At 39.4% G+C, this 144,179-nt stretch overlaps 2 protein-coding genes across 2 annotated transcripts; both read right to left on the bottom strand.

Moving 5' to 3' along the window:
- Positions 1 to 63,460: 63,460 nt before the first annotated feature.
- LOC307140751 (G-protein coupled receptor 22) lies at positions 63,461 to 65,050 on the bottom strand (the record flags this gene model as incomplete). The annotated part of the gene is made up of 1 exon (XM_079840446.1): positions 63,461 to 65,050. The coding sequence occupies one exon, from the start codon at positions 65,048 to 65,050 to the stop codon at positions 63,461 to 63,463; it is 1,590 nt and encodes a 529-aa protein (XP_079696572.1).
- A 7,258-nt stretch (positions 65,051 to 72,308) lies between these two features.
- Positions 72,309 to 134,816, bottom strand: col7a1 (collagen, type VII, alpha 1; the record flags this gene model as incomplete). The annotated part of the gene is made up of 116 exons (XM_079840402.1): positions 72,309 to 73,267; positions 73,423 to 73,596; positions 77,462 to 77,524; positions 77,604 to 77,735; positions 79,475 to 79,570; positions 81,939 to 81,991; positions 82,134 to 82,187; positions 82,273 to 82,350; positions 83,380 to 83,496; positions 83,608 to 83,670; positions 84,956 to 85,018; positions 85,099 to 85,152; positions 85,235 to 85,288; positions 85,898 to 85,978; positions 86,093 to 86,128; positions 86,255 to 86,326; positions 86,807 to 86,878; positions 87,153 to 87,209; positions 87,595 to 87,630; positions 87,803 to 87,838; positions 88,215 to 88,259; positions 88,348 to 88,407; positions 89,748 to 89,783; positions 89,866 to 89,937; positions 90,123 to 90,248; positions 90,455 to 90,550; positions 90,664 to 90,699; positions 90,780 to 90,824; positions 91,030 to 91,089; positions 92,368 to 92,403; positions 92,528 to 92,596; positions 92,755 to 92,835; positions 95,133 to 95,168; positions 95,515 to 95,577; positions 95,711 to 95,743; positions 95,896 to 95,940; positions 96,023 to 96,058; positions 97,196 to 97,231; positions 98,083 to 98,127; positions 98,220 to 98,291; positions 98,389 to 98,502; positions 98,631 to 98,675; positions 99,954 to 99,989; positions 100,126 to 100,335; positions 100,557 to 100,679; positions 100,775 to 100,810; positions 100,895 to 100,933; positions 101,025 to 101,060; positions 101,148 to 101,183; positions 101,395 to 101,460; positions 101,586 to 101,690; positions 102,351 to 102,386; positions 102,469 to 102,504; positions 103,282 to 103,326; positions 103,439 to 103,510; positions 103,651 to 103,686; positions 103,776 to 103,856; positions 107,249 to 107,284; positions 107,559 to 107,594; positions 107,672 to 107,752; positions 107,837 to 107,878; positions 107,982 to 108,017; positions 108,118 to 108,162; positions 108,918 to 108,989; positions 109,070 to 109,114; positions 109,209 to 109,244; positions 109,757 to 109,837; positions 109,955 to 109,990; positions 110,905 to 110,964; positions 111,200 to 111,271; positions 111,456 to 111,488; positions 111,588 to 111,623; positions 111,791 to 111,826; positions 111,919 to 111,963; positions 112,073 to 112,108; positions 112,329 to 112,373; positions 112,485 to 112,520; positions 112,605 to 112,664; positions 112,788 to 112,859; positions 113,016 to 113,069; positions 113,692 to 113,718; positions 114,956 to 115,069; positions 115,191 to 115,262; positions 115,341 to 115,394; positions 115,481 to 115,516; positions 115,756 to 115,818; positions 115,917 to 116,018; positions 116,158 to 116,202; positions 116,310 to 116,336; positions 116,495 to 116,524; positions 116,722 to 116,897; positions 117,010 to 117,153; positions 117,348 to 117,474; positions 117,643 to 117,779; positions 118,891 to 119,040; positions 119,129 to 119,248; positions 119,334 to 119,480; positions 119,929 to 120,054; positions 120,320 to 120,466; positions 120,667 to 120,792; positions 121,420 to 121,563; positions 121,646 to 121,912; positions 122,015 to 122,134; positions 125,140 to 125,286; positions 125,805 to 125,921; positions 126,526 to 126,675; positions 126,809 to 126,928; positions 127,405 to 127,560; positions 128,971 to 129,090; positions 129,195 to 129,324; positions 129,795 to 129,952; positions 130,096 to 130,254; positions 130,509 to 130,602; positions 130,995 to 131,151; positions 132,379 to 132,559; positions 134,744 to 134,816. The coding sequence occupies 112 exons, from the start codon at positions 134,814 to 134,816 to the stop codon at positions 79,504 to 79,506; spliced, it is 8,667 nt and encodes a 2,888-aa protein (XP_079696528.1). The 3' UTR covers positions 72,309 to 73,267; positions 73,423 to 73,596; positions 77,462 to 77,524; positions 77,604 to 77,735; positions 79,475 to 79,503.
- Between the last annotated feature and the right edge of the window lie 9,363 nt (positions 134,817 to 144,179).

The following is a 144,179-nucleotide window of genomic DNA, read 5'->3' as shown; positions in this document are numbered from 1 at the left end:
ACACTCCGGGTTTTTCCTGTTTTCCACTCCCCACTAGCTGTTGAGAGAAACCCGTTTCGGAGTGATCCGGAAGCGAGAGAAAACACAGATGCTCTCCTATCTCCAGGCAAAATTCACACAGCTCCCCGCTCACATATTTCTGGACGTCTGGTCTGGAAATCCATGAGCACTGGCGACTAGAGTGATACAAACTGTGAAACGTCCAAGAAAATATCAGCACTTTTGGAATGCGGCTTGAGATTAGAGTACTACAACTAATCATTGTATAAAAATATTTCAATTTCAGGTCAAAGGGATATTTCACCCAAAAATTTAAATTATCCCATCATTTACTATCAATCCAAGGTGTATATGACTTTCTTCATTCAGCCAAACACAATTGGAGTTATATTAAAAAATAGTATAAACTTGAGTTTGTTGCCCAGTCCTATTTGTTTGAACCGCGAGAGTCATCTACTCTCACCTAAGCTTACACTACTCCTACATCCAACGTCATGTGTCGAGTCAGAGTATACTCTTCTTCCAGAACTAGACTTGTGTACGGCTGTTACTGGAAGCCAGTGATTATAATTTATAAAGTTATAAATATGGATATTTTTCTCACAAGAACGCATCACTTCACTTCAGAAGACCTTTATTAACACCCTGGAGCCGGAAGGATTACTTTATGATGGATGGATGTGCTTTTTGAAGCTTCAAAAACTCTGTGTTTGGCTGAAAGAAGAAAGTCATATACACCTAGGATGGCTTGCGGGTGAGTAAATGATGGGATAATTAGTATTTTTGGGTGAACTAACCCTTCAGTATTAAAATTGGATGAAATGGGTTTGGGCTTTGGCCTAATAGTTGCTACAGGTATGGTAACCATTCATCCAGCTGATGGAGGGAGATGGTGACTGTTTGACTGTGGTTAATGTTAAATGTTCCGATTATAATCTTGGATCCTAATATAAGAATGTGATGCATCTGATAATGATGCATTAGAATAATGATTATGAGAGCAAGCTGCTGTATCTAAATGTGATTATGAAATACGTTGACACAAGGTCTTTGGTGTTCTTCGGTTCGGCCAAACCATAATCCACAGACAATGAGAAACTAGGCCATTGAGCATGAGCCAGTGGGCATGGGGCTTTATGGTAGGGGTCATGGTGTGTTTGTGTGTGTGTGTGTGTGTTTGTGTGTTATGTTACTGGATATTAGCCTGGCACCCACAGGAGGGGGTCACACACTATTGTGGATCCAGACAATACAAGCTGGCGCTTATGGAAACCAGCTTATGCAACCAGGAAAGGTCAACATGGACAAAGCCAGATCTTCTTACACCACCTATTCCTGCACTCCATTCATCCATGAATCTGTCTGAAAAATTAAAGTAAGATGATAATTAAGTCACTCAGTCTTGATGACTGGGTTTGTGCATTTGAACGATAAAGAGACACCTTATGTAATATCAACAGACAGTTATAGAAACACTTGAGATCATTGTTAGAAGACATCCACATGCAAAAAAGCAACTCATTATAAACAGTCACTCTCATAATTTGCAGCTACTTGTGGGCACCTACAAAAATGTGAGGCCTACCTACACATTCAGAAATACAGTACAAGCATGACAGGGAACTAGACATTTTATTAAGAAAATTTGAGTGGTATTTGCCCATGCAAAAGATGTCGTCAAGATTTTGTGGTTAGCTGCCAGGTCAGTACTAAGAAATTTCTACTGGTGTTTAGAGTGGTTTTTAGTGCATTGCTATGTGGTGGCTAAGGTGTTTTGGTTTTTTTTTTCTAGGTTACTGTTGTTTTACTACATACTATGGTAATATGAAAGTTTGAAATACCATGGAATTATCATTTGACGCTATTACTGTACCACTTCTATTGTACATTTTTGTATAGAGAGAGTCAAAAAAAGTGATGATTGTAATTTCTTTAAAATGTCAGCAAAGAGAAGAACAGATTAACTAATTTAATGAAATTTGTAAAAAAAAAAAAAGAAAAAAAAAAAAAAAGAAACATGATATGTACTTCACACTGTTACTCATGTTTGTTCAAAATAAAATAAAAACTAATAAACCTATAGATATTTAAATGTTATGGCTGATATTCTATAAATTGCTAATATTAAAATCTCATATAATTGAATTAAAAATCAAACTGTATAATGTAGAGTTAGACTACAGTATGACAGGAAAGATACTCTAAAACTGGTTCTCAGCAGAATTCTATGGGAGGCTTCAAGACAAAATGATTTAAGACAAATCAAACAATAAAATGAGAAAGACAAAAAAAAAGACATTTCTTATTTTAATTCACCTCCTCAACAACATTTATTTTCATTGTCTTAAAAAGCCTGGATATATTTAAAAGTCTGACTTCTAGATCTGGAAAAAGTCATGTAAATGAGTAAAATCTCAATGGCCATTTTTATGAATATACATACAAATTTCTAGCTATGGCAAGCTCTGAAGAATGTATCGAGCAGAAATTGTGAGAAACCGTTTTTTTTTTTTTAAATCTTTATTTAGTAAATCATGAACTGGAAAATTCATGGGGCCTTCAAATATTGTGGGGAATGTGGAGGGGAGGGCTGCTCTAAAATGTAAAAATAGGAATAATGAGCATTCATAATTAAATATCCGACATCAACAGACACTAATAACTGATATGGTCGCATACCTAGTTGCAATAACAAATTAGGTATGAGAAACTGCTGTTCCCTCACCACATGCACACACAACATATAAGCTTGTAATACTGAGATTGACAAAGTGTGACAGCAAGCGACACTGACACCTATCACATTGTGTGTGTGTACGTGCGAGAGTGTATGGCCAAGACGGTGCTAGACTTATTAATATGGATGATTGCCTACATTTCCTGCCAAAGGTATTCGCAATAAATGTTAGTGTCTATATGAGAGAAAGAGGGATGTGACAGAGACCCCTTGACACAGATTCACACCTCTTTTGTGGTAAAAGGTGAGAGGAGGGTACTGATGCGCTGAAATAACCCACATGTTCTCACATTGACACAAACAAGTCAGACCTCTTTCCCAAGCCACTGCTACCAGTGTTTACTTCCTCTTTCTTTACACTCAGACACCTTTGAGAGCCAAAGATCTCTTTTTAGTTATGGTTAGAGCCTCATTTATCCTACAAGTAACTTTAATGTAGATAAACGTTTTACATCAGACATCTTAAAATGTTTTACACCAAAAGTAAAGACTAGAACTTTTGACGTTTAAAATAATGCAAACTTATTGTACATTAATTTAATTCTATAAGGGCGGTTCTCCTTCATGGTGAGAACAATATTTCTGTCAGGATCACTATCGTCAAAGATGACTGGCAGTTAGCATAAAGTTAGGATTTGCCTCAAAAACACTCAAGAATATTATTAAAGGCCCCCTGAAATCAAAATGGAAGTTTTTTAGCTTTTAGTATGAATATGTTAGCCTTAAGATTATGAATAAGCTGCTGTGTTCCAAAACAATGACAAAATTCGTATTTAGGAGATATAAGCATTCAAAACTTACAGTCTCTCCCTTCCGTTAAAATGAATCAGAGATTTTGATGACATCATCGCAGACTTCATCTTCTCATCACATCTTCTGTCCAATCAAATGAATCTGAAGCGCCCGCCCCCTACACTATAAATTGGTGACACTATAAATAGACGCTGAAGCTGCGGCTGAAATCGGTCAGCAGTTCACACATTTAATATTTTCTACATGGTGAATGGCACATAGCACACTATAAATGCGATAGGAAACGATTCAGACAGTGTAAATATGCTTTCAGTTGAGGAATTAAGTCTGGTTTCACGTTAGTTTCACGCACACCGCCGCAGTGCACACACTTAGTCTAGACCAGAACCGTTGACTAGAGACACGAGATGGCGCATACAACAAAACATATCGGACCCATTTAAATTCTGCACAGAATGCTGTATTTCAAAGCAATATGGATGAGATTATGATGATAAACGGTTAGAGATTAGGAGGAAACTGTGGCTTTACCAAACAGAAAGGCTCTAGTCAAACTGTGGTATTAACGAAACGCTATTGGTTGTTTCAAAAAAGGGGAGGAGCTGCTAACAGCTGGAGCTGTGTCAGAAATAACTTCAACACATTGAATAATGCAGCGCGTTTCAAGGCACTTCAGTGGGCCTTTAAAGTTTGATATATTCCCATGACAACAGTATTTAAGATATCAAGAATCCTTTCACAATTTTACATCTGCCATGCTTTGACATTGTACTGGTGAAGTTTGAAGCGAATCATGTACAAAAAAAGGTGATTTCAAAGCATTTTGAAAGTGACACACTTCCTGCTGCCAGTTGGTGGCACTATGATTTTGATTCACAATAGTCACATCCATGTGATCGGCCTCCTGCGACAACTGATGTTATTAAAATCAGACAATGTATGCAGAAGTTATAACACACTTCCTGTTTACCTTTTCTCGCCATAAATTAATTGCCTCAAATGGCCAAACCGTTTGAGATATCAAAAATCTGCTAGCAACTTAGCATCCTTAATGTCTTGGCTTCATGCTGACTGAGTTTGGTGGTGAAAAAAAACCCCAGAGCATGCGTTTTTCAAACAACCCATAATAGCTGACTTCCTGTTGGGCTGGCGTATGACTATGATCATGACAGCTGTTTGGATTGATGAGGTCTATGTGTACTGAGATTCATACATACGGTATATGTGCAAGTATGAATGATATATGAACCAAGATTTTGGATTGCATTTAAGGGGGTGCTGTAGAGCCCCCCTGCTTTGTACCCAGCTTTGGACTGGCACTGATGGCTGACGATTCTGACGTGTGCAAATTTTCAAAAGCTTTTGAGCATGTTAAAGGAACAAAAATCTTTCCTACATTTAGATATGTGGGCAAATGCATTTTTGTCTCAGTGCATGCATTGTTTTAGTTTGGCAGGGTTGCCGCTAGCTTAGCTTAGCATAATGAATGGAATCCTATGTTGCCAGCTAGCATGTCCCGAGTAAAAGTGATAAAAAAAAAAAAAAAAAAACCCCACCTAATTATTTCTTGTGGCCTGCGTATTCACAACGAATACAAATAGCGATGCAGATTAAGACTAGGTGATTTCCTAGGCAGATATTGACTTGGGACTATATTAGAGTGAAGCACAGGCGAAGCACTGCTACTTGGGCGCAGAGATATCACGCAACACATGAAATCACCAAACTTCCGTCAACATACCGGCTTGCAACGCGTCAAAAAATGGGAAAAAAGTATAACATACCGGCGTGACCTGCACCGAGTGTCTTATCTTTTGGATTGTCCATTTTGAGAAGTTACAGCAAACATGGTAATTGCCTGCGTAGTAAAAGGTTGTGAGAACAAGCAACGGACATACACTAATGTAATTTTCACATAATTCCATCAAAAGTTGTGGGATTTCATGTGTTGCGTGTTATCTCTGCGCCCAAGTAGCAGTGCTTCGCCTGTGCTTCCCCATAATATAGTCCCAAGTCATCTGCCTAGGAAATCCCCTAGTCTTAATCTGCATCGCTATTTGTACTCGTTGTGAATACGCAGAACACAAGAAGTAATTCGGTGTTTTTTTTTTTTTGATCACTTTTGCTCGGGACATGCTAGCTGGCAACATAGTATTCCATTCATTATGCTAAGCTAAGCTAGCGGCACCCCCTTGGTGCTTGGGCCCTTACTCACTGGTGCACTTTTAATCCAGACAAGATAGACCAGATTTTGTACATGTCCAAAATCTGCCATTAAGATTAAGAACAAGTCCAAACCTAACAGAAAATGCAAGACAAGCTAAACCCAGTGTCCACAGACACCTGCACACACAAAATGATAATTGGAAATTTGAAGTGTTTTCAAACATAAGCAAGAAAAAAGTTGTCAAAATACAGACATTTTACATCATGGAAACAGATGGGACAGATTTCAGTGATAAAGAAATGCATCAAAAGATAGCGTACACACTCATGCAACACACTTATTGAGTAACATACACACAAAGACAAATTACGGTGAGGTTCTGACAAAAACATTTCCATAGAAAGTCATCTTTCTTTGTGATGCAATATTTCTTGCTTCTATTAATGAAAGGCACATGAGAACAAAAAACGTTTGGATGCTGTTTGTTGCTTTAGCAATGAACTGTAAAACACCTTATTTACACTCATCATGTCCAGTATTTACACACAACACAGCGTGCAAGCATCTTTTGGACAAAAACAAAGTATCCTATTTCAACGTAAAAGGGAGGAAAGAATGGTCAAGAGTGTAAGGGTGAAAAAACAGACAGACATAGAAACATTTTGCATAACGAGGATTGGGGGCAGTTTGGGAATTAAGACCCGGACAAAGAGGTGGACAGTTTATAATGGACATTACAATTAAAGGTCAAGTCATGCTGGGACAGACACACACCTCTGCCAAACATGTAATCCTTCAGTGAACTTGAGTACTTTTTAAGCGCAAAATTCTCATGCATTCATGGCACTAAATATTTTAACCCAAAAGCCTGAGCACTGTGTGTAGCCTACTTTTAAACATTATTCGGTAAGAATCATAGTGCATAGTTTAATCATTGAACTTTGTTCCTAATGTTGTTCCTTAAATAGAAACTATGGTGTCACTCCCTTTTTTTATATCACACACACACACACACACACACACACACACACACACACACACACACACACACACACACACACACACACACACACACACACACACACACACACACACACACACACACACATATCCTTCACTCACTCAGCTACGGCTCTAAGAAAAAGTACTATCATATTACAATTTCTTTGTACAAGGTATTCCTTTAAGCTATATTTTCCTCTTGAAATGTGTGTTATTGGTCAGTATTTACATCATTGTGGATAAGAAAACATCTGCTAACTGAATAAAAAGTTATTTAAATGCAAAGTACCTTGGAGTACCATGGTGTAAGAATAAGGTAATTATTAATTACCATCGTAAATATGAGTAATATAAATATCAGTACTTTTTGATAAGAGAGAGAAATCTCAAATAGTCCTTTGTGAAATTAAGTTATATTTTATGAATACACAGAAACACCTTTAATACATGTTTGTGAATCTGATTTAAAAAAATATATGCACAATGGATAGATATCAGTTTTCCAACTTCAGTAATTCTTTATACTTTGTTTAGTTAGATGCCACAGGCATTGGATTTTAACACCAGTGATTCACATTCATGGAGTAATGGATGATGTTAAACACTATGAACACATAGCCATGGACTGCATATGTATTGCACAGAACCAACCAACCTTCCAAAATCAGAATAAAAAAATAAATACAAATTTTGATTTTTCCACCAAGTGTGCACACAGCAGCTCATCTAAATGCGTTGTTATCGATCGGTGTTGATGCACATCAAAAAGCAATGTGCGTGTGTTGTTGTGTCTCTGACCCATTTTCAACCCTTCTGCATCAATGCCTTTAGCTCTACCCTTAAAAAATTACAGCAGAGATACCAATGATAGAGTTGGAGGCAGATTTTGACCTCTGTCTCACAGTGACGTGTGTTTGCAGGGAAAGTGCATTCATGTGTTTCGATGCTTGTGAACTGTGCGCAGTACTGTGGGTTGATGGTGTAAATTCAAAGCTCTGCGGTGACATTTATGACAAGGTTCTATAAATACACCCCCAACCCATATCCCCCAGACACTGTTGACATACTTTCCCACACACATACACAAACAAACCCATCAACTTGCTCTGCACAATATCAGACTTTCTCTCGTTTTCACACACACACACTATTGTTTTTCTATCATGGAGATTGCCATTGACGTCTATCGTTCTAATTCTAAGCATAACCCATTAATATAATTATATCATTTTTTAAGGCATTTTCTGTATGGGGACTGTTGGCTGGGCCCCATTATAGCTGGTACCCAAGGAATTGTTTGATAAACCTAACTTCTGCTTTGAAGTTCAGACCTTTTTATGGTCTGGAAAAGGTTCAGTACTGTCCAATATGAGATCCCTGATACTTTTAATCTTGGACTTCATCCATCAACACCCTTAAACACACACCCCTGCATTCCTGCCCCACTTCTAGTTGAAGTTGCAGGTTACTTACGACCATAGTTTCAGTTACAGCGAAGATTCCACACAGACCCCCCTGTGACCCCCTGCCTCTCTGTGTGTAATGTGCTCTGACGTAGTACTGACGTGTATGTGTGTGTGAATGACATAGCCTCTCAATTCACCAGAAACTTGTAGACATCTTTTCACTCCATCTCCCTAGAGACTTTTCAGCAGTAGCTCTACATTGCATATAGAGTGTATTCAGATTTTAGTTAACAGGAGCTGTTTTGGAGACCTTAATGGTAAATGGTGAATGATAAAAGTGATGACCTTTATTCCATTGAGTACTGGTGCAAGACTAGATCTTGACTATTGTGCTTAGGTTTTGTAGTAACTATTGTAATTCAACTGGTTAAATACTTAAGATAATACATCCACAGTTTGATCACTCTATCAGTAGTATAATATAATGATTAAAACAAACAAACAAACAAACACACCAAAAAGTAAATGGAAAGTAACAAGAGTAAAACAATTGTACGGTAATTTAACTAAATACCGTACGATACACCGGTATCAGGTATAACATTATGTTATGCCTTCCTAATATTGTGTTGGTCCCCCTTTTGCTGCCAAAACAGCCCTGACCTGTCGAGGCCTGGACGCCACTACACCCCTGAAGCTGTGCTGTGGTATTTGGCACCAAGATGTTAGCTGCAGATCCTTTAAGTCCTGTAAATTGTGAGGTGGGGCCTCCATGGATCGGACTTGTTTGTTCAGCACATCCCACAGACGCTTGATTGGATTGAGATCTGGGGAAATTGGAGGCCAAGTCAACACCTCAAACTCATTGTTGTGCACCTCAAACCATTCCTAAACCATTTTTGCTTTGTGGCAGGGCACATTATCCTGCTGAAAGAGCCACCAGGAAATACTGTTTCCATGAAAGGGTGTGCATGGTCTGCAACAATGCTTAGGTAGGTGGTATGTGTCAAAGTGACATCCACATGGATGAACATTGCCCAAAGCATCATACTGCCTCATTTTGGCCACAACTGTCTTCAGTTTTAAAATTGAGTAATCTACTTTTGCTAATGTCCACAAAAAATGACCTCTAAAATATATTGAATAAATCAGCCATACATTTAAAAAAAAATTATCATCACATGGCAAAAGGCTGTTCCAGATGTTAGCTGAAGTGTACAGTGCCACACAAAACTGTGCAGATTAAAAGCTAATTACATTAATGTGCACCATATGCATCATTAAATAAAAACACTAAATGCACTAAAAATCCATTTCAAGTTAGGGGTTACATGAAGGACACATCACTTTGCCTTCACTTTCTATCTACATCTCTACAATGAGGAGAGTCTTTGTTCATGCACTCATGTCTTAAAGTTCAAGTTCTCAAACTGTTTTCTGGCATTTACGCTGTAACATTTTCAAGCTTACTCTAACTGTATCCATTTCATTCCCCTCAGACTCAAAAACTCTCCTTCTGGCCACCCCACTTTCCCACTCTCTCTGTTGAACTGTACTTTGATTGAATCCATATGGCCTGAAGGTACCAAAGCAAAACAAGCACGTGGATCAGAAGGGCTCACGTGGACACTCTAAAGAGGATCCAGCCTTCCAAAAACTAGATCACGTTCACGGGCACTAACACACACACAATCACACTCCCAATAATAACAGATGAAGACATATAGCACCCAAAAGAATATGAGGTAACACTTTAGTTAAAGCCTTTATGTACAATGCATTATAAAAGTATTCATAATGTACGTTATAATGCATAATATCTTTTCATAAATAGCTGTAACCAAAATTAAACTGCATTATAATATATGCAGACTCCTTGTTACATCTGAAATACTATATTATAACTTTGGTTACAATTATTCGTGAGACCATCCATACAATGCATTATAAAGTGCATTACAAGACATAATTAAATGTATTAAAAATACATTTAAGTATTTATATGCATTATATATACAGTAAAGGCTTCAAGTAAAGTGTTCCCGAATATGATTTTACCTTTAGTAAATTACCCATGATGCAGGAATTTATCCTAGACATCACAAAAGAAACAGAAAATATCGCAATTTTATAATAACATAAAAAGTAATATTCATCTTTGTTATTTTTTCCCCCCTGTATTTGCTTAGTGCACATGCGCTTACATACTGATTTATCATAAGGTGCCTCATGGTTACATAGTCACATGAATTATAAACTTTATTTAGAAAAATAAAAATGTTTAAAAATGCTCCAAATCTAAAAATGCCATGCATAAAGACATGCACTAATATCAACATATGCAAGTATGTTTAGATAACAAACAAAGAGATACATTTATGAAACAGGCAAAACCAAACATGAAACGAAGCAGCACACAATGATGAATTCAAATACATATAGAAACCAAGCAAGATTTTCTTCTAAACAAATTGAAAAAGGAAAAAATAAACACTGTCAAATATAATATATCAATTCTAGAGAACATGAAGAAGTGAGCCAAAGTTTACAAACACACACTCACTCATAGACACCCTCTGATTGGCTGCAAGTTCAGCGAGTACACTTTCAGCAGATGTTTAAAGTTCTCAATGTTCCTGGATTTCTAGGAGTTTCCAAGAAAAAAGGCATGTCTACACTTGTGGCTTTGTGTGTACATATGTTCGTGCTATCTTGCAGCTGTAAATGCCAAAAGCAAGACATTATTTATGTGAGTTTTCCCATGCTCTGCAAGTTTTCTTTAAAAAAAAAAAAGAAAAAAGAAAAAGATGTTTTTCACATTCAACCACAAGGGTTCAGGGAGTACAAAACATTTGGGGCAAAGGTCAGTGACCACATTCAAAACAACAAAGAACACAAATGCAGGACAAATACAGTTCATCTTAACAGATATTTACAAGAAAAACAAAACAAAATCAACAGCACATTTATGCTGATAAACAGACAATGGGCCCTTTTTTAACGATCTAAGCTTGCGCATGGTTTGAAGCGCATTGTGCAGGTGCATTTAGAATCCAAATACACTTCTGCTAGGTTTAACGACGGGAAAAACGGTCGGCACGCCAGGCGCATGGTCTAAAAGGGTTGTCCCTATTCTCTTAATGCGTAATGGGTGTGTTTTGGGGCGTAACATGCTATAATCCAATCAGAGTTTCATCTCCCTTTCCCTTTAAAAGCCAGTTGTGCTTGCACCATGGTGGATTGCTATTTACAAGGCGGAATTTGCGAGCAGAAAGACTGATTCTCCAGAGAGGAATCCTTTTATTTTTAATATTTCAAAATGTCTGTGTGCTGCTGCGCGTCCCTGTGTGTGTAATAAGCAAAGTGTACAAGCTTTGTGGACCCACCCATAGGCTATTACTATCGCGCTCTTTAAATAACAAAAAAAGTACTATTTACTTTAATACTTTAGTACTTTTTTTTATTTGACTTTACACCAGGTTCCAATTGGTCAATTGCACAGTTGTTTTCAGTTGCCTCTAAAGAGCAACCCGCCAACAATGTGACTGAACACACATCATTTTCAGACCAGCACACAAATGAGCGCACATGGACGTGAAAATGATAACTGCATCGGGCTGAAACTAGCAAAAAAAACTGGCCACATTGCGCCTGGTGTATGATAGGGCCCATTATACACTAAAGATGGTCATAATAACCACATGAGTCAAACTTCTGCTGAGTCATTTAGCAGCGCTGACAGTCTTGGCATTTCAGATCACAGAATACATTCAATGACCTGCAGTTATAGGCCTTTTATTATTACTCATTAGTGACATATATGAGTTGTAAACTATATAGAGCACATTTTGAACCAGAAGCCATGTATATGAGAAGCAGTCATAACCATATTTGGAGAGTCCGGTTTGAGCCCACCGGAGCAAAGATAGCCTGACAGACTGGGGCTTTGGATTACAGTACAAAGAGAGAGTACAGAGAGTTCAAATTAGGAAAGTCTCCAACTACAGAGAGTTGCTCTATAAGTAACCAAAGGAGACGAAAACACGACAGTCCCTAATCTCAAAAGAGGTTTACAAATTGCAGCAACTTCAAGGTAAGAGGAAGCAGTGTGCGATAGGATCTCATGAGCCAAATAAACAGTTGCTATACATAGTACCTTATGAATGAGCAGCAAGTACAACAAAGCTCTGTGGCAATGCGCATCTACTGTACCAATGAGGAGTCGGCTTAAGAAAACAGGAGACAACACTCTTTAAACATATCTGGTGATTGTGGGCTTTCTTGATTGTATTTGATTGAAATGAGCACTACATCATTTTTGCATAACCAGAAAATTAAACTTTCAGCAGGTATGGACACTAAAATGCAGATTTATTTTTTTGCCAAAATCATTTAAATAAGTAGTCATTATATCATCAATCCTTCTTTCAAATGGTACGCCATTTGTTTATATTTCAGACCTATTGGAATGTTTTTTTGGGGAAATTTCGTAAATACGCCACTCACCCAAGTCGCTTCCTACTACTTAGATGCGTGTGTGGTGTGTAAACATTGGCTTGGCTTTTCGGAGACGGTGAGAACTGAGGGATTTGAAATGTTGTAAAAGTGACGTGGAGATGGTGTTTTTATTACTCAATGAGTAAGTGATTAAGGTATTTATTGAACAGAAAAATTGCCATATGTAGCTCTCTAACAGAGTAACACATAAGCATTATGTGTCTTAAGGGTAATGTTCATTCTCACAGTCACAGAGTCGAAAACACAACTAGGGGTGCGGGAAGTCGATTTTTACAGCATCATAAATACAACGCAAATGTTTGTTCATTTACATTTATTCATTTTTAACATTTAGTCATTTATTTGTAATAAACACTTTAAGTGGGCTATAAAAAAGTGTTATTTATATGTTGCATTGTGCGTAGAAAGAATTTGCCCGCTCCTAAGTCCACCTTCGGTGTCGTGTAGGCAGGTGTTTTGTGTTAATTTTTACTTCCTGTTTCTGTGCAGGCTCTTTTATTGTATATGACAGTGTAAACAGCTCAATAACCCTTTTATTTATGTTTATTTATGTCCTATATATTTATTTATGTCCTGTAGACCGGTCCGTTGCATTACGATTCCAAGCAGCATCAATAATGTCAAAAATTTTAATGTTTGTATGAGTGTTCTCATGATACGCTTGCCATGCTTCGTGGAGTTTTGATGTGTTTTATAGAGTCGATATTGTTTCTTATTTAAATGTGGTGATGAACATCCCCCGGCAAACAAACACGCATGATAAAAGCTGTCTGGAACAGCATACACAACCATTCAAAAGTTTGGGGTCGGAAAGATTGTAATGTTTAAAAAAACAAAAAAAACAATGTCATAAAAAATAAAGTCAAATTGCTGGTAACACTACAATAAGGTCACATTAGGTAACGCATTAAGTAACATTATGAGCAATACATTTCTTACAGTATTTATTGATGTTACATTAGTTAATACAAATTCAACTGTTCATTGTTAGTTCATGTTAGCTTATTACATAATATTAACAGATACGACTTTTGTAAATCTAGAAATTAACATGAACTGTGCATTAGTATGTGCATTTTAAGTATAAGTATGTATTAGTGTACCAGTGTTAACAAATGGAACCTTATTTTTAAGCGTTACCAAATTTAAGAACAAAGGTCTGGCAATCCTAACTGAATAGGACATTAAAGACTGGGCAGAGTTTCATCAGAGTTTACCATTAACATATTATAGTTGACCATTATCAAAGATCCGTTGAAATTAAGGTGTCGTTTAAACCACATAGCAATGCTTTTAAAGGTCCCATGGCGTGGATTTTTTTATTATTTTACAATGTTTCCTGAGGTGTACTTATATTGTTAGTATGATTTTTACATCATAAAATGTCATAATTTAGAAATAAAAGGCATTTTTCAATTCTGAAATTAGTCCTCTAGCTTGAATGCTCTGTTTCAAGGGGCGTGTCTGCTGTGAGACTTCAGTGAAAACGCCCACTGTTGTGATTGGCTGACATCTTTGCATTTGAAATAAGTATTAGATTATGTGGCGGAGGGGGCATGGTTTAGCGAGGTCTGCAAGCGCTGCCTGAGAGAGAGAGAGAGAGAGAGAGAGAGAGAGAGAGAGAGAGAGAGAGAGAGAGAGAGAGAGAGAGAGAGAGAGAGAGAGAGAGACGGACTGGGCACTTGTAGACCAGAAAGACGGAGTGCTGGAGAAAGATTGCTGAGAAAAGTTATATTGTACTGAGTTGTTGAGAGCGCTGTGAGCGCTGAATAAACACGAGTCCTAGTCACGCCGACCTCGTCGTCTTCCTCCTTGTTCTACAAACTTTGTAACATGTGGAACCCCTCTCGAATACCTTTACGAAGTTTTTTACCATTGCAGCTGTCGAGCTTTATTTTTGGATCTTTTCCTATCACATGAAAGGCTGCAGTGATCAGCATTGAGTACACATGCAGTCTGTTGATCACGTGAATGCAGTGATCTCATCATTGCAATGCTTTTTCTCTCACAAAATGCTATGACCACAACTAACAGCAAACACAACATCGATATGAATACAGTAAGAGCCTCGTTGTACAGCGTCATTCGTTATAACGGCAGTTTGGGCAAGTGTGCAGATATACTCGCGACGTGTGATTCACAGCTCCGAACATTATAAAGAGAGTGTTCTTTGATTGCTAATCTAGCATCTAATCACAATTTAAATAACAGATTTGTTTCATGCTACTAAGAAAAACGATGTGAAGTTGATCGTTTTGCCACTGGATTGATTCACGGGTGCATAAACGATTTAGAAAAAATGTCTGTGTGAACTTGAATGATTAGCTACACATCAGAAATCACTGATCCCAGATCAGGCATTAATGAACACTGTTACTCACTGTTTGTGGCGGTGCTGTCGAATCCATATCGTAAAAGCCTGTGCTGATATCGTGAGTAAAATAAACAGAATCCATTTTCTCCAAATTCTCTGGGCAGGCAAAGCAGAGGAAGGGGAAGTAACCTTTCCCCGTATGATGGCATACAGGGGAGATTCCAGATCGGCTCGTCTGAGCTCTCATTTTCTCAAAGGCAGAGCAGGACAGCCAGAACTTGGTTTACACCCATCAAAATTTCTAGCCGCTTGGGGACCATATACAGGCTAGGGGAGCTCATATTAATGTTAAAAAACCTCATAAAATGACATTTTCGTGCCATTGGGACCTTTAAGGAAACAGTGTTTTAAAGAGAGATTATTAGGAAATCTGAGAGCCTCTGGCCCCCAACAGAAGTTTTCAGACCATCTGAGCCAGAAGTTCTTAGCACACACCATTTCCATCGCATTCTCCTGATTCCACTACTCAGAACCACTCAATCCCAACAGTAATGTCAAGGAGAAAGCGGGGACGATGACTAAGCAAACACATGCTCAGACGAGCCCACAAACCCTTCAAACGGGTGCACAGAGGGTAAATGGGGAGCCAAAAATAACTTCAGTAAACTTCAGTCACCTCACAGCTTTACCGCTCGCTCAGTAAATATATCTCTTCCCCTTCTTGGTTTTTTGGTCTCTCCATCTCCACTGTCTCTCACAATCAAATCATTTTACAATCAATCAAATAATAAAAAAACTGGTTTACAAAGGGACTAATGCCAGAAAACAAGTAAATAATCAGTGAGTACATAAGAAGCCCATCAAAGAATACAAAAGAATGATCCACTGGGATTTTCTCTAGGGTTTACAGAGAATGGTCCAAAAAAAGAGGAAATATGCAGTGAGCGGCAGTTCTGTGAGTGAAACGGCCTTGTTGATGCCAGAGGTCAGAGGAGAACAGTAACTCAAATAACCACTCGTTACAACTGAGGTCTGCAGAAGATCATCTCTGAACACACAACACGTCGAATCTTGAAGCGGATGGGCTACATCAGCAGAAGACCACACCGGGTGCCACACATGTCAGCTGAGAACAGGAAACTGAGGCTACAATTTGCACAGGGACCTTCAGGGGTCTAGTGGAGTCCATGCCTCGACGGGTCAGGGCTGTTTTGGCAGCAACACAATATTCATAATGTTATGCCTGATTGGTGTATAAGACGTGACGTATCGAATTTTCTTATCTTGATAATTGTTAAAGCTTTTATCATGGTACTGTTTTTATCATAAAACAGTAGTCCTCCTAACAGTTTAATAACTTTTCTTACAACAAAAAGAACTCTAAATATTTAAATACAATAAAACAATACACAAAAATGTACAAAGCAAACAAATGTTTTAAACAGATTAAAGTGCAAAATAACTATAAAGGACAATAGGTAACACTTTACAATAAGGTCCCATTAGTTAACGTTAGTTAATTCATTAAGTAGACTAACATTAACCTACAAATGAGCAACAGCTACATTTGTTACAGTATTTATTCATCGTGATTAACGTTGGTTAATAAAAATACAACTTTTCATTGTTAATTCATGTAAGCTCAAGCCCACATGCACATTCTGCAAACACATAATTGGTTCCCAAACATTGTGTGAGACACTGTAGAATCTCTGCAGTGGCTGGTAATAAGTGAAAGACTCAAAAACAATTGAGCAAGACTGTGAGTAACAATATCTGCAGACCTTTCTAGAAGCGTCCAATCTCACAGTTGGATGTCTGCCCTCACTAACATTCTCTCTCCCTATCATTTAATCTGAGTAACACTTTACAATAACTTCCCATTAGTTAAGGGTAGATAATGCATTAACTAACAATTAGCAATAGTAATTTGTAAGTTAACAAAAACATAACTGTTCATTGTTAGTGCATGTTAGCTCAGCTCCATTAAATAATATTAACAGATCCAACTTTTGATTCTAATAATGTATGAGTAAATTTTGAAATTAACATTACCTAAGATTGGCAAATGCTTTAAAAGTATGTTTTATTGTTAGATCATGTTAACTAATGTAGTTAGCTAAACGTTAACAAAGGGAACCTTATTGTAAAGTGTTACCAATTTCTGTCTCTCTCTCTATATATACCTTTATAATTCCTTAAAGCCTATCTTGTTGTGGTCAGAAAAAGAGAAGACAGCAATGATGAACTATTTTTCAGTACAGTTGCTGCCTTTGCCATGTGTTTCTCATGCAAATGGACACCCACATACACACAACCAACTGTGATGTACTGGGAGGGGCAGTGTGGAAATATGTTGTCCTGCATATGCTTTGCTGCGTATGTAGTGCTGCGATGGGTTAATCCATTTCATTTTCTAATCAACCGCATCCATGGCAGTGTGTGTGTGTGTGTGTGTGTGTGTGTTGGGGGGTACTGGGTGTGTATGAGCGGAGCACTACTGTACAGTTTTGTGAGTGCAGCTGTTTTAAAGTGATTTCCAGGTTGTGTGTTTTTATGTGTGTTTCACAGTGTTCTAATATCTACCCCCGAAGCCAGTCTCTGGCCCACAAATTGGCCAATTTGTTAATGACCCTGTAGGTCTGCAGGGCTTTTATGCGGGTCACTGGATGGATGAAGTTTCTCTCAAAAATCTCCTAAAACGAGTTGAAAGTAGATACACTGACTCTATAATACACTCTGTAGTATATACCATTAGGCAGGTGTTGACTAATGATTAAAGTGTCAGACTTGTAACCCAAAAGTTGCGGGTTTGATTCTTAATACCGGCCGAAAAATGTAGTTGGGGGGGGTGAATGAACAGCGCACTCTTCCACCCTCATTACCCACGACTGAGATGCCCTTGAGCAAGGCACCTAACCCCCAATCACTCCCGGACGGGCGCTGCAGTAAATGGCTGCCTACTGCTCCCAGAGTGTGTGTCCAAGGTTTGTGTGTGTGTGTGTTAACTACTCACTGCTCCTAATGTGTGTGCACTAACTTGGATCGGTTAAATGCAGAGGACAAATTCCAAGTATGGGTTACCATACTTGGCCTTCACGTCACATCACTGTCACTTTATAGATAGCCCAAATGGGTAATTTGTTTTTGTCATAATGTATGAGTTCAATTTAATAAATCACTTCTAGTCAATGACTTAATAACTACAAACAACCTAGATTTTTTGCTTCTACATGAAACGTGGCTAGAAGACAGCTGCAGTGCAACAGTCCTCAATGAAACAGCCCCTCCTAACTTTACTTTTATGAGTGTCTGCAGAGCGGTTAGGAGAGGTGGAGGTGTTGCTGCTCTTTTTAAAGATGTCTATCAGTGTAAGCAAGTATCATTTGGTGATTACCTGTCTTTCGAATATCTGGGTATTGTGTTAAAAGGTGCTCCACGCATTCTACTTATCATTATTTACAGGCCTCCAAAATACTCTCCAGCCTCTGTTGAGGACTTTACAGAGCTGTTATCCGCTATCTCCTCTGAGTTTGACTGTTTTGCTATTCAGGGCCGGCCCAAGCCCTTATGGGGCCCTAAGCAGAATTTTATTTGGGGGCCCCTCGGTGCCACCAATACAATTGACTATTGTCAATTCTTGATAATTCGCACATCAATGTTAGTAGTTGCTGTGTTGCTTACATCATGTCTGGCTGTCATGTTTTTACCCTTCTACGGTTTTTAATTGTGACAGTAGCAAACCCACAAGAGTGGTCAGGTGTTAATATTCATAGTACTACAGTTCAGACTGGCATGTGAATGTTTTTTTTATTTTTTTATTATTCTTTTAAGTAGCGTAGTCTCTTATGCTGAATATGCTCACTTTTCCCCAGGATTCTTTGATGAACAGAAGGTTCAAAAGAACAGCATTTCTCTGAAATAGAAATCTTTCAAAAAATCCTAAAAATATTGTACACAACTGTTTTTAACACTGATATTCATAAATGTTTGTTGAACATCAAATCCTCATATGAGAATGATTAGTGAAGGGTCATGTGACACTGAAGACTGGAGTAATGATGATAAATTCAGCTTTGATCACAGGAATAAATTTCACTTTACTATATATTCACATAGAAAACAGTTGTTTTACATTATAATATTATTTCACAATATTTCTGTTTTTACTGTATTTTTTAATCAAATAAATACAGCCTTGCTGAGCAGAAGAGAGTTCTTTTAAAAACAGGAAATTTTGATTTATTTCAAACATTAAACAGAGCTTTTATTTTGGCAAAAATAACATTAAATTTTTTGCATTCCATTCGACGGTGTAGAAAGAACCGTTTAATTGTCTAAATAAAACTTCCAAAATGTAGGCTACACAACTTATAATTCCAAGGGGACGATATAGCACCCGCAGAAAAAACATTTACTGAGAAACTGGAAGCTATGCTGTACTCTGTCCAAAACATGCAGCACGTCAGACAAGATATTCACACTAAACCAGCGCATTCTCAAATCCATCCAATCATAAAAAGGTTACTGGGCAACTGACGAGTAGCTACGTTTTAACGTTGGTTTTCTCGCACTTTGGACTTTGAAGCCTGGCTAACATGCGAATAGTGTCCGGCCGATGGCGGCGCGAGCTTGTGCAGAGCTGTCAGAATCAATCCGTGCATATATTAGGAAACTTAACTTTTTGCAGTTTATTTAGTAATTGTTTAAGGCCATTTTGCGATTTCAATCATCATAAAATAACATATAGGCTACAGCAATAAGTCGTTTCATGTGCTCTCGGGGGCTCCCTGGTGGCCCTAAGCAGCCGCTTAGTTCGCTTGTTGCCTTGGGCCGGCTCTGTTGCTATTGCTGGGGATTTTAACATTCACATTGACTCAATCTGGTACAACAAAAGATCTCATGACTGTACTTAACACTTTTGATTTGACTCAGCATGTACACAGACCCACACATGATCGTGGACACACTCTAGATTTACTTATCAGTAAGGGTCTAAACATTTCATCGATATTAAGGATGTGGCACTGTCTGATCATTTCTGTATTTTCTTTGATATCTCAATCTCTCCTGCCATTGAAGCTAGATCTGTCTCTGTCAAAAAGAGATGCTTAAATGAGAACACTAGTGTACTATTTATGAAGGCCCTATCTCTGACACCAAGCATATCCGTAAACTCTGTTGATTTTCTCCTTGACTCCTTTAACTCAAAAGTAAAAAATGGAATTGATGATATTGCTTATGAGAAAGTCAGGAAAAAGAATGGTAGACCCAAAGCACCTTGGAGAAACACAACAGCAGTCCAAAGTATCAAAAGAAAATGCAGGAAAGCTGAACGCATGTGGCGGAAGACAAAACTTATAGTCCATTATAACGTTTATAAAGACAGCCTTCATGATTTCAATGTGGAGCTGCAAAGCTAGACAGACCTTCTGTCAAAAATATACCTGGTAAACAGTTTACCTAAAGCTGCAATATGAACATTTTTGGGTAAAATTAACAAAATACCATTATTGAGCTACGTTGTTTAAATGTATGAATTTTAAAAATGTCAGCATTTTTTCTTACTCCAATTCAATACAGTAAGCCTTCAAAAATTATTTATATATTTTGAGTGGTCGAGTCAGATTTGACAGGAAATTTCAAGTTTCCATACTAACTCTACATTTTTGTGTTTCAACCACAGATGGTGATAGGGAGGCCAAAATTAGGTAGTTGTGCAGCGAGTGACGGTGCTGTTGCACATTGGTTAACGACCTGATATACTAAACCCTATAGGATATAATTTTTATTCATTCTATTTTGGGGCAGTTACAGCTGCTTCAAACCAGAAATCTAAATTTTTGTCCTCCACCCAAACACTTAACAATCAGACATTAGTGAATGGCAGCAAAAAATACTCATGAAGCATGCACCTCATCCTTTATGCCTTCTCAGCCTCCCCGGGAAAGTCTATGCCAGGGTACTGGAGAGGAGAATACGGCCGATAGTAGAACCTCGGATTCAGGAGGAACAGTCTGGTTTTCGTCCGGGCCGTGGTACACTGGACCAGCTCTATACCCTCTACAGGGTGCTGGAGGGTTCATGGGAGTTTGCCCAACCAGTCCACATGTGTTTTGTGGATTTGGAGAAGGCATTCGACTGTGTCCCTCGCGGCATCATGTGGAGGGTGCTTGGGGAGTATGGGGTCCGGGGTCCTTTGCTAAGGGCTGTTCAGTCCCTGTATGACCAAAGCAGGAGTTTGATCCGCATTGCCGGCAGTAAGTCAGACTTGTTCCCGGTGCATGTTGGACTCCGGCAGGGCTCTGTTCATAATTTTTATGGACAGAATTTCTAGGCGCAGCCAGGGGCCGGAGGGTGTCAGGTTTGGGGACCACGCGGTTTCGTCTCTGCTCTTTGCAGATGACGTTGTCGTGTTGGCCCCTTCTAACCAGGACCTTCAGCATGCACTGGGACGGTTTGCAGCTGAGTGTGAAGCGGCTGGGATGAGGATCAGCACCTCCAAATCCGAGGCCATGGTCCTCAGTCGGAAAAGGGTGGTTTGCCCACTTCAGGTTGGTGGAGAGTTCCTGCCTCAAGTGGAGGAGTTCAAGTATCTAGGGGTCTTGTTCACGAGTCAGGGGAGGATGGAACGGGATATTGACAGACGGATCGGTGCAGCTTCTGCAGCAATGCGGTCAATGTACCGGTCTGTTGTGGTGAAGAAAGAGCTAAGCCGTAAGGCGAAGCTCTCGATTTACCGGTCAATCTACGTTCCTACTCTCACCTATGGTCATGAGCTTTGGGTCATGACCGAAAGGACAAGATCCCGGATACAGGCGGCCGAAATGAGCTTTCTCCACAGGGTGGCTTGGCGCTCCCTTAGGGATAGGGTGAGAAGCTCAGTCACTCGGGAGGAACTCGGAGTAGAGCAGCTGCTCCTCCACATCGAGAGGGGTCAGCTGAGGTGGCTCGGGCATCTGTTCCGGATGCCTCCTGAATGCCTTCCCGGGAAGGTGTTTCGGGCATGTCCAACCGGGAGGAGGCCCCGGGGAAGACCAAGGACACGCTGGAGGGACTATGTCGCCCGGCTGGCCTGGGAACGCCTCGTTGTCCCCCCGGAAGAGCTGGAGGAAGTGTCTATGGAGAGGGAAGTCTGGGCATCTCTGCTTAGACTGCTGCCCCCGCGACCCGGCCCTGGATAAAGCGGAAGAAGATGGATGGATGGACATTAGTGAATGGCAGCAAAAAATACTCATGAAGCATGCACCTCATCCTTTATGCATGTTGATGATATGACTGATAACTACTGTGGTTCCATTCATAAAGCACACATCAACCGAAGTCACTCACAAAATTCGTTTTGAAGTCCTAAAAAAACAAGTAAAACCTCTTCGCTAATAGAATGAGATGGAATGTCAATCTCTTCCAAAACTGATCTTTGTATGAGCAAACCACTCTGAACGCTCCAAACGTGACTGACAACAGCGTTCTCATTAGCAAAATTCTCTGGAGAAATGCTGATAAAACGGTGCAGAAAATGACAATCCTGCAGGGGCTCCCTATGTGTATCTTTAAGAATACAGTTTGAAATGGGTTGGTACCAGAGGGATGAGTGAGTCAGTATTGGAGGGGTACTGCAGAATTTTTGTAATCACTGCTGCATGTGAGCTGAGCAGCACGTGTTTCTGCAGAGACCACACACACACACACACACACACACACACACACACACACACACACACACACACACACACACACACACACACACACACACACACACACACACACACACACACACACACACACACACACACACACACACACACACACACACACACACACACACACACACACACACACACACACACACACACACACACACACACACACACACACACTTACTTCTACAGAGAGTAGCAGTTCCCCTCTATTCTATTATTATGTACTCAATGTATCTGCTTCTCTCACATCTGCCTCTCTTCAGGGCTGAACACATCCATCTCCTTTACATGTTCAATCTCCTGTTCCTCTCTGCAAAAACATCCACTGCTATACAACATAACATCTCCAATGACCGAACTGTCAAATAGTCACTGATATGTTTTTTTTATATATTAGTGTCAATATATTTGCAATAGGCCTATACATAACGCATTTCCATTATGAGACCTTTACTAAAGTGCTCAAATTAAATGCACTTATTTTAAACAATATTTACTCAAAATTCACAAAATAGAGTGATATTGTACTGGTATATGAACTGACACGTGGGGAAGTACAATTTAATTAGCCAAGCAGACAGATAGGATCAAAATTGACACTAATCAAACAAAAATATTCTTAAATATAAGAATTATATATTACATATTCTTAAACAATCATCCATGAATTGATTTTAACATCACATACTTTCGAAAACATCTGAATTAGAATTTTCCTACGAACATAAATACACTAAAGCATATTGAGTGCAATAATCATGAATTAAATTTCAAACCTATCTTTGCTATTTAATAGTTAGTTAAACAGATTCACCTAGTTGATTTTATGGGGTAAGAAAAAAAAGCCTGGATCTAATCTTTGGACAGTAAATCAAAGAGCAAATATGGTGTTCAACCTGGCACAAATATAGATTACTCAGACTACCAATGAAAGTAACAAAAGCCAGCAATTGTCCAAAACGTTTCAACAGATTTTTAAAGAGAATGTTGTAGAAACAGATGAACATATATATGGAGGAACAGAACTCTTCATAACTACAATGTTAATAAACCTTAAAATAGCATGGCTGTTACTGCCTGGAGGTTTAACAAATTTTCTTTGACTGCTCTGGCAAAGCAGAAGGCAAATGACCTAAAAAAAAAAACGGAATGTGAAGAGATTCTGCAGAATTTGAAAAGGGCCAAGTTATGAAGATGAAGGGAAACTTAACTTTTTTAGGTTACCTATTTACAGTCAACCTATAATTGGACCATTTGTAAATGCTTTTGAGGCAATTTAAAGCTCTGCTAGCGAATGGTTTGAAGAGACACTTTCCCTGTGACTTTCATTCTCTGTGTGGTTGCTTTTGTTTCCAGAGCTTTCCATTCACATTATGTGCATTAGATTAGATACTAGGGTCGATATGGTCCTCTTCACACTAAAGCATGATCTAATCTCATCTCATTACACTCCCCCTTGTCCTTCTCACACTTTTTCTCGAACACCCTCTCCATCACATCTCTCATCTTCACTCACTCTCTCCCTCCCCATTGCTCTCTCTCCTCTTCAAGGATGCAGCATGGAATTTTCCAAGCAGAAAGCAGCAATATATGACCGGTTACCTGATAAAAGAACTCAGGACACAAAGGAGGACACAGGAGTGGAAAAATACCGGCTGACACAGACACACACACACAAACTTCAACACCTACATTGTCAATAGAACAAGAGGCACATTTCACACGGACAACACGTAACCGTTTCCCCGTATTTACTGTCACGCCGTTTCATTTATACACAGTCCTCATTTATATCACAACATGTTTATCCAAAGCAGACTCACACAAGCATGACACAATAATAACATAGAGCATATCAAATCTGACCCCATCTGACCCTAACGGGAAATCAGATGCTTGGTGTTTTGTTGAGATGAAAGAAAAGTCTCCTATGCCAGTTTAATATGCAGAGACAACTAAGCTGCTCATTTGTTATATACATTAGATGCTTAACCGATCATTCTATTCAAAATATTATCAGCAGATCATGGTCTCTGTTGGCTATATTTGGTGTAGCAACAAGGCCCTGTTTACACCTGGTATTAAGATGCGTTTTGGTTGATCGGATCACAAGTGCATGAGGCAGACACATTCCCGTTTACACCTGGTGTTTTAATGCGTCACTTTTGTCCACTTTCAACCACTTCTGTCCTGATTTCTTCAAGGGGGGCGGGGTTGCTGGGGTCTATGGGTAGGTAAATGTATGGGGTTTTTTTTCAGATCTTTCGATCTAATGGACAAAATAAGCTTGCGCAATTTACATATGAATGCGCCCGGAAAAACATACGGAGAGCATCAGCTTTCGTTTCTGCTCCAATAACGGCAAGACCACACTGAATGCTGTGAATGCTTGTTAGAAATCAGGAATGGTGAGAGAACGTCTCGGTTACGGATGTAACCCTGGTTCCCTGAGGAGGGAACGGAGACGTAACGTTAGTGACTAACGAATGGGGGTTTCGCTTAGAAGCCTATCATCTTCGAGCTTTAAGAAAACGCCCTATGGCGTGCCAATGCCATGGGGCATGCGGAATTTGCATACGTAACTCCGCCTCACCGCGTGAGTATATAAGGAAGTACGAGGCAATATCGCATTATGTTACCTGCTTGAGTAGCCAAAACTGAACTCCGCGTTCCAGGTAGCACAGCTGACGTGGCAAAGGGACGTTACGTCTCCGTTCCCTCCTCAGGGAAAGAGGGTTACATCCGTAACCGAGACGTTCCCTTTCGTTCAGTCACTACGACGTAACGTTAGTGACTAACGAATGGGGGTCCCAATATAATCACGCCACTCAGCTGTCTTCCAGTGCCCTGCGTAAGTGTGAGTACCCTGTCGTAAGACTAGTACGGACGAAGGACTCCCACTTAACACAGGATTACCAAGGTACACTGGGAAGCATATCCCAGTGAGGGAATGCCAAAGATGCCTACCCGTGGGGGAGGACTTAAGAGACACATATGACCCGATTAGGGGCTGCATATGGAGATCTCTAGGGTACCAGCCGAAGGTGGATTTTTAACCCTAGGGTTGGCGGGGGACACGCCAAGGGAAGAAACCCGCTCGCTGTGGAGACTTACGGTGAAATACACGTGTGGGGGTGTGAGACGAGGGTCTGGGCTCTTAGAGGGCAGACACACAGGTATCGGCGTAGGCAGTGCTGGAGGAACTCAGGGCTCTCTGGGAGCTCACCTGAGGGAAAATATCGCACGTATCCAGTCCGAGGAATGGAGTGGCGAGCAAGCAAAGACACCAAAGCCTGGTCCATTACCGGCCCCTCGGATGGGCGAGTACATAGTCGGACACTGGCTCCACTCAGAGATTGTAGAATCTGGCGAATGTGTTAGGTGTCGCCCAGCCTGCAGCTCTGCAGATGTCTGTTAGCGAGGCGTCATGCGCTAAAGCCCAAGAGGAGGCAACACTCCGAGTGAAGTGTGCCCTCACACCAAGGGGACATGGTCAACCTTGCTGCTGGTAAGCCAAAACAATGGTGTCCACTATCCAGTGAGACAGCCTTTGCTTTGAGAGAGCACTTCCCTTCCGCTCTCCACCATAACAGACAAAGAGCTGGTCTGAGGTCCTGAAACACTGCGTCATGTCTACGTAGGCGCGGAGGGCGCGTACTGGACAGAGCAATGCCAAGGCTGGGTCTGCCTCCTCCAAGGCAACGCTTGCAGGTTCACTACCTGATCTCTGAAGGGAGTGGTAGGAACCTTGGGGACATATCCAGGCCGGGGTCTCAGGATCACGTGAGAGTTAGCCGGCCCGAATTCCAGGCACGCTTCGTCAACCGAAAATGCCTGCAGGTCCCCGACCCTCTTAAGAGAGGCCAATGCAGTCAGCAGAGCCGTCTTCATCGACAGGAACTTAATATCAACCGACCGCAAAGGCTCAAAGGGAGGCCTCTGCAGAGCACTCAGAACTACTGAGAGGTCCCAAGAGGGTACGAGAGGAGAGCGAGGAGGATTCAGTCTCCTCGCTCCCCTCAGGAACCTGATGATCAGGTCGTGCTGACTTACCTTTTTGTTCTCCAAGAGATTGTGGTGGGCAGATATAGCGGCCACATAAACTTTGAGGGTGGAGGGAGACAGCCTTCGCTCCAGCCCCTCTTGGAGAAACTCAAGCACGGACGCGGTCGGGCATTTCCAGGGGTCTTCTTGGCGGGAAGAGCACCAGGTGACGAAGAGGTTCCACTTCAACGCATAGGCATGTCGAGTGGACCCTGCCCTAGCGGAAGTGATGGTGGCGACCACCGTAGGTGGCAGGCCACTCAAACCTGCCGCGTCCCGTCTAGGAGCCACACGTGGAGGTTCCAGGTCGGGACGCGGGTGCCAAAGGGTGCCCCGTCTCTGAGTAAGGACCTCAGAGAAATAGGCCAGGGAGGGGCTGTCGCAAGGAGTAAGAGTTCGGGGAACCAGGTCCGGCCGTGCCAATACGGGGCGACCAGAAGGACCTGCTCCTTGTCCTCCCTGATCTTGCACAGGAGTTGTGCGAGTAGGCTCACTGGGGGGAACGCATATTTGCGTAGGCCCCGCGGCCAGCTGTGCGCCAGTGCATCCGAGCCGAGCGTGCCCTCGGTCAGGGAATAAAACAGGCTGCAGTGGGAAGAGTCGTGGGAGGCAAACAGATCTACCTGTGCGTCACCGAACTGTTCCCAAATCAGCTGGACCGTCTGGGGATGGAGTCTCCATTCTCCCGGGAGGGGCTGAAACCGCGAGAGCTCGTCGGCTGCGTGGTTCAGGACTCCCGGAATATGGACAGCACGAAGGGACCTCAGGCGCTTCTGACTCCATAGGACGAGATGGCGGGCGAGTTGAGACATACGGCGGGAGCGTAGACCGCCCTGATGGTTGGTGTACGCTCTAACGGCCGTGTTGTCTGTCTGGACAAGCACATGTTGACCCTTCAGCAACACTCTGAAGCGGTACAGGGCGAACCGTACTGCCAGTAACTCGGTGTACGCTCTAACGGCCGTGTTGTCTGTCTGGACAAGCACATGTTGACCCTTCAGCAACACTCGGAAGCGGTACAGGGCGAACCGTACTGCCAGTAACTCGAGGCAATTGACATGCAGGAGGCGCTGGGGTCCTGTCCAGGAGCCCGCGGCTGCTTGTCCATTGCACATGGCACCCCAGCCCGTGGCAGAGGCATCCGTCGATACGACAACATGCCTGGAAACTCGTACTAAGGGCACACCTGCCCGAAGAAAACTGAGGTTCGACCACAGGGTGAGCGTCTGTAGGCAGGGCCGAGTCACTTGAACCCGGAGCGTGCCAGACTGCCATGCCCATCTCGGGACTCGATCGCGAAGCCAATGCTGAAGCGGTCTCATATGTAGCAATCCGAGCGGCGTTACCGCGGCTGCAGATGCCATATGCCCCAGGAGTCTCTGAAATAGTTTCAGTGGAACCGCACTCTTGCTCTCGATTTGATGGAGGCAAGTCAGCAGAGACTGCGCGCGCTCGCTCGAAAGCTGCGCGCACATGGCGACCGAGCCGATGTCCATACCGAGAAAAGAGATCCTCTGCGCTGGGCAGGATTGCTCTTCTCCCAGTTGACCCGAAGGCCCAGACGGGCTAGGTGTTGGAGCACCCGATCTCTGTGTCCACAAACCTGCTCCCGAGAGTGGCCCAGTATGAGCCAGTCATCAAGATAGTTCAGGATGCGAACCCCGTGCTGCCGGAGGGGCGCAAGGGCTGCCTCGACAATCTTCGTAAAGACGCGAGGGGACAGAGATAGCCCGAATGGGAGGACCGCGTACTGACATGCCCACCCCTCGAAAGCAAACCGTAGGAACGGTCTGGTCGAGGTAGGAGGAGACATGGAAGTAGGCGTCCTTCAGGTCGATCGCTGCAACCAATCGACCGGACGAACGCATTCGAAAAGGCGTTGGCTGTCAACATCTTGAACGGAAACCTGTGTAGGTAACGGTTCAAGATGCGCAGGTCCAGGATTGGTCTTAACCCACCGGTCTAAATGGGTACAATGAAGTAGGGGCTGTAGAACCCGGACTTCATCTCGGCTGGAGGGACAGGCTCGATCGCACCCTTCGCCAGTAGGGTGGCAACCTCCGCTCGCATGACAGGGGCATTGGCCCCGACCATCGTAAGCGGACTCCCCGGAAGCAGGGAGGAGCCTGCGCGAACTGAATCGCGTAGCCGCGCCTGATTGTCTTCGCGACCCAGCGGGACAGCACTGGAATCTGAAGCCAGGCTCCCAGGAAGTGCACCAGCGGGGTCATTCGGACTACAGACGTACCCGGTGTGGGGCAGCGATGCAGCGTTACCGACCCGGACAAGGGAGGCTGTTGGGCGTCCCGGTTGTGGGGGTGCGGTTAACGGCTGCGTCCTGACAGAGGAGACCAGGGAAAGACGTGCGTTCCACTGGGGTCTGCTCTGCCAGGAGGCTGGCGACAGAGAGGGATGCGAGTGGCGGGACCCGTGGGTGGCGCACACCGTCATCACCGGTCTCTGGGTCCTCAGAGACAGGAACATGAGTTCTTCCCAAGCGCTGCTAGCCCGGGGGCCAGCAGCGGAAGGATTTTTCCCCCGGCCCTCCACCGGGGGAAGGAGAGGCCCTGCTACCATCCCCTGGGAAGAACTGGAACCCATCTCTGAGTTGTCCACCTCCAGCCTGGCGTTTAACCAGGCTGGGGAGCAGACTGGGCGTCATCCTCAACCACCTCCACGGCGCGGCCCAGGAGAAGGCTGCTGCTAGGGCCGGGCGGGAGGAGGGAGGGCGCCCTTGGCGGCGAGCAGACTGAGGCGACTGAGCCGGCGGCTGGGTGCAGCAGCTGGCCGCCGGGGCAGTACGTGTTACAGCCTCAGTCTGCTCTGGGGCGGCCGAGAACAGTTGGGCGCAGTTCTCAGCCGCGCCGCCGAAGAGGCCAGCCTGGGATATGGGCGAGTTGAGGAGGCGGGCCCGCTCAACGTCCTCCACATCACCAGGTAAGGCCAGGTGTTCTCCCGGACCACAGCTGTGGACATCGCCCGACCCAGGGAGCGTGTGGCCACCTTCACTGCCCGGGGGGCGGGATCAGTTGCGGCACGCAGCTCATTGAAGAGCCCTGGGTCGGCTCCACCCTTGTGCATGTTCAAAGGGGCGGCGGCCTGCCCGTAGCTCTGCAGAACCACGCCACCGAAGTAGACGAGCCCAGAGGCTTTGGGAGGGTGCTTAGGACAGCCACCCACGCCACGTCAAAGCCCTCTGTGGACACCGTAGTGCGCAACAGAGAGTTCAACAGTGGGGGGGAGGGGGCCCCATCAAGGGCAGAGAAGGTGGAGGAGGCCACCAAACGGTCGCGGGAAGCACGGGGACTTCCGGGACTGCGTGATCTCCTCATGCACCTCGGGGAGCGAAAGGCATTGGGGGCGGGGCCCAACGGCAGTCGGGTGCCGCCCCCAAAAACCAATCGCGCAACCACGAGCACTCGCGACTGGGCGGAGTTCCACACCAGCGCGAGACTCGCGGCTGCCCGAGATAACATGGCTGTCAACTTTAGGTCGGATCAGGCAGCTCTGACACACCCGGAGGCGGAGCACCACCTAATCGTCATCCCCAAAGGACTCCAGCCCACCTTGGGATGCGGCGATCGACATCTCACTGCTATCTGAAGCGTGAACGAAACAAACGAGGCGTCAGAGACGGGCCGCTGTTTCAGTCCAACACTCGCGGGAAGCGATGTGCAAGAGGGGGGCGTGGCCCAAGGACCACGCACCGCTCTCAGGTCACCCTGGCCACCAGCCAAAGTACCATCTCACTCGGGGACGGTAGATTGGGGTGTGGCAGAGGGGGCTCTCTCTCCTCACGGAGATCATAGAGTCTCGACCGCGACATCCCGATGGTCACGTTCCCACAATGGAAACATGACACGTCCACAAACACTGCCCGAACGTGCTGAAGCCCAAACACGCTGAGCAGTGAATGCGCCCATTGACGGCAGCGGAGATCGATCGCACCCGGAAGTGCACGGGCGAGCAAAGACGTGCCACGCGCAAGCTCTTTTTGTGAGAGGAAGCCTCGCAGTCGATGCCGAAGCGCCCAGGGAAACACACACCAGCCGTCTAGCAGACCACTGCGCAGATCAGCAGGCAGGAAGTATGCGATCACTGGAACGCGCCGTCACACCAACACCGACTGGAAAGCCGCTCGTCTCGAAGAGGCTGTCAGAGTCTCAGAAGGCTTGTGAGGAGTGAAGAGGTAGCTACTCTTGGCTCCGAAAGCAGAAACATAATGCGATATTGCCTCGTACTTCCTTATATACTCACGCGGTGAGGCGGAGTTACGTATGCAAATTCCGCATGCCCCATGGCATTGGCACGCCATAGGGCGTTTTCTTAAAGCTCAAAGATGATAGGCTTCTAAGCGAAACCCCCATTCGTTAGTCACTAACGTTACGTCGTAGTGACTGAACGAAAGGGAACATTATGCTTGATGGGTTTTTCTTCTTCAAACCAAACTTGGGTCTTCAGCAAACAAAGTTTAAATCCTGTCTGGCTAGTGTGCTTCCCATAATGTTTATGCATTAAGTCAGTAGGCGGTCTTCTGTGCTTTTTCGAACACATTCAACCACATGAGCTTTTACACTATATAAAAACAATCTGGCCAAATGCTTTTTTGAATACCTCTGGAAGTGGTTGAAAGTAGACAAGCTCAAAACGCTTTAGACTCTGTTTACACCTGTATTTAGGGGCATCCACTTGTGATTCGATCGACCAAAACACATCTTAATACCTGGTGTAAATAGAGCCTAAGAGCCACGTCTCTGACAGCAGTCAGTCATAGTGTGAGAATGTTTAGAGGTCAAGCTAGGTATGAATGAGTGAATAATTCACTTACGCTGGGTCAGTCGGTCGACGGTCTGATTTTCTTCTGGAACATAAAAGAAACTGTTCTGAGAAATGTCTCAGTGTTTATACAAAATTACAACTTTTTTGGTTACCAACATTCTTCAAAATATCTCCTTTTGTTTCAGAAGAAAGTAAGTAGTGCACGTTTGTGAGTGAGGGTGAGAAAATGGTGGTAACAAAGTAGCTAATACACTGGACTATAAAATAATTGCTTATCAAGATCCCGAGTCAGCACCTTCTAAATGGCCTCAAATTCAGCAGTCTCCTGCCAACATTATCATAAAGTATGTGTGCCAGTGTAGTCACACAGTGCTGACGCTGCCGTTGTCACAGTTTATTGCTCAGTGAACACAGTGTAAGTGTGCGGGCGTGCCTGTGATTGGACTGTCATTGCACCTGAAGGGCGACTGGTGTTTGTGACGTCCGTGCAAATGCGAGAAGTGACGCAGTTTCAGCTGAGAGAGTGTAGGCTTGATTCAGACTGCAGGTTTTCGGGAACAGCAATGAGGAGAATAGGAATCTAAGACAGCAATGCGATGACACAGAGCTGCAGTCCAACAGAAAAAACTGAGCTCTCACACAGACGCCTGCTCATATATGGCCTATGTTTCTTAACTGGACAATGTGCTTGTGTGTTGTTATAAAGACGACAGCTGGGTGAGCAGCAGAGTGATGATATTAAAGGGATAGCTCACCCAAAAATCTAAATTAGCCCATGATTTATTCACCCTCAAGTCATCCTAGATGTATACGACATTCTTCTTTCAGACAAACACAATCAGAGTTATATTAAAAAAAGTTCCTGGCATTTCCACGCTTTATAATGGCAGTGAATGGCTGTTTCTGTTTTAAGGTCATATAAATGCTCCACACAGCTCTGGGGTTAATAAAGACCTTCTGAAGCGAAGCGATGCGCTAGTGTAAGAAAAATATAAATATTTAAAACTGTAATCTCTAAGTTCCGCTAACTGTTGTACGTGCGTTCACGAGAGACTGGCTTTCCAGCATGACGTATAGGACGCTCCGGTGAAAATATGCTAGTTCTCATGAGAACCAAGTTTTGTTTTGCTCTATCCTCTGCGCTTCCACGTTCGTCACCGGAACTTACTTAGCGCCACCAAAGCGTCCTACATCATTTGCTGGAACGCCAGTCTCTCGTGAACACGCATACGACAGTTAGCAGAAGTTAGAGATTACAGTTTGTAAAGTTTTAAAAATGGATATTTTTGGACTATGGAAGGCCTTTATTAACCCCCTGGAGCTGTGTGGATTACTTTTATTACAGATAGATGCACTTTTATGGACTTCAAAACAGAAACAGCCATTCACTGCCATTATAAAGGACATTTTCGTATATAATTCCGATTCGTCTGAAAGAAGAATGTCATATACACCTAGGATGGCTTAAGGGGTGAGTAAATCATGGGCTTTTTCATTTTAGGGTTAACTATCCCTTTAAGCTTTTGTTGCTGCAGCTTTTTCATTCTTTCCAAAATCCTTTCATCATTCTACTCCTCCACTTTGCTATTCTTTCGCGTCTTATGTAAACAAGAAAATTATTTTTATAAAGACACAATAACATGCCTCCTAACCCGAGGCGCCACACTTTACACACACAAAACATTCAATTCCACCCTATATAACCCTCCGGCAGTGTGTCCAGGCGTTATGCTTAAGAGAGTGCATGCTATTGAGTGACCTTTTTGTATGGATCACAGTCTGTTGCATAACGTTTAGCATTGACCCACTAAAACCAGAGATTAAAGAGAAAGAACAACAACAAAAGAGGGGCAGAAGTCACAGAGATGGCAAGGTTGAGAATGAAAGACAGCGAGAAATAGAATACTAGAAGTCAATAAGTCAAGAGTTGCCATTAAATTGCTAAATAATTACTGACACAAAATGTTTATATTTTCTGTAGAAAAAGACAAAAGAGTGTCACTATACTAATAACAGTCAACACTACTTGCCCTCACAACGCCAGGGTGTTGTGTGTTGTGTGTTGTTTCCTGGGTGTTGCTAAGCGGTTGGTCAAGTGTTCACAGTGGTTTTTAGCACATTTAGGTGGTTTCTAGGGTATTTCTTTGGAGTTGCAAGGTGGTTGCTAACTGGCAGGGTTCTTGGTGGTTGGGATGCACAATATATGGGTATCATATTCGATATCCGCTGATATTAGATTTTCTAAATGTATCTGTTTTATCCAATATCAACAACAAAAAAACTATTTTATTGTGCAGGCTCATTTCCCCTGTGCCATCATTTAATGATCACTCAAAGATAATCTTTAAAGGGATAGTTCACCCAAAAATGAAAATTTACTCACCCACAAGTTGTTCCAAACTTTTACGAATTTCTTTGACTTCCATAATATGGAGAAAGAAAATAAAGAAAAAAAATATTACCCATCAACTGTTTGATTTGTGTTCGGCAGAAGAAAGAGATTCATACAGGTTTGGAACAACTTGAGGGTGAGAAAATTATGACGATTTTCCTTGCTGGGTGAACTATCCCTTTAAAACACTAATAATTGAATGGAACTGTTAAAAGTAATCTTTTCCAAATCTCAAAATGAATAGGCCTATCTATTTTTTCATACTGTACATTATAATGTGATGCTACAATATTATTTTGTAGTATTTAAAATACTTTTAAAATAATTTTATATTTTTTTAGATAATCGATTAATGGCCGTAACATACAACATCGGCTTATGTCAGGTTAATATCAATGTACATCTACTGCCACACACGTCCCTGTAGACAATTAAATTCCCATTACTGTGGTTAGAGTTTAGCAAAAACAATACCTTAAAAGTGAATCTATAATCATTAACTTCTGGTGTGCTAACAAATTGCAAATGACAGTAGTTTTGTAGCTCATCAGACAGATTCCCACAGTCATCACAAAAACAATCGCAGTTAAACCTGCAATTTCTTTAATAAAGTCAATTCAAGGAAAACCATTCAAATCGCTTCTAAAAATATCATTCAGAAGAAGAAAAAAACGATTAGATTTGCTATTACAGCTCTGAAGGCAGATTGTGTAACTAGCGGAGTGAGTGCATGTTGTTGTGTCAGACCAGGGGTTTAATAGTCCTCACTATTCTCTCTGGCATCATTCAAGTCTCCCCATAGACCGCCTGTGTGTACTAAGTGCGTATAAACGAGTGTATGTGTGTGTGGAGAAACTGGAAAGGGTAGCTGAAACAGGATGACGTTCCTCAAAGGTTAATGGATCTAATTCCTGCATGTGAATCAGAATCAAATGAGACGTGAGAAGACCCTCAGCCAACACTTTCCAATGCATGCAGAAACACACACACACATCAGCAATTAAGTAAGATGTATGGAGATGTGGTGTGCCATTTGTGTAATGAAGCTGTTGATCTCCATCAGCATATTTGTCATGACAGTGGAGTTGAGTTGCCTCCGTTCCTGCTGCCGAGAGACAGTCAGAGTAACTCGCTTACATAACTCAAAAGCACACACTAGGGTCAGGGAAACTAGCTAATGGGTCTCCTCTCTCTACATAATAGGTTCACAGTACAGAGAGATCAGATGACACACTCCACAAACTTCCTCTGGGTCTGGATCCATCATCGATAATAATACACTTAAAGAAATAAGCAGCTTATTTTACATTTTGCTATACATAAAAGTAATGTTTGCACATTTAAAAGTTTTAAATCTTCCAGACCAAAAATATTGATAAAAACATGTTTTTGTCCAATCAGATCTCTAGAAGGAAAAAGTCCCTAATAAACAGTTTAAAAAGACTATTTGCTATTTTTCCATAAAAAAGGATGTGCCCTTTGTATACATTCACACACACTAGGGCCTTATTGACTATGTAAATGTTTAAATGCACAAATATGGAAAAACTATTTAAAAGGTTAGTTCACCCCAAAAGGAAAATGATGTCATTAATTACTCACCCTCATGTCCTTCCAAACCCGTAAGACCTTCATTCATCTTCAGAACACAAATTAAGATATTTTGGATGAAATCCGAGAGCTCTCTGACCCCTCCATAGACAGCTATTTAATTACCACTTTCAAGGTCCAGAAAAGTAGTTAAGACATTGTTAAAATCGTCCATGTGACTACAGTGGTTCAACCTTAATTTTATGAAGTGACGAAAATACTTTTTTTGCGCAAGAAGCAAACAAAAATAACGACTTTATTCAACAATTTCTTCTTGTCTGTGCCAGTCTCCTACGCTGTTAATGTAGTGTAACCAGTCCAGCACTTCCGAGTTCTATGGCAGAACGGCGGCTCACCATTGGCTAGCTCCTACGTCAGAATCACACGCATACGTCGTGGTGCTCACGTGAACCGCGTCGGCCAATGGTAAGCTGCCGTTCTGACGTAGCGCTTCCAAAGCTCTGCACTGTATTTACTACGTCAACAGCGTAGGAGACTGGCACAGCACAGACAGGAAGAGATTGTTGAATAAAGTCATTATTTTGGGGGGGTTTATTGCATAAAAAGTATTCTTGTCGCTTCATAAAATGAATGATGAACCACTGTAGTCGCTATTTTAACAATGTTTTACTACCTTTATGGGCCTTGAAAGTGTTAATTAAATAGCTGTCTATGGAGGGGTCAGAGAGCTCTCGGATTTATCTTCATTTGTGTTCTGAAAAAGAAAGAACGAAGGTCTTACTGATTTGGAACGATATGAGGGTGAGTAATTAATGACAGAATTTTCATTTTTGGAAAACTAACCCTTTTATTTAGGTTAAGAACATTTATGAGCCTCCTTTTGAAAGGATCAAGGTGATATGCCTGATGAACAAAATATATATTACAAATGAGGATTTTGTTGTTGTTGAAAGACACTTATAGTAGATCGGGGGTTACCAAACTTTTTCTATCAGCTGAACCCCTTAGACGTTAAATATTTACTTGAAGTTTAAAATGATTTATATATAGGGCTACACAACTTTCCCCAAAAAATATTGCATATGACATTTCATCTGCTGCTGAAACCAAAGAACTCTTCAAGGTCTTTATTTTTATATTATATTAAAAAGACAAATATATATCACTGTTGTAAATTACGGTTGTATTGTGAAATAAATGAATATTTGATCATTATAAAAATAATTTTATTTTACACAAGTTACCAATATTTATGGCTTAATATTTTTACTTTCAAATGTTCAAACCCTTGAGCTTTTATCATTTCAAATGAAATGTTGGAAATGATGCAAATGTATAAATAAAGTGAACCAAGTGAAAAATGCATGTTAAACTCAGAGTGTTTGAGAGAAGCTGTATTTACTGTGATTTAGGATGCTGAAATAATGGAGGGCACTAGACAATCTAAAATTAACCAGGCAAAGAGCCAATCATATAGACGTCCCGTGGAAAGTCCACAGACTCACAAACATTCTTCACACATTACGCTAAGCTAAAAGGGAAAACACCTGATACTCCATTTGCTGTAGTGAACCAGCCGTCTCCATGACAACAGTTGCATTCCAGTAACATGATCTATGAAAAAGACGACGTCAGAAACTTTCAGATGGTGGTTCTCTATGTAGTCTTTTTTTTCCTGAAACACAAGACCTAACATTGACTTTACCAAAGACACTTAGGCTACGTTCATGACGCAGTTGAAGTTCCCCTCGTGTGACATGGATCTGGTTTTTAGACAGTGTGAACAATAAAATATATATTAATTTTAAATTACAATCTTAACAACTTTTATATGTAAAATAATACTGGTACATATCCAATAACTTGCAATTCAACTTTTGCCATGATTGCATATTTTGCCAAATGCTAACAGATATCTTCTGATTTCAAGGCAAAATTTGATGTTATATCAAGCTAAAATAGCATTAAATACTGGGAAATGCCAGTCTAAATAGGTCAGTTTAGGAGTGTCACCTGTTTAGAACGGTGCCTAATACGAACCACATTTTAAAAGTCATGTGAACAACCTCTAACAGACACAGGATAGTGTCAGCTCATGGAGATCTCTCTACATTCAGACGCCGGCAAAGACCAGAGTTGCGCAAACAAACTTGACTTTGTTTTGGTGACACGTGCAGAGTCAGACGTTCAAAAACTTCTGGCAAACTCACACAATTGTCAGGTCAGACGGCTGACAGTAGATCTGTATCATCTACTGTAGCTCTAGCACAATAAATCTAGCCCAGAGCATCACTTTACTGAAATATAACCAAGACCAGACAGAACAGAACCGAGGAATGACACCAAAGTCATGGGTGCAAACACATACATAGAGTGAAAGATAGAGATAGAGGGACCGGTTATTATTAGGGGGGTTATTTTTGCTATTCCCTATATTTTAAATAGAGAAGTATAAGATCATATGGACAGTAATCATCTTCAGTCCAGTCTAACTAAAAGTAGCGAATACTGAATTTAAAGGGGTGGTAAACCACGATTTCACTATTCTAACTTTAGCTAGCGTGTAATGTTGCTGCTTGAGCATAAACAACATCTGCAAAGTTACAACGTTCAAAGTTTAAAGCAAAGGGAGATATCTGCTTTTAAAGAAATCAGTTTCTAAGAACTACAGCAAACGGCCAGTAGGCGACTACAGACATTCCTCCAGGGTTGGTGACATCAACAGGCTCAATATTTACATAAACCCCTCCTCCGAGAATATTAAATAAGGGAGGGTGAGGCCATTTTGTATCGCGGCGCTGTTGTGGTATAAGTTGGTTAGGCTGGAGTGTTGTTGCCGCGATGCCGAGGAAACGCTGTTATTTCCATCCGGATTGCAGGTCTGGGGTACTTGCTCTGTTCAGCCTTCCTTGGGACGGGGGTGTGTTGCAGAGCGTTTAACATACAGCATGTTATATGCACGTGTGTTTGAGTCAGCGGGGAACAGGCTTCCTGCAGGCAGGGCTTCCTGCAGCACATCTAACAGAGGAAAACATCCACCGTCTTCGCGATTTCAATGCCGGATTTGCACAACGTCAGCTGCGTGAAAAAAACACTGCCGGTGCGTGGATGCACGACGCACGCGCTGCACATTTCACGGAGGACAACACAAACTTCCACAAACTTCGCGAGTTCAATACAGGATATGCACAACGGCTTGTCCTGAAAGCTGGATTTACAAACAGAAGCTGTTTACGGGCCACAACCTGCAAGTCTGATTTATATTTCATCGATGTGTTTTCCTGTAATATGTTGTAGCAAGGAAGTAAACAGATGACAACGCTGTTCTGCAAACCAGTCTGTTAAAAGCTCATTCATACTTAACGTTATCCGACGCACACCTAACGTTACAAACACTAACGTTAAAATCTCAACAGCGAACCTGGCATTAGTGTAAATGATTCTTTGATTAGAGCTTTTATGTATTGTTTATCTTCAGGCATGCTAAACATGGTTCTGTGTGTGATTTGGCTAACTTACTAGTTAAAGCCAGTGCTTAGTGTTTGTTTTGGGTTAGTTCTTGCGATAGATATTTGGCTATAATCGTTCTAAAAATACAAAAGTTAAAGTGCCATTCAGTAGCGATCATTATAGACCCGCAGTCTTTACTCTTGAGGACTGAACAGGTTCTGCTCGATCATCTTCACTCAAATGATCTGGGTCTGACTCGGGCTCATATGGTTTTATTGACGCCGACCAAAGCACAGCCTCCAGGTAAGGGGCGTGACGTTTCCGACAACCGTGCACTGCGGTTAGCGAATCAGAACACACTAGGCCAGCTAACCAATCAGAGCCCACTGCGTATTTTTGAGGGACTGGCTTCATACAACCCGGAAAGCATCAGACCGTTTTACAAGGAGGGACAGAGCAGTGTAGAATAAAGGTCAAATATATGAAAAATAAGGCAATTTTTTTTTTAACGAAGCATGAACACATGTTACAGTGCACCCCACAAACACAGTCAAGCCTTCAAAAGAATGTGTTTTACCACCCCTATAATTAAACAATCTCTATTCCCTCTCTCATATCTATTGGAAGATTCGCTATAGCACATTGATGCATGCAGATGGTTCATTTTAGCGAACATGATGAAAAATAACGATTAACAGTTTCATTTGAGTCCCTGCATGGCATTTTACGTATAATAAGTTAGACTTTTTGAAGCAATTTTTATACATTTTTGCATTAATTTAAATGCTCCATTACTATCACTGTTTTGACTATACAAAATATTTTTCTTTTAAAAAGTTTTGTTTTGGTGTCAATTGATTGTTGCTATGACTGCTAAATAAATAAACAATTTGGGTGCTCGAGCCCCTGCCCTTTTTCAAAATGAATCCAAAGTGCCCCTCTCAGACAAATATCAATGATAATTTCGTGGTCAATAAAACTAAATAAATGTGATTATTATAACATGACATTGATGACAATGTATACAATAGTAACGAACGGCTCAAAAGTCGGACAATTTCTGTTGAGGCGTTGCCATAACGCGTTGCTATGGGTTGCGTGCGTTTTGATTGATTGCTGATTTTTCTCTGTTCGGAAGGGGCTCTCGAGCCAAATATGGTCCTTTCAGAGAGTGTGTGGCCTCGCGGGAAAAAAAGTAAACCAATACTTTTTTTTCATCCATAATCAGAGCTAATGTGTTGATTTAATTACAAATCTATATAGGCTATTATATATTTTAAAGTATTACACAATTCACCAATGCGCGTTTGTCATGTATATACACCAACCAATCGTGATCTGGCAAAGCAAGTTCAAATTCCATTGGGCATGTGAAGTGGAGCGGTAATTTTCTGTTCTTATTCATAAATCGGTTGAAAATTACATGGACAGACGAACTAACGTTTCGGGCTTTCGGTATGGTGCGCGCGTGTACCGAACGGTTATGAATGCAATCTATAACAGTTAACAGTCGGCTTGTTTAAAGCGCGGAACACACTTCAATCCGAGTTCCCACACGAACATATTAAGTATTCAGTCCATTTGATCACGAAATTCAAACGATAAATGCCGTTTTAACGCTCTATTATGTGACGTGACAGAGAGACGCGTATCAGTTCAACTTCAAGCGGCAGCGCTCGGCGCGCGAGTGAACGCGATCATCTCTTCCTAAAGAAATGAATATCTAAAGGTATGTTGAGGATACATTACAACTTACTGAAACGTATCATATGTTGTGTAATCGCTCCATCGGTGTTTCAACCGCGGAAAGACAATAAAACAGCTTGTAAACAAAAAATGTCATGTAGAATCACGTTTACCTCAGAAGTCATTCAGTGTCCACAGCTGTGAGTTCACTAGAGAGATTAACTCTTTCACTGAATACATGCACTATATTAGCCTATATATTCGTTATATTAGCCTATATATATTCATTATATTCCACTTAGCCTGTTAGTGATGTCTTGTTTATTTAATGTATGTTTAAATAAACCTGTCATGAAAATTACAGCCACTAAATGATATTTCAACAACGAGTTGGAGAAAAAAAATAATAATAATTAGATTTAGATATTAATGCAAAAATTGCCTTATGTGAAGCTTATGAGTGATTTTTATATCTAAAAATAAATAGCAAATGAATTTAGGCTAATAGTTTGGGCTCTGTTGTTAATCTTTAATAGCAATATGTAAGGGCTCCCTATATAGTTTACAGCATTATCTTTAAGAAACTTTTAGTTATAACTGAATTAATTTAAGGACAGACACAATTTTTTTTTTCATTAAACCACTGTTGAATAAAAATTAATAAAAAGCAATTTTGTAAAACTGCTGTAACGAATCCGTAGCAAACCGTGACTTCAAAACCGAGGTACGTACCGAACCGTCAGTTTTGTGTACCGTTACACCCCTAATATATATATATTTACATATTGCCCCTTTTTTACATTTGAGCCCCTGCCTCTGAAGAACTCTCTGCACGGCCCTGCTGCCTCTACACCAAACACTGATCCCTAAACCTACCCATCACTGTAACGAATTAAGTACTGATTGCTTACACCAAACACTGATCTCTAAACCTACCTGTAACTGTAACCAATGAAATTATCTGCAGGGCGGGATTTCTGACGTCACACTTGGATGTGGGCGGAGTTGGATATCCACCGCAGGCTGCAGCGAGCCCTACTTGGAACAATCGAGCACTGACGCGCTCTCTCTCCGACACACCCACACGCACACATACACAAACATTATACAGATTAGGGATGAAACGGTATGGAAATTTAACATCACGATTATAGTGACCCAAATTATCACGGTTATCAATATTATTACGGTTTTGTTCAAGTTTTATATTTGAAAATCAATAAACAAACTAAAGCAGCTCTATGCACTTTAAGCAAGATTCTGTGGGATTTTCTTCCTTACAATGGCCGTCGTCAATATCAACGCATAAATAACAATAATTTATCGTAAATATAATCTCTAATATTATCTCTGTAAATATATTCTCAAGCAATATTCTCATCAGTGTTCAACAATGATGCATTTAAATCTAGCATGTTTTGTGTAAAAGCCCAAACAGTATCCTAGAGAAATAATGCATATCCATATTTCCATATGATTTGACAGTTTATTTTATTAAATATCAAAATGTCTGCATCATACCTGACACCTAGATGATCACTTTACAGCCAGTTTTATGACTTTCATTCTCTTCAAACGCTCTGAACAAAATTCCGGATAATCTAAACGCCTCTGATTATGAGACATTGCATTCATAAACTCAATATAAACACGTGTGAGTGGTTATAATGCGCAACGTGATTATAACAGATGGATTTTGAGAAGACTATAATAAGTTCAACAGCAGAGTGGCTAGTGTGCAGCCGAAATAACGTTAACTTAAGGCCAATTTATACTTCTGCGTCGAGTGCACGCAGAGGGTACGGCGTACCCTACGCATAGACGCGTTGGATACGCCGTAGCCTGACGCGCACCTCTCCAAAAATGTAACAACGCGTCAATTCTACGCGGACCGCAAGCGCTGTGATTGGTCTGCCAGAACCCTTCCCTCAGGTCAATAAATAAATAAAAAATCTGCGATAGGAGTGTGTGTGTGTGTGTGTCCAGAAATTGGATGATAGTTCCTTACGTCTGCTATAACACACTATTTTGCAGTCCAGCGATTCTTTATGGTAGTAAATAAATACATAGATCCGCTGAATATAGTTTATTTATTTTCTCATTAAAACCAAAGATGTTAATCAGTAATTGTATATCAAGAACAGGGACACATTAGGGTATATTTCGTGAATGAAGTCTCCGCAACAACAATCGCTGACTGGACAAGATTTACCGCGAGTTTTAAAATCGTGATAATCACACGCGGTTTTAATGATAATTAAATTTTATACGATATTACTAACCGTCACTACATTTTATCGTGGTTTATCGTGAAACCGGTAATCGTTTCATAATACAGATTGAGTCTATTGTTGGTTTATTTTTATTTTTTTGTTGTGGTGATTCTATTACCCTTCTACGAAACTACTTATTCATTAGTGTTTTTTTTTTAATGGACAAATTTGGGTTTAAAACGGACATGTGAATACTATTGCATGTGAATGAACTGTGACGTCTAAATGCAAACCACTAACCAAGAGAATAAATAGTGGGGTCTGAAATTGTTCATCTGGTCTTTGTTTTGTTTGTTCCTTATGAGTTATATATATTTTGTTGTTGTTGTTGTTTTTTTTGTTTATGACTATTGTTCATATTTATCAAACCAAGTTTAATGGTTTTTCTTATTTGTGGTGGGTGTTTTATGTAAACCCATTTGAGTAAAAACTTGGGAAAAACAAAAGACTGAATATTTTGAGTTTATTGAATGTAACGGGTGGTTATTTAAAACTATCCTGTGTTTTTTGGTGGCAGGCCTATACCTGCCTGGCGCCCGAACAAGTTTGATTAAAAAACCAAAAACAATTTATTGAACACTGAGTTGTGAATTGTTGTTTTGGGGGTCACCACCGTTACAAGTCTTCGGTGTCACATGATCCTTCAGAAATCATTCTTATATGCTGATTTGGTGCTCAGAAAACATTTCTTATTATTATCAATGTTAAACATGATTGTGTTGCTTAATAATTTTGCGGAAACCATGATATATACATATTTTTTTTTATCAGGATTTTTTTTTTTAATTAATAGGCAGTTCTAAAGAACAGCATTATAGCAATAATACTCCCTTAAATAATCAAAATATAGTTTGCTAATTTTTGTTAATAGCTTGTCATGTAGCTAAACAACTATAGCTTTACTAATTTAAATTTAGAGCTTGTAACTTGAGAAACTACAGATTCAAAGTAACTTCCCCAGCACTGCTATAAGAGAATCAGAAAGCAAGACCACGTTGTCCAAACATACTTGGCTTACTATATTACTGGAAAAGGGCTTGATGATCCATCAAGCATGCGTAAAACAAACCTTCAAAGAGTTCATCTATCCAAAGGCTTTTGTTTGTTTGAATTGAAAAGGTGGATTTAATTGGATAAAAAGGCTGTCATTTAGTTGAATGCTTTTCAGTAATAGCTGACTCATTCAACGCTGTCAGGAAAAGGGATTAAAAAGTCTTCAATGTGAGAACTCCCGGAAACTACCCTCTTTTTTGCAGTTAAAATATTTATGCCAGCTCTTATTGAGTCAACAATCCTGCTTGGCATCCAGCGGTGTTCTCGTTATTGCCCGAGAGCAGCATTAAAAAGAGTGATGTTGAGCTTATGCCACCGCGCTGTGGTTTTATACATGCAGCTCAGTGAACAGCATTACAATAAACTGAGTTTGGCTGCCTTCAGGGAAAGCTAAATATAGGGATTTCTCTCAATGCCTGTAAAGTGTTTAAAAATATATTTCGGCTATTATTTAGGAGAATTAAAAAAAAACAAGATTCCTTTAAAACATTCCTAAAGGTAAAGTGTAGGCTATATTTTTTGATGTTTAAATCTTTCCCTAATGCCAGTTTAATATGCAGACAAAACTATATGTAAGCCATTCACAGGTAAAGTGGGACTACCTATTTGGCCATTCAATGGAAAATGGAAGCAGCGTTTAGGAAACCTGTTTGGAAACCATCCATTTGTTTGGTGTCGCTATAGTGACAGGATCTGCACATTTCACCTTTTAAAAGGATATTTCATTGATCTTACTCACTCACCCTCATGTTTTCTTTCTTCCATGAAATGCAAAAAGGTTTGAGAAATGTCTGCTCTCTTCCGTTTAATGGGGAATAGAAAATCGATTCCAATTCTGGAATCAGATACTTTCAATTCTGTAATTCAAGAACGATTCCTGTGTGCCCATTTTAATGTGGTTTTAAACCATTAAAACACAAGACATGGAAGAGAACTCAATTCCGCCTCTCATATAGTGCATGAATACTGAATTGAGTTCTCCTTTGCATCTTCTTTTGCTTGAACGGGCAACACACAAAACTATGTTGAAAATATCCTCTTAAACACAGTCGGTTATGTCTTAAGTGAAAGAAAGAAAACACATGTGTAACGATTTATTGGATCCATGCATTGTCTTAAAGTGTTATTGTAAATTATCTTATGGGTTTGGAGCAACATGGGGGTGAGTAATTAATGACAGAATAAAAATTTTTGGGTGAACTAACCCTTTAAAGCAGATTTAAAAAATGTAAATATGATGCGGGCCAAACTTTTACCATTCTTTTATAACCTATTATATATTATTGTGTTATAACTTATTTTTTGTTACTTATAGGTCATATATTAAAAAACATGCACACACATCTTGTATCCAGTATTTTGCCTTTTAATATTTACTTAAAAAAAAGATTTGTACAGCACTGTAACTGTAATGCAGAGCTCTTAAACATTTTTTGTTTATAACTGTTTGATACATTGTTACATTGACAAAATATGTGCAAGTATTCACAACCTATGCCAGTTTTTTGCTAATGACTAAAATTGCATTTGCTTGATCTTGAAGGAGCAACAAAATTGGGCTCATAAGAAGTTAACACGATCCGCAAGCACTGATGGAGGTGTTCACTTGAAAGGGAGGAACGAGTGTTGTTTTGGATTACATTCATATGTGAAAAGCTCAACTCACAAAAATACACTGACGGTGAGTGTAAATTGGTTCTTGTAATTTGTAAACGTCTTCCGGAAAAGGGAACACATCAGATTGGCTAAACATGAAAGCGTGGCGGGCTCGATCTTAAAATAACCGCGCTGATTTGAACTTTCTAGGAGGGCCGGATAAAGATGACTGGCGGGCCACACAAAGCCCTGCTTTAAAGTGACACCAGCCTAATATTCTTGCTGCTATCAGAATTTTTAATGTTAATCAAACAACAACAAAAAAATCACTCACTGCTATTTCTTTTCATTTGTTTTCAATTTCTTACATCTGTTCAGTGTATGTATTTAAGAGGTTGCTAATTGTTCTTTTTGTATTACTTACTGAAATTTATATTAGTTAAGTCTAGTTTATTAGTTAGTTCTTCTTTAGGCTGTTGGTTTTTGTCCATGGTATTCAGCTCCAACAACGTTTTGCAAAAAGTCACAGAATAAATGTGTTCGATATCTAAATGATTGACATTTTTTACCATATTGGAAGGACAAAAGAGCACCATCAAAGTAATGGATGCAGCTTGTGTGCTGTATTTCAAGTTTTCTGATGGGTTTTGGAAGGCATGAAAATAACGGCAGAATTTTAATTGTTGGATAACTATTCCTGAAGTGTTTTCATTGCCAGCCTTTACACTGACTTGGTCTAACTTTGTATGAAAAAACCTATGTTTATCCATCTATATATTTGTGAGAGCAGCAGCCCGCAGAGATTCACTTTAAGTGATATCATGTGTACAAAACTGAGAGTCCAAATCTCAGAGCACATCTCTCCCTCTCAGTGCCAAACATGTGTGAGCTGCATCTCAGGATCCCTTGAAAGGCAACCAAACAAAGAGCTAGAAGAAAAAAACAGGATGAGTGACAAAAACAAACACTATTCCTTCTGTAACCAGCATTTCCTGAGGCAGTGTCTATGCAAAGACAACAGCTAAATTCTGCACACAAGGGTATAGCCTTTATTAATTTGAAACAGGGCCCTCAGCTATGGCAGTTGCTATGGTAATTTGCCAAATCCTGCTATTCTTAGGTCAGCTATCAGTGCTGAAAACATTTGTTTAGTTTGTGTGTAGAGCATGTTAAGACAGATGGCCCCTACAGTCAAACTGGATCACAGCCAGTGAAGCCATTATACTTCAGACAGAACACCAAATAAAAGAGGACCTGCACGCGTGCTCACAAACACAAAACATAAAAACAGCAGGGTGACAGACGACCTTGATGTGCATTAAATCACACTGATACACACAAGGACAGAACACTAACTTTATATATATTTTTGAAGGTGGAACATCTGTATTTGTGTGTGTGTGTGTGTGTGTGTGTGTGTGTGTGTGTGTGTGTGTGTGTGTGTGTGTGTGTGTGTGTGTGTGTGTGTGTGTGTGTGTGTGTGTGTGTGAGAGTGTGTGTGTGTGTGTATACATACAACACAAATACAAAGATAAAATTGATTCTGTGGTGAAGTAAATACTACAGCAAAAAAAAATTATTTCTACATGAAAATGTTATAGTTCAGGCAAGAATAAAAAAAAAAACTAAGTAAATTCTATATTAGTATTTTATTTAAGGATTAGTTCACTTCAAAATGAAAATGTCCTGCTAATTTATTCACCCCCATCTCATCCAAGATGTTGATGTCTTTCTTTCTTCAGTCGAAAAGAAAATAAGTTTTTTGAGGAAAACATTCCAGGATTTTTCTTCACATAATGGTTTTCAATTGCAACCAAAATGTTGAAGGTCCAAATCAATGCAGTTTCAAAGCGCTTTGAAGCGCTAATATACTTTTTAACCTAAATTGCTCATCTTGCGCTGCTCTGCGGCAAACAAAAACTTATTGTGCAATCACGTGAGACGTCACACTAGACGTAGGCGAAAGTACCGCCCCAACCAAACGTGCAAGGACTAATACAAACGCCCTTTACCAAAAAAACACTCCATCTTCAACTTCAAAATCGTCTGACATCGTTGTTTTACCTTTTTTTTGTTAAAGGGGTGATGAATTGAGAAATCAACTTTCCCTTGAGCCTTTGATATATAAAAGTTAATCGTGATATAAGAATATCCTGTAAGTTTCAGAGCTGAAAACGTCATTGTTAGTCAAAGAAAAGCATTTATTGACACCAGGCCCAGAAAACGAGAGATCTCAGACCACTGATGTCATAGAATGCAGAAGCACCGCCTCATGCCCAGCTACTCGTGAAGCTAAACGGGTCGCGCTACCGGGCAATAAACATGCCGGTTCCAGCTCACGTGCATAAGACATTGCGCGTTTGTTCACTTCATTTCACCGCAGAATCGATTGTAAACAAGATAGAGGTCGAGACTGGATTTGCAGACATATTGAGATTAAAACAATGCTGTGCCTTCTATATTGGATCCGACAGGAACGGTGCAACACACTGATGTGAGTAAAACATGGTTTTTTTATATGTGTTAGCATTATTACAGATGGTTTGAGATCTATTGATTACATACCTCAGCACGCTGTCACGGGCTGGAGAAGGTGTTATTGGTTCATTCGTGATCAGACTCGGACTTGTAACGGCAGTGCTCGCAAAGCCCAACGTCCAGGGGCTATGTGTTTTTCAGACGGGCTACCAAAATGTATCACCGGCCTGCCGACGGGCTATCTGGAATAGTGAAATAACATTCCTTTCTTGCACGGGCGCGCGTGTGTGTGTACGGTTTGCGGTTATATTCACTGATCGGGTGGGCCAAATAATACAAAAATAACATTCCAATCAATCGCAGGTGGATGAGAGATGAATCATTGTGTTTGTTTGTAAAAGATATTTTGCGAGTCCTGTGAACGTTTCCCCAGATGCTTTCAAAACAATCCCCACATGTACTGAGGGGAGCTGAAGCTCATTAAATATGCAAAAACTATCCAATCCTAGCTGTGGGCGTTTACTTCCAAGTCTTCAGTGCGACACGCCCATCAAAACCGAGCGTTTTTGTGAAACCATGTGCGCTTTGTAAATACGGGGGCGGTACTACTGCCTACGTCTAGTGTGACGTTTTCGACGTGATTGCGCAAGATGAGCAATTTAGGGGGGCTATATGCGTTTTTCTGAAATTAAACTCGCGACTGACACCTGTGGCCAAAAAACAGAACTGCTCTTTTTTTCTGCTCGCTCTCGCAGCGGTGGTGACGTCACATCCGCAGACAGTGCGGGAAAAAAACAACCCAACAGAAAATAGGAAAAATAGGTGTGGCGAACAGCGAGGCCGAGGGACCGTGAGGGCGGGACGAGGCGGCGCTCATCAGGGAGGATGAGCGCCAGCCAGCTGCGCGCCGCAGCGATCTCGGCCCTCGCGGAGGAGTGAGGGACTATAAAGGAGGAGCGACGACAGTGAGGGACGAGAGAGGACCAGGCCTGGAATTTGCGTTATGTTTTATTTTAGTTGTGTTATCCGCTGCAGTCGTCCGTGAGGGGCTGCAGCTTTTTATTTTCATTTGGTGTTTGTTTGTATGTAGGCGGCAGCCGACCGTGAGGGGCTGTCGCCGCCATTTTATTTTGTGTTTGTTTTTTATTAAATCTTTTGATTGTCCGCCGGTTCCCGCCTCCTTCTTCCCGTACAAAAAAGCTTTACTACAATAGGATACAGGCTTATAGGTGCACCCACTGTGAGAGGACAAGGTGTCAGTATGCTCATCAGGAGATGTTTGAGTCATAAATGGTAAAATAAAAAGGCTATTGTTACGTTTATTTTGGGGGAAAAGTTGCATATAGCCCCTTTAAAAAGTATATTCATGTTTTAAAAATTTTTTTTTTTTTTTTAAATGACCGATTGTTTCGCTAGATAAGACCCTATTCCTCGCCTGGGATTGTGCAGAGCCTCTGAAGCCCTTCAAAGTGCTTTGAAACTGCATTGATTTGGACCCTTAACATTTTGGTTGCAATTGAAAACCATTATGTGAAGAAAAATCCTGGAATGTTTTCCTCAAAAAACTTCATTTCTTTTCGACTGAAGAAAGAAAAACCATCAACATCTTGGATGAGATGGGGCTGAGTAAAATATCAGGACATTTTAATTTTGAAGTGAACTAATCCTTTAATTCAAGTTTGTAGAAATTAGAGCGTAAATGTCAACATTATAAAATTAAGTAAAATTAAGTTATTGACGCGGTGTGATTTCTATTCTTATGTATGAACAAGTAAACACTGACAGAATATACTGCTTGAGCACAATAAAGCAGTGTTCCCGTCATGCACTGGTGCTTGAATAATTAATGAGGTTGATTTTTCCCTGTTTTCCACTGTTTTATCGTTGCTTTTATTGTCCATTGTTATTGTACCCAGTATTGAGGTCTCTGTGTTCAGGGCCGCGTTACTTCTCTTATGCAGATACGGTGTCTACACATTATATATTGTATTATTTACTTAGATTTTATATTGCTCGAGTAAAAAGTATTGCAAAGGAAAGTTACTCAAGAAATGACTCAACCTTTTACTGGCTCAGTTAAAATCACTTATTTTCTTTAATTTTACTTAACTTAGTTAAGTAGAGTTTACATAATTTCATATGTGAAATGTACTTAAAAAATATATGCGTACAAAAATTAGCAAAAGAAAATTTAAGTAAATTGTACTTTTCTTGAGTGTACACTGTAAGTGAAAAAAAAAGTAAAGTAAAGGTTTTTTTGTGGTAAAAATGTGATCGTGTGATCTGATTTTTTGCACAATGCAAAAAAAAAAAAAAAGTCATTAATTTATGCAAAATATTTATGCTTTATTTGTTTCTTTTGATTTTGGGATTGATTCTTCATGTGACTCACATAGAAGTTTCCAAACACAAAGTCTAATGGAGGATTTTGCCCCAGGACATGACTGTCATTATAGAAGATGCTTCTGCAAGACTAAAGGACGGTCTTTATCTATGTCTCGTAGTCCTGTCAGCATCTTTCTCACGTGTTATTATTCGTGTCCTGTCAGAGAGCATCGCTGTCATGCTTTCCATCCTGCAAAAAAGGTAGTAGTCAACAAAATGTTTGGACTCTCTACTTCTTAAATGACAGCGCTGGCAACTGAAAAACAGATTAGATGTAAGCTAGATAACTTCAGCTAGTAGTAAATAGAAAAAAGGTTACTAGCAGCTAAGGAGCCGCTCAGAGCCACGTGATTCTTCGCATTTTCTGTAATGGTGAACACGGTTCAATAATCGCAATTAATTAGAAACAGACTGTAAACTTGTCTGAAAGCAAAAACTTAAACCACAACCAGACCAAGGTCACATTTATGTGACAGCACAATCATGACTTTCAACACTAGTACTGACAACCAATACAAAACTTACTGCGGCTATAAAGGGAAAGGGGGAATAATCTCGACCTTTAACCAATTTCCAGCTCCCTGCTGACTCTTTGAAGTCTGAATATTGTTGTTAATTTTGAGATGGAGGAAAAACAATAAACAGAAACTTCCTGGAACCAGGAAAACAATAACATTAAGGAAGGCCAGAGCACTAAGCAGATGGGGTGCGGTTTCATTTACAAATAACAATTTATTGACTCGGTGTGATTTCTATTATTATGTATGAACAAGTAAACACTGACAGAATATACTGCTTGAGCACAATAAAGCAGATGGAAATGGCCAGCATGTTGCATTTCATGCAAGAGAAATGTTTTCCTTGTTGAGTTTGATATTGTGCTAAAATTAGTCTAATTAGCATATAATATTACCAGTTAAGACAAGAAACGATAAGAAAACAGTGGCATATCCTCATATATAAAGTAGCATAAATGAACCATGAGGTGTTTGTTTGCTTTGCAACAATAACTGCACTGTTAATAACAAAAAACAAAGCAGATACTACGGGAAAAGGAGAGTCAGACGAAATAAGGCCACAAAACACTCACTCTATACTCATGCTGTATTGACAGCTTAATAGTTCAAGTTTAGAACATAAAAACGTGAACTGACATAACGGGAGAGCTACAGCCAGTGTTGTTTTGTTAATGTAAACTAAGGGTATGTTTAATACATGACAACAATGTAGTAAAAAAAAAATTCTCTTCTTCACATACACGGATCTGCAAAAACAACTAAAAACGCTGTTACGTAGGTTATGCTAGTATTTGGCAATGTAATGCGTCTATAGTCTGAAGATGTATTTTGCATGAGCATGATTGTAATTGTAACTGTAATTCCCAGCATGCTTTGCTTGGGACTTAACAATGAGAGTAAAAATGGTAAGTGTTATGATATGTGTTTTTGAGCAAGATGAGCAAACACTTGATAGTGATTAATGTTCAATTATGTTGGAATTATTAGAACAATTTTAAATTACACTGGGTTACCAGTGAAGAGTAGAGCATTTTGCTTAGGCTGTGGACTGATAGAGCACATGTTATTACTGCTTTTCCCATAGAGCAATACATGCTTAGCATGAAACATGCTAACATGTGCTATAGCTAATAGTTTGGAAGCTAGCAAGAACAGTCATATTATTTAATTATGTAACACAAAAATATAAGAAATTTAAGTATTTCATCCTGATAGGGAACCATATTAAAATAACTTAAAGATTACTTAAAGGGTTAGTTCACCCAAAAATGAAAATTCTGACATTAATTACTCACCCTCATATATTTTAGTTGAAAGCTGATGACTGAGAAAGGCTTCAGATAACGTTAGGCCTCCATTGGCATTCAGTACATTTATAATCCCAAGACCCATAAAAGGCACTTAAAAGTTGTTACAAAGTCCATCTCACCACAGTGGCTCTACAATAATTTTACGATGCGACGACAATAGTTTTTGTGCGCAAAAAAAATCAAAATAACACCTTTATCCAACTTGTAATTGTCTTCCGTGTGTGCCTCCACGACGCATGCGCGAGAATATGACGTAGCGCCAGTGTTCGGGAATCCATGAAATGCACACTTAAGCACCATTTTGAGAACTACGCCGAGACCTAAAGCACGATCAATGTAGAATTCAACAGCTTAGACACTTCCTCTGCTTGTAAACAAATCGCTTCTGGGTCATGTGTCCGAACGCCGGATCTGCGTCATATTCTCGCGCATGCGTCGTGGAGGCACACACGGACGACAATAACAAGTTGGATAAAGGTGTTATTTTGATTTTTTTTTTTGCGCACAAAAACTATTGTCGTCGCATCGTAAAATTATTGTAGAGTCACTGTGGTGAGATGGTCTTACGGGTGTCGAACGACATGAGGGTGAGTAATTAATGACAGAATTTTCATTTTTGGGTGAACTAACCCTTTAATGGATAGAAACAATTACTTCAAAATAAGTGAACAAACTATGTTTAACATAATTGATGATTAATGCACTGTAAAAAATTTATAATCTTCCCAACTCAAAATTTTCTAGTGACTGTTTACATCTAAAGTTTTCAATTGGCCCAAGTGAAATTCTGTAAATGTAATTTTATCAATTGTGGCAAGAGCCTGTTAACATGGGCTCAATTGGAAATAATATGTTGAGCCAATGGAAAAAATTTATAATCTTCCCAACTCAAAATTTTCTAGTGACTGGTCACATCTATAATGTTCAATTAGCCAAATTGAATTTCTGTGAATTGAATTTTATCCATTGTGGCAAAAGCCTGTTAACATGGGCTCAATTAGAAATATGTTGCGCTAATGGAAAAATGTAATTTACCAACACTGTAAAAAATGTCAGACCTCTCCAATTAAAAATTTTCTAGTGACCGATCACATCTAAATTTTTTAGTTGGCCAAATTGAAAAATTTATATGTGATCAGTCACTAGAAATTTTTGAATTGGAGAAATGTTTTACAGCGAAACTGTGTGGTTGGTCCAATTAAATATTTTAAATTGTAGTAACAATTGTTTATTTCTCACTGTCCCAAAAGACAAAAATGACTAAAAACATAAATATATTAAGCAAAATACAGAAACAGACAACAGGGTTGACATTTTATCACATTACTTTATTAACAAGTAAATTCCAACACAGGAAATTTGGGTGAAAATACCTTATTTTCAATAAGGAAAAACTCTGAATACATTCAATAAGTCTTCTGCATAACAGGATGTCTTGTTGTGGTGAAGAAAACGCGGCATGGCAAGCTAAAAACCTGCAAATAAAAATAAAAACTAACATTAATGACAAAGCTCCCCTGCATCACATCTGGCAAGAGACAGAACAGAAGTTTCTTCATTATATAATGAGGATGAGACGAATGAATGGACATAAGAAAATCACGAGCTTGACGTGTTTGATATTAAAAGGCAATAACTCAAGCCCTGAAAGAGGCCGACGCCAAACGCACCGTGTTCAACAGTCGCATGCCGCACATATCACACAAATGACTTAATTTCCTTATTACCTATTGTTTTAGACATATAAGACATGAGGAAAATAAAACTATTGGTTACAGGCTACCATTAGATAATTATGTGGTAAACGAGAACACACTCATGAAAACAATGAATGCATGAACTCGTGATTCTACAAAATGTCTTTTAAACTTCATTCCCGGTCATAAAGCAAAACTCTGGAGAATAATTTCAGTGCTCAATACTCACCAAAGTCTTTGTGAGATGAATATCTCTCTATTCTCTCGGGAATGTGTCTCGGTATTCAGCACCTGCTGGTTCGGCTCCGCTCGCGCTGCCGCTCCCGCGTCTCCGCGTTTGAAATCTCCTCACGAACGGTTTTTTTCAAGCGCATTTTGCGCATGCGTATACCGTTTTTCGGACGGAGGACTTGTTCAGCCAACATGGATTTTTCACTTCGACTTCATAGATTGACTGAGCACAATTAAATGTGTTCGGTGAATATACAATTTTAATTTTTAGTGAAGACCTTAAGCTATGATTAGTACAATGCATCTTTTTGCATGGCGATAATTATTTGGAAGTCATTTATTGGGCCAATATGTAATGATCAATTTACACAATTTTTCCCCCCAAATTTTTTTTACAGTGTGTGGAACCAATGCAGCCTACAAGATTAAATCATGTAAATTCAACACACTTTTTTAATGTCCCATTTAACAACGCTCGATCCAACCTTTGAAGAATTCAGCCTCTGAATTGGGACGTAGCTATACTCTTCCTGCATCAGAAAATCCCACAATGCATTACACCAGGGATTGCTAGAGGATTGTGGTTAGGAACACCTGCCTTACACCATAAAAATGAAGCAGCTCCATGTATGTCAGAACTATTTGCTTGATACTGATTAATACAACTACCACTATCTTGCCACTGCAAGATATCCAAGGGTCATAAAGAACCATAAAGCTTTTAATAATAAGCCAGTGAGGGACTGGACAGTAAAACTGGAGACATTTTATGATGAAGGCAGTTCTCCTGGAACATACTGTCCAAAGCTATATAACCAACAATATATTTAATTTAATTGTGACCTGCACTCTTCTAAAAACTATGACACCAAATGCTACATCTACAAGAAACTTGGAAGTAGACACCAGACGTGTCAAAATTACGTTTATGGGGTTCAGTGTCCTCCAGAGATTATGAGTAAAAATAAATTAGGGAGCAGCTTCAATAAGCAGTCGCAAAGACATACAGTACAGAATGTCAAATATGAGAGCCTGAGTGACTGATGTGATGATTGATTTAGCATGAACAACAGAAGACGTTTTGGGGTATTTGGTATTTGTGTGAGAGAATCTGTGGAGATGAAGCAGTAGTTTTGGGATTTGGTTGCACGCCAGTCTAGTTACCTGTTCCCAAATGTGTTTCTGTCTGTATTTGTGTCTGTGTGTGTACTATGTACACGTTTGTGTCTGTGTATGTACACTATGAATCATTAGACTCGCACATGCTCGCACGTTGCACAGATGGGTCAATTCTGCTGACACACTACAAATCCTGGATCTGAACACACTCTTGTAAAGAATAAATAAATAAAACAGATACACAGATGATTACCAATTTGTATTAAAAAACGGAGGTGTCAAGAAATATACTGTATATATACTTACTAACTGTTATGATAGCCTACGTAAGGCCAAACATTTAGGAGCATATGTGAAGCTAAAAGAGGACTTCAGTCAATTGAGCTGTATATCAAACAGGTACACTGGGTTCAAGCAGTAAAATGTACTGTACCGTGAAGTCATTTTGCTGTCAAGTCCACGCTTTTCTGGTCAGCAGTCAGCACAAGTTGCATGATTTTCCAAGACGTAAGACTATTCAATTGTTGAGAAACATCGCCCTCTGGCGATATTAGAGAAAAATTGTGATTAAGAATGAACTAATACTACAGCGACATCATCAGGTCATAATATGTATTCCACGCTACATAACCAGCGACACACGACACTAATTAAATGCACCAGAACCCAGCCAATCAAGTCCTTCAGTCTTATTTGAAAACTGCATGTTGTGTGTGTTTGTGTGTGTGTGTGTGTGTGTGGCCCTCCGGGGACACAGGTAAAGTTATTGCTCGTGAGAAGAATAAAACTGCCGAAACCCGGGATCGAACCAGGGACCTTTAGATCTTCAGTCTAACGCTCTCCCAACTGAGCTATTTCGGCTGATGATCTGCTATAGGTTTTGCGTGTGTATTATAAAATAGAAATATTCGACTATATACATAATGGCCGAAGGAAATATGATTTATTGAAATACTGTTGAATGTAATTTTGCTTCTTTTGTTGATAACGTACAGTATTCGCATAAGAATAATAAAAATATTTTTGAAAAGATTAATATAATAAAATTGAGCCATTACGAGGAAAATCTTGAAGAAAAGGTAAATAAATTAATAAATGACACGAAAACAGAGGGCATAGCGTTTACGTACTGAATCTATGAGCAACAAACACATGGGAATGTTAGTGCCTGATTCAATCAACATGGGATTCATCCCTCTGCTAGTTATTCCACCCACACGAATCTCTCTCTCTCTCTCTCTCTCTCTCTCTCTCTCTCTCTCTCTCTCTCTCTCTCTCTCTCTCTCTCTCTCTCTCTCTCTCTCTCTCTCTCTCTCTCTCTCTCTCTCTCCTTCAAGGTGACTTTCCCCTTGCACAGGCAGATCTTTTTTGTTCTTATGCAAGTCTGGAAAAGAGAGGAGTAAGGACAGGGAGAGAAGGGTGAGAAAGCAAGGCACATTCAGTGATAAAATGAAAGATTTTGACAGTGTGTGGAACATATGAGATTAAAAAGATGCATGTGTGAGTGAGTGAGAGAGGGAGCGGGAGAGATTTTAATGAATACATGGCAGTATTTTCATGTTGCATACAGTAAGAAAAAATATTACCCACCCACCCTTTCTCTTTCTCCTTTTCTGTCTTTCTCTCCTTGCTCGTGAAGGCACACAAACAGAAGGCGCCCATACTAATCAGGATACTTGAGTTTTCCAAATAAAAAAGAGGGAGCTTGTCAGACAGAAGGAAGGAGGGAGATGCTGATTAAACTATTTAACGTGTAATTTGTAAATTTGATTATGTAGGCCTACATTACTATACCTCATCAACAAATAAATGAGCAATTCTAAATAGGTAATTTGAATGCACCCATAATAGCCTCCATTCAGTGTGTTTACATGCATGTGCATACTCAAATTTAAATGAATAATAATATACCCTACATTTGCTTAATAAAATAAAATGGCTGTGGCTAACAATTTACATTAGTGACTGTATGGCATTAACCAAAAAAAAAAAAAAAAAAATACTGTTGTTGTTGAAAGAAATGAATACCTTTATTCAGGAAGGATGCATTAAACTGATTGAAAATTACAGTACGACTTTTACATTGGTACAAAATTTGAAAAATCATGTTTCGAACGAATGCTGTTCTTTTAAGCTTTAATAATCAAAGAATCTTGGAAAAAATATATTACGGTTTCTACAAAAATATTAAAGGGTTAGTTCACCCCAAAATTAAAATTCTGTCATTAATTACTCACCCTCATGTCGTTCCTTCATCTTCGTAACACAAATTAAGATATTTTTAATTTTTATTTTAGCTCTCTGACCCCTCCATAGACAGCAATTTGATTACCAATTTCAAGGCCCAGAAAGGTAGTAAAGACGTCGTTAAAATAGTCCAGGTGACTACAGTGGTTCAACCTTAATTTTATGAAGCCCCGAGAATTCTTTTTGTGTGCAAACACCCCCAAAAATAAGGACTTTATTCAACAATCTCTTCTCGTCTGTGCGAGAGTAAATACAGTGCAGTGCTTTCGAAGTGCTACGTCACGTGAGAAGAGATTGTTGAATAAAGTCGGGGTTTTTTTGTGCAAAAAAAGTATTTCAACTATTTTAACAATGTCTTTACTACCTTTCTGGACCTTGAAAGTGGTAATTAAAAAATTGCTGTCTATGGAGAGGTCAGAGAGCTCTCGGATTTCATCATAAATATCTTAATTTGTGTTCTGATTCTGAAGGTGAACAATGGAATGGCATGAGGGTGAGTAATAAATGACATCATTTTTTGGGGGGGTGAACTAACCCTTTAATCAAAAAAATTGTCAACTGTGATAAGATTAAATATTTCCTGAGCACCAAATCAGCATATTAGAATGATTTCTGATGGATCATGTGACACTGAAGACTGGAGTATTGGCTTTACCATCACATGAATAAATACAATTTTAAAATATATTCAAATCCAAAACAGTTATTTTAAATTGTAATAATATTTCACAATATTACTATTTCACTGTAGTTTTGATCAAATAAATGCAGCCTTGGTGAGTATGAGACTTTTTTTTTCTATATCCAATCCTATTGTGAATGGTTGTGTAAATTACATGCATGGATTCAGAACCTCACTATAAAACCACAATATTTTGTGTAAACCATACTGTAATTTTTAGATAATAGCAAATCACACAATATGTCAAGTAAATCAGTATTATAAAAACACATTGCAATTTCGTATTTGTGGTGGTGGGGTGATGCGGGGAAAAAAAGATAATTAAATTGTGAAATTAGGGGAAAAGTAGAAGCCAGATGCTTATTGACCCTCATTAACCAGTGCGGTCAGAGTTCTTTTCATATCCATTATAAGAGAGGCATCCACGTCTGTGTGCAAGACCCCGTCGCCAGTATCGGCCTTCCAATTATTAGACTCCTGCAAATGTCACTAGGCTATGTGTCATCAAACATTAATAAGTGTTAATACGATCAGACTTCACAAGTGGAGTGCCGCTTCTATCTCAGATAATAAGGAAAAAATGTCTCCCATTCACTGCACACACATGTTGGCTGAACCACAACCAAGTCTTAAAAGATTAATAACATTTAAGGTCTCTTATCAGGTAGAGAGAGAGAGTTTGAAAGGATAGCATTTCACTGATTAAACGGGTACTTTATTGAGTATCCCTCATATGGCATTTGATCTTCTTTGTGAAGCTGCAAACGCTGACAGAGACACAGGAGGTTCTTAATTGCCTGTTTGACTTTTATCAACTGGGATGAAGTCAGTCAACCTTCCTCAGCTTGGACTAATTGTATATATTAAAGCAGCCTGCACTTCTTAATAAAGTCAGGTAATGAGAAGATGCTACTATACAGCAATTAACTATCAGAGCAAGCAACTCAAGACTGTTATTAATCATTCAAAACAGCAAACTTTTTTAATCAGGAAGAATCTAAATATACAGGTTCTTTTTTTTTGCAGGAAATCCCGGAGTGGAGTAAGAACCGAGTGATTACACAACTGCACAACTCCTATACTGTATTCCAGGTCGGCTTTTGCTTGGCGACACACTTTAGCTTGATGCTTTTATTTCAAGCCTGTCTGCTTGAAACAGTTTTTATTGGCAGATAGGGAACAAAATTCATACATTGCAAGTTACTTAAAGGATTAGTTCACTTTAAAATGAAAATGATCCCATGATTTACTCACCCTCAAGACGTCCTAGGTGTATATAACTTTCTTCTTTCTGATGAACACAATCAGAGTTAAATTAATAAATATACTGGCTCTTCCAAGCTTTATAATGACAGTGAACGGGGCCCACAAGTTTGAAGCTCAAAGTGCATCCATCCATCATAAACGTACTCCACACGGCTCCAGGGGGTTCATAAAGGCCTTCTGATGCGAAACTATGGGTTTTTGTAAGAAAAATATGTAAGGTGGTCTGACGGAAGCTAGATATTTTACTTTATAACGTGTTAAGTATGGATATTTTTCTATATTTAACCCCCCGGAGCCACGTGGAGAACATTTACTGATGGATGGATGCACTTTTTTGACCCTCAAACTGGGTCCCGTTCACTGCCAAAACTTGGAAACGTCAGGATATGTATTAAAGGGTTAGTTCACCCAAAATTGAAAATTCTGTCATTAATTACTTACCCTCATGTCGTACATTACACCCGTAAGACCTCCGTTCATCTTCGGAACACAAATAAAGATATTTTAGTTGAAATCTGATGGCTCAGAAAGGCCTCCATTGGCACAATGCACTTTACACTCTCAAGACCCATAAAAGGTACTAAAGACGTCGTTCCAAAGTCCATCTCACTACAGTGGTTCTACAATAACTTTATAAAGTGACGAGAGTAGTTTGTGTGCGCAAAAAAAACCTAAATAACGACTTATATAGTGATGACGATTTCAAAACAATGCATCATGAAGCTTCGAAGCGTTATGAATCAGTGAGTCGCCAAAGTCACATGATTTCAGCAGTTTGGTAGCCTAGAAATCTAGATGCACCCTAGCGGCAGAAAATGTATTTTGCCGCGAGTGTAGTCTAGCAACTCTCGGTAGACCTGAGAGCTGGAAAAAACAAACTCTGGTCAGGCCAATCACAGCGTGTGTAGAGTCGGTGGGCGGGCTTAACATAATGACGGCAGAGTTGCGGAGGTTCTGCGTGCTACTCGTAAACAAAGAAGCTGACGAATAGCTGTCTTTTGAATCGGCTTTGGCCGCGACTCTGGAAGACTTGGAGTTAAGCTTTTCTTTGAGAAAAGAACAAAGAACGGCACTGAAGTCATTTTTAAGAAAAGAAGATATGTTCGATGATTTGCCTACCGGATACGGCGAAAGTCTATCATCTAACGTTAGCTCGGCTTCACCTTCTTCTTTGCTCTGGTTGGTTGTGGCGCTCATGGCGCTATCCAATTGCGTGCAGAGGGAATTTGAAAGACAGCCGTTTATCCCGCCCCTCGGATTGAGCCCTGTCAATGGTGAGTTTCCAGACCCAACATCTTGATGTGGGTCTGGCTTGTCAGGCTAGCAGTTTGGCGGTTTGACACGCGATCCGAATCATGATTCGACTTGCTGATTCATAACGCTTCGAAGCTTCATGATGCTGTGTTTTGAAATCGTCATCACTATATAAGTCGTTATTTAGGGGGTTTTTTGGCGCTCAAAAACTATTCTCTTTGCTTCATAAAGTTATTGTAGAACCACTGTAGAGAGATTAACTTTGTACCGACGTCTTTAGTACCTTTTATGGGTCTTGAGAGTGCAAAGTGCATTGTGCCAATGGAGGCCTTTCTGAGCCATCAGATTTCAACTAAAATATCTTCATTTGTGTTCCGAAGATGAACGGAGGTCTTACGGGTGTCGAACGGCATGAGGGCAAGTAATTAATGACAGAATTTTCATTTTTGGGTGAACTAACCCTTTAATATAACTCAGATTGTGTTCATCAGAAAGAAGAAAGTCATATACACCTAGGATGGCTTGAGGGTGAGTAAATCATGGGATCATTTTCATTTTAAAGTGAACTAATCCTTTAATTTTAACAGCAGTATATGATTTAAATGTTGTATAAAAGTAATACTTCTTTAATATGAATTAAGCTGAGATAGGGAACAAAGCAAACAAGCAAAGAGGCTGAATTTTTTTATTACTGTAATTCAGACTTATTGCTCCTCTATTATAAAGTAATACAATAACCATCTCAAACTGAAATAATGTACAGCACTGACAAGATATACATATACGGGACACAAATTAAATAAATTAATTTCGACTTTGTAAAAGTTGTTTTGTCAATATTTTCAGAGAATGACGCCCTTGGTAGAGCAGAATTCAAATTGGCTGCAGTTTCAAACCACAGAAATATTGGTGACTATTTACATCCCTGATCATATACATTAATAAACACAATGATAAATCTATTGGCCTCTAGACTATCAGTGAGAAGCACACTGTAAAATATGTGCACATGTACTGGTGGAGAGACGGTTACTTTTTACACCACACAATGAATGCCAATAAATTGGTATTAATTTATATGGAAATCATGCGATGCATAACCTGGATTTGGAATTTATTGCACATGGCCTCTTGCAGACTCACACCTGTAGGTTACTCTCTCTCAGTCTCGCTCTTTTCCCCCTAGCACCATGAGAATATTTTTGTGCTCTACTGGTTAATTAGACAGTGCCCTGTTGACCTCAGAGTTCAGTGTGCTTTAGAAACCCTGTGCTGATTAGTTGCCAATGATAATACACACTCGTGGACAATAGAGACCTACCAAGGTTTTTTTTTTCATTTCCTTTATAGAGGTGAGCGAGTCACACATATCATCTAACACATCTAACACATTAATGGTTTCCTGCACAAACCTTTTACCTACAGTACAGTCATAAATAGGCCCAGACGGAATCTTCTGACTCTCTTTTTTTTCACATTCGAAAAATAAAGTGAAAATAATAATTTGATCTTCTTAATTCCTTATCCATTAAATACAGCTCTGTTTGTTGTTAGGATGATAAAACGTTTTTAAAAAATTTTTTTAGCCTGGTTTGCCTCAGAAATCAGCCTTAGAGGCTCGTCAACATCAAAATTATTGAGATGGCCAATCAAATAAAAGAAGACTAGTGCTGTTAGAATGCCACTGTTTTATAGGCTATCATTTACTTGATTCATGTAATTCATAACTGAATGTGACAAGACAAGAAACATTAACCATATCCGGCATACGATTAAGCAGACAGCTGAAAGTATACTTTATTGTCCACGTTCCGCTCCAGCTTATGGCCAGTGTGTGTGGCATAATTTCAGTCATTGTCAATCCCCTGTTTTCACACCGTCCGTATACAGCCCGATTTTTGTGTCTGTGCGGACTTGTACATGGACAACAGCTCATGTGCGACTCAGTGGTTCAACCTTCATTTTATGAGAATACTTTTTGTGTGCAAAAAACAAATAAAAATAATGACTTTATTCAAAATTTCTTCACGTCTGTGTCAGTCTCCTACACAGTTTACGTTGGTCAGCTCCTGGTGCTCACTTGAACAGCTTCGGCCAATGGTAAGCCGGCGTGCACTGTAATGTATTAACTAAGCCAACAGCATAAGAGTCTTACACAGACAAGAAATTGTTAAATAAAGTCATTATTTTTGTTTGTGTTTTTGCGCACAAAAGGTATTCTCATCGCTTCATAAAATTAAGGCTAAATCACTGGAGTCACATGGGCTATTTTAAGTGTTAATTAAATAGCTGTCCATGGAGGGGTCAGAGAGCGCTTGGATTTCATACGAAATGTCTTAATTTGTGTTTTCGAGGATGAACTACTGGAGGGTGTGTAATTAATGACATAAATAAAATTTTTGGGTGAACTAACCCTTTAAGAGTGAATGTGTGCATGTTTTAAAATAAAAATATTATTTGCAATTAGACTATTAGACTATATCTAGAACTCTATAATCGTTATATAGTAAATTGATTACTTTACAATAAATTGTATTTCTTTTACTGTTCTTTCTTTTTCTTTGTTCCCCTTAAATCCCTTTAAATCCTTTAATTATTTAATTCCTTTAAATAAAAAGACCCACCCAACCCACACAAAAAATGGTTTGGTCCCCCCAATGTTCAAAACATGGTTACAGCTTTGGATTTAAACATGGTGAAATATGTTAAATGGAGCTGAAAATAATCATATTAGCAGCTAAAAGCATAATTAAATAATCCAAAATATTTAATAAATGGACGGTGTACACAAGAGAATGTGCATTCAGATTCCGTGTGAGGCTACTTATACACCATATACACACAAACACTCACTCTCTAACAGCCTCCGCCAGGCAGCGGTCAGTAGCATCGCTGCAATCTGCCCCGTGCTTGCGACGGATCCTGGTATTAGTACGAATACGAGTCTGTGTGTTTTGCGGCCGCAGCCTGCGCAGGCGGGTGTGCAGAACTTTGCGCAGTTTTTGGCGCGTGAACGCATACAGCAGCGGATGTAGCACTACCGTCCAATAAGCAAGCACCAGACAGCAGAGTCTCAGGCGTTCTAGCCAATCGGATGGCCCGATGGCCAGCATGAGAAGGGGCATGATGGAGAGAGGTGCCCAGCATAGCAGAAACGAGAGGATGATGATGACGGACATGCGAAAGACTCGCCTTTGGCGTTCCCGTCGATCGCGGTGGCGTCGAACTGCTCGTCGCAGAGCCAAAATGGCAGACACTGATGCGCCCACACCCATGCTTGGTGGACCCTGGACGGGGGCGGGATTTAGCTGAGTGGTTACTGTAGACACAGTGGGTATGGGACCCAAAGGCGTGGTCACTGATGATGTAGCAGGGGTGGGAATGTGGGTGCTAGTTATGACAGACACAGATGTGGCGGGACTCAAAGGCGTGGTTGCCATGGATGCAGTGGGAGTGGGGCTTAAAGGCGAAGTTATCACAGACATGGTGGGGGTGGGGCTAAGGGGTGTGGTGAGCGAGGGAGTATTCGTCTCGGTGTTGATGGTTACCGTGGTAACTGCATCCGAGGTGATAAGCGGTGCGGTCGAAAGTGGCGGGGGGGAAGTGGGTGTGTTTCTCGTAATGTGATCCGGCGACCTCATTGACCTTTTACAGCGTAGCCAGAGGCGATGTCCAGGACCAGGCCGTTTGCTGTCTTGATGGGGCCTGGCCGTGCGTCCGATGCGGTTGCGCAGTGCCTGAAGAATTCGGGAGTATGTAAACAGCATCACAGCGAGAGAGCACAGGAACACGGGAACCTGTAGTAACAGATGAGCCTGTAGAGTTCCTCCCCACTCTGAACAAAGCACGGTGCTATTGGAGTGCACAAACACCCCCTCACCTTGCTCCGACACAAACCCCGCCTCCACAAATGGTAGGAGTGGCACAGCTAAAGAAACCGCCCACACTGCAACAAGCAAAACAGTTGCCCTTCGAGGCGTTAGCAAGCGATTGGCTGGCCGGACGCTGATGTCATAGCGATCTAAGCTGATGAGAAGCAGGTTAAGTGCGGTGCCTACGCTGGCGAAGCTGGTTGCCGATTCGTGAAGACAGCAGAGGAGGGCATGGTGAGGAACCGAGGCTCCGCCCAGTATGAGGAGCGTGGCAGTGATCGGCAGGCAGAGGAGACAGAGCAGCAGGTCAAGGGTGTGGAGGCTGAGCGTGACGGCATGGCTGACGGACTCCAACAGGCTGCAGTGACCACAGTATAACACCAGCACAGTCAGATTGCCGCCCACCCCCAGGAGCAGCTCCAGCAGTAGCACAGCACTCAGTGTAGCCCGGAAGCCCAGCCACGTCCCTTCCTGCTGTGCGAGTCCGGCCCCCACGCTATCTTCCGCCTGTAAGAGGGACAGACCGTGGCCCTCAGTGAAGCTGCCATCTGTCTCCATGGACACCATCGCCACGTGCCTTTAGGCATAGTAACGCCAGCCACTCCCACTGGCCATGCTCCACCTACTGAGGTGTTTTCTTGGGGCGTTGATGAATGACTGACAGCTCTATGGTGAGAAGACAAAAACAGAATGAAATTAATGAACAGGCCAAAATGTACAGAATTTTCTGAAGCAGGACACAGTGAGATCCACTGACCCCTTTTCCACTGAATTAATTTTATTATTTCGTGTTTATTTTATATATTTACTGTATATAACATTTAAAAGTATATCACCCATGTATATTCATATATTTATATATATATATATATCCTGCATACAGTGGCGCTTGAAAGTTTTTGAACTGTTTTGCAGAATCTGTGAAAATGTGTATAATTTTAACAAAATAATAGAGATCATACAAAATGCATTTTATTTTTTATTGTCCTGAATAAGATATTTTACATAAAAGATGTTTGCATATAGTCCACAAGACAAAAAAATAGCTGAATTTATTCAAATGACCCCATTCAAAAGTTTATGAACCACTGATTCTCAATTCTGTGTGTCGTTCCCTGGATGACCCACCACTGTTTTTTTGTTTTGTGATGGTTGTTCATGAGTCCCTTGTTTGTCCTGAGCAGTTAAACTGCCCAATGTTCTTCAGAAAAATCCTCCAGGTCCTGCACATTCTTCAGTTTTCCAGCATCTTTTGCATATTTCAACCCTTTCCAGCAGTGACAGTATGATTTATGGATGTCAAAATCATACAGTCGCTGCTGGAAAGGGTTGAAATATGCAAAAGATGCTGGAAAACAAAATAATTTGCAGGACCTGAAGGATTGTTCTGAAGAACATTGGGCAGTTTAACTGCTCAGGACAAACAAGGGCCGTGGATCATCCAGGTAACGACACACAGTATTAAGATTCAATGGTTCATAAACTTTTGAATGGGATAATTCTAATAAAATCAGCAATTTTTTTGTCTTGTGGACTACAGTGGGGAGAACAAGTATTTGATACACTGCCGGTTTTGCAGGTTTGCCCACTTACAAAGCATGTAGAGGTCTGTAATTTTTATCATAGGTACTCTTCAACTGTGAGTGACTGAATCTAAAACAAAAATCTCCAGATCCTTCAGGTTTCAGGGCTGTCGCTGGGCAATACGGACTTTCAGCTCCCTCCAAAGATTTTCTATTGGGTTCAGGTCTGGAGACTGGCTAGGCCACTCCAGGACCTTGAGATGCTTCTTACGGAGCCACTCCTTAGTTGCCCTGGCTGTGTGTTTCAGGTCGTTGTCATGCTGGAAGACCCAGCCACGACCCATCTTCAATGGTCTTACTGAGGGAAGGAGGTTGTTGGCCAAGATCTAGCGATACATGGGCCCATCCATCCTCCCCTCAATACGGTGCAGTCGTCCGTTCCCCTTGGCAGAAAAGCATCCCCAAAGAAAGATGTTTCCGCCTCCATGCTTCTCACGGTTGGGATGGTGTTTTTGGGGTTGTACTCATCCTTCTTCTTCCTCCAAACACGGCGAATGCAGTTTAGACCAAAAAGCTCTATTTTTGTCTCATCAGACCACATGACCTTCTCCCATTCCTCCTCTGGATCATCCAGATGGTCATTGGCAAACTTCCGACGGGCCTGGACATGCGCTGGCTTGAGCAGGGGGACCTTGCGTGCGCTGCAGGATTTTAATCCATGACGGCGTAGTGTGTTACTAATGGTTTTCTTTGAGACTGTAGTCCCAGCTCTCTTCAGGTCATTGATCAGGTCCTGCCGTGTAGTTCTGGGCTGATCCCTCACCTTCCTCATGATCATTGATGCCCCACGAGGTGAGATCTTGGATGGTGCCCCAGACCGAGGGAAATTGACCGTCATCTTGAACTTCTTCCATTTTCTAATAATTGCGCCAACAGTTGTTGCCTTCTCACCAAGCTGCTTGCCTATTGTCCTGTAGCCCATCCCAGCCGTGTGCAGGTCTACACTTTTATTCCTGATGTCCTTACACAGCTCTCTGGTCTTGGCCATTGTGGAGAGGTTGGAGTCTGTTTGATTGAGTGTGTGGACAGGTGTCTTTTATACAGGTAACGAGTTCAAACAGGTGCAGTTAATACAGGTAATGAGTGGAGAACAGGAGGGCTTCTTAAAGAAAGACTAACAGGTCTGTGAGAGCCGGAATTCTTACTGGTTGGTAGGTGATCAAATACTTATGTCATGCAATAAAATGCAAATTAATTATTAAAAAATCATACAATGTGATTTTCTGGATTTTTGTTTTAGATTCTGTCTTTCACAGTTGAAGTGTACCTATGACAAAAATTACAGACCTCTACATGCTTTGTAAGTAAAATCGGCAGTGTATCAAATACTTGTTCTCCCCACTTATATGTAAACATTTTTTATGTAAAATATCTTATTCAGAAAAGTACTAAATAAAAAATAACATGCATTTTGTATGATCTCTCTTATTTTGTTCAAATTATTCACATTTTCACAGATTCTGCAAACGGTTCATATACTTTTCCTTGCAACTGTATATATATATATATATATATATATATATTATCAGTGTATAGTATCATAGTAAGTTACGCCATCAGCACTCAATCAAGTCAGGGCAGAGAGAGATTCACAGAAGCAACCAACCGAGCACTGGCATCATTTTAGTGAAAAAGGTTTGGCTTGTCCTTCTGAAGTGTAATAAGGTATTGATCTAGTAAGACAGAATGATAAAGATAAGTATGATTTACACGTGATTCTGCAGTCCCACACACAGTCAAGTTTTAACCGACAGGTGAATTACATCACAGAACGATCTCTCACACATGATCAAGGACACCAAAAATTGCTCAAACCATGATGAATTTGTCTATGGACACAGAAGTGTACAAAGACTACTCAATGTCTGATTGTGCAATTTAACATGTTGAAGAAACGTATATAATTCTAATAAACTCAAAGTCAATCTAAAGTGCTCTAAAATATGTGCCTTCAAAACAAGGAGCTTTCAAATTGTAGGCTGCGCAATCACAGCAGCCTGTCATTCCAAAAAAAATCCTAAAAGATATAAATAAATAAATAAATAAATGAGTTCGACTTGAGACTGATCCCATTTCTAGGATGGTTGTTACTATGGCAACTGGTCTACAGTTTAGGAGTGGTCAAAGTAAAAAATTCGAGACTTTCTACATCTGTGGCTGTTCAAGTGGGGCTCAGACTTTGCCTCTTGAGCACATCTGTGATAATGACCGCAGGAGGAAAGTTTTGATGTTTAACACAATGAGACTGCGGAGGGAGGAAGGGCAATATGGAGCGCCCCACGCCATGCTGGCAATGAAAAGAGGTCACTGCAGTGGAACTTTTGAATGACAGTACAAGATTTAGGGCTCAGATTCTCTTGTATGAATAACTGAAGCCTGACGTCTTCTGCGCACAGAAGTGAGACGGAGGCAAAAATAAATAAGACAGACTTTTGTCAGTCTTGGGAAAATCACAGTGTGACATGTAAAAAACTAAGGAATAGGGAAAGAGAGAGAGAGAGAGGGAGAGAATGAGAGATGAGTGGGAGGTGCAGGTGCGCACTGTGTTGTGAAATCGCTGGAGGAGTTTGTTTTTACCTCCTCCATCTATCCATCACTGTGCTAAGCTTGAGATCCATCCATCTTTCTTAAGACTAACCATGCTGCCTCAGCTCTTTCTGCCATTTGTCAGACTCTATTTCATTATCGTTGTTTTCCAAGACAATTTGGTCTGTCCACGCTGGTTTGCAGCCTGCCTGTTAAAGGAATAGTTCACCCAAAGATGAAAACTCCTTATTTATTCACCCTCATGTTCAAACCAGCATGTTGTCATTTTTCTGTGGAACACATATGTTCTTCAAACAGCTTTTTTCCTTCCAATGACAGATAGTCTGTCCAAAAAAGAAAAAGTTCAATGTATCCACGTGACGTGCACTAGTATATTCAAGTCAGATTTGTGTGAGGAATCTAAATGAAAGACTATTTAAATGTAAGAAAAATGAACGTTCCCTCCACTGCAGCTTTGTGTTTTATTATCATTGACATTAAAATACTATTTTTAGTACTAGTTTTTATTTTTGTATTTTCTGTTTTAATTGAAGTTTAAGTTTAATCATTTTAGTCTTTTTATTTGTTATTGTTTTTATATATGTGACCCTGGACCACAAAACCAGTCATAAGTTTCACGGGTATATTTTTGGCAATAGCCAACAATACATTGTTCGGGTCAAAATTATAAAATTTTTCTTTTATGCCAAAAATCATTAGGACATTAAGTAAAGATCATGTTCCATGAAGATATTTTGTAAATTTCCTGCTGTAAATATAAATATATATAATAGGACTTTCTCAATATTTCGATTTTTTTTTTTTCACCCTCAGATTCCAGGTTTTCAAATAGTTGTATCTCGGCCAAATATTGTCATATCTTAACAAACCATACATCAATGGAAAGCTTATTTATTCAACTTTCATATGCAAAAAAGGACCCTTAAGACTGGTTCTGTGGTCAAGGGTCACATATAGTATTTGCATTATGGTAAACTAAATGAAAATGTTGCTTTTTCAACTAACTGAAATAAAATAAGATAATCTTTTTAAAATATTTCATTTCAGTTCATGTTTATTTTATTTAAACTAATACAAAATGTTTTTTTTATGGTTTTAGTTGACTATAATATCCCTGCTGCAGCTTTCAAATCTTGTTATTCAGCATATTTAAACTGCCACACTGAGATTGGTCACATGATGAAATCAAACCTGGCAAGCTACGTAAAGATTCTTCAGAATTTCTCCTTTGCGCTCCAGAGAAAAAAAATAACTGCATGCAGGTTTCAAATGACATGAGGTTGAGTAAACAATCACAAAATTTTCCTTGTATAACAATAGCATAGGCATTCAAATCACTGCATGTTATAATTTGTGTCTCCGTGGACACAGGGCCCAGTCAAAATTGATTTCTAATGAGCATATTAATGGTGGAATTAATATGCAAAGGCATTACATTTGTTTACAGACTCTGTGGAAATGAAAGAGCGTGACAACACGTGCAACTACATTCACTAGGCAGGGAGGAACAAAAATAACCACATCTAGAAGGAGCTAAAATAGCTGATGATCTAGATTCCTCTTTCCTATCACATTCTCAACAGACCAGGGCCACTTATATACCTGCTCTACACTCCATTGTTCCTTGCTGTTGCTTTTTTGTCCTAAAAGCAAACTGTAGTCTTTAATCTTATTATAAATTTACACACTCCCTCTCATAAATTCTCCTTTTCCTTCTTTCAACTGGCATCTCGCAGCCTGCATCTGAAAATCCATTTGGATGTAATCAGTGAGAATGTGTGTGCGTGTGGAAGCAAGAGCAATGGATGATGATGATGATGATGATGATGGGTGTGATGAAAGTCAAATGATTGACGCAGGCGTATTTAACTTTTTTCCCCTCAATAATTTGCTGGAGTCACGTGTCCGTGAGCATGTGCATGTGTCCAGTTGTGTTTGAGATCATCAATGTGAGGGGATGATGCCCTGATTCAAACTGGAATGTCATAAGGCATCCCATAAGCTGATAAGTCCATAGTGACTGATAACAATGGCTATTCAAACTAATGAAAAAAAAAACATTGATTTGCAACATCGCTATTCAAATGACATCTTAAATTTTATGCTCACTGCAGACACCTTGCCCCGCACATTGCAGGCAACACATGGATTTGCTCGGTAAACAAATCGTCCGTAGTGGCGACATACCCCGCATATGGCATTGCTGCCAATTTTTTTGCAGTGTAAGAAATATTAGGAGTCGCGTCCAGATCAAACGACACTGCTGAATGCCTCTTAGCGTTTTCTATTCCCAGGCGCGCGCTGCCAAAACGTACCACTTAAACAGACACAAACGAACTAAGAGAGGTGGTAAAATCGAATGGAATGGCAATTAAGTGGAAAGATAACCTCGTGAGTAGTGTGAAGATGCATCAAGGAGGTTTTTACTCACCTTGCCCCGCGCGCCGGGATTCCCCGCTACATTCCACTGCGGTCCGTGCAGCGCGCGCGCTACTCTCTCTCACTCTGCTAGAGCGCGAGATTCCTAGGGGCTTCAGGACAGTCCGCTGTCAGGTACGTGCCCGGAATAAACGTCTCACCTTCAGTGGTGCTAAACGGTGATAGAAATCGCCACGGTGCTTTTGTGAGTACCCATGAGTGTCGCTATCTTGTGTACTAGACGTACTGAACCCGCTCTCTCAGCGCGAGCGCGCATACACATTCACGCATCCACACACACAAACTGCAGGCTTCATCGTGGAAACGCACGAGCTACTATCTGCAGCCCGTGCGATTCTTAAAAACAAATGTATAAGATACGGTTTCCGTGTGGATAACATTTATTATTAAATTCTTCTTTTTTTATCCGCTTTCATTAAAACGTGAAATCTAATGGCAGTTATTAAGCTGTAAACGTGCAAATATGAGCGTAAGTATACATGTTTTCCCTAAGAACTTTAATGCTCAGCACAGTATGAAAGGGCAAATTGCTTTTCAATGTCAAACTCAATGCAATTAACATACTCCTTCCTTCTCAAGGATATAGTAGATGTGGAAAGGGCAATTTGGGAGGCATATGAAATGATGTGAAAGGATGCATCCACATGAAAGGAAAGCTTTTTCAATTTTTCAATATTCAATGCACCAAGGCTCGATTAAAACATGATATAGATTAAGAGATGGTTGACATCTGGAGCATCAAATTTGATGCACAGTTGTCAGCGACTGACATAAACTCATTAAAAGGCGTAATGATGGGTATATAGCTAAAGTATGAACAGATTAAAAATATAGACTGGCACGCAAACGATTTGTTATTAAGTAGGATTGAGAATATGAAACAAAATACCATAACAGATGGACTGGCTACAATGCAGTCAATGAATAAATATGAGTAGAAGTGAATATGAAAACAGTGTTTGAGTGACAGCCCTGGAAGAGTAGTAATGAGTGTTCGTTGGCATCTTAACAAGATGGTCCAGAATCATTACTGAATCATCAGTAAAAAAAATAAATAAAGACAACATGGAGTGACAGCAAATGAACAGAGAGAGAAGAGAGAACGAAGAGAGACTATGTAGTTATGGTCTACATAAACTACAGGTGGTTACTGACCTTTTAATGAGGCTCTAGTCACCATGCGATGTAGACCTGCACTTGTTTCTATTCATAGTTAAAATGAGAGCTCGAACACCATTCAATTCAGACTTGTTCATCACAATCCAATAGACATTTTCTCTTGTCTGATGTTTATTTTTCCCTTTAAATTTCAATGTTTATTCCAAGCAAATGTTGAACACATGAAGAAAAGACTGATCACTTTACAATGTATGAATGTATATCTGGAAAATGATGTGCTATGAAAACTGTCTTGTGCAAAGAAACATGTAAACTGCTCCATCACTTAAAATGAACCAGTCTGTAGGAGTGTAATCCATATATTATAATAGAACAAAAATGCTGAATATAACCAATGAAATACATGAAAACATTCAAATCAAAAATATAAAAATATCTTTAAAAATAGCACCATTTGTCCAAGTAAACATGCAACATCTGATAATACAAGAACATTCATTCTCATTTTCAAGCTGATAAAAATACAGATCTACATTTACAGTACAATTTTGTACAGCATAGACTTATTCTAAGAACGAGCCTAAGATCAATTCTTTAAGAACTGGAACATTACAATGCGTGTTCTCGTTTCTGTTTTTAGCACCTGAGAAAATGTCAGTGGGTGTAAAAATGCGGCATCAAGGATTAAGTGAGAAATGAAAGATAATGTGGTATGCTGTGACTAACTGGACTAACGTGCATGCACATTTGCATATAAACTCGTATTTACCTAAATGCGTTTGTGGATCTGTACATGTCCAGTATGTTATGTTATAAACGATATTGCAATACAATATATGTAGATGAATCCAGATTGGCAGCAAGATTAACAGATGTTTGGCAGCTCAACAGACACAAAATAAATAAACAAGAAAAATCTTTAAGATCTGATCATTATTTAAAATTTGCTTGTCCCGTCGAGGAAAAGGTGTTGACATCAGTCTTTACCTTGATCTCTTGTGCATGATGGCAGTATTCAACACTGAGGTTTAGGTTTTTATATTGTTGAGTTCGAGATCCATTTACAGTCAGCTCTCGTCTTCAAGCTAAAACAATTCTATAAACAGAATAGACAAGATTGTAAGGAAAACCTCTTATAGATGGATACAGTAGAAAATCTCTGCAATCTCTATCCCATCCAATTAATAATTCATGAACAAATATGCATCAATGCACCATTTGTCACCTTCAGCCCAATGCGTGTTAATGTACCTTCTTACTGTTGTAGACAGAGTTTTTCACACTCTTCCTTCTGTAAATAGCGATTAGCGTTCCCTCCACAGCCGCTGTAGATAAAAGGTCTACAGTCGCCCACCTGAGAGTTAAAGTACCAGCGCAAAGTATACTGGGAACAATCACCCTCTTCCATGGGCAAGATGCAAGAGTCTAAAAACACACATGAAGGAATAATTAAATGGTTGAAAGGTTCTTTTTTTTCACAGAATACCGTTCAAAAGTTCGGGGTCAGGAGGATTTTTTAAGGATGCATTCAATTGATCAGTAAAGACATTTATCTTATTTTACATCTATTTAAAATGCATTTAACTTTCTATTCATCAAAGAATCCTGAAAAAAACATGTATAATGGTTTCCAGAAAAATATTAAGCAGCACAACCCGATAATAATAAGAAATGGTTCTTACGTACCAAATCAGCTTTTTAGAATGATTTACTTTGCTATCGCTTTATTTTGATGCTCCCCCAACATACATTCTACTGACTATAAGTAACTTTGCAACTACATGTTAAAATGACAGGTGAAGTGAATAACACTGATTATATCTTCATCACGGCATCTGTTAGTGGGTGGGATATATGAGGCAGCAAGTGGACATTTTTTCCTCAAAGTTGATTTGTTACAAGCAGGAAAAATGGGCAAGTGTAAGGATTTGAGCGAGTTTGACAAGGCTCTTGTGGGGTGTTCCTGATCTGCAGTGGTCAGTTTCTATCAAAAGTGGTCCAAGGAAGGAACAGTGGTGAACTGGCGACAGGGTCATGGGCGGCCAAGGCTCATTGATGCACGTGAAGAGTGAAGGCTGGCCTGTGTGGTCCGATCAAACAGATGAGCTAATTCAGCTCAAATTGCTTTAAGAAGTTAATGCTGGTTCTGATAGAGGTGAATACACAGTTTGTTGTGTATGGGGCTGCATAGCCGCAGACCAGTCAGGGTGGCCATGCTGACCCCTGTCCACTGCCAAAAGCGCCAACAGTGGGCATGTGAGCATCAGAACTGGACCCGGGACCAATGGAAGAAGGTGGCCTGGTCTGATGACTCACGTTTTCCTTTACATCACGTGAATGGCCGGGTGTCTGTGTGTCACTTATTTAGGGAACACCTGGCACCAGGATGCACTATGGGAAGAAGGCAAGCTGGCGGAGGCAGTGTGATGCTTTGGGCTATATTCTGCTGGGAAACCTGCCATCCATGTGGATGTTACTTTCACATGTATACCACCACCTACGTAAGCATTGTTGCAGACCATGTACACCCTTTCATGGAAACAGCATTCCCTGGTGGCTGTGGCCTCTTTCAGCAGGATAATGCGCCCTGCCACAATGCAAAAATGGTTCAGGAATGGTTTGAGGAGCACAAAAACGAGTTTGAGGTGTTGACTTGGCCCCAGATCTCAATCCAATCGAGCATCTGTGGGATTTGCGGAAACAAACAAGTCCGATCCATTGAGGCCCCACCTTGCAACTTACAGGACTTAAAGGATTTGCTGCTAACATCTTGGTGCCAGATAGCACAGCACACTTTCAGGGGTCAAGTGGAGTCCATGCCTCAACAGGACAGGGCTGTTTTGGCAGCAAAAGGGGGACCAACACAATATAATGTATCATAATTGTAAATATAATGTAATCATAATAATGTCATAATGTTATGCCTGATCGGTGTAGCTCAACACAGTTAGTCTTATGCTGCCTTCACGTGCTATCGGAAATTTCCTATTTCCCACTTTAGAAGTCGTTAGAATTACGAGCTTGTTGCATTCAAGTGCTTTGTTGTCGGAGTGAACAGGAATCATGGTGGACACCAGGTTATTCTTGCCTATTTATTGGGAAAATCTTATTAAAAACCAACATCATATGTAGTGTCCCATGCACCGACAACCATATAAACATTCCAGATAGTCCGCTTTCTATTGATTCTGTAATTTCAGTCAAATGCAGGATATTTTCGCTGTGTACCAAACATACAATACACTTCATATGATTACTCTTACATGTAAATATGTACTACATTAATTTCAAGACAAGACAACCTAGCTGTTTTGGGAAAAAAACAATAAAACCACACCTGGCTGACACAGCAGTCTAGTTCTCCCCGCCACCATGTTTAAAGCTTATGACACGCCCATCTCGGGAATTGGGGTATCAAAATTATTTCCGAACTTCCCAGTGGTAAGCACGACATCAGAGGGCATTCATGTGCAATTTTTACCTAGGAAACTCGTATTTACGATAGTTCCGATAGCACGTGAAGGCAGCATTAGTCTAGTTGTTTAAAGGTCCCATGGCATGAAATTTTCATTTTTATGAGGTTTTTCAACATTAATATGAGTTCCCCTAGCCTGAATATTAACCCCAAGTGGCTAGAAATTTTGATCGGTGTAAACCGAGTTCTGGGTGTCTTTCTCTGCCGTTGAGAAAATGACAGCCCAAATGGGCTGATCTTGTAATTTTCCTGTTATTACGTCATAACAGGAATGGTTACCTCCCTTTCCTCCGCCCAGAGAATTTGGCACGCCCATGCGAGCGCCATATTTGTCCTCGAGAGATCATGCCTTTTGAACGAGTGAATGCTGGCAGTTTCTCAGTGTTTGGATGTACAAATGAAAACAGAAGTCTTTTTTCAGTTCCTTCTGATCTGTGATCAGTGATTTCTGATGTGTAGCTAATTATTCAAGTTCACACAGAACTTTATTATTCGTGCACACGCTGCGGCTTCTCTCTCTGGCAGCAGGCACGTGCCTGCTCGTAGACCTCGTTAAACCCCGCCCCCTCCGCTACAAGATCTGATACTACAATGATTTACCATGCCTAATATCGCTCTAGCTTACTGCATTGTGCAACAAGTGTCTCATAGTAGCTGTCGAGCGAACATGCAGAGTAGCACTATAACATAACTTTCAACACACTCAAATGTATCTAATATGATAAAACAGCACTGCGTTATGGCGCTGCAGAAGAAGCTCCCCTGCTCTCGAGCCGTGTGTTGCGATTGTCTCTCACTAGCATTCGCTTCAGGGGCCTCGTTCCGCTCCAACGGCTTTCAGCCACACCCTGCTTCATACTACAGTAACGTTAATAAATCTTTAATACATTAGCTCATCCATGAATATGATTTCTCCAGTCAGATTCTTTTACACAGTCTGTAGAAGTGAATACAATATCTCCCATGATTCCGTGAAATCTAGGCGTCATCAAGCTATGCCTTTGTTTTGAATAAGCGACATCTAGCGGCGAAAAATATATATTGTGTCTTTAAGTTGTAATGATATTTAAAATATCACTGTTTTCGCTGTATTTTGATCAAATAAATGCAGTATTGGTGAGCATAAGAAGCCTTTCAAAAACAACTTTTCAACTACATGGCCAAAAGTATGTGAACACCTACCACTAATTTACAGGTTTGGCTTTTTCAGCTACATCTAATAGTTCTGTGTACTGATACATCTCGTAATAAACACATTTATCTATCCTGAATTAATGTAAATTGAACAATATGGTGAAAGACTGTCATTAAAATGCACAAGTGCATTCAAGGCAGATTCAACTTTTAAACTTGTCATTATAGCATCTCTGTATAGTTGAGAGTGCCATGGAGATCTGTAGAAATATCCAGCTCTTTTCTGTGGTGGGACAGCTGCTTGCAATCTCATACTAAGAGCTGTCATACAGATGAGTCAGCGGGTTTACAGCATGCAGCAGATACACAGAGAAACAACAGGAAGTGAGCACAGCAAAGAACAATAGTGTGCAGCAATTACAGAGCGCAAAATTATAATAATCCATCATCAGTTTTCAACAAAGTTGAATACATTCCCACAGATAGCATTTCTAAGTACTCTGTTGCCAACAAAAACATGGAAAAGCAGTAAAAAATGTGAATAATGCATTAATAAAATATGCACCATGGACAGTGTTATTTCCACAGTAAAGCTAAAGCCAGGCTCCCCAACATTCTCATGCGCAAACATGACTGAATCAAGCCTTTAATCTCCATGATGAATCACGAGTGATGGCTTACCTTCACCTTTCACCTCTCTTTTTGTCCTTTCAGCTTTCAATGAATCAACAGAGACTGTTTGACCTGCCAAAAGATCAACATATTATGCTGTGTCTGCGAAGACAATTACAAAATGTTTTTCTGATGAAGAAAAAAGACATACCCTGGGTTTTATTGACAGTGTTGTCATAGTCAACAATATCCACCCCTGGAGCGTCGTCATCATAGGTCTCTATAGAGTAAATGTGCTCGTAGTCTGGATCATTTGTGTTCATCACAACACGCAGCTTTGGACCTGCAAAAAACGTGCATGGGTGCACAAATAAAGAAAGCTTTTGGAAATCAGAGTTTAGAATGCTGGAATATCATAGTTTGAAAGCAATCGATGTACATGTGCAACTGGATGATGTTAAATACAAGCATGTATTTAACAGATCCTACTTAGTTTCTGTTTAAAGAGGTAGTTTAAAGAGAAAAATTCATTATTGTCATCATTTACTCAACCTCATGTTGTTCCAAACCTCTATGACTTATACTTTCTTCCATGGAAAATGATAATGAAAAAAATGCTCTTTTTTAAATAATGCATAGTGACCACCACTGGAGAAAAGAAGTACACTTTAGCATACAAAAAAAAGAGTCCTTATTATGGAAATATACTTAAAAATATATACTTAAGTGTGAACTAAATGTAATGTTTAAGACATGTTAATTGACAATACTTGAAAAAGTATTATAGTTTAAATTTATATTAAATGCAATTTAGAGTGCTTTTTAGACCCACTTCAGAAGGACTTAAATACATCATGTCATTTCATAATGATTTCTATTGTTTGTTGAAATGTGGTTAATGTACTGCCAAATGAACTGACAAACATGGTAAACTAAATTATACTTTAGTATATTATGTCATTTCTATAAAAACCTTGTATGTCAAGTATTTAAATATTTATGTAATAAGTTAACACATTTGTAATGAAGGCACGATTTAGTAATTGTAAAATATATTTACTTTGAATGTAATATGAAATAACACTATAGTTCAAATTATAAATCACTTTACATGTGCTTTAGTATGTTAGCAACAAACACATTAGAACAAAAGCCTCATCCTTCCCTCTGATCATTTTGACCCGAAGATTTTTCAATTTGAAAAAAATGTTTAAAATGTTTTCTAAAATGTTTGTGCTCAGAGTGGTCCAAAACCCAAGGACTTTTGTCATACTTGAACCACGAATACATAAAAAATTTAATGATTCAAGGAGTTTTGTGGTTGAAATTTTAAAAAGTAACAAATCCTTCCCCCATGAGACAATTTGACCCCCAAGGTAAATAAAATAAAAAATAACAAAAAAAATCTCCCAAAAAATATTATCAAAATGAAATGAAACAAGCTTTCTGGACAAAAACAATTAAGTATAAATTTAGGGCTTCGAGTCATTTTGACCCACGAGGAAAGGATTTGTTACGAAGCGCGAGTATAATAATGATTCACAATGTACTTTAAAGTAAAACCTTTAATTTGACATTATTACAAAGTGCACTGTTAAATGTGTTAAGTTTCATTAATTAATATTATATTATCTGCTTGTACAGTTTTTAAAAAATATACTTTTAAGAGTTGACGTACACTACAAGTGCACATTCAATAGAATTAAGCACTTTTCATTTTCACAAGGTCAAACTCCAAAAAGCACAGTAAAAATAGTCCAAAATGCTAATGCAAATTCTTCTAAAACAGATAACTTTTTGTGAAAGACATCAAGATCAGTTGCACTTGGCACAGGACGTTTGTGCTATTAGCAATGTGAAAATTCTTCAAAATATCTAATTTTGTGTTACACGGATGAGAAAAAGTCCTGGAATGAGAGATGGTTGAGTAAATGATGACAGAATTTTCATTTTTGAGAGAACAATTTCTTTAAACTAGTATTTTCAAGAAAGCAATAAATACAGGACAGAGTGACAGGAGTTTTAGCTTAGAATAGAAGTGGATAAACACAGATAGAAGGACGAACTGAGGATAGGACTCACCCTCCTCGTCCCCTCTGGTTAGTGAGCGCTCAGGGGACGTGGAGGAGTGACTTCGGTAAGTCTGCACTGGTCCAGGTATCTGAACTTCCTGAACACCTGAGAACAAGCCCACAACGAATTACACAAATGCAAGAGAGCAAAACCCATCAGTGAACACACTCACACAGGCATTCATGTGTGTACACAAAGTTCATGCACTACATCAACAGTTTAGCATGCACAAAACCCAAAGTTCAGCCATGTGGACACAAACCAGAAATTCTCACGGACATACTCAACAACATGGATTATAAAGACTGAGACCACATCACACAAAACACACAAGCCTACTGTTAGTGTACTGTGTGGACATGAGTTGCTTATGTAATGATGAGAAAATGTGGCTATATTGAGGCTATATAAGTCACAACTTACCTCCACAAGCTAAGGAAAAAAGAGAGAAAGAGAAAGAGTTTAAAGATACATAAGAAAGGAAATCAACATTAATCAGCATCCGCATCCCATTTTACTTCAGTAAAGTGTGTTTCTGACTAAACAAATAATATTCAATATACAAAAAAGGCAGGGATTGATGTTTTCGCATTTATCATTTGTGACCCGTGCAGGCAAAAGGAGTTGGAATGCACATGGGATAATTTCGAGCTACAGGCAAAACAAGTGAAAAAAATTTAGATTTTGAGGTTTTTCACAAAAATGAGCTAATTAAGCCCTTATCTAGCGACCCCAATGCTCCAAATAGCAATTAAACATAGAAAACGTACAAATAAAGATACTTTTACGAGAGGAGTACCTTTCCTTTGTCCATGAAAACAATCTTACTCACGCTGACTGACAGATCCAAAGCATGCGCACAAAGAAGCACAAAGACAGAGCGCGATCCAGAGGTGTGGTGGGGCTTCCATGGATCGGACTTGTTTGTTCAGCACATTCCAAAAGAGTCTTGATTGGATTGAGATCCGGGGAATTTGGAGGCCAAGTCAACACTTCAAACTCATTGTTGTGCTCCTCAAACCATTCCTGAACACTTTTTGCTTTGTGGCAGGGCACATAATCCTGCTGAAAGAGGCCACAGCCACCAGGGAATACCGTTTCCATAAAAGAGTGTACATGGTCTGCAGCAATGCTTAGGTAGGTGGTACGTCTCAAAGTAGCATCCACATGGATGGCAGGACCCAAGGTTTCCCAGCAGGACATTACTACCCAAAGCATCACACTGCCTTCTTCCCATAGTGCATCCTGGTGCCATCTGTTCCCCAGGTAAGTGATGTACACGCACCCGGCCATCCACGTGATGTAATAGAAAACGTGATTCATCAAACCAGGCCACCTTCTCCAATTGCTTTCCGTGGTCCAGTTCTGATGCTCATGTGCGCTTGCGCTTTCGGTAGTGGACAGGGATCAGTATGAGCACCCTGACTGGTCTGTGGCTATGCAGCCCCATACACAACAAACTGCGATGCACTGTGTATTCTGACACCTTTCTATCAGAACCAACATTAACTTCTTGAGCAATTTGAGCTACAATAGCTCATCCGCTTGATCGGACAACGCGGTCCTTTGCTCCCCATGTGTACCAATGATCCTGTCACCGGTTCACCACTGTTCCTTCCTTGGACCACTTTTGATAGATACTGACCACTGCAGACCGGGAACACTCCACAAGAGCAGCAGTTTTGGAGATGCGCTGACCCAGTCGTCTAGCCATCACACCTTGTCAAACTTGCTCAAATCCTTACGCTTGCCCATTTTTTCCTGCTTCTAACACATCAACTTTGAGGACAAAATGTTCACTTGCTACCTAATATATCCCACCAACTAACAGGTGCCGTGATGAAGAGATAATCAGTGTTATTCACTTCACCGGTCATAATGTTATGCCTGATCGGTGTCACACAGAATTATAAACACAGAATTATAGTATTTCAAAATATCTGTCATGGTGAGTATTCACGCAAACATTATCTGTTATGTATTATGTGAACGTGCGAATAATATAAAATATTTTTTTTCCCCCTATAGATATTTGTTTTTGACTGTGTGTGTCAAATTTGGTGTTATTACCAGGGATTTTAAGGTATGAATGCAAGGTGATTTTGTTTTGGAACCTTCAGAAAACGTGAACTCGATTTTTCTCAAAATTGACTTTGCTGACTCTATCAACTTCAAACAGGTGTAGCTCAGTATTTTTTTTTTGTCCTATTCAAAAAAATCATACATCATTTTGAAGTTGCTTTATTAGGGAATGTGAAAATAAAAATTTGCTCATTGCGACTCATTTTGCCAGAACGGGTCACATTTATCCAGCTGTTCCATATCACAATGGAGCGAGACAACAAATTGAGTTTTTTTGTAGAAGTTCTTGTAGAAGATTCATTTAGATTTCATGACTTTAGAAAGTAAAACGGTCATTGATGGTGATAGAATTTTTATAGATGGAGATAAATTACAATAATCAAAGATCCACTCACCACAATGCAGGTTCATCTCTGTTCGAACATAAGCCCGAATCTCATCCTCCTTTAAAGAGTAAAGAGAGATGCAACCAGCCCTTGTGTCATTCTTACTTATCTTGAGGGTTCGATTTGAAGCTCAGGTAGCAGAATAAAATATGCATAACATTACAATAAATCATGAATCGTAAAAGTTTATTTGTTCTGACCGTCATGCCCGGTTCTCCTCTGTCTCCTTTAGATCCATCAGTGCCTATCTCACCCTGATACAAAAACACAAAGAGACGATGAAGAGCGATGAAAGATGTATAGAGAATCAATGCAGAGGTAGATTATGTGTATAGTCACCTGTTCTCCTCTCTCTCCTGGGATCCCTGGTATGCCACGTGGACCAACCATAGCAGGGCCTGAAGGACCTCTTTCTCCCTACAATAAATATTCAATACCTCACATATGATGAACTAACCCCGCTCCTTGTGCAAATGAATCAGGGTCTCCTGCAGCGCTATTCAGGAGCAGCACTGCTCTGCGCTGCACTACATACACACACATCACAGCAAAATAAAATAAAAAGCTTGAGAATTTTACTGTATGTGTCGAGAGAGAAACACTCTCTAATGAATCTGTCTAAAAAAAAAACAGTGTAAATGGTCTGAATCATGGTCTAAATTGGTACGACAACTCGCATCCTTACTTAATCTGCTCTGATTACTCACTTGTTCGCTGAACCACAGGTTATTTATGTCAGACACAAAATGTGCCCAGAACGTTACAGTGATATGTGTTTTTTGAGAAGAGAAAATGCACATTCGTAAGGTAGGTACACATTTTATTACTCACTGGTCATCCGTATGACAGCATTAGTTAAAAGATATAGTTAAAGATACATATCTGCTACAGAGTTTTGTTGTGATATATGTGACCCTGGACCAAAATAAATAAGCTTTCCATTGATGTATGGTTTGTTAGGATAGGACAATATTTGGCCGAGATACAACTATTTGAACATTTGGAATCTGAGGGTGCAAGAAAATCTAAATATTGAGAAAATCGCATTTAAAGTTGTCCAAATTAAGTCCTAAGCCAGTCATGTTACTACTAATAATACATTTTTGATATATTATGGTAGGAAATTTACAAAATATCTTCAAGGAACATGATCTTTACTTAATATCCAAATGATTTTTGGTATAAAAGAAAAATCGATAATTTTGACCCATACAATGTATTGTTGGCTTTTGCCACAAATTATACCCGTGCGACTTGTGACTGGTTTAGTGTCACATATTCTCATTTAAAGGCCTATTTTAATTAAAAAACATGTGTGGTCCAACGTCTTGGAGGTTGGGTGTTGATGACTAATGAAAAACGAATCCATTAAAACAATGACATGACCTCCATGATTATGTAAATGTACCTTTGCACATACAGAGTGATATACAGTAAGTTTGATACCTTTTGTCCTTGCAGACCCTCTGGACCTTTACCTCCAGCAGGCCCTTGAAGGCCTGTTAGACCAGGGGGTCCATCCACACCTCTTGGTCCAGGAGAGCCAGGGATACCAGATGGGCCCTAAAGAAATCAACAGGAAGATGTTTTAAGGCGGAACAACTGATAAGCCTCTTCTTTACTTAGATCAGCAGTGTTAGGTAGGGAGGGAGCTAAAGGGGTTCGCATACTCACCCGTTCACCTTTCTCTCCCTGTGTTCCCTTTGGCCCGATAACTCCATCAATGCCTCTGTCACCCTGGGCATCAACAGATGAACGTTACACTGGTGAGCATGAGTGGAGTGCTCGATAGGGCCGTGAGCGATTGAGCGGAGCATACTGGCATAGAGTGGATTATTGAGCAGAGAGTCACACCGCTCCGCTCACATGCTCTGGTTGTTACCAATCAATATTAAGTTAATAAAAATACAATAATAATGAAATACAGTATCAGTAGTACAGACTCAATTCAAGCCATAAAAACACAGGCATGCACCCATTACATTCACAATTTTTGTACACTGTAACATAACACAATTATTTACTTACTGTAGGTAATATAATGTACACTACAGTAAGATACACTATGATTTTGTTTTGTTTTAGATACATCTAAAAACATTAATCTATTTTAAGATATTTTAAATTGGAATTCATACCAATGAAAGCTGAATTTTCAGCTGCCATTACTCCAGTCTTCAGTGTCATATGATCCTCCAGAAATCATTCTAATATGATTTGATGCTTAAGTAACATTTCTTATTATTATCAAATATTAACAATAAATAATAATAATGTGCTACATTTATATAGCGCTTTACTGGGTACTCAAAGTGCTTTACATATGGTAGGGGGAATCTGAACCACCTCCAATGTGCAGCATCCACCTGGAAGATTCGACGGCAGCCAAAACGCCCACCACACACCAGATTATTGGTGGAGAGGAGAGTGAGGAAGCCAATCAGTATATGGGGATGATTAGGAGGCCATGATGGACAGAGGCCAATGGACAAATTTGGCCAGGATGCCAGGGTTACAACCCCTACTCTTTTTTTAGAGAGTACATCCTGTGATTTTTTTTCATGACCACAGAGAGTCAGGACCTCGGTTTAACATCTCATCCGAAGGACGGTGCTTTTTAACAGTATAGTGTCCCCATACTGGGGCGTTAGGACCCACACAGACCACAGGGCGAGCACCCCCTGCAGGCCTCACTTACATCTCTTCCATTAGCAACCCAGTTTTCCCAGGAGGTTTCCCATTTAGATACTGATAGCTGCCGGCTATATTGAAAAAACAGTTATGCTGGATATAGGATTCTTTGTTGAAAGTTCAAAAGAACGGCATTTATTTGAAATAGAAATCTTTTGTAACATTATAAATGGTTCCCTTTACTGTGATCCTTTGCTGAATACATACTTTTCACCAAACTTGAATGGTAATTTTACCATGGTTTCATAATTGATATCAAGAATTGTGAAAGTTTGTATTATGACAACCCTACATTATTATTCAATATAATCTCAAACCTCAGATCTCTTACCTTGGCTCCAATGAGCCCCTCCTTCCCTGGACTTCCTGTGGGACCTTGAGAGCCGAGTTCACCCTGAAATAAAACGTGCAATCAAACAAAGATAACAGCAGGAATCGCATGCACCCCTCACACGCAAATAAATATGTACATACCTGCTCTCCTTTCCTCCCCGGCAATCCTGGTCTGCCATTAATCCCACCATCTCCCTATGAACAGACACAATTCATGACTCCCAGCAAAACATGACGGCACAACACAAACTTTCCTCAAGCTCTCTTTATTACTCACCTTGTCTCCCTTTTGTCCGCTTGGTCCACATACCCCCTTGGAGCCTCGTTCTCCCTGTAAGCCATTAAAGCTCAGTCAAACTGTCAATCACTTAATGTGACAGGGAGTAATGACACTAGAGAAGAGCTCCCAGGGAGGGACTATTTGTAAAGAATAAAATACTATTCATGTGTCAGTCATACACACAAGCACACAAACTCTCACACACACTTCAATTACAGTCTGCTTCATTAGTTACAACAGATAGAGGTCTATCAGGGTTTCTGAATCCAGATAAAAGTTCTTATCTGCTATGTGAGTGTGCGTCTATGTTGCCGCTGGCTGAAGGGCAGCTAGTACTGTCTGCAGCGGCCCATGTATCCCTGAGAGGAATGATTCATACGCAGGAGTCTTTCATGTGCCTCACTGCACTCGACAAATCAATTTCTCTACACATGCACACACATACACACACATATTCACACACAAAAAACTTTATTAAGATGGCTCTAAGGTACATATGCAGATGAATGTCAGACACAGTGGCCTGGAATCCAGACTGTGGCGGAATTATAAGCAGTGTGATCATCTGGTCTGAAGGGCTCCTCAAGGTTACCGATAAAGCTTGCAAGAGTCAGTTTGAGTTTTAATCAAAGAGACAACCATTAAAATGCACACACACACCTTAAGGCCTCGCAGACCTACGTGCCCAACCTCTCCCTTCTCTCCTCTCATGCCAGACAGGCCATCTTTACCAGGAGTTCCCTGTAGAGGACAGATAAAAAATATGAGAGGTAGTCATAGGGAAACAGCTGAGTCTGGGGACTGCATGTGCTATTCATGCACTGATGTTATAGGCATCTGAATAAGAATACGCACCGCTTCACCTGGGACACCTGGCTGCCCTGCTTCTCCCTGCAAACGATAAGCAAAAACATGATCAATATGATGTCACACACATTTATGTACATGCAAATGTATTCATGTATATGCATCTGTTTATTCACGTTCATTTGTGAGAGAAAATAAGATATTTTTCACCTTCTGACCACCAGGACCACGGGCTCCTTGGAAACCATTGGAACCTCTCTCTCCTGGCTCACCTCTCAGACCCTACAAATACAGTAGGAAAAAAAATCTTCATATCTTAATAATTTCTCCCAAACACCACTGAGATTAAACAAACAAATTGAGTCTCCTGCTTCACAGTTTTTCCTCCTGAGAAGAAACACTAGCAATCTTGCACATATCAAAGTAATCTGTAATCAAAAGTAAGAGATTTCAACATTCTGTATTTCTTTCACCTAAGGAATTTTAGGAGAAACATTAAACAAATGAACAGACATTAGTTCTGAAATCACAACCTTTAAAAGGAATCAAAAGAGAAAAAACATTTTAAAATAAGATGCAGCAATATCAAAATTGTGGCTGATACCAATAAACTGATTTTTTTTTTCATGTTAAGGCTGATAACCGTTAACTAAAATGATATAATATTTAGTCTAAAACCAATTGTTTTAAATGCTACAATTGATTTTAGGCATCACAACATTATATTGTATTCGTACATAAAAACAAGAAAAACATTTTTACCTGTTCTCCTGGTGGTCCTTCCTGTCCTTTTCCACCTTTTTCACCCTGTGCACCTTTTGGTCCTCGATCCCCCTGAGGAGAGCAGTGATCAATATAACTGATTGGTTTACATCGACTCAATAGATCTGCCTTTATCCTGTTGCTTACTGACTCGTTAACAATCTCTAAAATCGATCCTGAGGCAGGCACACATAAATGCTTTATGACCAGTTCTCACAGGCACATGTTCTCCAAAGATAAGAGAGCTTCAGCGACCTAACTTTCATTATTGGCCTTTAATTTTTTATAAAGTGACCCAAAAGCGGTTTAACACCTGACACAGCTTCATCAAATAATTTTGACTCACGGTTTCTCCTTTCACTCCTTTATCTCCTGGAGGCCCCCCCACCAGCAGAGTATCTCCCTTGAAGATTCAAAATCAAATAAAGCAATATATAATTCATTAAATATTTAAAAATAAGATTATGCAAAATAAACCCCATCAGAGTGGTACAAGACTCGCCCTCCTCGCACAAAGTGTCATGATCACCCTTGTAGGGGTTTATTTTGCGATAATGACCAGCTGACTGTACATGGTCCTGCTTGTTATATGGCCACATATTAATAAATGCACATGAAATTTTGATTTGAGTTTAAATCATTTTATTATATAAGAAGAAATTAAGTTTAACGGCCAAGTTTAACAGTTATTATTCAAAAATATTGCAATGGACCAATCAGAGTATTCCAGGGAGCTGTGTAATAAAGCAGGATGATCGATGCATATAAAATAAAAAAAAACTAATCACCTTTTCGCCTTTAATTCCTGAAGGACCTTGCTCACCCTGTGAAGAATTGGTGTATTTAACATTATTTCTTAGTTTATATGACCTAAAACATATACATGTAATATAAAGTATTTTAAGACAGTTATTATATTTTCTTTTTCAGCTAAAAAAAGAAGTAAAGGACAGCTCGAGACAGATCGTAGCAGCAGACGACAGCAGTTATACACACCTTATCTCCTCTGTTCCCTTTGCTGCCAAGAGGACCCTGTCAGTGGGACAGACAGATGAGTAGAGGAGAAATCTTATTTGCCTGAACATTTGTATGCATTTGTAGATAGTAGACGTGCAGCGCTGCAAGAGGGCTTGACTCATAATGGCTTTGAAATTGCAGCGAGTGGGAGATGAACACATCATAGCCCTGAATATAAAGCATGACGAATACAGTGTGTTCGTACAGCTACCTCTATCCCTGCATCAGCCTTTCCACATCTAGACGAGGGCTCAGATCAATGACACCCATCAAGAGAAACTGACTGTGTCTGTCTGACTGACATCAATATGTACAGAAAACAGGATGTGGTGGGGTAAAAAATAATGAGCGAATGCTGAATGTTGTGAACAGAAAGGAGGAGTATATTTACAATAGGGCCTCTCTCTCCGTCTGTTCCAGCCCGACCTTCTTCTCCCTAAAAGAATTAGACAGATACACCCACCATCACAATCTGATACGCATGCAAGCAAATGAACATAAGTTAGATTAGTCATGGACATTACCCGAGGCCCGGGGTCTCCTCGCTCTCCTCTTAGACCTGGCACTCCTACTCCAATTTCACCCTGAATGTGAAGGGAGAAAAGCGGAAAAAAGGGGTAATGTACTATTCAATACTTGTCCAATTGCACCTCTGACCACACAGAGATGCAATAGTTTCAGTTTTATTTTTTTAGATGACCCACTTCCATTCCAAAATAAACAGAACACATAAATGGGACCTAAAAGTCTAACTTTTTTTTTACTTTAACACTAAATATTTAATTACAAATTATATAATCAACATAAATTTGAGTGAAAAGACATTTCAGAATGTCTTAGTATTTGGTATATCTGTCTTTTACTTTAGTGACAACAACTCCATAAGTTGTTTCCAGATTTAAATGGGGGAAAATAAAAATGTTCTGATTTTTTAATTATGTACTATTGTTACGGGTGTGCAGGCAGGAACAGGCAAAGACAGGTAGTAGAATACTCCAACAACGTTTAATACGTCAGAAGACTCAAATCAAAGTAGCACACCATACAAAAGGAAAGGGAGGAACTTAAATACAAACACAGATGACTAACTAACGAGGGGCACAGGTGATACAGATGAGGGTAACTAAGGAAACAGACAAGTGGCGGGAAACTCAGACAAAGAAACATGTGATAACTGAAACCAGGAAGTACAAAACACAACAGAGACAGACAGGAACTGTGACAACTATATACTGTAAAATATACTGATATATGATTGAACAACCCTAAACAGATACAATCCAGGGCTTGTTAAGGCACACACACCGGCGCAACTGAACCAATTAAACTCAAAAATAAATTAACACCAGCCAAGCGCCAAATGCGAGTAAAAATCATAAAGACTGTGATTTAATTATGTACATTTATAGTCTGACACACTGCATGAGCTCATAATCTGGTATTTTCAGCAGCTCCGAGAGGCTATTTACAGAAAATGCTGCTCTATGCAAACTCGAGTTAAGGTCACCTATGACGTGCATTTGAAAACACAACATGACATGTGCCAACCATCTTGTAATGAGAATCATTTATAAATCTGTTGTCAGCAAATGATAAGCTTAAGGACGTCCTTTTCTGCAAAAATAAAAGCTTAACGATTGAAAGCAAAGAAATTAAGACAGCCATAAATATTAGCATCATAATTTTACTGTTAAAATATTTATTTTATTTTTAGCGCCCCCCCCCCCATTCAAATTAACTGATAATATTTAATTCGATTTATCAGCAAGTAAACTCCTTTGTCATGAATTCTGATTTCTATCACAATTGATAAGCTCCCCTTTCTCATCTGTACTTGTGCATGACTTCCACCAATCCTACATTTTTGACTGTGCTTTTAAAGTTTTTAAATTAGGAGCACACTGAAAGCACACACATCGATTACCTTATCACCCTTGAGTCCTGGAATGCCCGCAGTACCCTAATATGAAGATAAAGACATCACTAAATACCACTTAGGGACAAACACAGTTAAACACCTGTATGCACATAATTTTTCTTACAGTGGGTCCTGGTGGTCCAGCAGCTCCATTTGTTCCTGGGTTTCCTGCTTTGCCTATATATCCTTGTAGACCCTTAAACAATAAGAGGCACCAGAGGAATTGCGATCACTGGATGCGGTCAAATGGACAGAAAATTCAGCAAGTGATTTTGTTTATGATAGTATTTAACACATTTCTTTATGTAGTAATAGCCATTCTAAACATATGTGCCATTTTTAGTCTACATTTGTTTCTGTATGTGCAGTTACTCTACTTACCCTCTCTCCTTGTGGTCCAGGGGGTCCTGGCTGACCTGCTTCGCCTCTCTGCCCTGCCAGCCCTGGTATCCCATCCAATCCACGTGGTCCAGGAGGGCCTGGTGGACCTGGTAAGCCAGGATCACCCTACAACAGATTACACACTAGATTTTTACATTTTCTGTGGTTGACTATGTGGCTGCTAGGGCATTCCTATGTGGTTGATTTGAGGTGTCATTCATGTTTGTCTCTGAAAAAATGTGGGATGAGCTATGTGCCAAAGTTAACACTCAGGGTTTTAGGTTTGTTAGCAACAATTCTGTAACAACTCCAAAATAAAATTAATCAATGACCTTTAAGCCGATGGGTCCAAGTTGTCCTGGTGGCCCAGGCATCCCCACACCTGCCTCTCCTTTGACTCCTTTGGGCCCTTGTGGGCCTCTCATTCCCTGAAGAATGAATGTGAAAGAGTCTTTTAAGGGTGAATGTATTATAGTGGAGATGAAATGGATGGTGGGGTGGTGCTGGTGGTTATGCCTTTGAAGTGAATGCAGGTACTCACACTTTCCCCAGGATCTCCAGGATCACCTGCAGCACCCTGAGAGTACACATTTCAATAAAGTTCCATTTCTACACAACGTACATTGGCGCTCTATAGTAATATCAGACAGCACTCACTCTTTCTCCTTTTATTCCTGCTGGCCCCTTGTCTCCTTTTGGGCCCTAAAATACAAAACAAACACACAAATATGAATTCAGAATTAGTTTTACAAATGATGAAGGATGGCTGATGACAGAATATGACGGCAAACTGTGGGAACAAATAATGGGTCATAAAAAAGATAAATATGCTGATCAACAAATATAAACTTCAGAAACATTGAAATGTTGATAAAAACATCAGAATGAATAGATGGCTGAAACTCACTAGTATTCCAGGAAAGCCTCTTTCTCCAGCAGTACCTGGCAATGTCTGACCAGGAGAACCCTTAAACAATCAGCAAAATAATAGTTAATAATGTGGTATATTCGTGTCAGAAATAAATCTATGGTGCATTATCTACAATCTATGTCATGGCGCAGTGCAGATAAGCCATCCACTTCACTCAGGAGAATTGGTACTGTACCAAATGCTTGAGTTCTGTTTATTCCATTCATGTTTTTTTCAGGACTTCTGCACATTTCTGAGAACATGCTGTACATATTTTTCAGATATTAATAAGATTCCATGATAGTTGAAACTGTGGATGGGATCTATTGACAGATTAGTTACTCCTGGAAGTGTTAGGCTGTACAGTGATGGCAGGTGTACACAAAAAGGCACAATTACAGAGTATTTGTGTCAGAGAGATGGCAGAATGCTGAAAAAGAGGGTCAAAGTTTGCACATCAAGTTTACTCACTCTATCAGACTTATTTATAGGTTGAAAGTACAGCTACATACAGATACATATATTAATCAGACATACATAATTCTGACCTGTTGCTTAAATGGTAATTATATATATAAAATAAGGAACTTAAAATGGACAACAATGTGCGTTATTTTTACCATCATAATTTCTGCATGTATCATTCTGAAATTAAGCTTAATTACTGGCTTTACATGGTCATGACTGGTTGAATATAACTTTGCAGACAAATAGTAAGCAATTTTAGCACATTTGTCTCTTGTTAGTATGTATAATGTTTAAGACTAAGCTTGGCTATATTTAACATTAATCTTGTTGCAATGTATTGCCCATTTGTCAATTTCTGTTCTGTTCAAATTCTGTTCAAGACTAATAGTTAACTAGTTGTTAGTAAATTTGTGTTAAACGCAGTAAACCTTCTTGTGTTGGATTTGTTTTAAAGAAACCAGCAAGCATAATAAAGAAGTTAATGAAACTGGATGGAAAGTATATAGGAACTGTCAAAAAATGCCCAAACTAAGTATGAAAAAACATTGAATCAAGGATCAAGGAACGCTTTTTATCCATAGCAGTCATAAAATATTAGATTAAAGTAAAATAAAATAAAATAAAATAGAGTTTCTGTTTGGCTTGAACAAATAAAAGTCTTCAATTGTCCGAGGTATACTTTAATACTTTGTCCTACTCCTCAGTTGGCATTTGGGTTTGACAACACCGAGAGAAGATCCATTGAAGAGCTCACGTACATGGCGCTCTAACATTATGTTTGCTTCAAATGAGATTATCGTTCAAGTAGGTGAGACAGGTTGATCTTCACACAGTGTTCGCTATGATGTAACCATGGCAACAACTCACCGTCTCACCCTTCATTCCAGGGGGTCCGGCGACAGACTGCAGAACACAGTGGAAAAAAGGGAAAGAGATCAATTGAACAGGTTGGGAATTAAAAGCAAAGTGTCAATCAAACTACACATTATGTGCAAATCCACACATGCAGATGCACATATGGATGCACCTTTCCTGGTGGACCGCTGTCTCCTTGCTCTCCTTTAAGTCCTTGGGGGCCGATGGGCCCAGAAATACCCTGAAAGAAAGTGACAGAGAGAGATAATTAGACAGCGAGAAAGCACTTAAGTAGGTATAAACAGAATGAAGCGAAGAGAACATGAAAAACAGAGGCAGAAGACCATAAAATGAAAGCACATATGTCTTTGTAAATGTCAAGGGCTTCTAATCACTCACCTGTTTCCCAGGTAACCCTGGCAGGCCATCTTTCCCTGGAACACCATCTCTCCCTGGGACGCCAGGCTTGCCCCCCTCACCCTGTTTATGGCATAATGTTAACAGCACGTTAAAGATAACCTTGTTACTCAAACAAGAGAGCAAATAACGGTTTTCATTATCGCTTATCACAAACACAAACATGCTAAAAAACAAAACAAATAAAATACATTTTTGTGTATGTTGATGCATGAATCCTGCAGATAAAGTAATGGAATAGTGAATTTATTGAAGAGTAAAAACCACCTTATATTTGTATGTATGGACTTATCTAACTCTGGGAGATACGGTGAATAAGCTTAAGTCCCAAAAAGTCAGCGTGTTCCTTTAATGTTTGAATCAGATGTCATTGAATCATATGTAAGTTATGCTCGGTTTATAAAAAAAAAAAAAAAAAATTATATACACACTGCATTTTAAGAACAGAAAATTGAATAAAACAAAACAATGATTATGTGAACACACTCTAAATGCTAAAAAAAATGCATCACACAAACAAAATACTTTTATTGGCACTACAATACTAACTTGTGATGCAATGATATTTGCTGGTTAATCTTCAAAAGGGCTGGCATTTTTAACCCCTAGGAGTCTGAGCTGTTTTGGCGCCCTTTAGAAGTTTTGACATGCTCTGACATTTATGTTTTTTTCAGTTGCTTATAAACACATTAATGGCAAAAGTGTGATTACACTGTATTCAGCACAAACTGGGCTACCATAATATCTAAGTAACATGTATGTACATGCTTGTATTTTTGAGAGAAAAATGTTTATGCATGGTTTTTGAGAAGAAAAAAAAATTGGTTTTAAAATTAAGGCCTCAAAAAACACAATAGATATGTGTTCACAAGACTTTTGACTCCAAGGTGTATTTGCCTAGAGTTTTTGCTTTAAACTGATGTGAGAATCATTGAGCCTACTCATTCACATAAAACAATACACTGATTTAAAATTTGTAAGACAGTTTTTCTTCACAAAGCCCGTTTGCGAGGAGGCATGATATCTAATGAATAATGATGAGTATCACCTGAGAGGACAAAAAATATATAAAATAACAGAATAACCCGCATAATGATCTGCATAATGAATGAGCTTAATTCAGGTGTGTGACTGAGAGCATATATTATTTATTGTACTTATCTAGTAAATGCATCTCGATTTAAGAATGTTTAAATATTTAGACTAGAAACAAGACAAAAATTACTAAGAGCATTGATTATACATTTTTGTACTATTTTTTTGTTTTTGAAAGTAGTCTCATTCTAAAAAATTAAATAATAAACAATTAAAATTAAGATACAATTTATACAAAACGAAATTCACTTTAATAAGATCATTCCTTCAAAACAGAAACAGCCATACGCTGCCATTATAAAGCATGGAAGAGCCAGGACATTTTTTAATGTAACTCTGATTGTATTCGTCTGAAAGAAGAATGTCATATACACCTAGGATGGCTTGAGGGGGAGTAAATCATGGGCTAATTTTAATTTTTGGGTGAACTATCCCTTTAACGTGTATGTGTGGCCATTGCAGTGAATAACAAGCCAGGCATGCACGTCCATTAACAAGCACCTTCCAGCATCCCTCAGCTGCTTTTACAATTGTAATAATTGAAATGAACAATAAAAATACACCTAAGTAGGCTTATGCGTCCTCTAAGTCTCAGAGGGAGTGTATAAACAGCATTTGTGTGTGTGTTTGATGTATTGTATGAATAGACTGTGTGTGCACGTGTGTGTTTGTGTACCTACAAAAGGATAGTTTGGATAAAAATGTACACCCAAAAGGGAGTTTAACCTGACAAAACCTCTTTTTGGAAGGTTTTAGCATTTACAACTAGCGTCTATAAAAACAATGGAAGTCTATATAGAATGTCCCGTTTTTAGATAGCTTAGTAAACAAGTGTTTGTATGTGTATATGTGTTTATGTATAGTCACTTCATATAAACTAGGTCTGGGTACTGCCAACTACCTCAAAATACCATACTCATTCATGCAATACATGCGTCACGATAACATAATTGGATTGTGTCTGCAACTGCACCAAACGCCCGACTGAGACCAGGCGTGTCCGTCTGAGAGAGTGAATTGCAGATTCTGTTTCAATCTTTCTCGCACCTCATAGAAGCAGTTCTGACAGCACTGTGAAACAGCTATATTATTTTTCAAATCCAAAGTCAAGTGCTCTTATCATTTGTTGCTCAAACCCTTAACCATGCATTGCCTCACATTAACCATTTTGCCGACTAGTTGAAGAGGGAAACTTGAAATAGAGCATTTATCGTGATATGAAATTCTCTGTAATATATGTTTGTCTGGTATGCTTATTTACTCACCACTTGTCCTGGAAGCCCTGGAGGCCCTTGTGGTCCCTGCAAACATTAGAAAATGCTGCATTTATGCCTACACAAGCAAATATAAATCACCACATTCTATAAGAGCAAGATGTCTATGAAAATCCCACAGGATCTACTAAACGTCACAGTGCACTGATATTTAAGCGGTATCTCCTGAAATAGGCCTATGCGAGGAAGAAAAATACTGTAAATTTGCTTTCTGAAATCCAAGGGCAAACTGAAGTCACAGAGGGGATAAACAGTGCATGTGAAGAGGCTCTAAGCTGAAGCTGCAGAGATTGTCTAATGACCTCTGTGGAGAGACAGAGGTCAAACTCTTCTGAGCTGTTGGAAAGACTCCAATATTGTGTTTTTATCTTACTATGGCTCCTGGAGTGCCTGCAGATCCAGGTAACCCTCTGTTGCCCTGAGGTCCAGGAGGGCCCTTGAAGAATGAAGAGAAAATAATGAAGAGTGAGTAAACTCTGGTGGGTTAGTTATGTAACACCAAAAACACATTGCTGTGTATCAAATCGCCTGAAGGAAAGCGTCCATCTCTACTCAGCTGGAAAACTTACTTGAACTCCAATGCCTGGTTCTCCATGGTCACCCTAAATATGACACACAAACATGCATACACAAATAGTCAGGACACAAATAGGGACAAAATAGTAACTAACATGGTTCATGCTATTATGGCTGATCTGAAATTACTGCTAATGAATACAATTCTTGGGTTTATGTCAAATAATGCAGCATTAACCTTCACACCAGGAGCCCCTGGGGGTCCATTTCCGCCCATCGGACCCTGAAATTCCAAACTAAAGGTTAGAAATAATATTTATAATTTGAGTATGTACATAAATGTGTGTTAAACTGAATATACGTACAGTTGGTCCTCTTATTCCTGGTTCTCCTGGATTCCCCTGTGCAAAATACACATTTGGTATGAACAGCAGGCTGATACAAATATAGAGCACACAGACACACACATACATGCACACACACATAAATGGACAGACATACTGTATACTTTTGACAAAGTCTGCACAAACATCGAATACACATACACTACTGTTCAAAAAGGGCCGGCACTATTTTCTTAATGTTTTATGCTTACAAAGGTAGGTAATTTTGATCAAAAATACAATAAAAACAGTAATATTGTGAAATACTATTACAATTTAAAATAACTCCTTTTTTAATCTATTTTTAAATGTAATTTATTCCTGTGATTGTGAAGCTGAATTTTCGGCATCATTACTCCAGTCTTCAGTGTCACAAGATCCTTCAGAAATAATTCTAATTTGCTGATTTGGTGCTTTTATTATTATTATTACTACAGCTGAAAAAGGTTATGCTGCGTAATAATTTTTTGTGGAAACCGGAATTTTAGCATTCTTTGATGGATATAAAGTGACAAAAGAGCAATCTTACATTATTGTGACAATATAAAGGTCTTTAGTGTCACTTTTGATACATTTTCTTGCTGAATAAAACTTTTGAACAGTAGTGTATAAAATTACAAACATTTACATTATACTCAGAGACATAAGACAATGTATATTTCAGCTCACACATGTATGACCATCTAACAGACTTAAACACACAAACACACAGAAACACACACAAACAAACAAGCTACAAAGACAAAGGCCTCATTCCCATTATTAGTAAAGCAGCCTACAATCTCAGCCACAGAAAACCTACCGGTCTGCCCAGCACTCCTGGGAACCCAGGCAAGCCCTAAAGAGAGAGGGAGGATGGAATGGAGGGACAGGAAGTGTAGAGAGAGCATAGGTGTGATGGTCCACATTTCAAGTGGAATGGAATTAGAAAATGAAGGGAGTGGGATTACAAAAAGGAGTGGAGGAAAAGAGGAGACAGATTGGTTAGCGGATAGAAGCAGTGCTGCATTTGTTACTTCTGTGTGGTTTATCTATGGAGCCTCAAGCAAAGGAAGTAAGCTACTGATCACAGCAAGGCCTAGTACTCGCAAATCCCCAGGCTTTCCTACATGGCAAGCCCAAGAGAGGCTGCCATGATGGGAAGCTGTTACTCACAGGTAGGCCTGGTGGACCGGACAGTCCCTTCAAACCCTGCTCCAGAGGAGAATAAATAAAGGTGTGAGGTGTGTCCTCTTCCTCTCCAGTAAACTGTCTTTTCATCTCCATTTCATAAGTGAGAGCATGTTTTTATACTGTATGACTACTATACTCCGATATACTTGACTTACAGAATTCGATAAACATTACCAAACCTTTAAATGATAGCAGGAGCTTTGTGGGATTTAGTCCCAAAAAAGCCCATCCAAAGTCTCTATGATATTCTGGTTCACAGATAAGCCTTGGGTCCCTCCTTTACTGTCAGTCTGTCTGTTTTTTTTTTGCCTGTTTTATCATCCACCAGGCACAATCTCATCACTTAGAAAAGTAACAGCACAATTCTCCACAAGCCACACTATCTACAAATGGTGTGGGACAAGTTACATGCCAAAGTTTATTACTTAGGATTAAAGATGTGTTCAAATAACTAACCTTAATTAACCTTAAAGGGGCTATATGCGTTTTTCTGAAATTTAAACTCGCGACTGACACCTGTGGCCAAAAAACAGAACTGCTCTCATTTTCTGCTCGCTCTCGCAGCGGTGGTGACGTCACATCCGCAGACAGCGCGGGAAAAGACGACCCGCCAGAAAATAGGAAAAATAGGATACAGGCTTATAGGTGCACCCACTGTGAGCGGACAAGGTGTCAGTATGCTCATCAGGAGATGTTTGAGTCAAAAATGGTCAAATAAAAAGGCAATTGTTACGTTTATTTTGGGGAAAAAGTTGCATATAGCCCCTTTAAAATGAATAATGACCATCAACATTAATTAGACAAAGCAAATGAAATCCATTTCAATAAGTAAAAACTGTCAACACAGCTAATATTAATTTGTTTCTCACCGGCTTCCCATCTTGCCCTTGTTTTCCTGGCTCTCCTTGACTTCCCTAAGATAACAAAACCACAGTTTTATTGTAAAATTAAATAAATAGAGACTAAGTTCTATTGTCAGTTAAGAACAGTAAAAGGGTATACTCACTGGGGAGCCATCTTTTCCACTCTCTCCACTGACTCCTCTGTCCCCTTTCTCCCCACGAGCACCGGAGTAGCCCTGACAGAGAAACACATCACAAATCAGATTGCTAACTAAAGTCAAAAACCTATAAGGAAGCATCCACACATAAACATTTCAGAAACTCCCCCCTCACCCGCTCTCCTTGAGATCCTGGAGGCCCTACTGCACCCGGCTCCCCTCTGTTACCTTGGGGGCCTGGCAGACCCCTTGGACCAGGCAAACCACTCTGAGCGGTGGCAGAATCGCCCTTAGAAAAACACAGGCATACATGCTCAATATGTTACTACACTCAAAATTGATAACTACAAATCTTTGTCTAAGTTCACAGTACACTTCCACTAGTGTGCTAAGAATGTGGGCTTCATTTTGTTCTACCTTTGGTCCTGGGGGCCCTCCTAGGCCGGGTAATCCAGCTTGACCCTAAAAAGAGAAGATTTATTCCATATGAAATCAGGAAAGTAGGATATATATATATATATATATATATATATATATATATACACCGATCAGGCATAACATTATTAGGCATAATTATCCTAACATTGTGTTGGTCCCCGTTTTGTTGCCAAAACAGCCCTGACCCGTCGAGGCGTGGACTCCACTAGACCTCTGAAGGTGTGCTGTGGTATCTGGCACCAAGATTAGCATCAGATCCTTTAAGTCATGTAAGTTGTGAGGTGGGGCCTCAATGGATCGGACTTGTTTGTTCAGCACATCCCACAGATGCTCCATTGGATTGAGATCTGGGGAATTTGGAGGCAAAGTCAACACCTCAAATCATTCCTGAATCATTTTTGCTTTGTGGCAGTGCATATTATCCTGCTGAAAGAGGCCACAGCCACCAGGGAATACCGTTTGCATGGTTGTGCATGGTCTGCAACAATGCTTAGGTAGGTGGTACATGTCAAAGTAACATCCACATGGATGGCAGGACCCAAGGTTTCCCAGCAGGACATTGCCCAAAGCCTCACATCATACTGCTTCCACTGGCTTGCATTCTTCCCATAGTGCATCCTGGTGCCATGTGTTCCCCAGGTAAGTGACGCACACGCACCTGGCCATCTACGTGATGTAAAAGAAAACATGATTCATCTGACCAGGCCATCTTCTTCCATTGCTCCGTGGCCCAGTTCTGAAGCTCACATACCCACTGTTGGCGCTTTTGGCGGTGGACAAGGGTCATGGGCACCCTGACTGGTCTGCAACAAACTGTGATGCACTGCGACCACCATTAACTTCTTGAGCAATTTGAGCTGCAGCAGCTTGTCTGTTTGATCGGACCACACAGACCACACCTTTGCTCCCCACGTGCATCAATGAGCCTTGCACTGACCACTGCTGATTGGGAACACCCCACAAGAGCTGCAGTTTTGAAGATGCTCTGACACAGTTGTCTAACCATCACAGTTTGGCCCTTGTCAAACATTTTTCCTGCTTGTAACACATCAACTTTGAGGATAAAATGTTCACTTGCTGCCCAATATATCCCACCCACTAACAGGTGCCGTGATGAAGAGATAATCAGTGTTATTCACTTCACTTAATAATGTTATGCCTTGTCGGTGTGTGTATATACATATATTTATTTATAATTTTTTTCTTAATTCAACTGCCATTAGCAGATGTTTTTAATGTAATTAGCAGATGATTTAATTTTGGACCTTGCATGAGTGCATAAATTATAGCAATGATACTTACAGCTTGGCCTCTGTCCCCTTTCTCCCCTTTATCTCCCTGCAACAAAGACAATATTTTTTATCTTATTTCTACATTAACTTTATATAAAGTATCTTATTTAATCAGCTCTTTATCCTCTAATACAAGATGTAAAACTGATATAGTAACAAAATACCAATGCTCTTCTCTTTACCTTGTCCCCAGGTCTGCCAGCTTCTCCAAGTTCACCGGCTCGTCCTGGTACTCCTGGTATTCCTGGCTTTCCGGGTTCACCTGCCTGTCCTGGCGGACCCTCTGGGCCTCTCTCTCCAATTGCCCTGCCTGGAGGGCCTTGTAGGCCAGACGGCCCTTTCTCACCCTGCTCTCCTTTCACACCCCGCTCACCTGGAAGACCTCGTGCACCCTGAAAGCCAGTATGCAAAGAAGAGAGAACAAGGTTTAAAAATTTGGAGAGACGTAGAGTTCCTGGATGTTTTCTAACCAGAACTTAGTTTCAGCACCACGGACAGCACCCAATGAGTTTTAGCATGATCTTCATTGCAAACGGTCCTGTAACACTACTCCAACTGTTAAACTACCAGACACCACTCTATCGCACATACCGTATGCACAATTTTAACTCACATCTGCTCCTGAAGGGCCTCTGGGTCCGGCATCTCCTTTTTCACCCCTCTTTCCCTCGGTCAGTTCATTGAACTTTGATTCCAGATTTCTTCGGTCATCAACTAATAGTTTTAGTTCTCTGACCTAAAATGTAAATTGTATGTAAAGGATAGGAAAGAGAGTGACAGATGTACATCTGCATGCAAACATGTCAATCTTGTTGATAAATTTCTCAGTACCTCAATGCCAAATTCTGAAAACGCTCTCTTCACATCCTGTGACAAAAGAGGGGGGAAACAACATTAGTCATCTTGGCAGCCGTGCATGTGTGACTGTGCGTGCGTGATCGTTTTCTTTACCGCTACAGATCCTGGTTTTCCATCCTCTCCTGGATCACCCTGTCAATCAGAAGAGTTGAATTATTACAGTCAGGTATGCTGAGAACTGCCTTATGTCAGCTCTGAGAGCAGTGCGTAAAAATACACTCATCACATCTCCTTTCAAGCCTGGTAGACCTCTTTCCCCCTACAAAAGGTCACATTGTGACAGTTTGTGTCATGATATATATAAAAAAGCAATACACACACACACTCACACACACACAAAACTTACTCTTGCTCCAGGAGATCCTGGAACTCCAGGTACTCCCTAATTAATATAAAACAATGCATATGTAAGACAATACTTATCTGCACTCATATAGTTGGTATATCATTCAAACAGCGATAAAGTATATGTATCTGGGCTATAATAAATAATTAATAAACATAATATAGTATAATAAACAAACAATTTCAACAATACTAAGTCTCAGACTCTAAAGACAACTGAAGAGCCAGCAGTGCTAGATATTACTTACAGAGGTTCCTGGAGGGCCCTGGGGCCCTGGAATAGATGTTGCTGGCTCCCCTTTAACATAGACCACCTGGAAGAAAAAGAGACAGATAGAGATATACAGCTCTTTGCATAAATTTAGCAGAATTCTTGTGGGATTAATAGAGTTGCAGAGTAGTCTATTTATATTCAAACATATGCACAACACAAACACACAGGTCCTGGTGGTCCGACGTTTCCAGGAACTCCAGGGGGTCCAATGGGACCTTGTGGACCAATAAGTCCAGAAATGCCCTGATCACCTTTTATCCCATCTCGACCCTGAGGAAAGAGTGAGAAACAGAGAGAGAGGAGATGAGAGAAATAACCACGATACAAATTAATTCCTTAATTAATGGGCATAAATTTGCACATCAAATAAACTCATCAGTGAAGAGTTTCTCCCATAAGGCTGCTGACTCATAATTACTGACTGCACTCAGCATCAAGCACAGGAAGAAGAGCATCCACGCATTTAAAATGTGTGTGAGAGTGTGTGTATATGTTTGTGAGTGTGTTTCTATGATTGAAAACATCCATTTAACAACAAATCTGATTTGTGCTGATGGGAAAATTAGCTGTGAGAGACAACAAAATCTGAGTACATTTAGAGATAAATGTGGCCACAAGTCACAGGAAGAAAACAGCAGGTACAGACTGGGAGATAACGGAGAAGAAAATGAAAAAGGCTGCACTTACGTAAAAGAACAGCCTTTACAAACCTGTAACATGCTTACCGTTGATGCCACAGAGAATGAGATCCACAAATGGTAATAATAACCTTTTCCATAACATAGCTGTCGGAAAAGTCTTAAAATGTACATTTTGATAGTGTTATGTAGTGCTGAGTATGATAAGCTGTGATGGACTTGTATTGTGTTGTGAAAGGCAGGAAGAGATTGAGAACAGGATGATCAGGAAGATAAAGTATGAGAGACTCACGTCTCTTCCAGCAGGCCCCTGCTCTCCTTTGTCTCCCTGCAAAGGAGGCATAACCAGATTTGATCAGAGGCTTATTACCAAAAATTACAATGTAGTCATTCAATAGGTGTTTTATTACCTTTCGCCCATCCTCTCCTGGCTCGCCGTCCTCGCCCTGAAAAAAGTTTGATAGAAAACGAGCCGCTAAACACAGACATCTGGATGAGTGCGAGGCGCGTTTTCATAATTTCTGTAATCAAGACTTCCTGTAATCAGCTCTTCCTGTTTTGGTATGAGAACTCTTGTAATTTTGTGCAGCTCATTCAAGCAGTAATTTCTCTTCTAAACGCTTCGTGTGACGCGCAGCCATGTATTACAGATATATGACGGTTGCTATCCACCCCAATATAGCTCCTGCAATTACCACAGCTGGTTCAGGGCTGTGATCAGTAAATCAGAAGAAACTGCAGGACGAGTGGGATTTGAGTAAGCCCAGCTCCAGCGGCGTAATCTATCCGAGTCAGGTTAACTGAACATTAGTACATGGCTGACTAAAACTTCTCACATATTTTAACTATAAAGCATTTATTAAGCTGAGTTACCTCCCACTGAAAGCTCATTAGGCTGCTAAGAGGGTGATTTATAATCAGCAGGATGGTTTAATTGTCTCATTTATGGAGGACAAGGGCTGTGGTGTGGTTACTAAATTGGAACGAGTGTTTGCGTACTGCATTCTAGATTGAGCTGACTTGATTAAAACAATTTAAAAAAATCAGGATTTAAAGTAACAAGTGCCAGCTTGGAAATTCATACATGCTACTGATATTACAATGGGGTTGTTGAATATATCCACAGTAAGGGGCTTGTGAGAATGTTACATATTGCATATATAGTAGATTCAAAAGTTTTTGAATAGATGTTGGGTTCTCATTCATATTACAGCTTCACTTACAGCTTTTCCAGGAAGTCCTGGTTTCCCATCCTCCCCTGCTTTTCCCTGAAATAAAGCAAAACATTATTTTGATGTGATAACATGCTTAGGCGCTGCTGTGGGAATTTGTAAGGGTAAATGATTTCCCCTACACAAATTAAGCTGTGATATTACTCACAGGTGTACCATCAGTTCCGGGGGTCCCAGTTGGTCCTGGAGGCCCCTGAGGCCCTCTTAGTCCTGCCAAGCCCTAGGACACAACCATTTAATTTATTTATCCAACATAATACGTTTTTGATTAAAAACTGTACTGATTTGTAGCTGCCAATAGTGGCAACATCATGATACAAAACAAACTGATTTGACACAGGGAGGAACAGAAGTACTCACATCTCTTCCAGGATCCCCTTGTTTTCCTGGGTCACCCTACACAACCAAAAACATATAGGAAATGATTCAAACTGATTGAGGATCTTTTGAAAATTAGGCTGATGAAAAGATTGAAGTGATCTGACCCGTAATCCAAGAACTCCAGGTGGACCAGGTTTCCCATCCTGACCGGGTCGTCCATCCAAACCAGCTGCTCCTCTTTCTCCCTGCACACGCATGCACACATTTACATGAAACGATCAATATTAACTGTGACACACACATATTATACATCTGCATACTATCAAAATCAATTTCAAACCATCATTGGGTCATCACCAACTTGAATGAATAATAATGAGAATGGGTTGACTGAAAGATCCAATCTTTGTCATTAACAAACCTGTCGGAGAGCAACACACATATGAATGCCAAATACAGCAATAATCAGCCTAATGCAATAATCAATGATGCCCCACCTAAAAACCTACACAATGATTAAGAACAGAGATCAAAAGGATAAATTAGATGAGGACTGGTACACAAGTATACGTCTCTCTGACAGGAAGCAGAAAGCTGCAACATGGTTTAAAATATTCCTCAAGACATCAGTAAGATCTTGTTTTCTCATTTCCTCCCACTACCAAGCAAAGCCTTGTTTTAATTCTGTAGCGCAAATATTAAACAAAGATTAAATAGTGTTGCAGGCAGCCAATAACTAATAATTGCTGCGTTAGTGAGACCTGCTATTTAAAACCCCAAGAGGCAAAACCTGACATAATGAAGTGTGTCACAACCACTGCAGTATAGAGAGATCCGTGACTAAGCAGTTATATTTATACTTTACGCTGATTATTAGTGCAGCCAGCGTTACCATTTCAGCCATTTTTTCAGCTGTCATCCACTGTATGGCACTTGCTTTCAAAATAATGTCATTGCTGCACTCTAAAATAGAATGATTTTGCAAAGAAGCTTACACCTGCCTTTGAAGAAATATTTAAGGAAGCTGCTTATTTTGTAGACGCTTCATTCCAAAAGTAATTGACAGCAAAAAAATTGCATCACAAAATGAAGCAATGTTTTCAGTGCTTAGGAGCTAAATGGTAATAGAAAAAAGTGATCAGACATCACAATCAATTTCAAATCAAATTAATTTACATTCAATTTATCCATCTATAAATAAAATCCACTTGGTACTTGCTTTTTGTTAAAAGTTACTTTTTGATACTTTTATTCAGAAATGATGCGATTTGAATAAAAGTGACATTAAAAACTTTTACATGAGCTGCTTTTGCTTCGTAGGCCCGTGTGCGATAAAAAAAAAAACAGTTCCAGTTAATTTCCACTTGAGCTTGGCACAATTACAAACTGTTCTCGGCCCAAAATTCTCAGCACGGTTGGCTAACCGAGCTAATCCGCGGTGGTAGAATGTGTGTAGTGACGTCCCCACTCAGGATTGTTCATTTGTCTGTTGCCTGGCTGGCAGGTTCTCTGTAGCTGGCCAAGAGCGCTATTTGAGCGAAGTTAACACGTCATTAATAAAATGAAAAGAAATAACTGATTATCCTCCATAACGCGGTCACTATTTACATCTCATACAGTCTGTAAACTTGTGTTACCAAAGAAACAACTGATGCATTTGTATTACATTCCGAAGAGCTCCATTATCAGCCCCACTGTGGAAAATGATACCGTATCTGTACCGGGTGGGCCGGATCAGCATGGAATGGAACAGTTAAGCAATAAGAACGGTGGAAAAATGGTTATTGTTACACAAGTTTTCTATTTCAAATAAAATGCTGGAACCTTCTATTAATCACTTTTTTCAAAAACATTTTAAAAATCGTACCGACGTCAAACTTACAGTACGGTAGTGTATATAATATACAAATACAAAAATCGTTAGCCCAGTTCCATTATTTATAAACTTTTGGATAAATGCTTTGTTAAACAGTGATTAAGCTAGATAATGATCTTAGTCATTAGGGCTGGGGGAAAAAATAATTCCCAGATGCATTACAATATTTTACTGAACAAATGATAAGGCCCCACTTTATATTAGGTGGCCTTAACTACTATGTATTTACATCAAAAAATAAGTACAATGTACTTACTGTGTTCAAATTGTATTGCAAAACACCTTTGCTGATATTGAGGTGGGATACGGGTAGGGTTAGGGACAGGTGTGGTGGTATGAGTAAGTTTAAGGGTAGGGTTAGGTGTAAGGGAAGTGTCAAATGTGTAATTACAAATGTAACTACAGAAATGAATTACAGATGTAATTACATGCAGGTATTTTTTTAAATGTAAGTACAATGTAAAAACATGTATGTACACAATAAGTGCATTGTATCAAATTATTAATTAAAATGTTAGTACATAGTAGTTAAGGCCACCTAATATAAAGTGGGTCCAATTATAATAATGAACAATAATTATAATTTTAATTAATTTAATTTTAGTTTTTCATTGAAATAGGTCAACTGTAAAACATTACAGGCAAGGGTTGTAAAATAAAAATCATATTTTATGTGTCCTGCTGGAGCTAAAGAAACAACAGCCTGTTCACGTCTGTCAAATCCAAAACAGAGAACCCTTAAGCAACCCATAACTTCTGCATATGTTGAAAAGAGCAAAGCGAACCACTAGGTCTACTGCATGATTTATTTAAAATGATTTGCGGCTGAAAGGCATTGCTGAAAAATTGATGCATCAAATATTGTTTTGTAATCGCATCATGATTCCTTGAATCAAAATTTAACTGGACCCGTGAGGTGCCTAAAGATTACCAGCATATATAAAACGGAACCTGCGGCCTTTGCATTAAGATTCAAAGATCTTAAACCACAAGGCTATTATAACTTCCTGTCAGGGATGTCAGGACTCATAACTCATACACACAGGATTTTTAAAAAATGTTGTGTGCTAAATATGTTTTTTTATTTAATGTCTTGTGGTCATGTGAATGAAGAGTGTTTGGTGTTGTTGGAGGGTTGAACACTTCATTCCTCTGGAAATCTACAGCCTGGACACAGTAGCCAGAGAAATGAAAGACAGCATGACATCCCACAGTAATAGGGTTGTCAACTTCAGAAAAGGAAATCGTGGTTCTTAATAGGAAAATATTTTTACTGTACCACACAGTGTAGGTCATTTCAGCGTCTGCAGTTAAGTATGTGTATAAAAGGTTCTCAGATATAAACACATTTGTTTTGCTTAACCTATTAATGCACAATTTAATCCTAAAAAGAATTTTAACTTCATAGAAATAAATGTCAATTGTTACACACCAACCATTAAAAGCTTTTGTAACATTATACACTGGCGTTCAAAATTCAGGCCGAAGCTGATTGGTTGGTTCAATGTCACATGACCTGCGGTGCGCTTGCGGCATTCAGAAAAGTTGAGAATTTTTTCATCTCGCTGTGGCGCAAAAGACGCAACATATGTGAACGCCATATGTGAACAGTCATTGGTTAGATCAGCGTAACAGTCAATAAACAGGACAAGGGAGGTCACGTACGGGGCAAATCAATTAGGCGCAATATGCAGGACGCCCCAGCTAATACAGGACAGTTGGCAACCCTACACAGTAAACAGAGACACATGGCTCTCTTACCTTGTCTCCTGGACTGCCCCTATCACCTGGGTCACCCTAGAAGAAATTGAAAGCAGAATGAGATATTACAGACTGCTATCAAAATAAATGACTAGTTATCCAGTGTGGTTCAACAGATTTAATGAAAAATCAGTTATCTGAATGTTTAGAAATAATTCAGTTTTATAATACGGTTGTCACTGCCCTAAATAACTGTACAGTGTGCATAGCACTATATTTAAAGTCTGCATGCACGCCGTCATAGAGAGACAAACAGGTACACAAACAGTGTGTAAATGGTTAAAAAAAAGCACAAAAGAGAGGTACTTACTCTGGCTCCTGGTAGCCCACGCTGCCCATCAGGACCCTAAAAAACAAATAGTTGCAGATACAAATCCTATTACTCTGAATAACATGTACTGTTTGATCTCCATGCTGACTTACGCTTGGTCCTGCAGGGCCTGGAGCTCCTGCTTCACCCTTTTGACCTTTAGCCCCGTGCTCCCCTGGGTCACCTGCCTCTCCCTGGTGTTAGAACCAGTATCACAATGACAAAATCAGAATATGCTTAAAAGACAGAATTGAAAGACTATGAACATTTTACTGTACCTTTTCTCCTCTGTCACCTTTCAGCTGTTTCTCTCCAGTCGTCTAACAGAATAAACAAATTCAAAAGATTTCCAAAACAACAAGCTACTTATAAAAGGGGGTTGTAGAAAAAAAAAGAAGAGATGATAATGATTTAAAAACATACCACATCACCAGGCGGCCCAGGGGGACCTTGTATTCCCTATAATTACCCATAATGAAGATAGTTAGATGACAATTTCATTGTTTGTGTGGTGGTCCAAACATGACTGCATTTGTGATAAACGTTTTTAATCTTTCACCTGCTCGCCCTTTAGGCCTCTTAGTCCAGTGGGGCCTGGGGTACCCTGTGGAAAACATAGCTCTGATCACATGACCAGACAAAGAAAACAATAATCTAACACAATAGTGCTAAATATCTTGCAACAGTGAGTTTTATTTGGAGGCTAGGTTGATGTTTTCAACTGTAAGGTGGTAGAGAAATCTCATTAACCAATAAGATATTAGTTTGGGGTCTTGGGTCTGAATACATTGAGCTCTTAGTATCACTGGTCACTATATACTATATACGTACACTATATACAACTATATAATGATGAATTATATTAATATTCCTATTTAACTATTAATCTATTATCTAATCTATTAGTATTCCTATTCCTCATGCTTTAATTTTGCACTGTGTATTAAAATGATAGTTCACCCAAAAAGGATAATTCTGTCATAATTTACTCACCCTCAAGTTGTTCCAAACCTATATGAATTTCTTTCTTCTGCTGAACACAAAAAAATATTTTGAAGAATGTCGGTAATCAAACATTTGATGGGTCTCTATTGACTTCGATAGTATTTTTGTCCATACTATGGAAGTCAAGTTTGTTTACCGACATTCTTCAAAATATCTTCTTTTGTGTTCAGCAGAAGAGAGAAATTCATACAGTTTTGGAACAACTGAATGAGTGTAATTGTACTTCATTCAGGATTAAAATTCCGACTGAGTATAAATAATTTTGGTGCTAAAAAAGAAAGTTTGCAAATATTTAGTTAAGAGTGACCAAGCCTTAATTCTGATGTAATACATCTAGGGAGCCATATGTCTTACATTTCGTCCATCTTCCCCCGGATCACCCGTGTCCCCTTTTGACCCAGGTTGACCTGATTGACCCGGTATTCCCTTAAATATTAAAGGAACACTGTTAAGATATGGATGGAATACAACGTACAATGATTTGCATAACAAATCTGCATACTCACTCTTAGACCTCTCTCCCCTGGTTTACCTGGCAACCCTGATTCTCCCTGAAATACAAGAGAAACAGAGAAACATTACATACAAAAACACAAACACACTCACAAATAGAGAAATTACTGACAAAAAAAAAATCAAACATACTGAAACACCATCCTCTCCTTTGTCTCCTTTTAGTCCCTAAAAAACATCAACAAAAACAAACAAGAGATTAGACTTCATGAAATGATAAATTCTTATGTATGCACTGTTACAAAAACAGTTTACCATATCTTATTCACTAAAAAGAATTACACTTTCATGAATAACAATACAATTCTATATTTCTGAGGCCACAAATGCAAATACATTAGCTTTAAGTGTGTGGGATAGCATCTGAAGACACCTATTACCTTGACTACGTGTTACTTCTCTGAGAAAGAAAGATGTTAGAAGAAAAACAAGAATAAGTTAAATGTTAAAAGCACATTGAATAAAACAAAAAAACAGAATAGTCACAGGGCAAATAAAGTAGAGAGAGGTAGTAAAAGTAGTAACTTTCAGAACACCTAATATGTTTAAGGTAAAGAATTAAGTATGACAGACACACTTAAACCCCAAAAAATGTTAGTTGATGAGTATTATTTGCAGATAAAGTTGTTAGAAGCAGCATTTAGGCCTGTGTTCATGTATAAATGTGTATATACTCTCACATCTTTCCCTCTGGGGCCCATAGGCCCCTGTGAACCAGGATTGCCTGCCTCCCCTCTCTCCCCTGGTTCACCTTGACTGCCCTAGTGTCACACAGAGAAAAGAGGATGAGCAATGTATGACAACTTATTCAGGCTAATGCGGAGTCAATTGCATGAACATATGCTCTGGAATCACTGGAGTTTAAGGGCCCACTTTACCTTCGCACCAGGTTTTCCAGACAATCCAACGAGACCCTGTATAAATAAATAAACAGCTATTGATGAATTCAGTCTGTTTCTTTCTTATTGTTAGGATGAGGGAAATGTAGATGTCTATTTCTGGTTTCTGTAAACTTTATCCTGTACTTTTCAAAGAAACTTATGAAAGTTTGAAAATCACTGTTAGTTCGACGTTCATAATGTTATTATGCAATTGCAATTGATTTTCTTTCATGCATTTATTTGTATAATGAAGTGTGATTAGTCTTCTTCCACTGCAAATATGATGTCACTGTGTTGATTCTCATTCACGAGACAAAAAAAAAACAAGTTACAGTTAGATTTTTACATTTATGCATTTAGCATAAGCACAAAAGAGGAACAAAAGCAATATGTCAAATCCCCAACAATACCAATAAAAACCATTTAGTTGGACAACGGACACTACAATTACAAACTGAAAGTGTCTTCTCTGTCCCATACAGCACAAGCTGCAGAGTCGCAGCACAGTGCAGCAGGAATCAGATTTCACTCATCACGTGGAGAGAGTAAGGAGAGATGACTGACAAGACGATGATGGAGGATTTGGTGCCCAAAAGATCTTGAGCATCATTGACAAATATCTTATCTTGTAAAATGTGTGGTCAGTACTGACGCTCCCTATACATAGAGTACACATGATCGGAAGTAAAAAGCGAGCGTGCATTCAAAAGCGATTTCAATACCCCGCATACTTGATGGCCGAAAATGATAAGCCTTCATACACAGAGTAGCGGGATTGTGAATTTATAAGCGAATATGAAAAGCAAGCGCGCATTCAAAAGCAACCCCTCCCCCTCACCACCCTAGGTGTTATAGGTAATACTAGTGTTGTCACAAGTATATATACCGATGTGAACATCTCCTCACCGTGACATCCTTAATCTAGTGAATCATGAAGACAAACTTACCCGATCGCCCTGGTCCCCTTTAGGTCCGGGTTGGCCAGCCTCTCCTGCTCCAGGGGCACCCTGTGGGGCAGATTAGAAAGTTTCAATCATGCAGTTTCACAATTTAATTTGTACCTTTAAATGTATCTTCTGAATCCATTTCTTAATAATAATAATAATAATAATAATAAGAGCTGTGTGATCAACATACACTCAATGCCAACATAAGTGTAATTTCGCTTTTAAAATGTCCTGACTATCTCATAAGAGCAGGCGGTTTCCCAGATGAACATCTTCATTCATTCACAAAACTCACCCTTTCCCCTTTTTGTCCTCCATCTCCTTTATCACCTTTAGCACCATCAGGACCTGGAAAGCCCCTTTCACCCTAAAAGAAGAAAGAGAAGAGAGTCAAAATGGTTGAAATTTTGAATGGAACTTTTGCATTAGATTTTGGTGGGTTTGTACCATCTGAATGTCAGTATAAAAAAAGACTTAGACTTAAGAATAAAATGGAAATACTGTTATCTGACACAGACAGAGTCTCTGTATTGTGTTCTCAAAAGTCATACCCGCTCTCCTTTTTTCCCAAATGAACCTGGACCCTGCTAAAAAAGCCACAGTGAACAACGTCACCATCAAAAGACAATTACAAAGCATGAAACATTCATATAAATTTTAAAACATGAAAAGTGTGATCTTACACTGCCTCCTGGTTCCCCTTTTGCACCCTCAGTGCCCTAATAGCAAACAGAGACACAACGATTTTTTTTGTTATATATATATATATATATATATATATATATATATATATATATATATATATATATATATATATATATATATATATATATATATATATATATATATATATAATGCTGTTTGTTAAGCTGACATCTTTACTTACCTTCTCTCCAGGAAGGCCATTGCTCCCTGGCAAACCCTGAGGGCACGTATAAATAATTTACAACATGCATGTACACTCATGCATTTTCACAATGCTTGTGACTTATCATGGCTTGTGAAGCCACTCACCCTCAGTCCTTGAGGTCCAAGGGGGCCTACTGAACCTTTATCTCCCTAGCATACAAATAAAAACAGACATAAACAAGTACAGTATAACCCACAGCTCTCTAATAAAAAAAAATGCTATATCTACATATCTATCTTATGTAGCTTAAGGGCACACCTTTTCTCCTGCTAGACCTGGAAGGCCTCTGTCACCCTAAAAAAAACATAACAATTATACAAAGAATGATGATCAAACTAATTTAAATATCAAAATTGTTGTACAATCTTTGTTAAAGGTGACTTAAAGGATTTAGCACACATAACACATTCAAAATAAGCCTGAAGAACACTAAAGAGCATAGGGAATATGGTACAAATCTGGACACATTGACAGATAGATGCTTTAGGTCATGCGTAGAAAGAAAAATACTCACCTTGGCTCCATCTGAACCAGGTGCTCCAGTCTGACCTCGGTCACCCTGAAGGAACAATAAAAAACAAAACTTCATCAACTGATTCATAGATTATGCATTCAGAAAGTTTGATGACACAAGCCACAATAAAGTCATAGACTGACTTCTGTTCTTTACCTTATTTCCGATTTCACCTGGAGGTCCCCGGGGACCCTGAAACAAAAATGCAAGAATAAAAGAAGAATTAGAATGAATGTTAGAGTGAGTATGAAACATATCAGTGAAAGATTTTCATACCCGATCACCAGGGTCTCCAGTGTTTCCTTGGGGGCCTGGTTTACCCTCAGCACTCTCACCCTGCCATACCATCACACACACAGGCCAGGTTAAGGAAACGCATTCATAGACAAGAAAAGCACATTTTACAAAAACCCACACAAATAAAATAGCTTACAAGCAATGTAAAAAAAATTAACTTACATTTTCTCCTTTAGCTCCTTTTTGTCCAGTTATTCCTCGTGGGCCCTGCGGACCAGACGGTCCAGGACTTCCCTAAAAACACACACAAACACCATTCGGTGCATGCAATAAAAACTCAAAAACACACTGTAGTACACACAACCACTTTTACAGCAGCAGTCATACATACACAGGATAACATCCATTTACACTGCCACTTTGTCATGAATAATAAAAAAAAACACTCACAGGATCACCGGCATCTCCTTTAGCAGCTACCCCACTTCCCACTCCGGGAGGACCCTATCAATCAGAATAAAACAGAACACAACATTTATGTTCAAGAGATGTGCCTGATTGTCATAACAGACAGTAGTATGCCATCAGAGAGTTCTCAAAGTGATTAGATTAATTTGCCCTTGTTGAATCCTTAAACAACATAGGACGCTTTTCTGCAAGGGTGCCTTCTCCACATCGAAAAATAAATAATTATTATTGCTTTCAAATTCCCTAGAAATGCATTAAAATGTTACATCCGATGTTTACATGCATTCTGGGTCAAAGGCATATGAAAGACCATGTTCCTAATATATGTGGGACTATCAACATGCAATAAATACAATAATATTTCTCCATGTTTATATTAACATACACTGAAAAATAGACTAAAAACATGCTTCATGTGGTAACTTTTAAAATAATTATTAGACAAAAATATTATTTAACAAGAACATTATTGAATCAGCCTAAACATGCTTAGTCACTGCTGGACAGCGTTACTGTACAAATATAGCAGTTTACACACCATTTGATGTCTAAAATTATTATGTTTGTTCTGTATTATTGTTATACTGTCAATATTTTTCTCATCTTTTTTGAGAAGGCTTCCCTGGCGTCTTTTGAAATAGAATTTATATCGACTCACCCTCTCTCCAGGGCTGCCTTTGTCACCCTGCAGGAAAATGAAATGAAACACTAAAACATACAGGTACATGATTGGCCGAAGGCATATCTGACACTTCAAACAATGAAAACAAAGAATTTATTAATATTGATCTAGATAAAAATGTTAGTGGTACTTTCACATATTTTCATAGCGGAGTTAAAATTAGCAAACAAACACGACCTGTACTGTACACAGGTGGTGTGATAATCACTGTGTAATGCCTGGATTTGTTCGTTTAACTGCTATGCGCATGTTTTATATGATTTTTATTTTAAACTCTAACCTGTGCTTGAATGCATAAAGAAAGGTGGGCGAGCCCCTTGTGGTGAGCTCTGGTACTTACAGTAGCGTCTTGAATACTGTCTGTATGAACGGAGTCAAGCCCGTATTCTCGTACGGGCAATTATAGCGACAGTGTCCAAAGAAATATCAAAAATGATAATGCCCATAAAACTGAAAAGTTATCACATTTGACACAACAAAGTCAGTCCAATTGAGCCGCAAGTTCATCAGTCAAACCTTCATTAACCAACAGCAGCTTTTATATCTGGGTGGTAGAGAGTGAAGAATTTGAGTCACACGTAGGACACAAAACTGACGGGAGCAGCTCCAGTGGATAACATTGACTGGATCTAAAACCTTGACACACAGCGCATATCTCTGTTGCTGTAAGTTAAAAAACGTACACCACACGAAACCACACATGAAAACCCGCCAAAACACAGTAGACACGTGTTTGTGCAGCGCAGAGCGGCTCTCTTACACTGTATGACATAATAGACAATAAGGCATTAAGTCCTGAAATATTAAGTTTGGTTATAAAATGCGATGCGGTTGTCACTCCCGTAAATAATCAAACTGTGTGTGAAAGTAACCTTATTAAGGACTCAAATGCAATGACAACCGTATTCTGCTGCTGCTGTGTGTGTGTGTGTGTGTGTGTGTGTGTGTGTGTGTGTGTGTGTGTGTGTGTGTGTGTGTGTGTGTGTGTGTGTGTGTGTGTGTGTGTGTGTGTGTGTGTGTGTGTGTGTGTGTGTGTGTGTGTGTGTGTGTGTGTGTGTGTGTGTGTGTGTGTGTGTGTGTGCACATGGCAATAAGTGTTGTGGCCTTAAGCATGTCTATTAAGACCCTTAAGATGCCCTTTTGCAAAGTCCACATTGGCGCCAACTTCATAGTGAACTACCTATCAGTCTGCGCATGATTATATCACCAAACTGGGACAGGGCCATACATGGATTCTAACCTTAATAGAAAGTCCTGTAGAGCCTGCCAACCCAGGGCGACCATCCTGTCCAGGCAGACCTCGTGGACCTGCCTCTCCTTTTGCCCCATCCACACCTGTACGCCCAGGAGTGCCCTAAAATGACAGAGAGCCATAGAAAAGATAATGTAAGAACCCTGTAGTTTACTTGATGCCATGATGTACTCATACATGCTGCTTTTTTGTCATTGTGCAGGGATTTTCTTTTGTTTCTTACAGGGATCCCTGGGATTCCTGGCTCTCCTTTACGGCCTGGTAAACCTCCTCCAACAGCAGATCCAGATTCCCCCTGTAGTAAATAGTAAAAACCTGCTAAATCAAGGGGTAGAGTAGAGCAGTGAGAGATTCATTTTAATATCACTCTTACCCTTTCACCTTTCTCTCCCTTCAATCCCTGAGGCCCTGTAAGACCTGATTCTCCCTGTAAAACAAAACAGATAAAACATTTTGTAAGAGTTTGTGTATGTTGTTTGTCTACATATGTACAGTTTATTATTGAGTACTCACAGGGTTTCCTCTAACACCTGGTATTCCCTGACTGCCCTAAAACAACAGAATGATATCACACAATGAACCCATGTTAGATATCAGTAAGTGAGAATTTGTTTGGCTTTAATATTTTAAGTGACACTGTTTTAAAGGGGATTTCAATAATTAAGAGGTTTTATTATGCATCCAGGCCTGATTATTGCCATTCATTATATGCATTTAGATGATCATATATCCACAAATACCTGTTTTAACAGCACCACTTAATTACATTATTCATGTTTCATTCTTACTGGTAGTCCAACTGCACCAGAACGACCGGGAACACCTGGACTGCCGTCCAATCCTGGAAAACCCTGAAAAAGATGGACAGCAAAAAATAGAGAAGGTGAGAGTATATCAACATGTGTGATCCGTGTGTGTATGTGTGTATGCATAATTAATTGCCACTTACTCTCTCGCCTTTCTCTCCTCTCACTCCCAGACCACTGCCTGGTTGACCTGGTGGCCCCTCTGATCCTCTGGGGCCCTCACGACCCGGTAAACCATCACGACCCTATTTAAAAAAACATACACACAGAATCAGACAGACATTTCCTCAAGCATGCAGAACCAAATTGTTTCTAAGCAATAATTAATGAATCCAGTTGAGTAGATGATTAAATACAGCTAAATGTGCATGTAGATGAACTTACAGGCTCGCCTTTCCTTCCATCCACTCCATCTCTGCCTCTCTCACCCTGTATGCGCACAAAAGTATACACAATGTATACAGATTTCACAAGAAAACTACAGTAAATACACAACAAGTCAACAACAAAAAGAAAGACACCACAAAAAGGATTACCTTCTGACCCTGTTCTCCCTTTGCACCCTGCAACAAAGACATAAGTCAAACTTCTTTTGTGGTAGAAGTTGCATGTAGATGTGCAAATGTAAATTTAAAAAAACGCTCATGAGTATATGTAATTTTTTATGTGTAATTATGTTTGGGTGTTTGTGTATGTGTGTGTATTTTCAATACACACTTACCCTGGGGCATTCTACAGTACAAGTCCCTGTCTAAAAGGAGACAACAAATCAAAGTGAGTCTTTATTGTACCAGGTCTTCTTTTCTCATCAATAGAGACCATCAAAGAGGTTTGAAACCTTCTGCTGTATCATGACTCTACCAGGCCTGACAGGCCAAGCAAGCGCCATAATAAAAAAAATGATGATACGACATTTATGACAGATTAGACGGATGGATTGTATCTGACCGTGACACCGGTCCCTCTTGCAAGGCCACAGAGGAGGTCTGCCAGGTCAGGCTGTAGACCATAGAGCTGATTTGCGTCTTGAGCATAGAGCAGATTCTGAGTGCTGCCATCAGTCACTGCCAAACGCAGCTCTCTAGGGTCGGCACGCCCAATTCCTACCGCCAATACTGTCACACCTGAGGGACAGAGTTATTACAGCGCTAACTCACTCATGTGGACATGGGACAGAGCAGTTTGCTGTGTGTGTGTGTAAATTTAATATGTTGGGTCTGATTTTGTGTGGCTTACCATCGGCTCTAACAGCGGCAGCAGGTTGGCTAAGATCATCCGTTGACTTCTCGTCAGCGATAATAACAACCACCCCAGGAACACCAGACCTCCGACCTGCTGGCGTGCTCAGCAAAAACTGACGTGCGTATGTCATTGCCCGGCCTACACATAAAAAGTTAGAAGAAGAAAAAATATTTTGAGCAAATTAAACTTTGTTTAAACTTTGGTGTTATGTTTTGTTACAGTTAAAGCCCCCTCCAATGGGTTCACATACTTACTCATGGCACACCAACATCAAAACAGCATAGCCACAGAGTTTAAAAATATGAATTAAAAATTAAAACACACAAACAAACCTATATTATTTCCTGGTCTGTCAATGAATGGGATGGACGAAATATCCTCCAGAAGGGTCTCACTGTTGCTATGACGATTGAGGAGGAAGCGCACTTTTGGTTCTTCACTGTACATCACCACCCCCATCTGGAGTAAACAGGTATTACAAGCACTTCATTCACACTGGCCTGCTCAATTCCTCATTCACTCTGTCAGAAGAGCGCAATCTCAATTTTTGTAAAAAAAATTCTGAACACCATGACTACAGTACCTAGTACAGTACATAGTACCTAGTATAAAAAGAAAAAAATGCACCTGAGAGTCCCTGGGACCGATGGAGGTGACGGATACAGCAGAACTGGCCAACAGAGGCAACACAGTTGCTTCCAGGTCAGAGCGATCACGAGACGCAGGGACAAGGAAGACCACATCCAAACGGCCTCCAACACACACTAAAACATGGATGTATTAAACATATTAAGCTATGAATACATCTGAAGAACAATACAGTCAGCAGAACAATGTTGCAATTCATGTAGTCCATAAAATCATTTGAACAACTACTTCAACAATTGTTCACATCAGCTACACAGACAATAACTCTTGGCTTGTAAAAATAAAGCTATTATAAGCACACCGCTATTGAAGCATTTCTCAATAAATGACGATTATGCTCATTGCACATTGATAGTGTGTTAATGTACCACATGACATCAAGCACTATGACCATATGTCGGTTCTTGTATCTTTTAAAAAATTGCTAGAAGGGAGAGCATGTGATGAGCGAAAAATCTCCCTTTGACTGACTAGTATAATAGCATGTTGTTCACTGTACTCACACTGAAAGCTATAATTTGCCTCAACTTCAAAGTCAAGAGTACGGTATGAAATAATTCACACAAATTTTTTACTGAAAGAGTCAGATATGTATTTTCTATAAACATCATTTTTATTTATTTAAGAGTAAAAAAATAATGGTAAATTAAATAAATTGTCCATACTGAACACAAATGCATACACATACTAAAATAAATACTTTCTTTTGTTAAAAAAAAACAATAATATAGTTTTTTCTTTTTTATGTATGTGTGCAAAATACATCTGGAGTCCTCACATGTGTTTTATGCTTTTAACTATAACAATCAGTAAATTAATTGTTCATTTTAATTAGCTAGTTTGTTCGGAGCCCCGCACATGCCGTGCAAGAAAAAAAAAGTAAATTGTGCACACGATTTACTAATTCGTTCCCTCAATTTATAAATCATGCGCACAATTTACTACTTAGTTCTCTCGACTTGCTAAATCGTCCACACGATTTACTAATTTGTTCCCTCGATTTATAAATTGTGCGCACGATCTAGCAAATCGCGGGAACGAATTAGAAATTTGTGCGCACAATCTATAAATCGAGCGAACGAATGAGTAAATTGTGCACACGATTAAGCCTACAATTTTTTCCTGCATGTCATGGGCGGGGCTCTGTCAGTATGAACAGAATAAACCTATACAAAATATTTCAATTTGTCTATAGTCAGGAGTGAAAGAGACAGAAACCCGTATAACCTGCTCGTTCCACCACGCTGGTCTCAGGTCCAACCTGGTTTTGGAAGGTGGGTTGCACAGTGAAACGGTACCGACGGCCCAGTCGTAGACCGATCACGCGGTACGAGGTGGCTGTTCCGGGTAGCGTTTCAGACTGACCCGTTCCTGTGTCTAAAGAGAGAGAGTATATAATAAACTAAAAAGTGAATGTAACTGTAATTGTGCTATTGAACCTTAATAAATCACACACTATCAGAACTTTGTTCCTCTGTCCAGCGTAAAATATAGCCTGTGGCTCCAGTTACTGTTGACCAGCCTAAAAGCACTGAATTCTCAGTACTGTCTGTCACACTCAAACCAGTCACGGATGGCAGGGCATCTAAAAAAAGAAACAGAAATAATGAATGAAAGAGGCTGGAAAAGGACAGAGAGATAAAATGTGAGATACAATGTGTTGTGTGTACCAGTGGTTCCTCTGATAGTGGTAGCTTCAGTCTCTTCACCGTCCAGCACAGCAGAAAATCTTACAGTGTAGCTCAGACCAGGACGCAGTCCATCGAGGATATAAGAAGTTGCATCACCACTAATCAGACGACTTGATTCAGGCTCCCCTAGTCATTAAACAACGTAAAATAAACTTGGTTGTGTCTGATATGTGTGTGGGTACATGTCAAGTCAAGTCAAGTCAACTTTATTTATATAGCGCTTTTAACAATGTAGATTGTTTCAAAGCAGCTTTACAGTGTTAAACAAGAAAATAATGCAGATTAATTTTATTCAGCTGTATAGCCATTCTGGAAAAAACGCTGATGTCATCCGTTCATTTAAATTATCATACAGTGACAGTGTGGGCTTTAGATCAATAATTAGATCAGTAATTTAGTTTAAATGGTTAATTTAGTTTATTAATTAGATTTATTTCGATGTTTAGTTGAAAAATTTAGTGTCCCCAACTGAGCACGCCAAGCCAGAGGCAACAGTGGCAAGGAAACCAAAACCCCATTAGGTGACCTAATGGAGAAAAATAAACCTTGGGCACATGTGTGCCTTTATAACTACCTTGTGAAGACCTCCAATAGATTCGATATGAGCTGGCTCCACTCACTGCTCTCCAGGTTATACGGAGCCCCCGTGGGGTCGAACCCAAAACACGCAAACCCTCTACTCTTGTCACTCTCTGTACCCCTATACAACAAACAGTAAATTCAATGCACTTTCATCAGGAAATATATCTCTTAAACCTAATCTGATCTTAACCAAGCTAATAAAAGACAATCAAATAACACAATGTCTTTATTTTGTACACTATGTGAATATTCATTCTGCAGAATAGAAAAGCATGCGAATATGGTTTTATAACTTCTTCAAAAACATACATAAGTAGATAAATATGACTTGAAATGCAGGGACACAAACAAACAAACAAACATCACAGACAAACAGCACTCACCCGTGGTGACTCTAACAGAGACGGGTGGGCCCTCTCTGTTCCGGACTAGAGCCAAAACCTTCACCTCATACTGTGCCCCTTCATCTAACTGCCTCAGATCCACTGATGTCACGTTACCACCAACCAGCTGACTCCGCTCCACACCACCTACAAATCACACTCACAATTAAATCTTTCTGTCATGGTTGGGGCTTTCTTTTGACTTCTATAGTATGAGCTGTGACCCCTGGAGGTCTCTCATTTAATATCACTGCAGTCTATGAGAAAATTGAGATGTCAAAGATGTCATCCCTATAGGAAATGACTATGTTTTATGCATTTACTTTAAAATCACTGTAAGATCTCACCATCTGTCCTCTTCCAGAGTATTCTGTATGATGTTGCATTTTGAACTCCAACCCAGCTGACTCGAACAACCTCCCTTTGGGCTTCAAGCACCTGTAAATTGGTGACACGACCAACTGTGGCCGGATCTGAAGAACAGGATTTGCATAGTTAGGCATTCAGACCAAAAAAATGACTGATATAAAACCTTTCTTAGAGCTGAAAGCTCAGAAATTACTCATCTTTAAAGTCGACATGAAACGCAAATTGTGATTGTCCTTTCTTTCCTATTGTGACGTATATCTGAGTGAAACGGCGTCTCAAATGTAAAAAAAAATGTAGGGTGGGACTTGATTTTGTCCATTGGAAATTGATTAGATTGTAGGATTGTTGTCATTTGCTAACTGCTGCTATTTCATTTGAGTGACAGGATGCTGAAGGAGAGAGATTATTTCCAGCCGTCATGCCAATGCACACATCATCAGAGAAGAGATGTCGTCGTGAGCGGAAGGTAATGTTTTTGATTAAAGATCACAAGGGCACGTGATTTTTTTATGATATGCATGGATAAACCATTTATAACACACTCTGCAATACTCCACAAATAATAAGAATTGTCCATTCTAACTTCATGGTGACTAAAAGCATTTTAAAAGTTCACGTGTATGATTAATTGAATATTTCTGAAAACAAAAAGACATGTATAATCATGTGAACATGTCTAAAATGCATGCTTATGACTGTGTCTAAATGAAAGAACATCTGTGTAGTTTTACCTGTCCTTGCAGTCACAGTGGCAGCAGGTCCTTCCCGTGAGTTAAAAAGGGCTGAGACGAATACTTGGTAGGCTGCACCTTCCTGGAGTCTATCGATGGCATAGGAAGCCACACCAGGGAGCACATTCTCAGAGTCTTCCACTCCTACGATGCAAAAAGAAAAAGAAAATAATTCCACTTCCATTTTAACATAAATTTAGGGTGCTGAATTTAATGCTGTCCGTACCATCACTACGCCGCCAGGTGATTTTATAGCTTGTTGCTTTATTCACAGGAGTCCAGGTTATTACTATCCTTGTGGATGTTGCTTCTGTGACTTTTAGCCCTGTGACTATTCCTGTAGAACCACTGGTTCTAGTAGACACAGAGACCACTTCTCCAGTCCGCCCATTAATCACTGGGGCAACACCCACAACAACAGAATCATCTGGCTGCAGCCCGTCTATAGTGTAGGTAGTGATATCGCTACCTAGGACACGGAATTGCTCCTCAGCTGAGACAGAGAGAGAAAGCAGCTGGCTGATTAAAATCAACATACATGATATATTAATTAAAAAAAGTACACCTTAGTATTTACAAAAACAGGTCCACCTACTATTGCTTTGTCTCCAGGAAAGCCGGTAGCCTGTTGCCCCAGAAACACCAGTCCATGCAATTCTGACTCGTCGACTGTTGCTGCCAACTACCCGCAAATTGGTCACCCTCAGTGGTGGTTCTTGAAAAATATAGTTACCACCAGTTATTCTCATACCAAATTATTGCACATTAATAATGCATCCACTGTATCTTCAGTAGTATCTTTTCATAGCCCAGATTTACGAACCTGATATATGCACTATATTGGCAAAAGTTTTGGGACGCCTGCCTTTACATGCACATAAACTTTAATGACATCCCATTCTTAATCTGTAGGGTTTAATATGGAGTTGGCCCACTCTTAGCAGCTATAACAGCTTCAACTCTTCTGGGAAGGCTTTCCACATTGTTTAGGAGTTTGTTTATAGGAATTTTTGTGAGGTCAGGCACTGATGTTGGATGAAAAGGCCTGGCTCGCAGTCTCCGCTCTAGTCCCTTCTAGTCCTGTGCAGGCCAGTCAAGTTCCTTCACAACAAACTCACTCCATGTCTTTATGGACTTTGCTTTGGAAGGGGCCATCCCCAAACTGTTCCCACAAAGTTTGGAACATGAAATAATGCTGAAGCATTAAGAGTTCCTTTGACAGGAACTAAGGGGCCAAGCCCAACCCCTGAAAAACAACCCCACACCATAATCCCCCCTTCCAGTAAACTTTAAACTTGGTACAATGCAGTCAGGCAAGTACCGTTCTCCTGGCAACCGCCTAACCCACACTCGTCCATCGGATTGCCAGACAGAGAACACGTGTCCACTGCTCTAGAGTCCAGTGGCGGCGTGCTTTACACCACTGCATCCGACGCTTTGCATTGCACTTGGTGATGTAAGGCTTGGATGCAGCTGCTCAGCCATGGAAACCCATTCCATGAAGCTCTTTATGCACTGTTCTTGAGCTAATCTGAAGGCCACACAAAGTTTAGAGGTCTGTAGCTATCAGTGATGCGCGGGTTGATCCAAAATGAGCGGGTGCCCGCGGCCACCCGCGGTTACCCGCGGTTACGAGTCATCCAAAAATATTTTTAATGATAATCGGGTCACGGTCGGTCGGATCGTCAATAAATCCTTATTTACCTTTTGAATGTTGAGCGTTATTAACTTTTGAATAAATGCTGACGCGGGACAAAATGCCCGATTTCCCAAAACGTTGAACTGAGCAATGCCATTGTACCATTTTAATAGGCTACTTTTAAACGCATTTAAAGTCAGTTTTATGTATTTTCTGAGAGGGGGCGGGATTTTTGTTGGGAAAGTCGGGGGAGAGACGCACACTTCGATTAGACTGGATAAACACATGCAGCATCTTAATTGTTAAGAAAATTAAACGAAATAAATGAATAAATCAAGCCTGTATTACATAACACTAGGCTATATCATACAGCATTCAGAAAAATAACAGTTTGCGCTCCTAAGGGCTTTCACACTTTTCCAAATGTTTTCCAAATGTGGGCTGATGAATTCTTCAAGCCGGGTCGAAACATAAACATCGCGTTCATCAATAATATGCATCTGGAGCTGAAATGGAAAATGATGGGCCGCCTCAAGAACTGCCTGATCTCGCCGCTGCACCTCTGAGCGCACCACGCCAGGGCCTGAAACATTTTCTCAATGGCCCAATGAGCTACGATGAGCATTTACTACTTTTAAAAAATGCGGGTCAGGAAGCGGGTCGGGTACAATATTTTCTTCTTTTTTTTTGCGGTCCGAGTTGCGGGCGGGTTAGTTGAAAACGTCGGTCGGGTGCGGGTTGTTTATACATTGACCCGCGCATCACTGGTAGCTATTGACTCTGCATGAAGTTGGCGACTTCTGCGCACTGTGCGCCTCAGCATGCATTGACCCCGCTCTGAGATTTTACGTGGCCTACCACTCTGTGGCTGAGTTGCTGTTGTTCCCAATTGCTTCCACTTTGTTATAATACAACTAAAAGTTGACCGTGGAATATTTAGTAGTGAGGACATTTCATGAATGGACTTATTGCACAGGTGGCAACCTATCACGGTATCATGCTTGAATTCACTGAGCCCTTGAGAGCGACCCATTCTTTCACAAATGTTTGTAGAAGAAGACTGCATGCCTAGGTGCTTGATTTTATACACCTTTGGCCATGGAAGTGATTGGAACACCTGAATTCAATGATTTGAAGGGGTGTGCCAATATGTGTGCCTTTTGGCAATATATACTGTGTATATACACACACTGAAAATTGTCAAACTCTTTTGATGAATCATCAGAGTAAAATCAATCTCACTGGCACACCGGGAAAAAAGTATGCACGCTCAAACCTGTTTTAATGTACACTGTTGCTGGTTCCCCTTCATTTGATCCAACTAGTGCTGTCACACTGACAGCGTAGCGCACACCGTCTTCAAGGTTCTGTAGATCAAAGGTGGTCTGATTCCCAGGAGTTCTTCTGTTCACCTCTATATTTGCTGCAAAATATAGTTAAACCGATTGAAACAGGCATTGTAGTGGCAGATCTAATGAACGGAAACCTCATGAATGATATATTACTAAGTAATAATTTAATGCTATACTGATATACTGTATTTGTATCAAAAGGGAATAATATTCTCACATTCTGTATTAAGTATGATGATGCTGTATTGCGTTGCTCCAGAGACTCCTGTCCATCCTATTCGTATAATGTTTCCAAGTGAATCCACCACCCTCAGGTTCGTGACACGACCGACTGACTGCTCTACTAAACACAACCCACAAGTCAACATATTACATGAAGGTCATGGAAGACAGAAACAAAAACAAATTATTTAGTCTCATCCTGGACGAATAAGAACCAAACAAAACAAAGATGAAACATTTAACAGTCTGTACTATTCATCTGGATCATTTCCAAACTATGATGGATAACATGATCATCAGGTTTACACAAACTTGTTTCATGCAGCTTGAATGCAGCTTTGAGACAATACAATTTTTTACATTTTATGAAATACTGTGCTAATATTAAATTAAATGAAAAAAAAAAAATATTTCATTAGTGGTTTCAGACTCACCACTGTGTCTATGTTTAACGGCAATAGTGAACTTGCAATATCATATTGGTTTCCATCAAATGATTTTTCTGACCTGTTGATTTGGTTGAAAAGAAAGTAGCTTCCTCTCGCCCATCGTAGAGCGTGAATAGAGTTATGATGTACTCTGTGCTCGGCTGCAGACTTCTGAGCTCATAGTTGGTGGTGCTTTGTGTGAAATCTTGCTTTTGAACTCTCCCTCCTGTGGTCAGCAGGATTACAAAAACATAATACAAAATTATTACACAATTTTTCTACAGTCATAGTTTGCTGGTTTATGTTGTTGTTGCTGTAGTCACTTACTTGTTTTGTAATGTTCAAATTTAATTTTTAATTTTTTTATTTGTGTAAAATTATGTTTTATATGCAGACTGTTCATATCAGATACAAGTGCATTGCAAACACCCCATTACCTATATATAAAATATTATTTCCCTATAACACTGCCATATATAGTGTAGATTTCAAGCCTGGCCAGACTGATCAGGCTGATGTTTCTATGTAACACAATTACACTGGCTGAGAGAAAATACATTTAAAGTAAATTTTACAATAAATTCCCACATCTCACAATGCATATGGTTATTTTTACAGTAATTTGTTATGACAGAAAATTATCTGAATACACTGTTGTATTGAGAGAAAAAAAAACTGTTAAATTTAGTAAAATCCTGGCAATTTTTACAGCGTGTTTGTGTGTTTTACTAAGGAGTTTCTTACTCTCTCCAGCTTTCCATTCCAGTCGGTAGCCTCTGGCGGTCTGTATGAGGTTCCAGCTTAATCTGATGCTGGTGGGACCAGTAGTCGTGGCTCTCAAGACCTGTTGCTCTGAGCGCTCTGAAAGCCAAATGCATTAAACATCTTTTAGCTTTATCTCCCCTCCTGTCCCATAAAATATTAAAACAATCGCTTCCATCTTTCTAAAGTTTATGTCCTGTTATATTTATAGACAGTTACTCTCTCTTTCCTCTTTGTCTCTCACTATAACATGCACATGCATATACAAACACTCTCACGCACTCAATTGCTGTAGTCTGTGAGTCATAAGAAAAAAACAATTCTTGTGTTCTGATCTAGCAGACAGTGAGTCAATGACAAGATTAAAAGCAAACTGTCTGTGTCTGATACATGTGCGCGAGATGGAAAAAGAGCCACACATCTTGTTTCCTGCTGTCTTCAATTTTCCAACTGCGCTATTCTTAACTCAAGACCATTTGTACATTGTCTACTAAGTACACAACTCTACTACACAAATCTAAAAGAGAAAAACAACTAATAATGTTCATTTTAGAATTATTGCCTGAGAAACTACCTTTTACAGTAATCATTTCCAAACGTGAAAAGTGAATCCCTTTCAAAAATGTTAACCGACCCTGATTTTCCTCCACTCAGATGTACAACTAAATGTGTTGTTGTTTTGTCCTTATGTGTATTTGTGTACCTATTTTAAAACGTGCAGTGGCTGGAGGTCCTTCAGCTTCTCCGTTGTACAGGGCGATGACTGTAACAATGTACTCTGACTCTGGTCTCAGATTTCCCAGAGTGTGAGATTCACTATCACCTCTCAGCTCCACAGTCTCCACATCACTTCCTGAAAGAGACAGGCAAAAACATCTATAACACTCATAGACATCCTCACTGGGTGATGCATTACTTTATCACCTTGCAGAAAACATTTCTTTAAAATAGCCACTTTCAAAATCAGCTAAGATTTGGATGCTGACCTGTTAAAGGACCCCAAACGACTCTATATCCTCTGGCCCCTGTCACTCCTGTCCAGCGGACTCGAACACTGTTGCTTGAGATGGTCTCAATGGAGAGCTGCTGCACTTCTTCTAAACGCACTGCAAACAGAGGCATATACACAGAAAGATTTTTATATATTTTATATATTAGCAGGTACACTTTAGTGATGCAGGAGAAGACAACGTATTGTGTAAATGTGACTGTGTGACTGTCATATCCTGTACACTACCAATCAAATGTTTGGGTTTTTTGAAAGAAGTCTCTTATGCTCACTAGGGTAGCATTTATTTGATCAATAACACAGTAAAAACAGTTAATGCATATGCTGATTTAGTGCTCAAGAATCCTTACTTTCATTATTACAGTTGAAAGAGCATAATATTTTTGTGAAAACCTTTGGCACATTTGATAAATAGAAAGTTTAAAAGAACTGCATTTATCAGAAATATAATTATTTTATAAAATTATAAATGTCTTTACTATCAAATTATTTTAATTATATTGATCAATTTAATGCATCTTTGTGAAAAAAATCATACTCCAAAATTTTGAACAGTAGCATATGAGGACTCACATGTACGGGCAGTCAGGGTAGCTGGTGAGGCACTGTTGCGGGGAAATAGAGGATACAAGTTGATCACGTATTCTGTGTCTGACTTAAGACCAAGCAAAGTCAGAGAAGTAGACTCCGCCCCCAGAGATTGTTCCTTCAGCTGTGCAGTAGTCTGACCTGATAGCCAATCAATCATGAACAAACCATGAATTACACCATGCACAACAAAACTACAAATAACAATTTAAACTGTGGGTCACACTGCACAGCATGGAAATAAATTAGTCATGCAAAGTGTGAGAATGTTGGTGGATTCATGTTATATCAGAAATATGAAAAATATAAGTTTGTCAAAATTAAAATCGGGAGTTCTCGATTTAAATCAGTCTGATGTTCATTAAATCAACTCACCGAACTTATCTATCAGCGTGGCGATTGATGAATCAACACATGACTTATTTACTGAGCTGCAAGCTCAACATCAATGCATTGGCAGCATTAGAGTCATTAGGCTGCTCTAACATGCTGAGCCAAGAAAGCAAAAATGCATCGCTTTATCTGTATAAATCACTGTTACATCTTTGTTAATGGTTATCCTCATTTTTATAGCTTTTCATAAGTCACAAAAGCATTTTTCTCATATTTCACTCATTTTATTGGGTCTCCAGACTGATAACACCTCTTTAGGTGGGTCCTAGCATGGAAAAGTTTCGTTTCCAGTGGTAGCAGCTCAAAGCAACTCATACCAGCCGGCCAACCAAACACAGCATATCATCAATATATGAGTCAGTTAATGACACAGTATAATTTTAAATCACAGTTTCAGCATCTATTCATTTGCAAGAAACATTGGGCCAAGACAGGCAGGTTGAAACATCTTCCTCTAGCTTCAAAAACTAACCTGATTAAACATAGGGCCACACCTAATCTGACAAGATCTGTTCTCTGCCAGCTCACACCTGGATACCAACCAGGTAAAGCAAACTGACACTCCTGCAATTGACAAAAATGCCTTTGGGAAACATAAAACACCTTCTTCCACCTCCCCATCTTCTTTTTATTAAACTGCTAAAATCATTAGTTAGTGGCGCTTGCTAAGGAGATAATCACTATTGCTCACACTTTAAAAACAAGGGTTTGTTTAAACTACTCACCCGAAGTATTACATTTGGTATGTCACCTGCTCTCTTTGTGAAACAAACAAGAATGTCTAATTGTCAGGCTTTTTGAGGAAATACATGTATGTGCTATTACTTACGTACGACATACGACTTTCACCTTAGCAATAACATAGCAACACTCTGTAAAACCACAGAAAAACATTGTGGCGTGGAGTTTTGCACATGCAAGCACCACTTGCATTTTCTTTAGACAATAACAATCACAGCAATAAAAGTAGTTTATATTACAGTGCTGCTTGTCCCAGTTATCCTTTTCATCTCGATCTCTTTCTATATTTATCTGCCACAATCTCTTCCACTGACTCACACTACAGTTACAGTATTCACTATTCAAAGAGTAAAAGAATTACTGAGAAATGTAATAGAATTGTGGATTAGTATGCATGTAGATGTGTGTCTCTCTCACCTATAGGTCCATAAGTGATTCTGTAGCCCTGTACTTGGTCAGCTGGAGCGTTCCAGCCCAAAGCCAAAGTAAAAAACCCGGCCTGGACCAGTCGCAGTGTAGTCACACCCAGGAGAGGCTCTAAAGGGCAGTTCGGGGTAAGAGATAATGAGAGTTGTGAATTAAATGAGAACGAGAGTAGTGCTGAATTAAATATCCATATTTCTGTTATGTGCAGTTCTCACTTGTTCGGGCCTTGGCAGACACTGACTCTCCCAGGCTGTTCGGGTACTGAGCAATAACAGTGATCAGGTAGTCTGTGCCCGAACGCAGCTCTCGTGCAATGTAGCTCTGCTGGTTGCTTGGTATTGTTTCCTGCAGATCAAAAGATAAAGGCTGAAGTTAACTGGAGACCATTGTGCTATACTTTGTGTAAACCAGCGCTGTTAATGGTAACTAAAACAAAAAATAAAACTATTAAAATATTTTTCAGTAATTGAGAAGCTGAAATAAAATATAAATATCAAATGAAAACATTTTTTAAAAACTGAAACTGCTCATCTGTCTCAACTTCTGCCAATATTTGCAATTAACTCGAGCAGAATTTTACATTTACATTTATTCATTCATTTAGCAGACAATTTTATCCAAAGCGACTTACTAATCAGAAACATAATAAGCAATAAACAAAAACAATATACATGTAATGCCAATTTTATTATAAGGCTATATTAGAAAACAAGAGATTGAATGCAGAAAATAATAAATAATTTTATCATATATAAATTATATTAGTTTAGTTTGCAAAAAAAGCAACAGTCATTTAGGATGAACATTCTTCTCACCTGTCGGAGCTCTGCTGTGATTGGCTGACCCAGGCCAGATAATGGCCTGTACTGAACCACGTAGCCATTTACAGGCCCTCCTGCAGATGTCCATCGAAATCTCAGTGAATTGGTGGTCTCACCTGAAAACTGCAGGTCTGATGGACCGCTGTAGGCCTCTGATGGAGAAACAATAATACAAATCAATGATTTTCAATTATTAGGATCAATTAAAGCATTTTACAAGTGTCAATGTTCTAAATTAATTTAAAAAAATTCTTTGATTTATTTGCATTGTGTGTCTACTTCACATCAGGCTTACCATCACTTGCATAAGAGCCTCCACTTGTTGTACACACACGTCGAGACACTAGGGGAAGCAAAGAGCTCAAAGCTTTGAAGTTCGCAATCTGAGAGGTGAAGTCACTTTGAGGGGGAGAGGCAATGAGATTCAGCTCAGTTGAATCTGCACTCTTTATACCTGAGAAATGCAGACAGAGAGAGAGAGAGAGAGAGAGAGAGAGAGAGAGAGAGAGAGAGAGAGAGAGAGAGAGAGAGAGAGAGAGAGAGAGAGAGAGAGATACAATCATAATATCAATACAAACAAAATGTATGTTTAATTTTAACTGAATCCACACTGAATCCACAACCCACAGATGCACATGTTTACAGAAAAATAACTTTCCTTAAAATATACAGTTGTGGCTAAATACTCTATGTCTGCACATTTCTTACCCACTGCAAAAATTTTTACTCCTAAGCTACGTAGTTTTTGTGAAGGTTCCTGCACATTGTCCTGAGATTTGCCATCAGTAATGAGAATAGTGATCTGAAAAAAATGAAAGACATAATAAAGTCAATAAAATAAAACTAAGTATACATTTCATGATACCATTAGGATACCATAAAGGATTTATTTTACATAGACTCTTACAAATGAACATACACATACATATATAACATATACAAAATTTTGGGGTTGGTAAGATTTTTTTTATGTTTTTGAAATAAGTCTTTAATATTCACCAAGGCTGCATTTATTTTATCAAAAATACAGTAAAAACTGTAATATTATGACATACTATTACAATTTAAAATAACCCTTTTCTATTTTAATACATTTTAAAATGTCATTTTACATAATTCAAAGCCAAACACATTTACACATCAAAATACTACAGATATGGCAAGTCAAACAATGTTTCATAATATCCAGCTCACCTTGGGTACATCTCTAATAGAGGCAGTGTTAAAGAAGTTGTCTGCGATGTATTTGAGACCAGCCCCAGTGCGTGTATTTCCACCTTTATAGTTAATATTCTCTATGGCAGTTAAGAGCTCAGTTCCATTCAGGTATGTAGTAAATGTAAACTCCACCCTGATTGTCATAAAATAACACAAGTATAATCAACAAAAGTCCCAACAATCTTACAAACACATACATAAACCTTTACTGTATATAACAAATGGAAAATGTGGTCACCACAACAAACCCTTTTTACAATAACATGCTCAATTTACTCAAATAACTTGGTGCACTTAACTGCTAACCTGCTAAATCCTGATCCATTATATCATATTATATTACATGATTTAAACGTATTATTATATCTTTTTTTCTGCAAAGTAGATGCATACCCAAAGAAATGATAAGCAGGGTACATAAGATTCACCAAAAGGAATCATCACAATGGTTACTTCAAACAACTATTTACAACACAACAACATCAACATTCTACATACTCCTAAGCTGATTTTTATTACTAAAAATTTTCACATTGCAATATTGAGCAAGATGGGTCAGATTCGATTCAGATTCAGAATTTATTCAACTCGGACAAGTTGAACAAGGTAAGTTAACTTGCCTTGTTCAGTTTGTTAAACTCATAAAAATAAGTACATTTGTATTAGCATAACACACAGTATGTACTATTTGCATACAATAAGAGGTAATGATGTAAATAAAATTTAAATAGTCCCTTCAAGGCATGTCAGTTCACGCGGCAGCCATCTTGGTAACGCCCCCATGCAGCCATTTTCTATATAGGAAATCTAGTACCTCACCTAACTACTTGAATGGGGAAAGACCACCTTCTAAACTGTTTGTCAAGATTAACTTATTTAAAATAAATCAATAAAACAAAATAAAATGAATCAATACAAATTAAATATCATTATATTAGTATATTAGTTTATATTATATCAGTTTAAAATGTCTCTGGTAAACATGACTTAAAGGGTTAGTTCACCCAAAAATTTACTCACTCTCAAGCCATCCTAGGTGAAAACGTGTTAAATATGGATATTTTTCTTACACAAACCCATTGATTCGCTTCAGAAGACCTTTATTAAGAGCCGTGTGGATTACTTTTGTAGTGGATGGATGGGTACACTTTTTTGGGCTTCAAATTTTGGGCTGCCATTCACTGCCATTATAATACTTGGAAGAGCCAGCACATTTTTTAATATAACTCCGTCTGTATTCGTCTGAAAGAAGAATATCAAATACACCTAGGATGACTTGAGGGTGAGTAAATCGAGGGGTACTTTAAATTTTTGGATGAACTATGCCTTTAAGTACACAAGCAAACAAAGTTTCACAGACCTGGCAGTATCGCTGTACTGTACGACTCCGAAACGGATGCCGTTGGGTCCTACTGCTCTGGCAAAGGGTTGGACAATCCCTGCCATGAAATTCTTGACCAACACAAAATTAGCCCTGCCAATACTGGATGATCCATCCACCAATAACACAATGTCTGCTGCAACAACATCATTGCACTGGCCTGTCAACAGAGAAAAAAAATATTATTACTAACACAACCACATAAATATACACAACTGTGTTTCTCGTTTTACTGTAAAAGAGATATACAAATATTTATAATAGAAGTCAGGATATGTGGGCTTTCATTCATACAAATACAGAATGTTTTCATCAGTGCAGCCAAAATGAGACTGTTGTAACCAAAAACGCTAAAGAAGAGTCACAAAGAAGAAAATATACAGTGCTAATACTGTTCTACATTTGCTTCTTTGCCTACATTTTAACTCTTATTTATTTTGTACATATTGGCCTATATAGAACATGCATACCTATAGTAGACAAATGTATATTTTCTTTATATCTAAAATGCAGTCATGGAGGAGTAGACAAAACATTTGACTGTGTACCATTGTGTATGTGACAAATACAACTGTGAACTTGAGCTTCAGTATTTCCATAAACATTCACATCTGTGCCTATTCAATTCATGTATTCAGTGAAGGATTAGGGAAGGATCAGGGTGAGAAGACACACAGGAAATGACCATCAGCACCCAGTCTGCAAAGCCATTTCAAGAAAACAAAGCATCTGGCCCATTTATTCAGCGACTGGTGCACCATCTTTCATTTACACAGTTCAGTATACTGCCAGTCATCAGTTACATGGCTGTGTGTGACTCAACGGCTGCTTGAATGAATGCCCCTTAAGGTAGTGAAAACTAATTAACCTGCTGTGTTTGATTTGAGTCACTGAACTCTTGATAGGGCATGATGAGAAATGTACTATGTACGTGCAGCATTTAAAATTAGGGATGCACAATACTCAGACCATATTGGTTATTGACAGATATTAGTGATTTTTTTAAATGTATCTGTGTTGATTAATATTATATATATATATCAGGCAATATTTTGGGGTCTTGCTGCGTGCAGGTAACCTTGTATGTCGATATATGTATGTTAATGCATAAGAATAATAATATATTGTATTGTATTGTTACTTTGAATGCTACTTTATATTTCAATCAAACATACTTTTACTGTATATCAGTATCTAATATCTCAAATTTACTAATATAATGATAATAAAATAATTAGTGCTGAGGAATCGATTAATCGCATCCAAAATAAACTTTTGTGTTTACATAATATATGTGTGTGTACTGTGCATAATTATTAGGTATATATTAGGGCTGTCAAAAGATGAATCGCGATTAATCGCATCCAAAATAAACTTTTGTGTTTACATAATATATGTGTGTGTACTGTGCATAATTATTAGGTATATATTAGGGCTGTCAAAAGATGAATCGCGATTAATCGCATCCAAAATAAACTTTTGTGTTTACATAATATATGTGTGTGTACTGTGCATAATTATTAGGTATATATTAGGGCTGTCAAAAGATTAATTGCGATTAATCGCATCCAAAATAAAAGTTTGTGTTTACATAATATATGTGTGTGTACTCTGTTAATTATTATTTATATATAAATACACACACAAGCATGTATATATTTAAGAAAAAAATATAATTTTTATATATAAAACATTTATATTTATATATATTATAGATTATATAAATGTATATACATGCAAATATTTCTTAAATATATACATGAATGTGTATGTATTTATATATAAATAATAATTAACAGAGTACACACACATATATTATGTAAACACAAACTTTTATTTTGGATCCGATTAATCGCGATTAATCTTTTGAAAGCCCTAGTATATATAAATACACACTCCTTCATGTATATATTTAAGAAATATTTCCATGTATATACTGTATATTTAATTATATAATTTATCTTATATATAGATATAAATATTTTATATTTAATATAACATATTTTTCTTAAATAAATACATGCATGTGTGTGTGTTTATATATACACATAATAATTATACACAGCACACACACATATATTTATGTTAACATGAACTTTTATTTTGGACGTGATTAATCGCAATTAATTGATTGCACAGCACTAAAAATAATATTTATGATATTAACTTTGGATTAACTTTAGCTTTATGACTTTCTTACATGCCTCACATTTGTTTTCAAATATTAAAAAGCTATATTAAATATGCTAAAAGAGAACTGTCCATGCTGCAGATAAAGTTAATTGTGGTCCGTTATACACATTCGTTTGAATGACACTTCCTGAAAAAGTACATAAATCTTTACCTTGAGCTGTAGAGCGCGATGGGAGACACAGCAACACAGCAAACAGCACAGTCCATTGCAGCAAACACCCCATTTTCAAATCCTACACATAATGACACACACAAAAAGAGAAAAATGTGGCTGGGAAAAAAGATCATATATACCCACAATGGATTATTCAGTTAGCAATATGCACTGTTTTCAGCTTCAGTAACAGTAACATAATGTTCCTCCTTCAGGTGAAATGAATACCCAGATACCATGAACATCTGGCAGAAGCTCAAAAACAAGAAACTGAGAGAAGCGAGGTGGAGCTTGCACCATCACCAACATGCAAATAAAGAGCAGACACTCAGAGGAAGATGAGCTTGTGCACGTTGAAGTGCTCTATAATGGGCAATGAAGAGTTTTTTTTTTTTTTGAGAGAGAGAGAGAACATTTGTTTATTAGAACATTCCTAATGCTATTATTATTATTACAGAGGTTACAGACTGCTATTGCTCAAGCTAATATGCTATTGTATGATTCAGAGCATATGCACACACGCTCCTGCTTGCACTGGTGCTGATACTAGAGCACACTCTCATTCAACTGCTCACACACTTACAGATATTGTCTGACGCAAACACTTTTATAAACTTTTTTTCTTTATTACTTTTCATAAAGGAAAATATGTGGGATCATTCTGCTCCTTTTCAACGGAAGTGGTCTAAGACACTTTGTGCCTTCAAAGATGCCATTTTTTAAAACACATTTCAGCAGACGGGTCTGTTTTTGATTTATAAAGAGAGGAAATCGTGGTCCACATTTGGAGTCACGCTGGTTTGCACTCAACAGTGACTGCTCTGGAAAATGGCCTGCCTAAAAACAAGGTTAAAAACTTGCAGACAAACAGAGACGCACATAAAACACGCACATGGACATTATTAATGCTTCAAAGATCTAAGTCAGAAAAGCATAACTGAGTATGTGTTGGTTTGTTTTTCCGGTGTCGCTTAATGTCGGGGGGGAAGCAGAAATTCTTTTACCTGTATTTTCTTCATGGTGATGGTGACTTTTAGTAGACTCTCATTTTGAAATCTAAAAAAGCCACTACATTAATATTTTAAGCCACTTTCAAAATACCCAGATCTGTATCACAAAAACCTTAATGCATCACAAAACGCATGCCTATCCGGAACACAAAATACACAAATACACAGACGAACAGACTAAACACTCATCTAAACAATTAAACCGCCCACATACGCATATGCAAGACATTTTGTGTCCTTTATTTTCAGCTGTGTGATCTTGTCCAGTGACATGATCTTTTTTTTATTGTGCTATTAACTCAATTCTATGATGTGGTCCCTTTAAAGAGGCTTTTACAACAGCTGCTTAATTCCTTAAGGCAATACAAACATAAGCAGCAGCATACAGAATATGGTAAACAACACAAATATACAGAATATGGTCAGATAGCTGATTATTGTAAATATTAATATAAACTATGGAACAATTCAGTTGTCTCTGCACATGAGTCCAAATGCAAATATGTTTTTTGATTTCTGATTTGAAGTGGAAATACAGTTGTGGCTGTTCTCTCCGTCTCCAATTCAACTTCCCTTTCAATCAATCTGTCTCTGTTTCTCTCAGTATTGTTTGCATTAATTAAAAGGCTACCGTCATCATTATGTGGTTCATGAAATGGTAATTATAGCATTTATAAGTATCCTGACTGAACCACATTTGAGTTTGAACTGCCAGATTGTCTCTTGCAGCCTCTCCCTTCCTTCATCTACACGTTGTGCATTCCGTTGCTCTCGCTCTTACACCTGTGGTTCCACAGAACTCATTGAGGCGGCATCATTGCAACCTGGGGTCAAGAGAGCATTGCTACAGAGCAATGCCATCACTGAACGCATGCTGCAGAATATGACATGCAACAACGTTTCATTTTTATTTGTATGTGAAGTGTGAACCCAGTTAAAAGCCTGGTTTTTTTTGTTTTTTTTTCAAACAATAAAAATGGATATTTAATGTGTGGCTTAACATAAAAGACTGAGGAATTACAGAGACATTCCTGAGCTCTATAAAGTGAATGCTGGGAGAAGAAACAACAGCATCCACTACTTGCATGCCATTTTACAATAGCTACACTACAAATACCAAATTTAAATGATTAAAAATAATTACCAATTAAAATGTCCATTTTGACTGTCGACTCATCCTGTCTCACTTGCAATCAAACAAGACTAATATGTTTCAGACTGATGTTTCTTACTTTATCCAACAGTTTATAATAGTAGTCATTTCTTTCCCATCCTTGTGCAGAGATTGCAGACAAATGATAATTTACATTAAGCCTTCTAAAGCCTCCTTATTGAAAATGGTAAACTTGTGGTATAGTACGTATAGTAGGAGACATATCCTTATTGGGATAGTTAACCCAAAATGGTTTACTCACCCTCATTAAACGTGTATTAATTTCTTCCTTCTGTGGAACATTACCTCATAGCACCATCTAGCATCCAACCAGTGGCATTACAGGTGTAATCAGTTTGAACACAGATACCACACCACTACTGAAAAGTATGACAGAATGTTCATTTTTCAATGAACTATACCCCTTTTTCAGAATAGCATCAACTAATGGTATAGAGCTGTTTTTTTTATACAGCGATGCTATTTTGACACACATTACAAGTTTAATACAGATTTAATTGTATTTTCAGAAAATTATGAACAAAATTTCACATTTTTATACATGGTATCCATTTTGACATTGTCATGTTGCGAATATTGCACACAATTTGTGATTTACTGCGTGTGTGATTCTAATTTCTCCCTTGCAAAAATGTGCCATGCGTTTATGAGCCAAAGTGTTCATGTTTTAAACAGAGTTTTAGTACAATGAAAAACTCATGGCCGGGGGATGTCCTAAAAGGGACAGGAATTAATTTAGAGGGTGATTTAGAACATTCCTTGCCCTGACAATGTCACTAGAGTTTATCATCAAAATATTAAAGTATGAGAGGTCACTCTTTCAGAACAAAAAAGAAAAGTTGGTGTCAAAGATGTCTGCTGTTCACACTGCCAACTATTTCATTACAATCTCCCACACAGCAGTACCAAAAACAGAAACAGAGAGGGCAAAGTAGGATAGATGTGATAGGGAAATAAACACAAAATAAAAACACATCTTCTAGTTGGGTGGATTCCAAAAGAAATCAAGAAAGAAAACAAGCAGACTGATCGACCAGAATACAGACAAAATATGTATTGGATTATTTTGGAGAGTGAGTAATGGAGTCGTAAATGAGTAAAAAATATTCACAAATTAGCCAAAATAATACAAATGTATCGTGTATGGGTAGGTGCATGCTCAAAATAATTAATAGGTTTGAGTAGAGCCAACTCAAATGAAACAAATTAGTAATCTGAATTGTTTCATTGTTTTAATTTTTATGAACTTCTTTCTTTAATTAGACAAACTTAAATTTAACTAAAACTGGGCTAGGATTTCTATTTGTCAGCATGCTTTGCCATGACACTCAAAAAGGAGAGTAAATGCTAAAATTAACTGTTATCTAATGTTGTTTTTTGTGCAAGTTAACTGGCAGATTTAATAGTGTTTAATGTTTTGTAATACTAGTTTAGAAGAGTTTCTATTATATAGTGAGCGTAGTTAGAGAACAACAGATATATATTAAATGTTTTATATTGCTGTACTTATTCAGCAAGTACTATCATGCTATGCTATCAAAGCAATGTGTTATCAATTAGCAAGGTAGCATTTATTGAATTAGTTAAAGCTAGCCAAATTTTCACAACTAATAATACTTACATTTAGATTACATGATAATTTTAATTTAAATGTATAAGTGAGCTTACTCAAATATTTCAAGTTAAGAGCAATTCAAATGTGACACAAAATAAAAATATGCAAGTTCTGCAAATTTCTTAACTTAAAAAAATTGATGTTTACCTCACATTTTTTGAGTTTTGCCACCTTATTTGAGTTTACAGTGTATGATAAGTGCAGAAAAATGTGAAAACAGTTCACAGATTCTGTGTGTGCATTGCAATCTAAGAGATGAAAACACATGATCAACATCCCAGGAGAAACACAGGACAAACCCTCAGTAAATATGAGTATATCCAGACATACACAAGGCATTTCTAGTCACATGCCTCACTATGTGTGTGTTACAGTCTAATCAGGAAACAGAGAAACTATGGAGACTGACGCACAGATGTTATTGGTTATGTGCCCCAAATGTTGTTCACAGTCACACACATGCGACAAAGTGCTGTGCAACTCACTGTATGCACTGTATGTACTATTGACATCAAAATAACTGAGAAAGTAAACAGCAAACACAGGGACCCTGAAACACTTTATGGTCCCGATTTATAATTTTTCTTGAAATGATTAGTCTTGGCTCAGTCTTAAGAAAAACTTGAGCGAAAGACTACTTAGCATTTCTGCTGTTCTCAATAATGACATGCATTCTCTTTTATGCAGGAAAAAAAAGCCACTAACATTCACAGACTGTCACTAGTCACTCACCACAAGCAGCCCAGTGTTGGCAATTTAGCGACTTTGTCACTAGATTAGTGACTTTTCAGACCCCTGTGATTTTTTTCAAAAACGTGACAAGTGACTTTTTGGATTGCTGACATGTAGAGTCAGTCACTACATCATACTCGCTCCATTGTCTGACAGAAAATATGTAAATGGGAACAGCTCTATTAGACATTCAGATATATATTACATCAAAATTACAGTATGTGAGCACAAATTAGGAGAGAAAACTGATGCCAACAGGCGCATTACGTCATCTAGTGACATTCAGTGACTTTTTGAGCAGGCTTTTGCTACTTTCCATTGAAAATAGTTGGCAACACTAAAGCAGCACCTCGGCCATGCATGCATGTTCAGCAGGTGTCCACGGTAACCTAGACACTCCAGCCCTGCCTACTGAGTGTGAGATATCCAAAGTGACGAATCACACAAGTTCAACTGAGGTCATGTCCCGCCTCCTCTGCCTGAATAGGCGATTTGGAAATGTTGTGATGCTGATGTGGAAATCTCTCTTTTTCAATTTCATCAGAGCATCAGCTCATCATTTTCTAATTTCCCCTCAGCAGTTCTCTATATAAACGGCAACATGTGCACATGTGGTCTAATCATAAGCCATATTTGTTGATTTCTTTTATCTTGTTTCTGATCTGTTCTGCCCTTTTTAGTTCCTTGTCTCCTGTGTGTATTTTAACTAACATAAAAATGTGAATTAGCCTAAATGATAATGAAGTTGTAACATGAGCCAAGGACACCTCAAGCAGTATCATACAAATAAAATATCGAATTATGCAGCGATGATGTGTTTTAACACATCTGATGAGAACTATGAATAAATCTGAGCTATCAGAAGCACATCTGTTCTGTCAAATAATACGAACTGAGCTGTATGACAAGCTTGTATCATGCCAGTAATCAGTCATGTTCATTAGACCTGCATCATTGTGCATGATAGTTCTTACAATGTTGCACCTTTAAGCTGTTTTCGCTCTAAATTGTAAAACAAGGTCGGATGACATTCCACAGCTCTCAGAATTACTTCCATAAATCATTATTGCTTCAAACAAGAGTCACAACTCTATCCTGACGCTTCTCTCTTCCCAAGCCTAAAGCTCTTTATCACCCTAGAGAACTCTGTCACTGACCTCAGGGTGTTACAGGACACTTTAACTGAACTCAAAGCGTTTTCTCAAGTTCTATTACTGATTTGACCGTAGATTCACTGACCCATAGTTTTCAAAGTCCAAGCCCCCATTGTCCTCAACAATAATCACAGACCCCATGACTTTCCAGATGTCCTAAATACAGATTAAGATTTTTTACACACATTTTTTACACAAGATTTTATTATTTACTTATTAAACAAGTTTATTTTAATGCTGTTTTTGTCTTATTTGAGTTCATTTAAGTCATGTTGACGCCCTTTCCTGTTATAGGACAACAGCTTCAGCATAACACCAGAGGAAATCTCTTTTCAAAATCTCTTTCAATATGGTCTTGGTCAATAGGGGACCATGGAGGTCAGAAGGTTGATAATTACTTCCCTGGAGCGTCTATCACTGACCTTATAGTGTGCTGTATTTATGACAGGGCGAAATAACTTATCCTGAAGCATCCGAGTGAGGTCAAAAGGTTGAGAATTGCTGCCCTGAGGCGTCTATAACTGATCTGTGCGCTGGGACAGCACGACTGACAGCGCGAAATAATTTATCCAGAAGCATCCAGCGTCTGACTGATCCTGAATCAGCTCCCCAATCAGTGACCGTATATCGTTTATATCACTGACAACTAGATCATTCCATCATTGGCCCCCAGAGCGCTCTATCACTTCTCATGGAGCGCTCCATAATTCAAGGGAAACAGACGTCAACTTACCGCTCAAAACGGGTCACCGAGGCGAAGCGGTCAACGACGTTGTCCTAACACATGATCTGACAAATTCCCTTCAATGAGCCTGTATTTGTCCGGTGAGTGACTCGAAAATAGTTAAGTTTGGTCAAACTGCTCCTGCGTGCTGCGTGAGCATCTGCCAACCTCCCAGCGGACTTTCCCTCCTCAAAACGGTGCAGCCTGCAGAAATCCTCTCATTGACTACGAGCAGAGAAATAAAGTCATATTTCTTTGGTTGTGCTGTTTGCTGCGGTGAAAGTACTGCAGTCCAGACTTGTTCAGACGCCTGCAGCGAACTAAGTCCATCCCTAGACATTCACTCTTTTCTCAGGATCGTCTTTCAGAACTCTGCGCGAGCTTCACGCCTTCTCACATTACAGCCAATCAAATCATAAGGCAGCAGTGCTCGTGCGCTCTGAGCTCGTGCCTGTACCTGCACAGGTAAATGTACGTTCGTAATTAAATGTTATTTTTTCCAGGAACAGAAACATCACAGCGTCTGATAAAAATAGAATAGACAGGAGACAGATATTATTGTGTTGTTTTTTAATTATTATTGTTGTTTTTTTTAAACATGAAACCGTTCCTGTTATTTTCCACTCTTTAAAGGAGAAATTGGGCAAATACGATTCGACAGTGTTTGCATGAATCATTCTAATTTCATGAAGCAGAGATTGGTGAACTGAGAAAAGTTTTAAATTGATGGTCCGGGGTCAAAAGTTTACAGGATCAGGTTGAGGCAATAGCAAATATATTGTCAAATTTAGGCGAAAAAAGGCAAAAATCAATGTCATGTTGCTTATACTCTCTCTCCCTCTTTCTCTTTTCCTGTCTCTCTCTCTCTCTTCTCACACATGCACACTTGTGGCACACCCAAGCATCTGTCCACACTCATCTGGAATCCAAGCCTAGGGGGCATCCATCCTTTTTAAGACATAATCTTGAGTTGCACAGGTTTCCCCTCTCTTTATCAACATTAATAAAAAAAAGTTTGGATGTGTCCATACTGTTTGGGTTTATTTTGGGAATCTTTGTGCTAAACAAAAGCAAAGAACATTGTCATGACAGATTTTCTCCAATGGCAGGCTTAGACTTGCACTGGAAACAAAGTTCTGGACAATGGGTGACAATGTGGTGGTATTCAGAACAATTATGTACTTTAAATTAAGCAGCTGCTTCTGCTAGACATTTTTTTTAGCTTAAAAGGGGGTGGTAGCACAATGTTGTTCGATCATAAATGAACCATAGCTGATTTAACATGCAAGCAGAACTGATTAGGGTGAATTCTGGGTGATTGGGACACTTTTTGCCATTGAGATGACTTGGAAAAAGTGTCCCAATCAACCTTAAGCGATGTATATTGAAATACAGCTACGATACAGAAATCACAACAATGCATTAACTTTGTATAAACATGGCTTAATAATAATAATAGTAAATATATTTATTATTATTAAGAAAGAAATAAAACTATTTTGAATATTAATACATTAATAACAACAATAATCATAGTTTTTATTTAAAAACATTTTTTATAAACATATGCAGATTCATGCACATTGGAGTTGAATGTCATGTACATCTATGCAATGAATATTAGCCAAGTCATACATGGACTCTTTAGCTGAAATGAAAAGTGGAGGCAAGATGCTGCTTTGTGTGTGTACACACACATTCCTTACTAAAGACAGGAATGGGGAACAGGCTTATTCTGTGTCAGCTGAGATGTTGAAAGATGAGAAAGTGAGTCACTTTAAGCGTCTGCAGCATCCCTCTGTACAGCAGTTGAGCAGGTGAAGATTATGTGAGCACAGCATGCTTTCAACATGTTTTACCTGCTTAAACAGCACACTTACAGGTACATATGAGCCTCCATACACCTGGTAGTGCATTAAGGTCAATGTTTTCTCAGGGCATGCTTGGTTGTTTCCCATGGGGCTGAGTATTTGAGATTTACTGTCTGTTACATCGATCGCTGTAATGAGATCAAACATTGCAGGAGAGCACAAGACACACAAGGATCCACCAAGTTTAACATGAGTTTTTGAGCTTGCTTAGTTTTGAATACTCCTGCTCAGTTGTCCACTAAAATCCAAGTAAGCTTAAGACTTGTCATCTGTTCATCATATGTACAGACAGACCATATTTATGCCTCTGGTGTAATGCAAAACTCCTTTCTCTCCTCATAGGACCTCACAATACAATCACAACAAAGATCCTCAAGAATGGACGTAGATCTTGACTGCTATACATTAGTGTTCTAATTAAACTCAGGAATGAGTCAATGACAGAATCATTTCAGGCAAACTACATCTTTAAATAACTGACTGACCGAATGATATAGTAAAGAAAAATAAAATGTTTATATATATTTATGTGATGATGATGATGATGATGATGATGATGTCAAATTCTTTGACTGAAAAACCAATCACACACACACACAATTAGCATGCAGGTACACACGCAACTCACACATGCAACACACATTGTACATACAGACATGTGCCTTCATATTTTGTGATGTGGTTGCAGGGCAGATGGTGAAATGACGGAGTGCTGATAAATCATGCAGCGTTCCTCTGTCACTCAGAATAGATGATGCCCCAGAACTGTTGCCTTTGAATTACTTTACACTGACAAGGTTACTGTAAATGTTTTTTTGTTTTAATGGAGTTAACTAACTGAGGTTCGGGAGTGGGGCCATGCCTCAACCGATCACCTGACTTTTCAAAACCTTCTTATATTGGCCCGCCCCTTACAGTACTGTTTATCTCATTCTCTGGAACCCACCCTTCACCTCCCTCTCTCATCCATTCAACCATCTTTACCATCCCGTTCTCTTCCCTTCCAGGTTGTATCGCTGGGGTCCTAACCACTCGGCCTACATTAACTGAGATGATGCCACCACTCTGAGTCTCCTGGCTGCCAAAAACCAGGCCCAGATCAGACTACCATCCCTTTCTCCCTTCCTCTTAATCTTGTCCATATTCATAACTA

The sequence above is a fragment of the Gobio gobio genome (assembly GCF_949357685.1).
Source record: "Gobio gobio genome assembly, chromosome: 17".
Lineage (NCBI taxonomy): Eukaryota > Metazoa > Chordata > Actinopteri > Cypriniformes > Gobionidae > Gobio > Gobio gobio.
This window is presented reverse-complemented; position numbering and strand designations above follow the sequence as displayed.